The sequence below is a fragment of the Rhamphochromis longiceps genome, linkage group LG14 (assembly GCF_057381845.1).
Source record: "Rhamphochromis longiceps isolate RC_006_pf linkage group LG14, R_longiceps_female_GT1.1, whole genome shotgun sequence".
Taxonomy (NCBI): domain Eukaryota; kingdom Metazoa; phylum Chordata; class Actinopteri; order Cichliformes; family Cichlidae; genus Rhamphochromis; species Rhamphochromis longiceps.
In genome coordinates, this window is record NC_140570.1 from 29,412,229 (window position 1) to 29,556,407 (window position 144,179).

The following is a 144,179-nucleotide window of genomic DNA, read 5'->3' on the forward strand; positions in this document are numbered from 1 at the left end:
AACTTAATCAGATAAGATGATGCACAAAGTTTTTCAATAGATGTAATCAGTCCCCAACTCTTCAAATTTTCACTACATTAAGTCTGGTTGGGATACTGTGACACCACACACAGTTTACTTCGAAGCACTGGGTGTCTGTACGCCATGGGAAATATGACTTTTTCTTTAAAGTGTTCCTGGAATTATGAAACGCATAATTCATAATTCACCTTTTTCATGTGCACTCCTTGTTTTAAGCCTTTCATTTTTTGTTTAATTTAACTATTTAATTGAAAAATATTAAAGCACTATTAAAGGATAACACCTTGCAACGTGGGTTATTGCCTTTCCTTTGAGCTTCAGGCAATCCTGGATTCATATCAGTGCTAAATAGGGTCTATCATATTAACAATCCTCCCTTCACTGCATTATTAGATCACTTTTAATAGTTCATTTGTGGCATCTGGACCTGGCACTTTGCAATAAGCTCAACTAGCATATATACTGCCTCCATCACCATATTAGACATTTTCACACAGTCCAACAAACGTTCTACTTTAGAGCAAGCTTTCTTGTGAATTAGATCAAGTATCTTTCTGTAGGGATGTTTTATTTCCAAGTCCCTCTTCAAACAGCATAGCACCACGTTGGCATGTGCACAAGTTGTGGTTCTCACCACGCAACAAATTTATCCACCTTCCGCCAACTCACAGATTTTGTCATCTTCCATGGAATCATTCAGTGCATTTGATGTGTAACGCGGAAATAATTCCAGCCATCTGGCAGCTAACTGTGACAGGTTTTTTTGTTTTTTACTTGAGGTATAGACTTTGTATTGGTTGCAGCTGTATATTCAAATACTAAGACATGGATGACAAAAATTTGCTTTGCTGACAGCACATCATTTAGGAATTATTTCTTTGAATCATGTAAGAACTCACTTCCTTTTGGTAAAAAACTGTTATAATAATAGAAGCTGTCTAGAGATCTGCGTACAACGTGTATTCAAAACATTTTTAAACAGAAAAAAATGCAAGAAATCTTTACAAAAGACAATCAAATGTCCTTTAACATTCATTTTCCTTTCAGATAAGAACATATCCTTCTCATTAAATCCCCGATAAAACAATTGCAAGATGCAAAGAATCACTTATGAAGCTGCAACAAAAAAGCATTCAAATATATATCGTTGTTGAGCACTTTTAAACCATCCAAACCACTGGATGACAGTTTTGGTGGGACACTGCAACATGCAAATTCTGCACAAGAGGTCAAAGATAAGCAGCAAACATGCCTTGAGGCAGCTAAATATTGAGTCACACTGCCACTATCCCATTAAAAGCTACCTTTTATCTGAAAACACCCTGTCCCCATAATTATCTGCAGTTTGGAGCCCAGAGACAACAGTATTAGGTGTTAGCAAACAAAACTCAATGGGACAGAGTCTGTTAGCATATTTGACTACTTAAATGATAAGCTACTGATGTTCTGAGAAATATTCCCAGCATATTAGCAGAGAATCTGCAACTTTTAGCCTATTTAAATGTTAAAAGTGGGTAATTTTTTGTACAAAACGATGATGATGATGATGATTATTATTATTATTATTATTAATTAGGCGAGCCGTGAACATGAACACAGTAACCTAACCAAAATGCTATATGCAGAGTTTGCTTTGTATTGCACAAAAATCTACTCAATAATTTATTAGGTACAAAAATGCATAAACGTCCACTGTATTTCATCACCATATTACTACTAAAGAGGATGTTGTGTTTTATAAACCCTTCACTCTCTGTCCAAGTCAGCCTGATCATGAAGGAAAGCTGACTAAAGACAACCCACATAATTTGTCATTCTTGTCTTGTGACAACTCGAGATCAAAGAGTGCTCTTGGTTTCCAATATCCCCCATAATTCCACATGACTTGCTTAATTCAGCCAACAGCTGATTTCGAGCTTTGATATACCAAGGGGAAGAAAAAAAAACATTTCTTTTTCCGTCTCTCACCTACACAAAAGGTCAATAAACTGAAGATGTCCATCAGCTGAACTGTTTTCCTTGGAGCCGATGGAAAAGGCGAATGGGTAATGCGCCTGATACCAATTTCAGAATATTTTTGTTGTCACGTCACAATATAGTAAATGCATGAAAATATCACAGAAAATAAACAGTCCTCAAAAACAGTTTGACTGATGTTCAGTGCAATGAGCTGTTTTCCACAGTGATGAGTTACAGTGGATAAAAGCTCCTCTCTTTTGCTCCTATTTCCTTTTTTTTTTCTTTCAGACACATCTTCAAATCCAACTCAATTAAATTCAAAGGATACGAGCCGTTTCAGTCTATAGCCACACCAAAATCACAGTACAACTTTATTTTTCTAACTTCACTAAAATCCTTTAAGGACCCGAGCCTTAAACCTGAATGACCCTCAAAGAGCAACTCCTCTGATTGCAAAAGTCTGATTGTTTGGAAGTCAGTGGGGAAAAAAGCCCCACTAGATTTATCACCTCAGAAAAAAAAATTTTTTACAAGTCAGTTTAGGGCCTCAATTGCTAGTCTTAGATCTTCTTTAATACAGCATTGTGACTGACAACTCTTTACCACCTGGGCATGCATTACCCATTGGCTCCAAGTCAGATCCACCCATACTGCAACAGTTAAAATGCACAAATTGATGACTTCATAGCAGCTGTCCAACAACCAATATGTCACAGTGGCTACAACATCTTGTATATGTACTCTAGTGTAAGAGCCTGAAGTGGGATTTGCATTGTGCAGGAGAGTAGAGCGCCATCTTCCTCTGAGATCTGTAGCTTTCTTTTCCATCATCTACCAAGACGCAAGCAATGTGCATTGAGAAAAATCCAAACTGTTCTGCACATCAGCATGCAAAAAGCTCTTTCAGTGCTGTGAGAGTGCAGTGGTTGGAATCACCCATCTACAAATTCACCTTTACTGTCTAATAAAGCATTTCTGGTCTGGGTGTAGAGATTCCAAACAATATCAAGATGGTTAGTTTTATGAAACCATTTTTATTCACAGGGAACACAGTCTTTTCTGCATAGTTCTGGAATGATTTCAATTCAATTCAATTCAATTTCATTTATACAGCGCCAAATCACTGCCAAATGCTTTATATTGTAAGGTAGACCTTACAATAATACATACAGAGAAACATATCATCATATGACCCCCCTATGAGCAAGCACTTTGGCGACAGTGGGAAGGAAAAACCTTTTAACAGGAAGAAACCTCCGGCAGAACCAGGCTCAGGGAGGGAAGACAGGATAAAAGACATGCTTCTTTTTCTTCTTTTCTTTTTCTTTCTTTCACACTTCACACATTTGAAAACATCAGCGACAGCATTCCTCAGTTGATTGATGGTGGTCTGTCGGAGATTTTTAAAGTAACACTTTGACTTCAGATATCTCCTGATACCCTAAACTAGTCTACCAAGAGCTTGAGAAAAAGACAGTAAACTGGGAAGCATTGTCATCTGACTTTCTCGGTCCTGTTAACTCACTTGACAGTTTTTAGTTGTCAAAAATAAAATTTTGCTGTTATCTTCCTCCATGCTAGGGTAGCTTTTCCTGCTAGCAGCTGGTAGCAATATGTGAAGAAATAAACACAGAACTGAATATATTAAATTTGCTCCAAAGATCCAGCCACTGTCACAGATAACAAGCCCACCTTTATGAATTAAGACTGGATGTACAATCACAATAATAGAAAAATACATGCATTGGTACCCCCATCCATCCACACAAATATGGAACTATTTCAGCTTCCTAACTACAGGATATTCAAAGGTTTCCTGGTAGTTACCAGTGGCTTGCACAGTGTGCTGACTTTGCTTTAATTTTGCTCTTGAGGGCAGGATTTCCAACATATGTGCAGCAGAGTATCATTCAGTCTTTTATGATTGGGTCTTGCCATGGTTGAGTAGAGCATGCAAATGAATTTCTAGTCTTCTCAGCAGGTAAACCATTTTTCAGACCAATTTATATTTGAATATATTTCAATATGGATTTTCATAAGCAGACAATGGGCACATTTGCTCTCAGCATGCCACTGGGCAGGCAACACCTTGTTCACTGATCTCTCTCATGTCTCCATTTCATTTCAAACAGAACTGTTGTTAAACTAACTTATAGTGAACTAATATTTATCACTTAAATAAATGGCCTAAATGCTGATAGACTGCCCTACTTTTAGATACAACTGACTGCTGTGAGGAAAAATCCTTTGATGCAGTTGCTCTGCAATTGTTAGAAAGGCAATTCAATGTGCAAAAATAATGCTATAATGGACAAAAGATGAAGTCATGGACCACATAAAGCTGCATGTTACATATTATCTAATCAGCATGGGTATAACAGAAACATACGCTACAAGTGTGCACACACCAGACACCTTATTAGGTATTCCTTGCTACACTGCGTTGAATACTCTTTTGCCTTCACAACTGCTTTAATTCTTTATGGCACAGATTCAACAAGGTGCTGGAAACATTCCTCTGAGATTTTGGTCCATGATGCAACTCTCCTTTTCCACCACATCCCAAAGGTGCTTTTTTGGACTCAGATCTGGTGACTGTTGATGCCATTTGAGCACACTGAACTCACTGTCATGTTCAAGAAACCAGTGTGAGATCATTTAAGTTTTGTGACACGGCACATTATCCTGCTGGCAGCAGCCATACAAAGACAGGTACACTGTGGCCATGACAGGATAGACATGGTCAGCAGCTATTCTAAGGTAGGTTATGGCTTTTAAATGATGGTCAGTCGGTACAAAAAGGGTCCAAATTTTGCCAACAAAATATCCCCTACACCTGTTACAGCACCACCTGCCTGAACCATGGATCCAAGACAGGATGGATGGATCTGTGGTGTTTATGCCAAAAATCTGAGGTTATCCTCCGAACACCACAGGAGAACTCAAGACTCATCAGACAAGGCAATGCTTTTCTGATCTTCTATTGTCCAGTATTGTTTAGTTCATGCAAACTGTAACCTCAGTTTCCTGTTCTTAGCTGACAGGAGTTGCAGCATATGTGGTCGTCTAAAGTTGTACCCTATTTGCTTCAAGGTTCAATATGTTGCACGTTTTAACAAGTAGTTATTTGAGTTACTGTTACCTGCTCAAAGCAGTGTGATCTATCTGATATCAAAAGTTATTTTCACCCACAGAACTGCCTTTCACTGGATATTTTCTCTTTTTCAGACTATTCTCTGTAAACCCTAGATGTGAACGCTGGTTGCATGGAAAAATCCCAGTAATCCCACCAGTTACTGAGATACTCAGTCTATCTATCACCAACAACCAGACCACGTTTAAAGTTACTTAAATCACCTTTCTTCCACATTCTGATGCTCAATTTGTCACGGCTGGCGGAGGGAGCCGTGTGGTGTGGAGGAAAAGGAGGACCCAAGATGCAGCAAACTGATGATACGAGTGATGTTTTATTTACAAAGGTGGTGGTGACAAAAACAGGCAACGAGGTATGAGTACTTTACAAACGGAAACCTAAACTGGGAGAAACTAAGTGACAAACCCGAGACCATACAAAAGGGGTGCGGGGCAGAGAGACGCAGAGACAGGAACACCATAGAACGCAGAGGTAGACGGATGAATGCAGACGAGCCGACAACAGGCAGGAGAACACACAGGGCTTAAATACACACCAGTAATCAGGGGATGAGGGACAGGAGGGCAACACAGCTGGGAGAAATCAGAACTGACGGGACAGGGGAAATGTAAACTGAACACACTCACATCAGACAGAGACCTTCACAATAAAACAGGAAACTCAGACACGGGGAACCAAACAAGACACAGATCTAAACAGACAGCTTCACAAACAGATGGGGTGACACCATAGACAGACAGATACCGACGCAGACTCAGAGGCAGACCGAATATAACACAGAACTAAAACAATCATCATCATCATCTGGAAAATGATAACAAACTAAAAGCGCTGGGTCACCGACCCAGGACCATGACACAATTTGAATTTATCAAGCATCAGGTTATCTTGACCATGTCTACATGATCGAATGCACTGAACCGCTGTCATTTTATTGGCCGAGTGTAAATGCCAAGTGAGTGTAGAGGATGATTGTTCCCTCACTGACAAAAAAAAAATCAAAACCTTCTCTTTAGCTGAATGCTGTCAGGTCAACTCAAGTTACAAGTGGCAGCTGAGGAATTAGTTTAAATAATTTAAAATAGATCATAAAGTAATTACAGTCATTCAAATGTTCTTACTGAAGATGAGGCATGAGTTCCTCAAACTTGGAAACCACTTTTGGGAGACGAAGAGCAAAACCTCTTAATCTTGAATACCAGGAAACAGGGGGCTAAGTTATTAATGTGTAAAGCCAACTTCTTAAATCAGCAGACATACTGACCTATGTCTGACCCAAAAATTTCTACAGTACAGTGCACTTTTGGACTCCTAGACTTTTTAAATACAGGCTGTCAACTCCCAAGTCTGCCAACATCATCATTTTTTGGTAAGAAATGAAATGAAATAAAAACTAGACAGGCTCACATTTCTAATAGAGGATAAAATGCAGATTTCAACTTGTCACTTCATATTTACTGCTATCTTTTACGTGATCTTGCACAGTCTGGATGTGGTGTTTGTAAAAGCTGTAGGGTAAATTGCAGTTTCCTCCTGATACTCTGATATTAAAGTCAATGCCTTGAGATAGAGTTGATATTTTCTACATTCCTGATACAGCCTCAACTCAACAATAGCTTTCCTACAACATACAATCTCCAGCACATGGCAAACCTTCAGGCACATGGCCACATCTTGCCATACATAAGATGTAGAAATGCAGTGAAAATTTAAGAAACTGTTTTTATTTCGGCCCGCTGTATAAGCCTGCTGATCCAAAATCTATGTTTAAACAGGTGACGATAACAAGGCAAGCTGTGACAGCAATTCTATACTACAATAGTAATATCAACAAAAAATGCACAGTTTTCATTGTTGTGCACATAACTGTGCAAACATAATAAATGTTTTGTGCAAGGAAAATTTGTTCCCACTGGTTATGTCTGACCACAGAAGCATGTAGCCCGCGCGCCCCTCCCTCCGCACACAGAACAAGAAAAGGCAGCTGGACTGGACACATGGCGTGCCAGATGTGCTATCATGCCAAGCAACAATATGATCAGATCTGCCTTCCTTTGCTTGCACACCTACTCCACGTGAAGCACTGCACCACCCATCTCCATCAGTCTTGGCCATTCGTAATAACAGTTGCCTATTTTAATTTTTAGTCCAAGTAATCACAAAATGTTGCAATCCTGGGCGTCACAAATAAATCAGCCGCTTTCTAATTCTTGCAAAGTAGGCTGTAATCTAAAATGGAAAACTACTATTAAACAACAAAGGTAGACAGCCTTGGATGCACTTAAGGCAAATGTGAGGGGAGCCATTATTTTCCATCGTACAGCCAGGAAAAAAGGAGCCACTTAAGGAACAACCTCATTTCGGAGTGGGTAAATGTATAGTCAGCAATTTTTTTTCTCTGAGAGAAACTTTAGTAGAAATGATGAACAGACCTCTATGAACATTTACCTTAAACATGAACTCTAGAGAAAGCGTTTTTGTAAAGTCTAATTGTTCCATCAGTTGGTGGACTAAAAACTCTTGTGAGCAGAGATCATAGGAGCAACAATCTACCTACAGAGAGAAAACACTCTTTGACCTTTGTTATGTATTTAAGTTTTATTTGATCAGGTATTAAAAATGTCCCCCTCATTGCCTTAATCGAAATCAAAATATCCGTACTCCTTAAATCACAAACAGTTAACAACCATGGGTCCATATGGCTATCTGGAATAGCTTAAGCAACATGAGCACATGGTTAAATAATGTAGCATATCCCTGCAAATACATCTTACTGAGGCTATTTCTTAACCTACATTTACACAGAGCTGGTTACACCAATTCAGAAATGTGGTGTTTCTATCGCAACATGGGAAGGAGAACCTGCAACATGATACAGTGAATTTCTGTGTCATGGATTTGATCTTGGTGTTATCAGTAAGTAACTGACCCATATTACTAATAATATTGACCCTGGGATAAAGTAATGGCAACCATTTAAACAATGACATCTGCATGAAAATTAACAAATTCAGTTGACCACCTGTCAAAAACAAAGAAAGACAAATAAATTATTTTTAATCAATTAATCAAGCATAACATTTAACCAGTAAAACTAATTTTCCAATCGGGAATTCAAGCAAATGATATTTAGATGATATATTTAGATGAAATAGGAATTTATTTGGCATCTTAATCAAAAAATAATATTGTGCTTAACTGTTTTTTTCAGCTTTTTTTTTGTAAGAAATTACATTTGAAAATTCACAGAAAACAACAATAATTATATTTTAGCATAGCAATCAGATTTTGATTAAAAGGCGTGTGCATAGACTGGTAGATTAACTTTAACAGAAACATAAAAAACTAATTTAGCAATTACCAATATTGTTTATTTAGTGTTAATTTACAGTAGCTGTGGGATAAGACTTACATTGGTTGGTAAAATTGTTAAGCACTGCGTATATAGCAGCCTTTGATTTGTATCTAATGTAATGTACTCACATGCTTTTTCCCATTTTACTGACCACTTAAAGATGGGAGATGATGAATTTATTTTCATTTTCATATTCCTTTTCCAGATGTTAACTTGTCATACTTTAGTAATACATGAACAACAGATATAGTTACATGTTTTGAGATAATATATAACATCCGTTTGTTTTAAGTGTTTTTCTTCTGCGTTGTCTGGAATATAACATGTTATGTTGATAATGCACAATGAAAGGTGCCGCACAGTTAAGTGGCAAGATTCATTATTGAAAAATCTCATAAACAGTTTAAAGCGGTTTTCTTATCAGTTTTTGACATTTTCCATTAAGCGGTTTTCAAAATTAACTTAACATTTGTATGTTTCTTAGTTTTAGACTAGTTGGTTAGTCTAGTTTTTTCTCCCTCTCATTTGGTCAACTAAGAAATGAATTGCCAGGAACATCCTTACTGTGCAGATGTTTTAGGCAGTGCTAGTAAGAAGGGTTAATGTTACCAACACCAGTTTCGGCTGAGGTTTGTTTTTCTTCTTGTCATTGAGAAACTGATACTGCGAACCTGAGCCACCCCTAGGCAGAGGTGGGAAGTAACAAAGTACAAATACTCCATTACAGTGCTTAAGTAGAAATTTCAGGTATTTAAGTATTAATTTTTCTGAAAACTTTTAACTTTTACTTACATTCTCAAAATGGGCTTGTTACTTTTGCTTTTAAGGCATTTGAGGGAAGTTATTATTTCGTCACTGTGGGCCATTTAACATCAAACCAATTAGACCGTAGACAGTAACACAGGAAAGGCAGTCCTGTTCGCCTATTAATCACCACGTGATGTCACATGAAAATATATGAAAGAGCCAAAACAGTGTGCCATAGTCAGAGGTTAAAGTGGGCCAGTGTTTTTATTTTATTTAATTTTTTTCCCCACAACATTGGAATGGCTGCAGGTCGTGGTTGCAATACTTCAGCATTTAGCTAGCCCTACACAAGATGAGCGAGCATATAGTGAGTAATATTTTTTAACTTATCGATTGTTTCTGCCTTTTTGCTACAAGCCACATTTTAACTACATTCCCACTGTGCTTTACTCTAAATACTTCACATCACTCCTCACATCCGTGGCCATTTCATCAGTTCAATTCAATTCATCTGTCTTCGACCTGTAGAAGGAAGCCAGAGGAGGCCCATTTAAGGACAGGGGAAACATGTAAACTCCACATGGAAAGGCCACAGCCAGTGTTTGAACTGTTGCTATGATGCCACAGCATTATCCACTTCACCATCATGCCACACTTTATACAGGATGATGTTTATTTGAAAACCAGAGGAACACTTACCAGTCGTATCTGCTTTTAGTTTGCATATCCTTGCGATGATATGTAAGAAATTTAGAAAAATCAATAGATCTGCCAGTTGGATTTAATCTCCCTGACCTCCCCTTCGCTTTTCTACATAAACGTCCCCTTACTTAGAAGAAAAAATATTGGAGACCATTTAAGAAAAAGTTCTAATAATCAAAAGCACTTGACAGTGTCGAGAAGAAGAATCCTCATGATCCTCTACTTGCCAATTTTAAGGGTTGGTAGAAAAGACTTGATATCTATTAATCTAACTGCTGTATTCACAGATGTTGCCTATAAATCCAGAGTAAGACACCAAAGGAGAGTGAACAATTTTTCATTTTTTCTAATCTGGCAAGGGGAAAAAACAGATTGAGTATGAAAACCTTCCAGCTGCTCAGCTATGAACAGGTTTACTGCTGTCTAAAAGCAGAAGATGCACTTGAGTCATAGGGGTCTTTTCCCATTTGCCTAATGGGAAGCTCGCAGGCAGAAAAAAATCACACCTTAATTTGGTAAACAACTCAATACTTCATAACTGTCAAGATCTTCCCACCTGGTAGTAACAGTGCTGTTTTGTGCTTGTAAATTCAAAATTTCTTTAAAAAGAAAAAAACTTATCAAACTTGGCATTCAATGCATGCAGGATTTGGCTCTCCATGCATTTTAAACACATATTTTTTATTATTTTTGGGGGATGTTTTTTGCTGTAAAATGAATTTTTTAAAAGTCAGCACAACTAAACTGAACCCAGCGGATCACCTTTGTGTATGAGATGTAAAGTGACAGCCAAATTTCCCTTTAAAATGTGTTAATGCTTGGGAAATTCTTAATTTGTTAAAGCATCTGATGTAAAAACCAAGACAAGTACTCTAAGCTCCTGAACAAAATGGGTCTATCATAAACCTACTAAAAGAGAGTATAGGGAAACAGCTTTTTTCTTCCCAATGAAAAGACCCAGTGCTTTGTTAAAAGGAGATCATAAAAGCTCAAAGGCACCATGGAGAATTTTAAAAAGCTTTAAGGACTATTTCCTTATCACTGCCAAGAATTTACAGAATTTAATACATTTGTTTTATTCTTACCTGAAATACAATATACCCTGCACTTGCCCACCCGTGGTTAGTATTATAATTTTACCTCATGGGGGAAAAAAAACTGAATGAATGAACTTTCTCTCTAAACAGAATTCAAAGAAGCCATTACAGCTGTGGTCACGCCTGCACTCAACCCCGGTGCTTTGAATTGAGTGTAGTAGAGAACACTAAAACCAAGTAGAGGCAGTAAAAACCTCTAAAGATTTGCTCTGTCAATAAACAAAGAGCGTATTTGGTCTTCTAAACACTGCACTGAAATCCACACTAGAACTTTTTTATCAGCTGAAAATATTGAGTGATGCCTGTCTAGAAAAATGTACGAAGAAACACACCCAGTTATTACAACTTCACTGTCCTAAATTATGTGTTTGACTCTTTACTACACAATTCCAAACCTCATTTAGCTTTTATTACTACATTGGCTTGTGTCAGCGAATTATCAGTTTTTTTGGTTAAAACATGCCTAACAGAGTCTGACAAGAAATGATCATAATGAATAAATTAACTGAATTCTGTCAACTCAGAAGCAACAAAAGAATGAAAATGTTGCTGTAATGCTTAAAGAAATGAAAACAAAACAAAAAACACCTGGCAGAACATCTCACAGCTAATCAGGTTAATTAGCAACATGATTGGATGTAAAAAGAGAAGAGACGGAGAGGGAAGTAAAGATAGGGAGCGGCTCATCGTTCTGTGAAAATGCAAATTGGGTTTTTCTTAATGAAAAATAGAATTTTAGAATTTCAACATCTACTGCACATCTTACCATTACTCATAATTATATAACAACTGACAAGTCCAGTGTGCTTTGAGTCTACCATCCAGTCTGCTTTTACAAACATTTGTGGAAGAAGGGGTCTTATTAACCGCCGTTATTACAAAATGGAAGCATTTAGGAACCACAGCAATCAGTGTGAGACAATGTACAGTTACAGTGCACAGTCACTTAGTGCTGAGGTGCATAGTTCATAAAGGTCGCTGACTCAGTAACTGCAGAGTTCCAAAACTCCTCTTACATTAACATCAGCACAGAAGCTGCGCACCAGGAGCTTCATGGCATGAGTTTCCTGCAGATCTTCTGTGTTCCTGGCCCAGTACTTATATTCTATTGTCCTTATATTTCACATCATGCTATGCCCACTGAAAAAAATTATAACTGAAAGTATTCTTAGCTACATGCAGTATTCATGTCATTGTATTTGTGGAAAAACATCTGTTTAATTGTCCTTTTCCTACATGAAGTTATGTTGCTGTTTTTGGTAGGAAGTAAAAATGAGATGTTAAAGTAAATGAAAACCCAGTCTCAGTATTATGATAGGACCATCAGGTATCCATCTACAAGATTTACTGAGCAAAGCAGTTCCTGTTCATCTGCAATGTTTTTCACTATAGTCAAACTGAAATTCATTGAGTTGGCAAATTCAGCTCTCGAATCTGTTTACTCATCACGTGGCATTTTGAACTGCGTTTTTTACAGGTCTGATTAAATGAGCTTGAGAATATATTAACTGGAACACAGAGGAACTCAGAGGTGTTAAAAAACCTCTGAGTTGCATGTGATACAAAAAAACATCAATCACCAAAATGAAAAACAACTCAAACTGTTATGTCAGCTGTTAGGATACAGTTTGGTCAAAACTGCAGTAAATAACTTTTTTGTTAACTTTCCAGCTCCCCTACAGTGGTTCAAACTCATTTCCTTACAAGTGTCACTCATTTTGACGAGGCCTCCACTGGAACTGAAGAAGCAGATAGGCAATAGAAGCATAATTTAAAAGAGCTGCTATATTTGAGATAGTCATGTCTGCTGTATGGCACCAGGGAAGCCATTAAAAGGGGTCTAATGACTTTATTATTCAGTATTTATTTATTTTTTGTAAAAATTGCTTTATGGAGAAAAGACATTTTTACATATTGGAATGAAAGTTGAGCTTTTCTGTGATAAGAGCTTAATTTTACACATTTTTGGCAGGCGTACACAGCTCAGTACATGCATAAGGCAGGTGTTTTATCAACTAAAACGGATCCCAAACAATAATCAGGCAAAGTGAACTCAAGCCGCTGTTCAGCAATCAATAACCACAACTATAATACTGAGCAACAAACTAGAACAAGTGGCTGCAGATGCTGCAGACAGCACAGTAGCACGCTGCACAGTTATTAGAGGAGAGCATCATAAGGCCAAGCTAACTTTCACTCCAGCTCAGCAATGCAATATACATTATCGGAAAAAAATTACTTACTTTTGTCTGAGAATCCTGCACGCATATTACCAAAAGGAGCCCAGGCTGATCTAAGTGGGCTCCTGTTCATCTGATTTCATATAACCCACCTTCTTTAGAGTATCATTATTTTAAATTGTCCATTATTGTCCATAATGCTTTTCAGCATCGTGAGCACTTGCTTGTGCTTGTAATTTCTTTTCCTGAGAACTATAACTATATAGGTTTGACTCCTAAAGCCTGAAAATTGAATCCATTGGATGAGCAAACATGCAGGGACAAAGCTCGTGTGCGACATCTACCTGCTCCAAAGTTGGTTCTAATGCTCTTATCCTGCTTATAGCTTATTGTAACATGTGTTAAGTTTTTTTTTCCTTCAATAAAAAAAAAGGTTTAAAAAAAATAACAAAATAAAATGTTGTTAATGCCTCTTTTTTTTTTTAGCTGCACTATTTATGCCTCTCCTGGCTTCTGCTTGAGATATTTCTGGCACTTAATGGCACAGAGCATTGAGCATCTGTTTTTCACAATGATAATTAGCAAGCTCCAATTCAAAATTTCAAAACCCCAGTAGGGGTTTGACAACAGTTAGGTTACCACTGCGTTGAACACATTTCCAGACATCTCAAACGGTCCCCTGTGGACTTTGTACAAAAACTCCCTGTGATGCATCTTATTTCTAACCAAAGAAAGATGGCAGCCGGAAGTGCCATATCAAGGCTCAGTGACCACATGTCTTGATCTGTCATTTATCAAAATCTGTCTCATTTTCGGGCCCATTTAGCAGTTAATGTGTCAAGTTCTTGTTTGATTAGCTTATGTCTAATTATTGGTCACAAGTCATATTTGCTACATGATTACAGTGAACAAATTCTAACTGTAAAGCCAGGCACAGTTCATCCTCTGCTCTTATAAATGCAACAGACAGAAGTGATGCATGTGGGTGAAATGGAAATATTTTTGAAGCCTTTTTTTTCTCCTTTATAATATGTGGCTGATATGTAGGCTAGATCTCTTGCGATAAATAAAACCATATTGCAGCTACAGGCAGAAGGTCAAATAGTACTCAATTAAGCAAGAAAGTAGATGAACTGAATGAATACATTAACAAAGAGTAATGATCCCTGAACTGTACATAGCTGCTTTTCTTATTCTAGTACTCTATGCAATGATATTAAGAGCAGAGCATGCCAGAACTCAAGTAAATTTGATTTAGTAATACTTTACCAATAGTATTGTAATACTTACAACAGATGTCTAACATACAGTGTATTTAGAGTTATGCTGGACATCAACCAAATGCAGGACAATTAAAGTCTCAATAGCCAATGAAGACGTACAACAGGTGACACACCCCACTGCATTTAAAGCAGTAAAAATGGAAATATAAAAGTTATGGAATAGACAAAGGAGCACAGGGAACAGGACAGAGAAACAAGAGCCAAACGGACAAACAAAGTCAAAAGGTGGGGGAAGGGGTTGCAACAAGTAAAACCAAAACTAGAGGAACCATGACAGAGACAGTGACAAATGACTTATTCTTACAATGCATAATTAACATAAACTTACTTAGAAATGTTATATAAAATGAAGAAAGGTTCTTTAATAACTTTAGCACAGTAGTGTGGTGTTTATTAGTTTGAATGATTAGCATAAAGGCCATATACTTTAGGTTTCTGTCCTCCACAAATGTATTTTCCTGTAAATTAATCTTGTCCGTTCACTGACAGTACATTAACAGGCTGGGTATCACTGGGTCCAAAAGGAGCCCGATGTGAGAAATGACTTTGAAAAAAATAAAATAACAACCAGCTACTGAGGTCTACACATTCCTTTTATCGCTTGAACTTTTTCTACTGGTCATTGCAGCCACTGTGCGACAGCATAATTAGTCACAGAGCAGGTGTTATGCAATGTAATGTATCATTTATGCAATTATAATTTTTTCTCTACGTTCTATCAATGATGCATGGGCCTTTTCACAGTGATTGTGAAGGCTTATTGTAATTAACCATCTTCTGAGAACAAACAATGCTTATCTATAATTATATTTGCCTTATCTTTGTGTCAATTACAGTTTGTACAAACACATTATGATACACATTACAACTATATTTTGATGCTAAATTAAATAATATGTTAATTTACAAGCTGTTGATTAAAACTTCGGAACATCCTTAGAACATGCCAGGGTGTTAGTTATGAGCTTCACAGGTTGGAGGCTGGGATGTAGACTGTCAGGTGTCACTTACCCTGCAATCTCATCAATCTGTGTAGTATCTCTCTGGGCTTAGTCGTGGAATGCCCTACACCCCTATTATTCCATCAACAATCTGACAGCGCAAAGGAGAATAAAAATGGCAAGAGACTGAGCAGTAAGAACACAAACAGCTCTAAATTAGAATATTGATGTTTTTCTGCAGCAAAGGCCTCACAAGAGTTCCAATACATGCATGAGAGAAGCAGGAGTGCATTTGGATTTTAAATAAGTAGGAAAGAAAATAATGTGCTGTCAAAGGTTTGCTTCCAGGGAAACAAACATCAAATGTACGCATGTCACTGTGTGACAATGTACCTCCTGAGGGGGAATTGCAAGACTTTTAAGAACTGACCCTACTGGGGTCAGCGGGGGAGCTGGCCCCAGGGAGGGGTTACCTGCCCCTCCCTTCCTTCCCTCCCCATCTCCAGCTGCCTCCCTCTTCCCGCTCCTCCACAACCACCCACACATGCAGGGCCTTGGAGTGGGGGTATGTCACCAGGGTGCAGAGGAGGCTACCCCCCCCCCCCCCCGTCCCCTTCTGGCTGCCTCTGCCTCAATTTTATCCCACAACTTAGACATTCACATTACTCACACTCTCATTACACATACATATAGGATCTTGGGGGTGGGCACAATCACGGAGTCCAAATTACCATCAGGGTGTATACCTCACCCCTGACGTCGTTGCCCACCTCTCAATTTTAAATACACTTAGTCATTGAGGGCTAGCAGGAGGGACTATGCGCTTACCTGCTGCTCCTTGGCAGGTAGCTCCATGCCCTCCTGGGTTTTAATTGCACCTTAGAACACATATGCATCAACACTACAATGAGCGGGTGGAGGGAGGTTTGGAGTCTTCTCCCACCCCCATTCTCTGCGGTCTGCTGGAGCGGGAGGGCTAGTAGGAGGAGTTGGCCGTCCGACTGCGGTCTGGGGTGTGGGGCCTCCCTGCTGCTGCGGAGTCGGGGTGGTCTGCCTCTCCCCACCGCAGGGAAAAGGGTAACACCACCTGGGTCTGGGTGCAATTCCCCCCTCCAGGGGCAAGGGTACCTAGACCCGGTTTGTAGAGTACGCTTGGGGAGTGTGATTGTGTGTACAGCGTCTCTTTATGTCTGTCTCCACGTTGGTTGAGTGTGGAGTGAGTGCATATGAGAGCATGAGGGTGGGAATGGATGTTTGTGTCTGTGTGTGCCTGTATGTCTGTGTCTATATGTCAGGTTGGGTATCAGAAGCCACCTCTCTGGGGACACCTCAGGCCCTCCAAGGTTTGGAGGCCTATCTCCACCCACCACCACTTCCCCTGCCGGTGGCGGACTCCCTCAGGTGTCGGTGTGTTGGTGGTTCTTTGTGTCTGGGGGTGGGCGTCCGGGTACACACCGGCTCACTCCTTGGCGGCCGCTTGTCGGGGCCTGGGGCCTGGGGCTCGCTCGGGCCCCTTTGGAGGTGGGGTGCCCCCGGCCTCTCGGCCTGGGGCTCGGTCACTCAGGCACAGCTGGGGGCCGGCGGAGCTCACGGGCGCGTCACTGCAACTCCCCCTGACTTCTGCTCCGCGGCTGCTGGGCGAGCCCTCATCTGGGACTCTCCTCAGCTCTTACTGGAACAGTGGCGCGGCTGCCCCTCTGTTGGTCTTCCATGGTCTCTTGTGTTCTGGGGGCCTCTGGATGTCTGGAGTTTTGATCTCCTCCATACCCGCTTCACACCCTGGAGGACGGGGCTGTGGCCCCCCCACACTCCCTAGCAGATCATTACATGGAGAAACCTTTGGAATGCAAGCATGCTGATCCACACAGGTATGCACACATGGGTATTCACAGACGCGGACTAAAGCTTTCTTGGCTGCTACCTCAAAGCACACTGTGCGCTGTCTATCTTACGTGCTGCACAATATCGTTTATTATTTAGTAAATATTGATATCTATGACTAGCTAGTTTATTGTGATGGTGCTTTGTTTTCTCTATTATTATGTTGCTCTTTGTTGTTTGCTGTCTCCTCTGTTTGTTTTTTTTGTTTGTTTGTTTTTTTTTTTTCTCCATACAGGTGACCCAGGAGTTCTTTTTTTTTTTTCTCTCTCTTCCCCCCCCCTTCTCACCGTCTCTTCTCCCCTTTGGTTTTCTTTCTTTCTCTCCCCCTCTTTCTCTCATTCATCCCCCCTGTCCTATTTATTAAAAAAAAAAAAAAAAGAAAAAAAAGAAAAAAAAATGACAAAGGATGAACTGAAGCTCTGCCATCACGTAATGTCGCATACTGCTGTTTCTGATGTCATTTAGAACTGACACTTTAACAACTCACAAATTACTTACTTGGTTTTGACAAGAATAGACAGGAATGTACTGATTCATGTTCAAGGTTGAGATTCAGCTGGATTCGTTTACTGACCAAAAATAACTCTCGCAACCGCGGTGTTTCTCAGTCACAGAAAGATATTCTTCCTCTCTGGGTGGATAAGGAGGATCATGTCTAGCTGTTTGCATCTTGCAAGAATTCCAAATCAGTTTGATACGCCCTCCCCTGAATTAATGGCGCAGATCACGCCGCATCTCATGGTAGTTGAGTTTTAAATCTATGGGTTTACATACTGCACGCTAAAACAAACACATCAAAAACAACCCCTGGAACCTAAGGTTGCTACAGGTTTTTAGCTGAATAAGCCAAGTCTGTGCCATATCAAGCTCTTTTTTGAGCTTTTGTTAGATTATGACAGGCAGATTATTTGGGAAAGTAATTGTCCCCAGGTGTTATGAACATCCCAAGCTTATTCTCCACCCTCGTGATTTTCAACTGTAGAGATTAGGCTCAGAGGAAAACGGGTCCAAACAGGCACAAACACACTAAGTATGTGTAGCCAATGAGCTTTCTGATTTGCTTGAGCATCCCATCCCTCTGGGCCTCATGATCCAGGGAAAGAAAAGTCCTCTTTTTACCCCAGGACCTGTAATACCTGCATGATGAGTGCCACCGTGCTGCCAGCTGAAAAAAAAAACTAACTCAATCCCTCTATCTCAATGCACCACACACAAATCACACGGTACTGAGGAGCCAGGGGGGAACACACTGAAGCTCTTTACAGCCACCTGCTGTGCTTGCAGTAATACAGCATTTTGAACTAACTGAAATTATCTTTGGTTTTTTTTTTTTTCTTTAATAGCAATTATAAAATAAAATGGCAACTCTTTATTTTGCAGGTCTGTAATTTCCTAATAATCTCTACATAGAATTATTGCATTTATTGGGTAAATAAAGAGCTTGCTTAGCTGTATTTAATGACAATTAAATGGTATCGCATTGACAACTTACATATTCAAACAATGCATGCTGAATTGTATGCTTGCTTGTAAACAAATTTTAAAAATTTAGCATCTTTAGCTGATCTGCTCTGCTGGAAACTCATTGTAAATGCTGACTGAAAGGGTGCCAGCATAAGTAATAATTAGCACGCTGTTAAAAATTGCTTTCCAGGAATGCATATATGAATTTGGTTACAGTTCTTTATAGCTACGCAAATCTATGGGAATATGTTGCACAGACACAAAAAACCCATCTTATTATTGGATTATTTCTGCCATGAATACCTGATTGCAGAGTCTTGCATACTGGTGGAAGATGCACAAACCTCGAGCTGTTCAGGGACTCAAATTGCTGGTGTAGCCCACACTTGTGTATGCATGACAGGTCAAATGTCTTCCATCACTCATTTTATTGTTGAGTTTTTATGGTGACTTAATTAAGTACACAAAGGTCAAAGGCTCTGACTTTGCATTTTGAATGCAGACTTTAATGATGCATTGGAACTGCTGCTTAAATAATAGCAGCCTCATTATTGGATGAGTGCTTGTCATGGATGATTTACATTCTGCATGTCAAATGAGCCATCTCAGGGAGAAAACAACATCACAGTGGCTCAGAGGACGAACTAGGTCCCATCTCCATGGTTTCCCATTAACACTGGGATGGTTGGCTTTTGTGACTACCATTACTTAGTGCACACAACAATTAGCAGTGGGGGTGTCTCTTCTGTGTATTCATTAATACAAAATGCTGTTCACACATAGGAGTGAATAACTCCCCTGCAGGGGTAAGAATTTGGAATTACTCTCAAAATAAGTCATAAATATGTCACTGACCACATAAGTCTGACCTGCGTGAAAAGCTTCAGTCTTTCTGCGTTGCTTTGGTAATTGGAAGTTTAAACACGTAAATATGTAAACACTTCATTTGCGAGATTTGCAGTGCTCATATGCAAACTCAGGACAGAATTATACATAAATGTGTTTATTTTAGTCAGGTAATATTAATAAAACAGATAGTACGGATTGTGTATGTTCAACTCAACACACATAAAGCAAGATTTTACAGTCTGATGAGAAGACGAGACATTTTTTGGTGATTTGTTTTTATGTTTAAACTTCAGTGTTTCTGAGCATTCAACACAGATGCATCACATAGCATTGTATTTTATTTATTACACTATAGCCTTTACGACCCTACTCTTCCCCAGCATGTAGATTTACACACTGTAAACTGTTCCCTTTTTGAGCACCTTAAGGGTTTTAGTTTAGGACTGATTTGTCTTTGCAGAGCTTTTAGAGCGTACTGATTTTTGTCTTGGTAACTGACTTCACGTCAGCCCAGAAAAAAGCTCAAATTCATTCCATCTCCCATCATTCTCCCTGTTAATTAAGATTCACCAGTGCTACTTCATTATGGTAATTTTGTCATTGAACTGCTGGAATGGAAGATTAGTGTGGAGACACCCTACCTCTTTCAAATACACCCAGCAGGAAGTATAGCAACAAGATCAATTTTCTCCCTTCACATCACAATTAGATGCATAGGGAAAAAATGTATAAAACAGATTCAACTTCCAGACTTATGGAAATGCACAAAAGTCAGAGTTTGGGCAAAATAAGGTACATAAACCGCAGGGCTTTATAATTACATTCTGATCACAATGCGGCTGACAGGTTCATGCGAGCCACATGTAATCCTGACTAAACTAATGAAGACTGCCAGCACTGACTGCAGCAATTTAACTGTACGGGAAACCAACAGCTTAGGATTGAAGCTGAAAGGTTTAGAATCTGAGTATAAGACTTGCACACTTAAAATAAACTTGGGGGGAAAAAAAAAAAAATATATATATATATATATATATATATATATATATCACACTGTGCTAAAGAAAGGTATAAAAGAAAATGGAGTGTTTTACTTCACTCCCTGGAAGAAGGACATTTTCAAATTAGTTTCACCGCGTCCAGTGTCTCCACTAGAAGCACCGGGAGTTACACCCACCAGCGAAAGCATACTTGTACATAACTGCAGCAAAGACAGGACTGATACCACAGGATGTTAGTTAGTCTTTAATTGCAGTTAAAAGTAAAAATTAAACTCAAAACTAATGTGAGCACATTATCAAATCCAGTGAGTGACAAGCCTTTGCATCTTTAATAGGACAACGTAGCATATGCACCTAACTGTCATCCCTTATGATCAGCCCTGGGCTATGTAGGCAATTATGATTAATACCACAGACGTGCTGTACTTCAGCACCTCACTTACAAGAAAGAAACCTTGTCAGTGCGTGTTTCACCTTCTCAGCACGTGACTGATGAACAACTTGATTATAATCATCTCCTTTCACTCTAGGACTCTCCCCCCCCCCATCGTTAGATAATTAAGCTGATTTAGTCACACTTGAAAACACAGATGATATGTGAGGATAGCCGTGAACAACACACATCTAAATAAGTCTGTTTAATTTGAGGATAAAGAACTGAATGTGCAAGAACAGTGAGATTACATATTGCCTCATCAGTGTTGTTTAGTACAATTTGTTAAGACCTGTACAGCAGGAATATAATAAATAAGTACAGTGTGGTGTAGGTTAATACAGCCAAACGGGGTGAAGAATAAGACTCACTTCTCAGTTCAGTTTAGTGAGACTTGCATTAAAAATGTATTTGGAAGTTTCTCTAAGTCAGTGTTTTGTTGTTTTTCATTCCCACCAGGTATCCATTCGCCGTACACGTACTCTTTGTTTATAGTGGTATTCTTTCAGGTGCTTTTTTAAAGCATTTGGAATGGGAAGCATATTAATGCCATCATAGGTGGTGCAGCTGCTAATGACCGCTCGACAGATGTGCTGCAAGCTGAAGGGCTGTGTGCGGTGGATGGGGTTGGACAGGAGGGGCTCGAAGAACATGCAGGAGTTGGGATCCTTGTAGTGCTCTAGCAGTCCTGTAACTGTGGGCGCGTGGAAGACACTGGGGTCATGAACATCGAAGCTAAAGTTGTGATTCCACTGTTCAATACGTGCATGTAGTGAGCGGCCATAGCGGCGGAAGCTAACTGAAAAGAGGTAGTCTTCCTGGGCAGAGTCCCGCAGTAGAAAGGTGCCTTCAGGCTTTCCCTCCAGCAATGTCTCTGCCTCGTAGCGGTCCATGACTCCCCAGTAACATGGGAGGTTTGTGATCTGCAGCAGGTCTGGAACTAAACAGTGAATGTAATCAATCTGAGTGTGAATGCGATAGCTATCGTGAGATTTGTGATGCTCAGTCTGAGGAAGAATTTCTCCAGAGGTCATGCTGGTCGCAGTTATGTCTGGGTCAACCAAAGCGTCGGAGACAGCGTCGCAGGTGTGGACGGAGGCTGATGCAGAGGCTGCAACTTCATCCAGAGTGTCCAAACAGCTCTGTAAGAGGAGTTGGTGTTGCTGCTGTCTTTGGAGAAGAAGCTGCTGTTGCTGATGGACGGAGGTTCTGTCAGTCTCAGCTAAGTCATTCATACCATGAGCCAGCTTTGGGCCGTGCTTGTAGAGAGGGTTAATTTGGGCTGTAACCTCAAATGTGTGGATCTCTGCATTGGGAGGTGGCTCAACCCCTTGTTCAATGCTGATGCGCCTGCGCTCTCGTAATCGGTCATCCACATCCTCCACTGCAACTGCCATGGTTGAAGTTGGGGCAGTGCACACTACTGTAGAATCTAGCAGGGGAGGCTGGGTAATGGGGGCCGTGTGTTGTTTAATGAGATACCATTTCTGAGCCAGCTCTGATCCTACAGGGAAAGGGCAGTCATCCAACATCAACTCACTGAGATGGATCTTGCGCCTCGAGGAGCCACAGGCACTTGATGATGAAAGAGCCTGCGGCAATGGAGCTGGTGCCGCTGCAGTGTGTGTCTTTATTGGGAAACACTGCCCCATTGCATCTTGGATTTTTTGCCTGAGAGTGCGACTGCTGCTTGACCCTCTCCCCTCACCTTCACTAGATGTGGGTAACTCTGCAGCAGAGCCAGTCGCTCCCAGAGTTGGTCTTGCTGTTACTCGTTCCTGTCCTAGTAATGAGGCAGCTACTTCAAAGCCCTGCCATCTCCAACTATCCCTCAGAGGGGAAGGGGAAGATTGGTCTCTGGTCTCCAGTTCACTCAACAGCTCACCATACTCAAAGCCATCACTGACAGGTCGCTCAGCCGCAGCGTCGTGGGAGGAAAGGCCTTTTTTCTTCCCCTTTCCACCTTTCCTTCCACCGCCTGCATCTCGTCTCTCCTCTGACCGGCTCTGTCTCACCTTGGGACGAGCCCCCCTCTCTCGATCTTTTCCTCGGTTCCCTGACTCCTTTGGTAATGACATGACGGAATATGTGGAGACAGTTTCACCAATCCAGGAAATTTCCAAGGAACAGCTAATTAGTTATCTTTCAGCAAATGATTTCCATCCACATCCTGACATGTCACTCTCACCATCCATGTATAGTGGCCATACAGACTTTACAATGCCTGAAAAACAAAAAAGAAAACTCTGTTCAAAGCTCAGCTTCAACCTTATGGAATATTTATAGATAACATAATGTCAAAATTCTGGTGGCGCACACTTTGTTGCCAGTTTATTTCAAATGCTCATATAAAACTGATGCAATCCAACACAATAGCACTTCTCAGAATTTCACTGTGTTGAAATCTAAGGTTTATTTTTGTTTAAATTGTTTTAGAAAGGTGTTGACCCTAGAGCCGAGACTGACATTTTCATTATTGATTAATCTACAGTTCTTTTTTTTTCCTTTTCTTTTTTTTTTTAACTCAGACTTGAATCTTAGGTAGAGAAAAGAGGAGGAAAAAAACTATACAGGCCAAATGTTGGTTTATGGTATTGTTAGACTGCACAAGAGAGTCTTTTTAACATTAAGAAATCTTGAGTTTCTATGACATCAGATGAGTACACAGAGTTGTCCGTACTGGGAGTAGAATACATATTACAAAACTTTATTACAAAAGAATATACAAATAACACATAACAACACATGATTTAGGAACTAAAGGAGAAGTACTAACAACAAATTTTGAAGAGCTAAACTGCTTTCTAAGTTTTGTGACCTCTGATTTTTCTGTAAAAATGTTATGTCCAGAGTGAATTTTAGCATATCACAGCTTTCAGCAGAACTGATATCAGAGATCATCTAAATAGAGCCAATGAATCGGTTGGCTGATAATGGACTGTTGTCGAACAAGTGCAGTCCCTTTGCAGAACATAGTGGAGAAAGAGATGCCTGAAGGTAAACTAGAAATTATGTTGTTATGCAGTTTGTACAGCAACACAAGGCAAAATCCATTGCATTGTTTCCAATAACAGAGTTGCGGCAATTCTTAAGACTTTGAGTGGTCAACAAGGTGAAAAATATCACACAAACCTAAAGTTATTTAATTATTTATTTGTTGCTCACAGCTTCGAGCAAAATTCAAAGTGGCTCCCTTTTTTGCTAGAAATCCAAAAGGTAATAATAATATACTTTTTTTTTTTTTTTTTTTAATTACAGGGCTTGCGATATTAAGATTGTTTTGACATCTGAAGTGGTGCAGAAAAAGTTCGTTTGTTGGCCACGGTTAGCAATGCTTTCCAGGGGCTTTGTGAATGTACTTCTGTGGCTGTCCCGCTATGTACAGCATAGACAAGATAAATTAAACAAAGAATGACAGATAAATCATTTTAATAATATTAGTGATTATTTCGGATTGTAATTCATGCTTTCATTTTTACACCCATGTTTAGATTTTCTTATGTTTAATTCAATTAGGCTCCAGCTGTTGCCCCCATGTCTTATGTCCTGTCTTGTTAGAGGAGCTGGCTTTTAGAAACATTTAGATATTAAACTTCACATGAAGGTTGACAAATGGTAAAAACACCCACTTTTTCTTCCCTGCGTTAGGCTTCCTTTTATTTGATTAGGTGTCTTGAAAAGCACTCTGTGACACAACTTCTGAAAATGTTTTATGAACAAAGCTTTATACCATTCTTAAACAGCAATAAACTTTTTTTTTAACGGTAGTGTCTCGGCAACTTATAGAAATGTTAAAACTGTTTCAGTTTTAACAAACCGACCAGGGGCAGCAGTATTATCTGGGATCGAGCTCTGTCCTCACAAATCACACCACCCGCTATTATCGAGACACCGGGGATGATCGACTTAAAAGTAAAGATTTACGAACTTGTAACTCTACAACTGAGCCGACCTCAATCGTCGTTAAATATGTAAATTTACCAGCCAAATTAAGTACTTAATCATTTATGCAGCGTGAAATACACTAAGCAAGAACTAACAAGCTAACATTGTTAGCCGACAGCTGTTCAGTGTTGATACATGCTAAGCACAGCTAGCCATCCGCTAACTCTACTTTTCTGCGGTAGGAAGGTCTTTGCCTTGCCTACAGACATTTACATCGGGCTTATACGGCCACAACACACATGTTGAACATACCTAAGAAGTTGTAATCAAGTTCCCAGACCAAACAGACGTTGTTTCTTCTTATTTAAACTAAAGCCGTTATTAACAGCGAGATGACTAGCTCGCATTAGCTTGATGAACTGCGAGAACCGCGCAACCCGGAAGTAAAAACGTACTCTGCGGTATCAATGCGGCGACTCTTTCAACACAAGAGCATCTTAAAAGCGACTCACGAGTTTCCCGAAGCCTCATATAAAAAAAAATAATAAAAAAAACCAGACACAAACACAGACCACAAGTTAATTTGCAAAAGAACTGAACCTCTTTATTTGGACTGTCAATGATCCGACGGATGTTGCATTTCAGACCATTCACATATGAGTGACAGTAAAAAAGTAGAGTGTAAGCATGTGATGCAAAAAGGTTCATAAAACATTAGAAAAAGTTGGGGGAGAGTTTTAGAATTAAATATAACTGGTACAAGATAGATATATGCAGCTGGTGGGCTACATTAATTCAATAATAAAGCCATGCTGGGACATGAACATGGTCTCAGGACCACTTGGTAGACGTCTCCATGCGACACAGGCTCTGTACCTCCGTAGTGGGTGCGTGGCATGTTAAAATACACCAGCCTGAAACTAATACATGCACTTCTCAACTAATATCACGCATCTTGGAATGTAAACATGGAGTAAACATATTCCTTGGCCAGTTATTAGTGTTCAGTTTACTCATAATCACATCATGATTATGTGGCTCAGAAAAGCATTGTCACCCCCCTGCTGCATCATCTTTATAAACACACACGCACACACACTCTTGTAGAAATCTGCCGCACTGTACCTCTGTGTCTATTTGAAGTAACAAGTAGGCTGTCCAAAGCAACAGAGGCCATGAGAAGGATAATCTGAGCCATCTGCAACAACATAGTTGGTATACAGGATAGTGAAGAGTTAAAAATAAAAGAAAGAAGTCTTAAAGCCACCATTGCTAACTCACTAAAGTCCTTTGCGGGCATGAGTGTGATGCTTTTAACAAGTCAGATAATCCCAAGAGCCTGCTCTGAAGAAATCTATGACTAGAATGCTTCTCATGACCATTATTAAAACAAAAGCTGAGGATGCTGGAGCGAGAATTTCAGGCACCACATAAACAGTTTATGAGAACATGACAGCTAAACAGTTTAATCACAAGGTTTGAGAAACAATTCTTTCTCACCACCACATGACCAAAAAACAAAAAAACAAACAAAAACAAAAAAAGAGCCGTTAAGTGCCTCATATAGTTATACCTTTGAAAACAAACAAACAAACAAACAAACAAACAAACAAACAAAAAACCCACTACTGCAACTCATATGGAGTCCATGGATTGGGGGGTAGAAGACTTGCTTTTGGGATCTACCCAGCCTGCTCAGGTGTGAGAAGGCTTCAGTTCTTTAATGTGTTAGATTGTGAGACAATGGATTATGCATGACATCACAGAACATGAATCTGGCATCATCCCAGAGAGATGTAAACAGTGACATTTAGGCGATATAAACATACAACATTAGTTGCAAGATTTCTGTTCTCTGGTGACACTGGGCACCATCAACCACCATGCCCTCTATCTACAACAGTGCGGTATTAGTGTGGCAAAACATGCGATTATAGAAAATAAGCATAAGTTATCAATATCAAGGGAGAGTAAAAAATACAATTGAAAAAAAGATATCTGTAAATAACCATCTTTACTAGACAGACCTCCTATTTTTGATGAAATAATAATTTGAATGGTTATCCCTGTCTTATGTTGCAACCAAAAGTGATCCAAAAGTTAAGACCATATTACACATACATGCACCTCCGGCTCTGCCACATTCACAGACAGAGGCTGTATAAGACAGTTTTTGATTCAACACTGATACCACATGATAATGTTAGGGTTCTGAGACTGAAACACATTGAGACACAAACAGAAAAAAGATGGACATCGTCAAGCACCTTGAAAAGTATGATTCATCAAATCATCACATTGGCCATTTGAGGAAGAGGGCACTGCGAGGGTGAGGCGCTGTGCTCCATAGCATTTATTATGAGATCAAGCTTCATTTTCCAAAGCCAATTATAAGGGGGCCAGAGGGTTGAGATGGGTTTCATTTAGTTTTCTCGCCTGGCATTAGACTGTAAATTGAAAACACTCTGCGCTCCTTGCTTTTATCAATTCAATATCAAATCAGCTCTCACACAGTACAAACCTCACAGCCCTTACTCACCCCTCTGGGGATTCCTCGGCACAAAATGAGATTCATCATCATTTATGTAGTAGGGCATAAAATAACAGAGACAAATTGCAGCTGGTATAAATTCTTTAAACCGCTGTTCTTTTTTAAAAAATAGTATACCATTTCACTATAAATGTCTTTCTCAAATTGACAGTCACACAACCCTTCTCTTTGGCTTGGTAGAAGTTTAGAGGAGGAGAGTCACTTCTATTTTGACTACATGTTCAGGGGAAAAACAACCAAGAGAAAGGATAAACCTGTGGTTGAATTACAAGCTGTTCTTCAAGCCTTTTGGTCATCTCTCTCCTTCCTTTGACACAAAAACATGCTCGTTAGAGACGACAAAAAGAACCAAGGAAAGCTGACCAAGTTTCAACCAACAAAAGCCCCAGCTATCACAGGTTAAAGAATGATTACGGTGGCTAGAAAGCATACTGGTGTCTGTATATCAGCACCTGACTACAAGGGGAACCTCAGTAAGTGTGTAATTGAGCCAAATACCATTTAGTGCCTAATATCAAAGTTCATTTATTAAAAGTGCCTTAACTCTGGCTGGAAATCTTCAGAATCTACACATTATATGGTGCAGAGGCTGTTGCTGTCAGTGTGTTTTGGATAGAAAGCCTTATTCCAAGGCAGAAGGAAAAGAAGAGTAACTCATAGGGCGGAACCCCTTTATGAAAGCACCAATCTACTGTTTTTCTCTCACAACGGCAAACTGAGCCTCTGCAGATCATGCCACAGTCCTGCAGGTGACACGGAGCAGTTTGCACAGTTAACCTTTTTTTTCTCTGTCCTGCAATATAATAATCATCTGTATTCCATTTTTAATAAACTTAGTTGTATATAATAACGTACAAAAATATTAGAGAACATATACACAGTTTTTTTGTCATTTTGTAGTGACTGCTTTGCCTGGTTTTCTGAAGCATACGTTTATCTTTGTGCTGGGTGATGAGGAACTGAATAGGCCTCAAATGAAGTGTATTTTTCCTTTCTTCTTTTCATATTGTTGAAGTCCGGTCTGTTCCATCTGAGGGGTAGAACAGAGACACGTTAAGGTACATTACATTTATAATCACAATGTGATAAGCATGGCATCGCTGAAGGGGCATGTCACTGTCCTGCTGCTAAACTTACTGTTAGATACATATATTAGTAACATTAAGAAAATTAAAAACACTAAATCCTATGAAATTTAAATAGGCTTCTGTCTTGCAGTATCACTGATTTAACACATACTATCCAGTATACAGACAATCTGCAGATTTCTATTAAGATTTATGCTGCTTCTGGCCCTCAGGCCCTTTATGCATCCTTGTTTTAAGATATACAAAGCCAAAACAGAACATAACTTTAGCCGCATCAGTTAAAGGAATGAAAATATAAAATTTTCCAAAAGTCATGCATCTCATAAATTATTTACAACCACAATACTGGACAATTATACAGAGCTACTGATGTTGAAACACAGGTGCAACCTCCAGAGCTTAAAAATTAAGCCAACATAGAAGTGGCAGTGCAGTTCCTCTAATTGCTACTCGAGTTTCTCTTCCAAATAGAGCACTGCACAGACCCCCCGTGTTAAAATGTCAAACAGAATTAATAACCATAAAACAATCTGGCTTTGATCCCACTCTAAATGGGGTGAATTCTTTTGTAACTCATCCACTTGAATAACTGAGTCAGGGGTGTAGCCACTCTGACAGACAGGTGTCCTGCCACAGGCAGCTGGAGCTGATCAAGTCTGCTAGGCCTCATCCACTACTGTTCATTGTGTCTATGCTGTTGGAGCCTTTTCAGTGGATTATCTGACTAATGTTATGGCTTCTTTTATTTCAGTTTTGGTGAGTGAAATTCTAGTTTTTATTAGTCTTACTTGGCACTAATTACCTCAAATGAGATGCACCCATACAGTTTATAGATGCAACATTCTAATCAAGCCTGCTAGCATTAGCGGATAAAGTAAAATTTGACCCTGTGAAGCATGTAAGGTAGCTTGTGGCTGAAAAAACAATAGTAAAAACTTCTCTGGGTATATCCATTTTTTACACTGTCTTTTGTTTAAAGGGCTCTTTTTCTCCCATTTGACTAGTTCTTGGGTCAGCAACCTTCAATATCAAAAGATCTATTTAAGCTCTTCCTACCAAACAATAAAAGAAAAAAAGCTGCAGATTAAGAAGGATTACAGGATTACATCTTTTTTGTTTTATTTTGTTTTTTAAAGCTTGCAGGAGTGACAGTTAAGGGGATCGTGGGCTGTCCACCCCTGCTCTTCTGCTCTAACTGAAAGCTGTGTACACGTTTGCCAACCAGTGTCCCATTTAAAGTTGCTGACACTTACCCCCTAAGGCATGCTCTGTCATACTGAGGCACAGTGATTCCAGCGTAGGGTTGATCTCCAGGTCAGCACCTGGAACTTGGCATTCTGAGGAAATGAATAAAACTATTAGTCCACAGGAATGTTAGGAAATGACATACTGTCACTACACTAAATTTAGAAAACAAACAAACAAAAAAAACATTTATATATAAAATCTGCATTAACGCAGATTAATCTTTCTGACTCACATTTAGATTACATTATTGAAACACAATGTGCAAAAACACAGTGTGCAAAAGAATCATCATCACAAGGTTGCTTATGCTCAGCTCACCTTGGTGCTGTAATCTAAAATTGAAGTGAGTAACACTAATAAAGGGAGTAGTTCTGTTTTCTAAACAAACAACATAAGGCATATCTACAGATAGTGTTTAATTCGGTTGAAACGACTATGAACATTACGAAAAATGGAGGTAACTGGCACAAGAATTTGTATAAATGGTGTAAAAGTCTAAGGTTTAACATCATTTTACTGTATTTTTAAAAGTGTTTAATGAAATGTAATTTATACTTACAAACAGTTGGGGGGGGGTTTAACTCAAGAGTGAGATATAGGTCTGCCTTTGCAATCCTCTTTTCTTTCTTACATCAGTTAGCATTTCACTTACTTAAAAAAGCAGACTGTGACTGCAAAGCTTTAGATGTATTCTGATGTAAGTTCTGATGTAAATTTCAATCGGTTTCAAGAGAATAAAGACATGATCGATAGTACAACACTGGTCTGAGAAGCAGAAGTAAAACGGAGCTTGAAAGTTGAACTTCCACAAAGGCATTTAGGTGTTTGGCTGACAGTGATGTCTAGACAGCTTTATAAGGAATCCTCTGGGATACTCAAAGAACATATTATGCTACAATAGTTTTGTTTTGTCTCTGTACTGAGGAACAAAACTTCCAAAATAATAAAAAGGTTTATATCTGAGAGTCCTACATCATGCTGTATAATTCTGGCTGCTGTCACACACCCTTTTTACTTGCATATATGTTTTAACACCTTATTTTGCTTTGACTGGTTATAAGATAAGATAAGATAACCTTTATTAGTCCCACACGTGGGAAATTTGTTGTTGAAATTTCTATGCTAAAGCTAGAAATGAAAAATAAGGTGTATGATGTATGGATGCAGGCATGTTGTTACACTAAATGAAGTGTAGGAAGAGCGTGCAACAAAAACAACATGCTATAAGAGGAAAGTCAGAGGCAGATCACTGTAGATGCCACTATATTGAAAATACAGATTTAAGCATTGAATCACAAACATAACAAGGTCAGCAGTTCAGGAACGCTTCTGTTCATAAGCAGTAAGCTGCCTGAAGTGCAGTAAATTAGGAAACATGGTCTGTTGTGCAGGACCAAGCTTTAGTTTGCAATTAAATATTTCCAACATTTATTCAATCGATCGTTTAAAAAATGCAACACAATCTTAAAGCAGATTCAGATTTGGACTCAGTCAATTAGAAATGCTGTATTTTTCAGGTTTTTGTTTCTTGTGTAGTGTAGACACTGAAACTATAACCATACTGAGTTCATGTCTGTGGAACTATACATTTCTGGCTTTCACACACTCCTTTATGGAAATATCCGAAGCTGACTCTGCTAAAACACGACAGATCCATTACAGGTAAATTTGCAATGCTCACGTCTGGCATCTGGCACACAAAACAAGGCAACCAAAGGTTATGTATACTATACAAGGCGACAGATTGTTTTCTGCAACATGCTGCTAAGCCGTCTTGTTAGTTTGTCCTTGGCACAGAGGGAGAGACACTCTCCATTCTGGCATCTGACCAATTCATAGCTTTTTTTTTTTTTGCTTTTTTTTTTTTCACAGAGGTTGTGTAGCTTGTTCTACTTGCAAAACTCAGACTGAGATCCAGAGCTTTCAAATATTCCAATAGCCATTTCCAGTTAGGCATTAAAAAAAAATACTTTCAGAACATGTAGGTAAAACTAGGTGTTATAAAGTGTAAACAGGAATCCCAAGATGTCAAGAAGGTTGTGTTTACATGTTGGCACAGAATGTGGTACATTAAACAAGCACTATGACAGTTTGTGGGTTAGTGCATATATATATATATATATATACCTTGCTGCTGGAACATGAGCATGGTTTGTGGGGAAGTGTGGACAGGGAGCGAGTGGGTCCGCTGTACAGAGCTGCGACTCTGACTTGGCATGCTGTTACTGCCTCCAGGGTTGGCAAACCACAGGCTCTATATATTGGAAAACACAAGTTCTCCTTACACAAACATCACTTATCCAGGAAAACTGGCAAAGTTTCTTAAACCTTCAGCTAGGTTCTCAAATAAAAACACTCAAATTATATAAAACTATGAAACCAGTTTTACTGTCAAATCTGTACTGATTAAACCTCTTTTTGGGGGCAGTTTTTTTGCTTTCAGAACAAAGATGTATTATGACTGTTTTAACGTGCTTCATACTGACCAATACCTTCTCACAAAACTATTCAAATTTACCCTACACAGAGTTCATATTAATTTAACTTTGTTCCACTATTTTTTTCTGGGTCATTTCTACACCACTTAGCTCACCATTTGTCACCAGCGGGGTTTACAGTTTGAGAACAACTGGTTTTAAGTCATTAAATCTTTTAATATTTGATTTTTTCGTAGGCTATCTAATCTGTATAGAAGTTAAAATTAGTAATGCATGTTACAACTTGATGTCATAATATAATTATAACATTTAAAATACTGACTTGTCTACCCTGTCCTGTCAGCGCAGGACTAGTGAGAGTGTGCCGTGGAGAAGCTCCCCCAATACCAGCTGGGAGACACATGCGTCCAGCTGGAAGTCCACGAGGGGTCATCTGGAACTGCCTTTGGCCGCGACGCCCTACACCTCCACTTACAGAACCTGCTGTGGGGAGGGAGTTGGACCCATAGGTCCAGCTGGAGTAGCAAAACAAACACCAGAGAAACATGCCTTAGAAATTATAAGGATTGTTGAACTATTACAGCCATTTCTTAAGAAATGACAGCAGCAATTTCAATTAGGAAAAGAGGAAACTAAAAAGAAGGGAAAGAAAATCAAGCTAACAGATAACAGAGACGAATCCAGAATCACAATAAACTGATGTGACAGCTCTTCTGCTAAAGAGGAAGATCAAAGGTAAAAGAAGGCCAGCACTCTCACCCTTTCTGACGGTACCCAGGCATGTCCAGCATAGCTTTCCGAGGGAACAGGCGGAGCAGTTTGAGGACCTGCTGCTTCCAGGAGACCAGCCTTTTCTTGTGAGTTTCTGTGAAAGCCTGTCAAAACAAGACAGCAAAAAGGAGTGAAATAATGAACAAAGTATTACCAGGATTTCTGGAAATGCATTTGGAATCTGTATTTATTTTTCAGTTCAAGAAAGAAACAGGCAAGCTTTTTTAAAAAGATCTTTTTAAAGGCATTATATTTGTGTTTTAAGGTTGTCACAAGTTCCATTTACAACTGCATCCACACATATGAGCAAACAGAGAAAAAGCTTCATCTTCAATTTCTTACCTCATGTATCAGACACTTCTCAATTAGCTGAAGGTAACAGCTGATATTTTCTTCATCTGGCCTTGACACCAGCAACTGGGTGCAAACTGAGGGGGGGAAAAAGCCACAGTACCCTTCAGTATGAGTGATACCTGCTGATCTCTGTTAATGGGGGTTGGTGAAAATGGATTATTCTAAGTATTTTTGTTTTATACAATATCCTGACCTGGGTATGAAATCTAAATTCATAGCTTTTATAAGAAAGTTGTAAGAGAGATTCCAATAAGGACTTGGCCACCAATCTAATTAGCAACCTTCATCTACTCCGTAAAACCTCTACTGTATTCTTACCTTTACCCATAACACGAGTGAACTGTCCAGCAATGTCACCATCTGAGATGGGTGCACCTGAGGAATCTCCATCACAGGGAGGTGGATTGTTGGATTGGAAGCCCTCTGGGGCCGGCTCTTTATCCGTTCCTGTTTTTGTAGAATCTGAAGGTGAGGTGATGGTGTCTGAAGCAGTCTGTGCTGCAGTGGGTGGACTGTAGGCCTTAATAGGTGTGATGATGATCTGCTGCAGCTCCTGGAGGGCATTGCGTAGGTTTCCCCCTTCCAAAATATCCTGACAAGAGATGATGACATCATTGTCATATGATAGCTTAAGTTTTACGGGTGCTGTTGTGAGCGGAAAGATTGATTTCCAAGTTGGAAATCCAGATTGAGACTGTAGCCAAGCAAACGTTTGCTCCACTGAAATGTCTTACAGGAAGACACTGAATTCCTACCAGCCCTCCTCCATGTTTCTATGCCAACAAGCAGACTGGGAATTTCCCAATGGAGCTAAATCACATGACTGTCACCAAGTACATACTCAAGTGCAATTTTGATCAGTGCAATTGAAAATTCATCAAGACAAAGCACCACTGCTATTTTTTTTTTTAGCTTGAGAAAAATATTATCCGATTTGAATTACCTTTTCTAAAGACTTGAGCACACTCTGCCTCTCTCGCAGTTTTTGGATACTCAAGGCAATCTTATGTCGTGCTCCTTTAGTGACGTTCTAAAAAGGAGAGAGAGAAAATAGCAAGATGGCATAAGAAGCAGGAAAGTCATTTCTTGAGGGAACACTGGGCAATTTATACAGTTACTAAATAACAGACCTAATCACCATCTGTTTCATTAAAGCCAAGGGGCAGAGGCAAAATCGCACCATTTGTATGTGCGACTGGGTCGATATAACTGTAGGGTGCGTTGTTTAATTTCATGCCTCATTGAGAGCTGATGTATCATCAGGTTTGAGGACAATAATGTTCACAATTGATAAGGAGTGTAGAATAATCAAAGCCTGGCGCCAGCGTATGCAAAAAGGAGGCTTAAAAACCTGTGACTCCAGGTGCTGCTCTGTGAGAATCATCATCTCCTCATAGGTCATCTGGGAGAAAAGTGATGCATATTTATGAAGGCGGAGACTCTTCAACCATGCAGGAACATCTAGAACAAAAAGGGGGGGAAAAAGTTACAAAAAAAAGTCACATTATATTTTGGCTTAAAATCACCCCAGCTGTTGGCTGTGCATGGCTTTTACCAGAGCTTGGAGTGCTCTTGGACTGGTTAGGTAAAGAACTCTGACCTTTCATGCCACTACCATCCTCCTGGAAGGTGTTGCGAACAGAGCCTTGTTCTTCTGTCTGCTCACTGCCTGAAGAAGCTACGCTGCTCTGGGGCGAAAGGGGTGCGTGATCTGTCGGAATAAAGTTCTGCCGGCCCACTGCGTCATCCTGGCTAACCCACTCAGACCCACAAGCCTGGGAACTGGAAGAAATAATGGACATGGACTTCTTCTGAGGGCTGGGCTGCATCTGCCCACAAAGGCCTGGAAAGGGAAACATTTCAGATATGAGCAACAACAAACAAAAAAACTGTTTGTAAAACAGTCGATATGCTTATGACTGATAACTCATGCTTTTACTAAACCACTTCTTATGTTTTCCCAAAAGATGAAAAATGAGAGTTGAATGACAAATATTACCTGTATTATTGCTGTTAATAGGTGAGGACATCCCGCCTGGGAATGACATGTGTCCATTCTGGCCTGCTGAAGGTGTGCTGGATGAAGGAGACTTGTCGTGCCAAACAAGGCCGGGGTCCAGAGACTCTGCAGAACTGGGCCACTCATCTGAGCCTTGGCGTGGGTGGTAGGGGCTGGATGGAGCACGTGGTGTATACCCACTAGAAAGGTGCTCCTCCAGGTGGTTCAGCCACATGGCGAGAGATGTGCGGTCATCCAGTGTGGTGGCAGGGTGGATGAGGGCATAAGATAGCAGCTGCCTGCTTTCTTCCACAAACAGGCTACTCTCAATAGTGTGACTCAAAACCTTCTGCAGCAGCTTCATGTACTCACATTTGGCCTCACTATTACGTGGTTGCAGCAGAGGCAGATGGGACAACAGCAAGGAGACCACTTTCTCTTTTGGTTCCTGGTGCCATTGGCTGACAATTGCTAACGACAAATAGATTTTTACATGTGATTAACATTTTATTATTTAATATATGCTGTCTTTCATTTTAGAAAAACAATTAATATGGCTGTAATGATAAAGTAATTAATAATAAATAACACTTAAGCTCTCAGCTACCTGCATTGTTGGCCTCAGCTTCAAGGATGTGGATGTCAGTGCAGTCTGCCAGCCAGTGTTCAAGGCAGATGTGTAGAAAGCGAGCCTGGGTGCGGGATGCCCTTTTCAGGAGGGACAGCAGCGCCACTGTCTGTTCACACTCATTCCAGCCTTTGAACCAATCTGTGAGGATACCTACCTGGTCTCGGAACATCATGGCGCGTCTCCTTGGTAAGGAGAAAAAGAATGTGCCAACAGGGAGCGGGCTACAGGAAAGGCTGCTCGCTCAGACACAGATGGGTTGAGTCCAGCCCCGCACAGCGGGGTTGTATTTTCAACAGTCTTGGGATTCCCCTCAGACTGGACCGAGGGACCCTCACATGGTTCAGATGCAGGAGAAACTTCAGCGAGGGATGTGGCGTGGATTTTTCACAGGATGTCTTTAGGCTGAAAGTGAGTGTCAACTGTAGTGGCTAATCACACAAACAGGAAAATATTTTTTTCATTCCGGCGTGTTCTGGATCATCTGCACCCTATTACAAAACAAACACAGAAAGCAAACCACATTGCATACTTAAACTAGACATTCGGTGAACTGTCACATTAATTCTAAAATCGCATACAAGGAAAAACTTCTTAAATGTAACATCACTGCAAGGGAGCAGCCAGAAGTAGCTTATGTTAGAATAAGGCAGTTGAGCAATCTATTGCCTCAACCTTGCAAACAAGGTAACAGTAATGACTCTGTTAGATCATGCCAATGGATCATCAACTTCAGGGAGAGGAAATAATAACTGACAATGAGGGTCTAATCTTATATCATGATCATTAATCAGAGATTATGGCACAAAGTGCAAATAAAACAGACTACTGCTATATTATAGGCATTATAAAGACCTCTCCCAGGTCTATGCTTCTTAAGTCACAGCATCATTATACAGGCGAGCCATTCACAAAAGGTGTGTCAACACAGTTATCAATAAGACACTGGGTCAGTAAAACGTAGAGCAAAAAAAGTCCGCTATTCAAAGAACATAAGTGAATAATACCTCTTTTTAACAGAAACTAATACTGCTTTCTCTTACAGAGAAAATGAATCGCAGACATGTAATCACTAACGAGCAAGGGTAACTTCGGTTACATGTCAAAACTGCTAACTCCCAGCACTGCAAACGCTATCACCTGTAACAGTATGAGCTATAATGTTGATTTTATGAACAAAGCTGGGTGCTCGGCTGAAAGCTCCGGTTCTCACCTTGCTGCGAGGGTTTCTTAGACTAAAACAGACGAATATTACACCCGGCAGCTAAGCATTAAATAGCGGTTAGCTGAGTTAGCTCGGTTGGCCTAGTCTGTGATGAGGGATCGAGATTTGTATTGTTTTTCGTTGACGCTGTTGCTGCCCCTTTTCTCCGCCTCGTACTTCAGTCTTAGCGGTAAAAACGAGAATGTTAAAACGCTATTCTGATCGGCCCGAGGTTTTAGCCAGATAGCAAGATTAAGTTACTCAAGTGACGATTTAAACTGAAGAGACTCAAAAGATTTGTTGTTTACCTTTGTCAGTTGTCACTGGTTAGCGGGCTAGGCTAGTAGTAATGCATTGCTAGCTCGACGGTAGCGTTAGCTTCTTAGCTAGCAAGTTTTGCTAAAAGATGCAGCAACGTTAGCTTAGCTGAGAAACGTAGCTTTCGGTCCCATGCGTAGTACTCCTTAAGGAGGTTCCTGTACAGTGGTGAGCCTCTGTGGCTTTAAGCATACTATGTTAAAGAATTTATGTACAAAAATGTTAGTTACAATACAGAAATAAGGAGTGTACGCCTGGAGAAATCTACTTCGATTTTAAGTTGACGTAAGACGTGGGCACAACGTCATACGTCTACACGACGCACGCAATATTAATGTCCGCCCACAATCTTATAAATATGAAGAAGACCCTGGCTGAGGTGGATTATCTATCTGATATATCTGATAGATATATACATTTTCTTACGTTTTCTCTGCGAGGGAAATGTTGCTTATCCCATAGCGTCCTGAACAGGTCTCTAGTTGATCACAGAGACAGACAACCTCACACCACACTCGCCCACACAGCCCACTCCCCACATTTGTACCAGTTATTAAAGACAGAAGAAAAAACTTGTGTTTTTATTAATTCAACGTAGTTTTATTCTATATTTAGCTTCTGGTCGTCCAAATCCCACTTGCTGTGGCTCTATGTCCCACCAGTGTGGCCACCACCAGAGTTTAAGAACCATTAAATTAACCTAACGTGCTTGTTCGATGAGCCTTTCTAAGCTCCTGTATTGCACTTATGTGTGTGGTTGCTGAAATCAGTTTTCTCATCAACATAAATGTCAATACCAAATGATTCCCAGCAGAACACTGCATTATTAACAAAATGACTAATGGTATTCTTTCACTTGCCACTGTTTCTAATGTCGTAGCTGAGTAGTGTATGCTATTCTGTCATCTTCTCTCACTGTACTTATACAGATGAAGCCAATGTGAATTTTATTGTTATATCACCTGTATGCAAAGAGACAAAATTGTGAAGCTCAGGTTCCACAGTGTGCACATATACATAGTGCAAAAAAGACCACACATTGTGCTTCGACATAGAGAACAGTCGAAATACAAAATACAAAAATGCCAAAAAGTAGGCAATATTCTGGCAAAATTAAACTAAACTATAAATGTAATATTCAAAGATAACATATGATCATGCTTGAATTGACCCACCATCCTGAGTGTATGGACAGTACTGTGTAAGATATAAATGGCAGGTGCTATACAGTTAAAAATGTGCAATAGACAAGAAACAGCAACTTAACCTGAATATAAAATACAGTAGATATAGACTCCATTATCACATCTGTCCAGTGTCATTTCACTGATGCCTCACAACAATGTAAAACTTTCTTTCATCTCTTTATCAGAATCATTTTCCATTCTATTTTTTTATGTGCTGTCATTGAACCGTTTTTAAAGAAAGCAAACTTTCATCCTTCTGTTCTTACATATTTATAAGTTGTTTTTTTTTATTTAAAGTTTTTTCCACAAGCTTTTAGCTTTTATTTTTCCTCCTCAGTTTAACCAGTGACTATCTTTTTAGCAGTCCACAGAGAAGACTTTGAGGTCTTTAAGACATGTCAGAGTTTCACGAGGTTCGACAGATCTTTAGATGATGATCCTTTAGATCATCTTAAAAAATGTTTTCAGTTCAATTAAGCTTTATTTATATAGTACCAAATTAGAATAATATAGGCCTTAGAACACCTTATATTACAAGGTAGAAAACCCCCTTCACTATTCTGGGAAAAACCCAACAATCATACAAACCCCTATGAGCAAGCATTTTGCATGGGAGGGAAAGAAACACTCCCTTTTAACTGGTAGAAACTAACCGAATCAGGCTCAGGGAGGAACAGCTATCTGCCACAAGTGGTTGGGAGGTGAGGGGAAAGAGAAAAGAAGAAAGAGAAGAGAAAAGCAAACCAGAGCATAAGGAGATAGGACAGAACATAGACTAAGGTAGAGAGAAGACAACATTTGAATGACATGCTGCAGTAATATATAAACACGTAATGAGGAAAAAGTGGTGGGTGAAGAAGAAGTGCTCAACACACCACAGTGTATCACAGGAAGTCCTGCAGCAGTAAACGGCATGGTTCAAGTTCAATTGTACCCGCCCCAACTAATTTATGAGCTTTATCACAAAGGAAAGTTCTGAGTTTAATCTTAAAACTAGAGAGGGTGTATGTCTCCTAAATCCAAGTTGGTAGCTGATCCTGCAATAGAGGGGCTTTCTAACTAAAGGCTCTGTGCCACATTCTACTTTTAAATACCCTAGGAACCACAAGAAAGCCTACAGTCTGAAAAAGGTGAAGTGCTCTGTTATAATTGCTCTGTTAGAATATAGTTGGTATTTAGGAGAAGATGATTATGGGACATCCGGTCTTTATGTTTTTAAGACATGCCTGTAGTTTAACTAATTGGGTCTTCGGCCTACATGAATAAATATAATGACCTATCATCTTCATATTAATGAAAGTGTATGCGATCTTTTCTTTTTTGGCAATTCTTTCAGTGTGTGCGTGTATATGGTGCATATGGTATCTCTTATTTTTTTGTGTAACCCTTTGATTCATGTACAGCATGTTTGTCAACTTTGTTGTTTTTAAATGTGCTTTATGAATAAATTTGGACTGCATTTGGAAGGAAAGGGTGTATAAAGTAAAACTAAGGGTCTTATCAAGGATTCTGCAGTTGATTGTTGCATTCTTATCTTTTAGAAAGAAGTTTGTTGGTCACCATAGACACAGTGGGCCAGAGACCTAGCTATTGCTGTGATATTGATGCTGAATATTAGAAGACGCTGCATTTTCTTCCACTTTATAGATCAGAATAAAAATTGTTATTGTTCAGTCCCCCAAACGGCATGAATAGCAATAAGAGTTCTCTTGGCTCTTTTTTTTTTTTTTTTTTACAAATATAAAGAGATACAGGAGTTCCAGTTTATTCAGGTTTGGGTTGTTCAGTTCTCCAGTCTTTCTTCCTTGAAATAAAAAAGCACCCCCAGAATAAAACCAGTATCCTCATACTCAGACGTGAAAGAAGTCCTCCACACGTGCATCCTAATACTGCAATTTATTCTCTTTGATATAAATGAAAAGTCACTCTTCCACCTTCAGATAGTTTAGAACATAGCAGAAAGCCTTTTCAATGGTTTTAGTAGACTTTATCACATCACCATAATCATGGCATCTCTCCATGGGCTTCCTGTATATTTTAGAATTGATTTCAAATGTTACTAACCACTGTTAAATTAATGCTGGCCCTAGTTAAATAGCGGAAACGTTGACCATATTGCTCAGTTCATACACTTACATCCTAGGATGTGACCTTTCTGCCCTTTCAAAGTAGTGACTACATCTAAAGGTGGCTTTTGCCACTTGCAGACTCTGTAGCATCTTTTTAAAAATTCACTTTTTAAAACACAAGACTAAAAGATTTTATCTACTAAATTAAACTGCATATGGTAGCTTTTACTGTCTGGGTATTGTCTATCAGTTGTCTTGCTTATTGTTAACGTTCCTTTGCTGTTACAATTTCATTGGCATTTATTATTCATTACTTCCTTTCCATTATTTTATTAATACCAATTTTGAATCATGAAGAACACAATTGGTACTTATCAGTACAGATAAAAAGGGTCACTGCACCTAATTATTTTTATTTAAAACAAAATGGTCTAGGAAACAGCAAAGTGTGTTTGGCCAGAGGTGCAACATACCTACAATTTCCACCAGTAGAGAGCAGCATGGCAATAAATTTCTTTCCTATCAGATACACAATTAATTTACACTTCTAATTTGACAATATTCCTGGGCACCGGGGTAGGTTGCTGTGTAAGTGTAATGTAATTTATTCATAAAGAAAGGAAACTGATTTCTTTCAGGCTGCAGATTCTTGAATGCACGGCAGTCGTGCAGAGTGTGAGATCTGACTTAAGCCTTTTAGTTTCAGGCGTGGTGGGAAAAGGCCCTATAAGGCAACACAGAGCATGTGTAAGTGACCAGTGCCTTACAAATTCCAATATTGACCAAAAAATCCAGTATCAACTCTAATATTACAATGTGCTGTCACTTGTGATTTATAGGTTGCCCTTCCATAATGTAACCGGAATGTAAAACAGTAAGAATTTTTTTTAAATAAATTATTCTTCCCACACTTTTGGCTGCTTAAACATAATAGCTTTCTTATTTTTTATTATTATGACTTAAATTGTATAAATAAAATACTTCAACTCCTAAACAACATTCTGTTTTGCTATTGTTTAAGGATATGAAGACGTCTTCTACATCTGCAAGTTTCACTTTGATATTCACGTTCACATTATAAAGGGAAGTGAAAGTCGCAGATACTAAGTGACAGTAAAAGACAACACAAAATGATTAACCTGATCATCTTCAGGTTTAAATGGCCTAAAATTATTCAATTTCAACTCCAGCTTCTTCTGCTACGGTAAAATGTGTGAGTTTAGTGTGTAAATGTTTTCCATAATTTATCCCCTATGCAATAAAAGACTGAGATACGTTGCTCCGCTTCACCACTGCTGTCATGTTTTCCTGCTGAAAGGAGGAAGCATGACTGAGAGGCGATCTAGCATTGTGTCTGCCCTCCCCTGCCATCTTTAACAGTTTGAAAGTAACTGTCAGTCTATCGCAAACAGTTTAAGCAAGGCGGTGTTACCCTCAGGACTTAAAAGCAGAGAAGGATCCTTTGAGAATGGTAGGTGAAACTGATGCAATTTCTTGAAAGACTTAGCTTTTCAATTGAAGTTCACTGCATTCGATGAACCGTAATACTACGTATTTGTCTGTGCGCATAAAGATATTTGTTCTACTTAACCATTGCGACCATCCCCCTTGCTCTATAAAACAGGAAACTACAATCTTGCATATTGCTGCAACACATTTCCTGCCCTCAAAATGTCAAAGAGTGTCATGGATGTTTAATATACCCATGAAAGGTGGATAGAGCCCTTTACAGATCTAGTAGATGTCCTTCACCCCGTTTTTTTGTTTCTATTTTTGGTCTGTAGACCAGCCCACTTAACTATTTATCACAGTATTATCTGGAGATATTGAGCATTTAATAGAGTGACACAATTTAACTAATGTTTTCATGGCCTGTTTTTACAGTCAAGCTCTTTAGTTGTGTGTGAAGTGGATGAAAGTCTGAAAGATAAACTGAAAAAGTTTCGATTTCGAAAAGAGACCAGCAATGCTGCCATACTAAGTAAGTAACGTTTATCCGTTCCTTACACACGTACTTCACATTTGTAAAACCATTATCAAACATTTTCATCGCATATGAATAGCTGCAGACCAACTAATATAAAATAAAATCAAAGCACAAAAGATTTCTCTTTGAAATTTCTTAGTGAAAATAGACATGGCGAAACAGCTCGTTATTCTTGAGGAGGAATATGACGTAAGTCAATTTTTTCTTTCTCTCTTTATTTACTCTGTTTGTTTTGATTTAAAAAGTCTCTCGCACTCTGTCTTGTCTTCTAGGACATCTCAATGGATGACTTAAGAAATGAACTTCCAGAGCGGCAGCCCAGATATCCTTACATCATATCATGAAAAGCAAAATTATTAATTAAAAAAAAATTTTGTCTTTTTGCAAAATCAAGTGATCTTCTGTTGGCTGCTCCCCTTCTGGGTCACCGGAGTTGATCATCTGCCTCCATCTCATTCTATCCTATTATCCTCTTCTGTCACACCAACCCTCTGCATGTCCTTTTTCACAACAGCCATGAATCTCCTCTGCGGTCCTCTTTTCCTCCTGCCTGATTGCTCCATATCCCTTCTGCACACGTCCAGTCTCAGGGTTGCCGCTATAATTTTGTCTCAACCTGAGCTGTCCCTCTGATGTCTTCATCTCTAATCCTGTCAATCAAATTAAAGAATATTAACATATTCAGCTTTGCCACCTGTCTTTTTGCCAGTGTCACGGTCTCCAAACCGTACATCATAAGAGGTCTCATTGCCATCTTGTAAACCCTTATAAATCATCCCCGATACTTTTTCGCACCCACTCTACCCTGGCTGCACTCTTCTTCACCTCTCTTGTGCACTGGATTGGTTGACCCCAGGTATTTAAACTCATCCACCTTTGCTGCCACTACTTTTCCAGCATCACCTTTACATGTCTCCTTCTTATTCACACATATGTATTCTGTCTTGCTTTTACTGACTTTCATTCCTCTTCTCTCCAATTCATACCTACACCTCTTCAGACTCCTTTCTGCTTGCTCCTGTGCAGATTCTACTGATATGGTTATATACACAGAAAAGTTCCTTGACAGAAACGTACATTCATTGTCTACAGCTACAAATATGTCCATGATGATGGCAGAGTGTCTTACCCGCTGTGTTTCATATTCTCCAGTCCTGTGGGTAAGCAGTTACAGTAATCTAGATTCTTAAAGCATTGTAGCAACAATGGCAAAGTAAACTAATCTAAAATACACTTTTAAATGTTTTTATGGTGATGAAGGTTGAATTAGAATTCTAAAGATATGTTTGGGCGAGTATTAAAATTACCCCCCAAAAAATGTCACTTTCATTTTAATAGGGTGCAAGCCAGAGCAGCAGATGATGTATGCAGGAAGCAAGAATCGACTGGTCCAAACTGCAGAGCTCACAAAGGTAATTATCACAAAATTATGAGTTTATAATATACAGTGGTATGTTGAGTAAATACACTAGTATTTAATGTAACAATGTATAATATTTCTACTTTTTATTCAGAGAAATTGAAAATCTGTAAATTTGTAGATTTTAATTGAAAGTCTCAGATTTACTTTTCTCTGAAATCTACTCAGTTGTTTTTAGTTATGTAGTTGACAGACATACTTTTATGTTTACTGCCAATTTATTTAGCAGGTTATTCATATTTTAATGTAATGTTTTCTTATAAACATGCCTTTTCTTACATGTTAATTCTCCTGTGTATGAGCTATTGCTCATTTTATAATTTCTTTGCTTTACTCTCTAAGGTGTTTGAAACAAGAAACCCCGATGACTTGACAGAAGAATGGCTGAAGAGCCACCTGTCATTTTTTCGCTGAATGTACATCTTCTGCATCTCCAAAGGTTCCTTTACGAGGCTGTCAGTTTAATGTCCATCTGGTGTGTATGGAATTGTTAATAAACATTTTAACCCAAACAGCTTTGTCAGTTCTGCATTTAAATCAGTCATTTTAGGGTTGTTGTTTTTTTTCAGATGAACAAATACAATACTATAAGATCAGCTGTACTAATTACAGCACAGGTTAAATTCATGAAAATACTCAAGAGGTTCCCAAATCAGAAAAAGACGCAGAAAAAGAACAAACTCTGGTCAGAGGTTTGTTTTACAAAATGTCATCTACAATTTATTACCTGCTTTGAGAGCCCACATGCTTTACACTATTCCCACTCCAAAGGCATTTCAAGAGTGGAAAACTTCTTTCATTTTTTCTTTTTTTTTTTAAACATGATCCTTTAATGACCATCTGGCAAACAACATAGAGGAATGGCGTACAAATAGCAACTAGAGTTAAATCTACAAATAAAAACTGGATTAAACAGAGTTGTATCCAGGTGAAAGGTTACCAGCATTTCATAAACAATTTGTAATCAGCAAGAAATTTCAGCCCCACATCAGGCCAATATTATACTCAATGACAGTGTAAGAGCGCCAATGTTTGGAGCTCAATATATAGATAAGACAGGTCACCGGCTCACTGGTCTTATTCACTGTCGCTGGCGTCACTGGAATCTGAGCCTCTGTCACTTCCACTCCCACTCTGAGCCCGAGTCTCTGAATGGTCGCTGCTGCGGTCGCTGCCTGCAGGAGAGGCGCTGCGACTCCGGCTGCCTCTTCTGTTCCCTCCTTCATCCTCACTGTCGCTGCCCTCCTCCCCGCTGCTCCTGGCTGAATTCTTTGGCTCATTGTCGTCGCTGTCGTCATCACTGCCAAAGATCTCTTCCTCATCTCGCATTTCTCTGGTCCTCTCCTCGCCGCTCTCGCTACCACTGCCGCTTGCCTTCCGCCTCCTCTTCCCTCTGTCTTCATCCTCGTCCTCATCTTCTCCCCTTTGTTCCTGTTCTTCATCGTCTCTCTCAGATTCACTGCCAGAGTTTTCTGCCTCGCTGCCACTGCCCTTCTTCTCATCACCTGGAGAAAATAGCAGTTCGTTGATTTAGCATAGTTACTGACAATCGCTCAAACTCATTTTACATTGAGGGCACATACGGACAAATGAGACTGCACTTTAAAGACATTTCACTACAGATTTAATCCCCAAAATATTAATTAGATTTAGATAATAAAGTGCAATAAGTGCTCAGGTTTAAAAAAGAAAAAAAAAAAAGCAAAAAAAAAAAAAGCACTATATAAGAATCGTTCCAGTTACCTAGATATAAGCTAAAGACGTGCAATTTCAACAGCACATGACAGTTTCCATACATCATAAATGTGTAAAATTACAGAAAATGCTCTGGTAGCTCACCGCCCAGACTGTCACGTATTTCTAAAACAAAGTTTGTTGCTTAATTCGACAAAAACAATCAAATCAAATCATCAGAGTCCTTCCCCAGACAATTCTGGGTAGAGGGTAGAAAAGTCAGTAAAAATTATATGTCAACAACTAACCAGAATCTTGAGTCTCTTTGTCCATATCTTCTTCCTCATCTTCTGGCTCATGGTTTTCCAACTGAGCTTTACGTGCCTCCTGAAAAATCACAGTGAAGGCAGTCAGTTATAAATACACAGTAACAGAGGAATGACAAAAATCAAAGTATACGGCCATTCCTAGAAAGAATTTGTAATCTAGTGTAGTCTGTCGAGTGACGTGGAAAACGCTGGAAGCAGGGGGCTAAATATATATAATAATGCAAACCATCATTGACCCCGTTAGTTTTTGGTTTTTTTGCTTAAAGCAATAAAAGACACCTCCCATACCGGCACTTCTTTTGTATAGCAACTACTTTGTTTATCAAATGTGTTGCAGCAGAACTACTTCTATTAGATCAATCATACAGTTCTAAACTTCTAAATAGTTTTCTTTGTCTTTAAAGACATTGTATCAATCCCAACCTTCTTCCAAGAAAAACAAAACAAACAAACAAAAAAAAATTTTCAGTAACAACAACATACGTTTCTAGCTTCATCAGCAAACTATAGGATGGAAAGCTAAACTCTTGATTGAAAGCTCTGAAAAACAATGAAATGCACTCACCTGAGCTTCAAGCTCCTTCTCATTCATGTCTCTGTGCTTACACACCAGCACAGCGTTTGTTGTAGACTGTGCTCCAGCCTTGGCTCTTCTCTTGCTCAAGCGCACCCTACAGGCCAGAATAACAGTTGTAAAAGGTCTTGGCCAGCCAGTTATTTGTCATGACGGTTTGTGCAACAACATCAATACCACCAATACCAAAACTTGTGCAACAAACCAACATGTACAATGTTGAAGTAGTTAAAAATATTTTCCATCCAAGTGTCAACATATACAAATCATTTCTAAGGTGTCACCTTGTCTCCAGCTCATTGTAGTAAACACCGTCTCCATCTCTGAAGATAAAGAAGTAGTTCTCTTCATAGCCTTTGCTGGCTTTGTTCTTAACGTTCCAGTTGTATTCCCTTGCTATCTTGTAATCATAGCTGAAACATACCATACAAAATTCCATTATACTTGTGTACAGTACACTTTCACCAAACACACTAAAAAAAATAAAATAAAGTAAAATAAATAACACCCAATTAATGTTTATTTAATGCAGTAAATTCCACAGATACATGTTTGTGATGCATTATTTTACTTACAGATCCTCAGGCATGTAATCAATCCCCTCTTCAAAGTCTCTCTTGCGCTTTCGGAGCGTTTCCTCATTGGGCAGGAAGTAGGCCACAAACTGATTTCCTTCTTCATCCATCATACCTCTATATTTCACAAACAACAAGTGACATTTAACAAAAACAAAAATAAAAGCGGTTGAAGAGGAGAACAGAGAAAACACATCTGATCATACCTGATCATGGCCTGAGACATCATTTCCACAGCTGCTGGTCCAGACATGTCTTTAGGTGCAGGATCGGAGTCAAATATGACTTGAGCACATGGATTGATCCACATCTGGGGCAAAGAGAAAATGTATTTATTATTTTTAACTACCAGCGCAACAAAAGTGGATTTCTTTTGTTGTTGTTGCATGCATGTTTCAATCATTAAGGTTCCATGGGTTAATACAAATAAATTCAGTTAAGGACTTAGCTCACCTTAAAGTCAGGGAACACAGGTAGTACCTCCACAGGAGTAACTCTGGGTTTGCTGTAATGCTGTGTAATCTGGAGATCAAGAACAACTCCATTTTAGCTAGTTTGTAGCTTACCAACACAAACACGTATCAAAATAAAAGAAATCAGTTGACAAACAGAACAATTTATTTATTTATTTTTAAATTGCCGGAACAAGAGTCGCACATCCAATACAAGGTTTAAATTGAACTCATTTCTTTTACATATTATATCATTTTGTTGGTGTAAGGAGAGAAGGATTTGAGCTAGGGCTGCTCAATTAATCGAATTTTAATCTAAATTACGATCTGGGCTTTCAATGATCATTAAAAATGACTGAGCCGATTATTAGCACCTCCCTCGTGCTTTACTCTCGCGTTGCTCTGTGTGGCAAATCAAGCGCACCTCTCTGGGTTTCGAACACCCGTCACAACAAGAGAACCCGAGGGACGCTCGGAAAGCTCGAAAAGGTAAGCAGAAGTTATTTGGAGAGGAGAGGATAATGGCTGCTGAAGAAAGAATGCTGTTGGTTGAAAAGAGAGGTAAAACGACTTCAGTGGTGTGGAAACATTATGGGTTCGCGTAGTGTGTCAGCTTTGCTACGGTGTCGTAGCTGCACCACAGAGCAACACTACAAATTTATTCAATCATTTGAAGACTGCTCACAAAGTGACATACGATCAAACAATGAAGGAGCACAGAGAAAAACTCTCGACAACACCTGCTTCATCCTCACAGACCTGCATTCACAATACCCTGTACAACGCGACTAAATATCCCACCAGCTCCCAGAGATATAAGGAGATAACAAACGTGGTAATGTTTTTCCTCGCCAAAGACCACTGCTCAGTGATAATCAACACTTTTCAGTTATTTTTTGTATTGCAAAATTTGCACTGTTATCAGTATTTGCACACTATTTTATATTATTTTTTGACAATCTTTAAAGCCAATATTCAGTACATTGTTAAATAAATATCGTCAAATAATTGAGATCTCAATTTCAGTAAAAATAATCGTGATTATTATTTTAGCCATAATCAAGCAGCATATTAATATGCTCACTCACAGATTTCTGTGCATCCTCAAACGTCTTCTCAATCGCAGAAATCTGACTGTCTCGGTCCTTGTAGATCTCTTCTTCTGTAAACTGCTGTTTGACAGACACTCCAATCCTAAACGCAAAAACAAAAACGTCTCGATTACATGAACACCTAGAACATGCATCTGTACATGTGTGGGTCTTGTTAATGTTGGTTTATAATGGAGCACTGTAACAAAAAAAATAATTTCCCCCAGGGATCAATAAAGTATTCTGATTCTGATGTGTGAAATGTAAAGGTGGAGTTCACCGATCCAACTTACTTGACTTCCACTTTCTCATTGGAAACACCGTATCGGTTAAACTCTGTGGAAATGTATTCCGTCTTCCTCATCCATGGGACAACTTTGGCATGCTGCTGCGACCTTATAGGGAAGGGGAAAATTGCTCAAAATAAAAAAATATTGCTGAATGCATAACACAAACCAGCCTATTTAGTAGTCATACCTCTTTGAACTGGATGGAGCCTGGATGTCCTCCTCCAACAGTTTTTCATCAGCGGGATCCAACAGAACTGAAAATGTGAAAGATTAACTTAGTCTGTGCAGACATTTAAATAATTCACAATGTAAATTAAGAACAGGATCAACCTTGATGGAGACTTACTGTTGGGGTCTATGCGGTATGTGTCTGGGTTGATAAGATCAATGGTGACCCCAAGGTCTGGTTCAGTCAGGAGTTCATGCTTGTGCTGCTTCTCAAGAGAAGTGGCTTTATACTGTACAAACCTGCCAATAAAGAAAACCACAGGTTATATATGGGTGTGTGTTTAAACATGTTTACTTGATGGGAAGTGAATACTTGTATTCACTCCATTCAGTGGAGTGAAAAATGAATACCTGTGCTGATCAAATGGATAAGTGATGAATTTAGGATCAAAGGGTATGTCAGGCAAGGTGTTGCAGTATTTCACTCTGCAGACAACTCCAGACCTGTCAAGAGCACCAAAGTAAAGAATACACCAATGGTAAGCCAGCAATCTTCACATACAGAAGCAGTTTCTGTACCTGACAGAAACTAAGTACATACAAATATGTTTTTAATCTACTGACCTCTCTGGGACGGTTCTGTGAGAGGATGGCCTGCTGGAAGAAAAAAAAACAAAAAACAAAACAGCCATTGGTTAGTAGTAAAGAGTGCACAATCCCTTTACTACACAATTTAATTTTATATTAATAATCCAAATGTCTTCAACTTGGAAAACAGAGAACCTCTCCTTTTGGGCAAAAATAGGGCATTCCTTATGTTGTCTATACATACTTTTCACTGTGGTCTGAAATGTACAGCTTAAACTAATTACAAGCTAACTCTCATTTTATTTGTTTTATTGTATTTTGCAAGATTACAAACGAACGACCAAAAATTCAAAACAAATATTGGCAATGGCAACACTGGAAGGGGTATTTGTGCGTTATCATGTTTAAAAGGAACAAAAGCTACCCTACACATATGACAAACTTAAAACCACTATTTTTTAGTACTTAATAACTAATCTTTCAGGCGCCTTTTTTCCGCCACATTGTTGTTAGCATTCTTGTAGCCAACATAAAGTCAGCTTTTGATTTGCCTGAACTTTACATTAGTGCTGCTAAAAATAATAATAATAATAATAAATTGTTGACCGGCACAAACTACTGACACTAAGCTTATGGAAATCCCTACGCTGATTTCTGTAAGCTTCTCGTAAATTAGCCGAACGTTAAGCTTGATTGTTTGTTTGCTAACACTTCCGACTAATGCTACACACATCACAAAAGCACCCTGGGACCCGCTGACCACTTGTTTCTGCATTACACTTAATTCCGTGTCGTAAACTGACACAAAACGTGCAGAAACCACTCAGGTACGCGAACTTGTAAAGGCACTGTTGAACGTACCTGTGGCCGTCTTCTCGTTGAGATTGTGTCTGAATCGTTGGAGCCATGTTTATGAAAAAACGCTTAAAATTAAAAACAAAACCGTTTGTTTGCACAAATACGTCCGAAGTCAACAAAAAACATTAACTCCTATCGAGTTCATGGCCTGAGTGCGTTTTCATCTTTTATTAGCAGGATGGGATGATGACCCGGTAGTGTATCCACATCTCCAGTTCTTAAGTGGACTTTCTTTATTGTGAGCGCCTCCTAGTGTTCTGGAATTTGAAGTACTTGAACAACCCGTTGTCCTTTTTTTTTTAATTTTATTTCACAGGAAAAGGGGACATTGGCGATTTTTGAAACAGAGTATTTGGTATGACAACCTTTATTCTTCAACACAACCTAAACTCTGTTAGGCAAGCTTTCCTATAAGTAGTTTTCAGAAATCTGCTTCAGGTTTCTAAGGACATTCAAAGCTCTTTGAATACTGACTGGCTTTTTTTCCTGTTCTTTGTTGAAATGATCCAGCACTGCTTGAATAGCATCAAGGTGTATGCTCTGGGGAAGCCAGTCCATGACTAATATTTATTTATTTTTTAAATCTATGTATGCTTTTACTGCAATGTGTTTGGGATCATTGACATGAAAAATTAAGCCTCTGCTGGATGGTATTGCATGGTGGATCAAAATCTGATACTGTAATGATGTCAGTAAGTCACACTACTGACTTAGACGCCATGTTTTACAGCTGATGTAGACATTGACTGTTGTGCCTTTTCTGACTTCCTCCATACATACAGTGATGATTTGGATAAATTACTATAGAAGACTTGTTGCCACTGATGTTTCATCCAGTTCTCCTGGAATTTGGCATACCTCAGCCTTTTCTCCCAGTTTACCTTGCTTAATAGATTCAAACAGGTGTAACAGAGACCCCTCCTATCACACCATTTCTGATGAGGTTGAAGTGAGCATCGACGGTAGATGGATCAACTGCAGCTCCTGTATCAGGTCTTTGCTGGATTCCAACTTCTTAAGCACATGGCTTTCACACACACACACACACACTGCTCATCTGCTGTAGGTCTCCTACTTCTTGTCCTCACCTTGACCCAATACAAGCTTTCATTTAATAGATCTTTGGGAATCAACTTGTTGGTGCAAAAACAGAACAAAAAACCCAACACTAGTTTCTTCCAAACTTATCTTTGGCATTTTTTCCATATATTTGACTAAAGAAATACATTTTCCAATAAAATTGAAATACCCTCAAAAAAGCTCTTCAGAAAGCTTGTAGAACTATTGTTTAAGACCAGTTTAAAAGTGACAACATTTGGCTCTCTGGGAGAAAAATTTATTGAAACGAAGAAAACCCAAATATGCTGTTTCAGGGGAAACCATTTAATCAACAGACACCTAAAGATAACACAAAAATGGCTGGCAGACAAATAATCTCACAGGCTAGCTGAGACTAATATGTTTGAAAAGTGGACTTTTCCTTTTATGTACTGGATATATCTATATATTTTAAAAAAAAAAAAAAAAAAAAAAAAAAAAAAGTTGCTTTATACACTTGCTACCATTCCCCGATACATTTCTTGATCCCCTTTTACAAATGAATACATTTCCCTTGCCATCTTCTGACCTGGTATAAGATTTATTTTATAAGAGTGGTAATACAGTTGATCAAAAATCAGATAAAGGCTGAAATTTGTAATACTCTACTATACCTCCTTCAAGCTCAAATAATGCTTTATGTACTATAGGTGAAACGCTTAGTGTTAAGTGTATAAAAATATTTGATCAAATTATTAATTACCTATTCTACACTCATCACATGTGTTCCATCAAATCCAACATTCAAAAGTAGCTCATTGTTAAAAGCTGTAGCATCAAACATACAAAACACCTGATAATTGACTGGAACAAATAATAAAAAGAAGAGAGAGAGATATATATAAATAATAATCTGGTAACAGATTTACAGTCATCAGCTTTCTGAAACCATGAATATAAGCTGTAAAAAGCAACAAATGTAGTTGCATAGAATCACATGATCAAAACACTCAACATTTAAAAAGAAAAAAAAAAAGTTTAAAATGAAATGGTAGACCCAAAAAAAAAAAAAAAAAAAGCATAGTCTCTTCTGAATCAACAGTTCCTTTACATTCATTCTGTTTCACCAAAATTTGAGAGTAAAAATCATAAATGTTGCACACACCCCTCTGCATCTCAGCTTGGCCCTTCACTCATGCTGTACCTCTCTACCATCTGTTATTGAAAGTGGACTGTGCACAAGGGTGCGCCAGGCAGGACAAAAAAAAAAAAAAAAAAAAAAAAAAAAAAAAAAGGCTCCTGCCTTTTTTTATATTCTTCAGTCACATTATTTCAACAGCTCTCCATTCAGAGTCTTTAGTGGACTTCTTGTTTTCTTTTCTTTTCTCCATCTCAGGTTTGAGTCTCTGTCTGGGCATCAGTGCTGTGGAAAGGGACAAGAGATCAGATTTGCATACAGGTATAAACAAACAGCTCATATTTTAAAAAACACCACACAAACAAACAAAAACCCACAACACACTGAATCAAGACATAATTCATACCGGCTTAACATGTAGATCATCTGTCCAGGATCATCTGCAAACATCCTGCAATGACAAGCGAATGGCTTTAAAATATTTTTCCCATCTACTAGTTCAAGGTCAAGGTCAAATTTATTTATATAGCAAATTTCAAACAGCCGATGCTGCACAAAGTGCTTAACAATATAAAAATGGTATTAAAAAGCAACAATGTAATACAATAATAACAATAAAAAAAAAAAACAATAATAGGACAGTAAAAGAATTAAAACAATAGCTAAACTAATTCAAATAAGACCAAAATGCTTGGGTCATAGTGTGTTAAAAGCCAGGGCATAGAAATGTGTCTTTAGTAAAGATTTAAATTGCTCAAGTGTTTGTGCTGATCTAATATTTAAGGGGAGACTATTCCAAAGTCTGGGACCTGCCACAGAGAAGGGTCTATCACCACGGGATTTGAGGTTAGTCCGTGGGATGGACAGCATTAGTTTTGAGCTAGACCTCGTGGTTTTTCCTGGAGCATAGGCAGAGAGGAGCTCAGACAGGTAAGGAGTTCAAAACAGGGCTTGAGGGTTAAGATCAAATTACAGCCATAGTTTAAAATTGTGACATCTTTACTTTCAATCCTTGTGAGTCTACAGTCTCTCTTTTTTCCACAAACTTTGTCCAAGTTAGTTCAAAGACATTTCAGTGAGCAAAACATGAGTCATGTGAAGTCAAACTTGTTTATAATTATGGGTGACAGTACAAATCAATCTGACTTAGTAACAACACACTGACACATACTTAACTGCCCTTGAAAAACTCAAATTTGAAAGAGCATTGAATTTGCTCAGCACAACTGTGCCATCTTGCACACATCTAACTGTTCCCAGATTGGTCTGTTATTGGTGTGTGTTGAATCAAAACATATGCAGCAGAAGAAACTGTATTTTATTTGCATAGAAAACTGAGGAATTTCTGAACAAGTGTTTGTTCCAAAGCAATGCATTCAACGTAGTCCTGATAGGTTAGTTGCTCTTGACACGAAGCTCTCATTGTCAGAGACAACTTTTTAAATAAATTAATAGCAGAAGTTGTCTATGGATCCTAGCTAATAAGGCGACAAGAGGATGGCGCAGCCTTAAACCAATTCAATGGGAAAAGCAGTAGAATAAATCAGGTACTTAGATGAAGAATGACTACATTTAATTCGGATATTGTGAGATATGTAGATACAACTTAATCACTCAAGAAATAAAAATATTAAAAAAAAAAAGAAAAAAAAAAGACACCATAGAACAATCTCTTACCCATCCCCCCAGTGGTAAAATGTACGGTCTTGGAAGAACATGGACAGGAACAACCACAGGCTTATCAACTCCAGCCAGAAGATAACAAACAGGAGCCATAGCGATGTGAGCAGGATTTCACACAACATCCTGGAGCTCTGTGAGGACGACACATGCGTCATAAATAAGTGATGTCTTCAGTTTTATGAAGGTAGTGGGCACCATGTTGTTGCCAAATAACAATCAAATTATGTCTGTAGCACATACAACATGCAGTCCAAAAGTCTTGAGCCTCTCCTCAAGGTATTAGATTTTGTACTCAGGCTTTTTGGTAACTTTTTAAAGTTGTCTTGAGCAGTAGTTCCTCAGCCTTTCTGAAGGTCTTTCCGTGTTTTCGTTTGGACAGTGGCTGCTTTTTCACGAGTTTTTAAATTCGGTCATTGTACCTGACCATTTTCATAGGAATGTTTCTCTGTTAACCACTTAAGGCTGACCAAGAAATAATTCAAGCACCCAAGTTACAGGATTAATTAGTGTTTTATCGACGCACAAGTGACACCTTGGCAAAGTAGTGATTTTAAACTGTATCTTTAGGCACTTTGTTATTAGTAGCAACTAAATACACAATTTACTTCCATTTCTGTAGTTGATTCTATGGAAAATGCCAAACAATACAATTTGAAGGTCTTTCAACTTTTTCCTCTGGAAACTGGTTGCTTTTCAACCAGTTTCTGTGAATGCATGGGGGGGGGGGGGGGGGGGGGGGGAACAAAACAAAAACACAGAGTCATGATTGGCCTTTCCAGAGCTTAGGCCTCAACATTACTGAAGCAGGGGCACCTCCACAATTTTTTCATAAGGGTGGCCAAATGTGGGCCACTAAAATATTTGGGGTGGCACACCAAAAACAGATAAAGTTGAGGAACATACAAAGTGAGACAATACAAATGACACACACAAAAGTAAAAAAATGTATATGCAGGAATAAAGGACAATTTATTTTTTTCAACTCATTCTAAGGAGTCTTCCTACTTCGTGCTCACCTTTATTTTATTTATTTCATTACCAGCACAGTCTTGCCAGGGGGAAGAGGGAGGCCACGGGGGTCCAGAAAATAATAATAATATTGACCTTCAGGTTCATTAATATTGTATAGCCTGTGTGTTTTGCCCTATACATTTAATTTCCGTGCATGTTTCACGTTTAATTAATTGGTTGTGGAAAAGATTTGAGTCAATGTTTGAGAGTCATTGACAACAAGAACAGAAACTCATTAACTGATGTTAAATACCTGGTGCCGCTAATCTTTCATCTTTTAGAAAAGATACGTTTAAAAAAAAATCATTAATTATGAACAATGAAATGAAAGCTAGTTTTGCCAAACTCATCGACATTGACCGCACAAAACCTGTGCAGAGTCATATTTTATTTAATGTCCACGATTATCGTTCAGCGTGACACAGACACAGTGAGAGTAGCTAGCTAGCGTGGCATCTAATGTCAAGCTATAAACAGTCCCGCTAGCCATCTACCTAGACACTTTCGAGCATTGAGAGTGCATGGGTGCTTGAGCTAACCATTGGATTTGACTTTTACCTTAACGATAACGTTAGAGTAATGAGCTGTTTACGCGAGTTTCGGTGCAGAAATCGAGTTATGTTAGCTACAAGAGATGAAAAAACTAGAGCCACTGGCTTTTAGCTAACGTTTCATTTGCCGCACACACCCATACTGTTAACAAGAAAGCGGTATCTAAATAGGGGAATTCGTGTTTTAGGCCTCTTACCTTACTCAAGGAAAAGACTCCTGAGACAGCATTCCTTCTTCTCTAGGCTAAGGAAACATTTACCATAGTTTTGTTTACAATGCTCGTCACATTACGCGTCAAGCGCAGTTCCGCTTTCAGAACCAATTACAACATCGGTTCATTTAAGCCGTGGTCCGCGGACGCTGATAGGTCCTGTCAGGCCTCCAAATTAAACTACGTATCTTTCTCACAATACATATTCTATTCTGGATAATGTAATTCAATTATAAAATTATCAATACCAGTAGCTTCTATATGTAGAAACAATGTTTTGTTAATTGGGGGGGGGGGGGGGGGAACGACATATTCTGCTGTACTGTAATTTTCGGTTTATATTTTTCATACATAAAACAGAATCATAAAATATTCCCGAAATTATTTTCTTCTACCAATTTAAAATGTACTTTAATTAAATTTAAAGGTTTTGCCAATTAATTTAACAATAGATTAAAAATAAAAACAAAAACAACAACTGACCAGCCACTTTATTAGTTACACCTGTTCAACTGCTCAAGGTAAATTTCTAATCAACCAATCACACAGTAACTACTCAGACGTGTTAACTTGGTCAAGCTTGCCTAAAGGTCAAACTGAGGATCAGAACAAGAAAGGAAGGTGATTTTGAACACTGTGAGGTGGCAGACAGGCTGGTCTGTTTCAGAAATTGATGGTCTCCTGCCACACAACCATGTCTAGGGTTCACAAAGAACGGTCTAGGAAAGAGTTCATATTCAGTGAGGGACAAAATTTGGTACAAACAACATGACATTGTGTATCCATCCTGCCTTGTATCATATGTTGGTGCAGGTTGTGTAATGATGTCAGAAACGTTTTCTTGTCACACTTTGGAACAATGAGTATTATTGGTGACCATGTCCATCTCTTTATAGCAAGTGAATCCATTTTCTAATAGCTTCTGCTAGCAAGATAATGTTCCATATCAAAAATCTAGATCAATGACCATGACAAAGGGATTACTGTACTCATATGACCTCCAGCCAAACACGATCAGGGCACCTTTGCAATGTGACGGAACAGGAGACTTGCAATACGGATGTGTGTAGTCGACAAATCAGAGGCAACATTGTGATGCTATCAAGACCAAAATCTCTGAGGAATGTTTCCAGCACCTTGTTGAATCTTTGGTTCAATTAAGACAGTCAATAGGGTTCCAACCTGGGTACTTTTAAACAGTTTCTGTTCATGGACTCAGCCTTATTCATTTCCACTTAATCATGCCTTTTTTTTTTAAAATAAATGTGTTTAATGTGATCATTGAAGCAAAATACATTAAAAAAAAAAAACACAACCACAAAGTAAGCCATACTAAAATTACTTTATTACAGCTGATTTCTGTTCAATATCCCTCTGCCCACACAATAGTAAATACAATACAAACAATATAGTAAATTTGATCCTATTTTTTTAAATTCTGCTCAATATTTGTACACAATTTAAATCCACTTTTTGTACTTTACCATATCTTATGTAGTATCTTCATAATCTCTCTGACATTCAATAACAAGTTCCACCATCTATACATTTTATTATAGGTTATAAGTTGTAGTGGTAATGTGGCAAACAATACTGACATCTTCAAAGAAATGCAATATCTTTTTCAGAATTTGCCTGTCACCCCATCATCTTTTCAAGCCTTTTTACTTTGGCCACTACACCAGAACCTTGTTGTTTTGTTTCATACATTACATGTGGTCAGCCCAATGATAGGTTACAACCATGGAGATGAAACAAATGCAGTGGTATCTGGGCTTGGCAACTAAGGTATGGCACAGTGTTGGACCATAAAAAGGATCGCTATTTTCTGTCGCTGATTCTCATTCAGTATCCTACATGCTTTCAGTCAGTAGGAGAAATATCTGAAAGTTAAAGTCAAACAAATAAAACAAAACAAAATCTAATCCAGGCTGGTGGAGAAGTCTTTCGACTGATAACAAAATCCAGGTTCCCTCACACAAAACTATGACACAAAAGTGAACAAAATGTGTCCGCATAAACAAAGTTGGCATCTATGTGAGGTCTGATCGACCTAACATTCAAACTCTTGGCCGTGGCCTATGAATATAGTAACAATCCAATAAAGATAAATACATTCTCATCTTCTTTACAACATGAATAACTCAAAAGAAAAAAAATGATGACTACAACCTGTTTTGTTACAGTAGCTGGAACTAATCAGTTGGCATAACAGAAAAAAAAAAGTTTCGGGTTCAAACCATATGTAACTTGATACAATGCATACTTTCTAGGCAGAATATATACATAATGAAAGTTAAAATCCCACCTAGAAAGAAAAATATCCCAGCATTTTTGTGTGTCCTCAAATATGATAGGAATAGAGCAACAAACAACATTCAGAAAGAGCCAGCCAGAAAGGGCGGCTCTGAATCAGAGTGGAATGGAGACAAATGGTCGAATGTGTGCAGCGACAGAGAACTAACTCCGCAGTGGTAATACTCAGAGATGGTGACTAAACGAGTGGTATTTAAAGATGATAGTAAAGGCAATTTGTCAGTGTACACAAACCAAGCGTAACATTGAGATATGTCCACACAACTTAACACCTAAACTCTGAGCGTGAAAGGTTTACACATGTCACTGTAGTCTGTCAGTTTTTAGAAATCATTTTCTTAAAATGTGGGTTTACATTTAAAATTCCTGTAATTTAAAAAAAAAAAAAAAAAAAAAAAAAAAAAAAAAAAACCCATACACACGCATACACACACATAAATTCCAGCTTTGTGAGGAGGAGCAGTCACTTTTGCCAACTCCAGAGAATTATCTTTAAAGTGTTTTATATTCTCAGTGTCAAAATGCCAAGTCTCACTTGAATGGAGAGGCTGTTAAAAGGTAAAATGGGAACATACTTCTCCAGCGATAGTTCATTAACTACAAACTGAAGAGAGAGAAAGAATGCAGACATGAATATAATTCAGAGGAGGAAAGGAAGTGTTTTTGCCACATGTATTTCGCACTTGGCTTGTGTTTTTTTTTTTTTTTTTTAAACTGTGCACTGACTAAGTTTTACATGCTACAACGTCAAAATGCAAGCATGTGCTCAATTCAGTCACCCAAGTTTTGGGGTTCAATGACTTGGTGTAACATTATTAACTTAGCACCTTTTAAATTATTAGTGTTGCTTACTTGGGCCCAGTGTTTTCATATTTAGTTGTGCCAAGCCTGCTGTTATGGTCATGACAATTAACTCTAACTTCCTGCCTGCCATAATAAACTCTCCAGTTTACTCGCTTCAGTTCATAGAAACTCTAGCCAAAACATACGCGCACACACACAAAAAAAAAAGCACCATCCTCACATATTCTCTTCACTCTGAATTTAACATAAACACAACTGAGAGCAACAACAGCCATAGCTTCACTGACTGGCAATCTCCTTAGTTACAATTGTATTGGGTGTAGTTGTACTCTGTACTTGGGAAATTGCTCTAAAGAAAAAAAGAAAATGGATCACAGCACATCTAAGTCTGCCTCCTAAACTTAACAATATGCGTACCAATGATCACTCACCAGGTGTTTTGCGAAAAGAAGTCAACTATTAAATCTCACACACATTTAGTTGTATAAAGTGCTTTGAACAAGGCAGCAGTTTTAAAAGGCACTAATAAAAATAAACAGATGTCTATTAGGATTCTTTATGAAGGCCAATAAGTCACAATTCCTTCTGAGAACATGTACAGTGACATTCTCTGTAACGCAAGGGTTTCCCCCTCAAGTACCATGTGAAGGCATGAGAACTGGTTGCAGATATGCACCAGCAATGTTCTGTTTCTCGACATACATAGGACTTAAACTGTACTGAATATGAGAATCTGAGGAAAATGTCTGAAAACCTGCTAAAATAGGCTAAACAAAAGAAGCTAACACTGATAAGAAATGGAAGAAGGAAATTTAAACTATAAAGATCTGAGACTAATTTCAGTTATCATAGGTTAAAAAGGCACTGTAGGATAGTTGTAGCATGTGTGAAACAGTTAAGACTAGATTATTTGGCTCTGAATCTGTAATGTTTCGTTTTGGTAGAGGAAAGAAAACTAACTAAGATAAGAGGAATCGAAGTCATCATGACGACCATTACAGCAGGCTGGCATCACAAGCATCTTCACTCACTCTGCTGCGTTCGTAACCACCATCAAACAATTGCCCAGTGTATTACTGAATACGAATGGGGAGAGTGAAGAAGGGAGGTCCTGAATAAAATCAGTTCTGTGATTGTTTGATACATTTAAAAAAAAGGACAAAATTAACACATGTCAAAGGCTTTTAACAGTGTTTCATGTGCAAAATGAGAGCAATGGCTGTGAGTAGCACAAACTTATGTTTTTTTTGTTTCTTTATTTTATTCTTTTAAATCCTCCTTAGGAGAGAACTGTAACTAAACACAAATGAAAGTAACATATTGACACTCAAACTGCTTATGCAACATAAATTTTAAGGATCTGTATGTGTGCCGATAAACTGCCGTGAGGGCGGGCTGTGCTTTTTCCAGCCCTTTTGACCTGAGCAACATTTATTTCATCACACATCCACATCTGTACATGGGAGAAATGGTAAATGGTGGGGTAGTGTCTGAGAAAGACGGAGCAATAGAGCTCTGCCTTGATGTGTTTTTAGATTCCCCGCACTTGGATTCTTGATTCCATGGCTGATGAGGGATCTATGTGTAGGAGAGGTGGGACCCGTTAGATATTTGAGAGGTCACACTGGTGCTCCTGCTCATTCCCTGCTCACTGTGCCCTCCCGAGGGTGTCCTTCCCATCCCCTGGGGGCTGTTCTGAATACCACTAGTGCGTGCGCCCAGAACTCCAGCTGATGGGTGGCCCCATGGCGTCGAATCCCCTCCTCCCTGTATGCCCTGTCCCCAGCCATGTTGCATAGATGCCCCTCCTGGACTGGAGTGATATCGATGGTAACTGCCTTGGTGACTGAACCCTGCACCTGAGCTGCTGCTGCCCCAGTGTGCACCTTGAGAGCTTCCAGATGGGTGCTGCTGCTGATGTTGACACCAACTTACTTGAGCCCCGGGAAAGTTATTGCCCATGGCCTCTGGAGAGATGTTTGATAGCACCATGTTGCTAAAGCCTAGGCGCATACTCTCAGAGTCAAAAGCCTCAACTTCTCTGGCTTGGCGTTCCAGCACGCTCTGGATTCGCGCTGAGCATTCATTCTGCAAGGACTGCATTTCTTCCTCAATCTATAGCAGAAAAGGAGGGAAAAAAATGAAATTCATATTAAACTGTTCGCAATATTGTTATGGCTTACAAACATGGCAACTAAAGTAATGTTCAGGACTCTTAAAATCCCAGGACGCTCTCTACTATGCCATAGTTTCCCCCCTTTTTTAACCTGCTTAAAGGTAAATAGTAAACATGTACACAGTGGACATTATTGCTTTCCCTTTCTCTCATTTTAATCATGTTGCAGCTCGTATGGCAGGACGAATTAACTCTTTATCATTATAACGATGAGAAGGCCACTGACCTCATGTAAATCCCATCAGCACTTCACCCACATTGCATGTAAAACAAACTGGATTAACTGAAGGTAGGAGCATTTTGCCCCTTTACATCCAAACTCTGAGACTCAATAGCTTAAGAAAATATAAATGTAAATCTTAACATGAACATAATTTATGGCGGAGAACCTTTGTTTCCAGCAGGGCCCTTCGGAGTGACACCCTCTGCTCCAGATCTTTCTTTTCACGCTCATGCTGGGCATCTGTCTGCATCTTGATCTTGCTCTGGTAGGCGTTGAGAAGCTCCAGCTCTTGCTGTAGCTGCATTCGTAGGGCTTGGTACTGAGCCTCCTGAGTCTCATCCAGACGAAGCTAAGACCAGCGAGAAGATCACATTCAGGGTCCAAGCAGTAAAACATATACTCAACTATTACTGATGTGGCCATATCCATTACAGGTAAGAGACTAACAGTCTTACAGTTTTACCAGACTCACCGCCTGAGTAGAAAGCATTTCATTGATAGAGTGGTCATACTGCTCGGCCAAAATGGCAAGTTTGCGGTGCTGCTCTTGCTTCAGCCGTTTAAGGACAGCTTTGTGCTCCGACTTTGGTGTCGTCTCCAGCAGATGGTTCCTCAGTGCTTTATACTGCCTAGTTTGGATCTTGCAAGTGTCCTGGAACTGCTTCTTGATCTGTAGCTCTTTGGACTAGATTGTAGAGAAAGGAGTAAATACTATATGCACTATACTTCCCAACTATTATCTACAGATAATAGCTAGCATGCTTAGAAGTGAGGAAGTACAACCAGAAAACAAAGCATTACATTAAAGTAATTCTGGGTTACGGTCTATTCAGTTTGTTGCTGTTTTTTTTCATTAAAACAGTAAAATATCAAGAGGTATAAAGCTGGGCACTCCTAATTCTGAGGCTGACATTTTATTCCTAAATCTGTGCATCTTTTTTTCCAGCTAGTCCTGACCCAAGCATGATGAAGTATAATTCAAATAGTGCCTAGACAAGCACTTTTACTAAAATCAGCGTCTGAATATTTAATATACACCCATGTTCAGAAACTTCTCCTGACCTTGAGACTTTTGGGTTGCTGGCGAACCTCCATAGCATGTTTGCGTCTAAGTTCTCTCTCCCTTCGCTTGTTGTACTCCTGCTGATTGGTAAGCTCCGTCTGGTGCTGTAGTCGGGTCAGCTCAGCCCTCGTCTTTTGGATGTTGTTTAGCTGGCGGAACTCCAACTCTTGCATGGACTCGTGGTGCCGGAGAAGCATAGCATGTTCCAAGTCCTTCTGGGTTTGACGCTTACTTAGCTCCTAATGATGTCCAAATGGAGATAAATAACATTTACAAGATAAGATTACTTCCAGAACAACAGACCATTTTTAGTTTGTGGATTACTTAATATTTGTAACATACTGTTCAACAGTATAGTGGTAGAGAAAGGTACAGACCTCTCGCAATAGATCCTTTTCGATTCTGTGGCGAGTAGTCAAAATCCTCCTTTTGAACCTGCGGCACTCTAGCTCCAGATACTGCCTCTGTCTGCGCTGTAAATTGGCCTCTTCTTCTGCTTGATAGTTTTGGAAGTTCTCCTTCTGTTTGGACAACCACTCCTGCTTTTCTTTCTTGGGAGTTGACTGGTTTTCATTCAATTCCTAAAGTAATAACAGACTGAAGGTCACTACCAGCACTTAATTTATACTGATTAATGTTTACTAACTGCTAGTTTAAAAAGAAAAAAGAAATCTGTATGTATTTCTGTGTCTGTAACACCAATCTGCCTGCCTCTTTAAGTTGCTCCTTGCGAAGTTTGTATTCCCGTTTCTGGTTTTCAAGAAAGCTGTTGAGCTCTTTTTTCTGTTGACTCTGGATGTGTTGCTGGAACTTCTTTTCATCATTGCTAAAGGTTTTTGCCTGATAAAGAAACAAATATAATCAGTTTTTTCTATGCACAATAACAGTGAGTGAATGATAACACTGACAACACACTTAATGAACACTTAGAAGCTGAAAGCATACATCTTTCTCCATTGACGCTTGGTGTTTCTTGATCAGTTTCTCCATCTCTTGGGCGAAGCTATTCCTCTGATTCTCCAGTTCCTTGTCCAGACGGAGTCTGTTCTCGTCCATTTCAGTCTTCAGCTTGTTTTCCAGAGCCATCAGCTGTTTTTGATGCTGTCGCCTCATGCGCTTGTAGCCTAATATCTGCTCTCTTAACTCAGAATCTTGCTCATGCTCCTTAATCTGGCGAGTGAGCTAGCAAACACAAGACAAAATACTTATCTTTAGACATGAAGTTTATAAGGCACACAAGTATTGTGAATAGATTTAATTGCAAGCTTGTTCAAAACACTTCTGATGATTACATGAAAAAATATATTGCTTGCCTTAAGGTAAACGCTTCTAATAATCACGAGGACACTGGGTGAAAATATTTTTGCCTTTTTACAATCACAGAAACACCCAGCAGGTATATGCATGGTTATCTGAGATATTAAACAGTTCGTTAGCAATGATGTACAAATGAAATGACAGCATCATTACCACTGAAGCTGTGCGTATTGTGGCAAAGTGTTCACGGTTTCTTCTTGGCCGTGGCGTGTGTGGAGGAGGGGACTGCTGCTCAGTTGGCTGGTTGTGAGTCTGTAAATCTTGGTTACACGTCTCTTCTCCCTAAAAGGTGCACAACAATACAGACATTGCAGGCTATTTAGAACCAATCTAAACAAGACTCCAGTGAGAATAATACTAATAACACTTTACTCAATGAAAAGTGAAAGAAAGATGTCTTACTTGTTTGACATGTATGACAGAGCTGTTGGACATTACTGTATGGTCCCCTTCGATGTCTGCCTCACTTTTGTCATCGCCTGCATCTGTTAAACTATTAACAGAGCTGCTCTGCGAACTGGCACTGATTGACATACTGGGGATGGATTGGTTGCTCCCTACACTGTTCACTGTACCGGTCCTACTCACACTTGGTTCTGGCTCCTAAAAGTAAAAGAAAGTAGAAAGTAACAAGATTACAACACATCTTGTGTCAGAGGACACAATACTATGAAAGGCAGAGAGGCAAGCAAGGAGGGGTTAACACAATTTCAAACAGACCTCCTCTTCATCTTGTGTTGTTGGGCCATTGTGGACTTCCTGAAACAAGATCTTCTTCATCTTGCGATACTGCAGATTGTCTAGCTCCCGTACTGCATCCTTTGTCCGGCTTATCAAGTCTATTAAAACCGATTCAGGTCGCTCACGCTGGACAAATGCATGCTGGACGAGCAACAGAAAAGCCATTTTGCGTTAAATTCATGAATTTGTCTATAAGGATTCATCACAATAACAAATCGGTCACAATCATTTTTGGTTGAATACCTTTAGAAGCTCCTCAGAGTTTGGCCTATCCTGGGGTAATTTCTGAAGGCAAGAATCTACAAAGTTTCGGAAATAATCCGTCCTACAGTTGGGAGATCATATATGAACAAAGTTTAGAATGTAGAAGAACAACATAAATAATAAATAGACATTATTCAATTTGAAAAACAAAATATGGATCCAATTCTAAACTCACCATTCACTCGACTGCAGTGTGGGGCTGTCATTCTGTGCTATATGGTATAAGGCACTCATTGCATTCATGTTAAAGAGTGGCGGCTTCCTCTCAGCTATGAACCAAGAAACAGGTTACATTAAGAAATGCATACAAGGAAAGTGAGGATGAAAGAAGAAAAAGCCACATCAGTAATTGAATGAACCTAATGGTGTGAGAAACACTGCTGCTGACTGTGAGCAGTTAACTGAAGTATAAAAGCAGATGTGTGAATTCTAACAATGCAACAGCAAAGGAGCTAGGACATACCTAATTCAATGCAGGTTATACCCATAGACCAAATATCCACCTTTCCATCATATTCACCTTCATCCATGGCTAAAATTACTTCTGGGGCCATCCTGAAAAAAATAACAAAAAACAAAGAAGGCATCACATTCACAATGCTAACTTCATATTCCAGTGGAAGGCAGGGATGTGAAGCTGCAAATGGGCACCTGACAGCTGTCGCTACGTGACGGATCTGAATCTCAACAAGTAAAAATTGAGTTGGCCTCAACTCTGTTCAGGCAATGCACTTTATCCATGACGCTGTGAAAATGTCGCTGGCCATGATTGGTCACTGGTAACTTGGCTGCTCGCAGTGTGAAAGTAGCAATAACATTAGTCTGGCAGCATTTCTTTCCATATTTAGTGAAAAGAATGGGGATTTAGAAGGTTTTTTCACATATAGATGTTAATTATGTTTAATATGTGACAATGTTCTTGTAAACAGATTGCCCATCTGTTAAGAAGGAGACAGGGTATATACAGACATATATAGATAAATTATTATAGTAAGATGTTTTGAATTTTACCAATATGGAGTCCCAACGAAGGAGTTCGCAGGACAGGCGATGGAAGCAGAGCCAAAATCTGCTAGTTTTACCTGCCCTGGCTCTGTCAGCAAGATGTTTCCTGCCTTGATATCTCTGTCAAACACATGAGAGGAAATGGTTATAGCAAGACGTAGAAGACACAGTGCATGAGGGCTAAAGCAATCTGTGCACAGCATGCTCCTAAAAAAAACTTGAAACACTCACCGGTGAATCATAGTTTGGGAGTGAAGATAAGCCAAACCTTGAAGAGCACCATGTGTAATTGCAGCTATTTCAACTTCCTGCAGAGGTTTCTTGTGAACTGAAGAAGATGTATAATAAGTGATGTAAATCAAGAAAAAAGGTGATGGGGATAAAAATGGCAAATACAGGAATGTAATTTCTTCCAAGGTTTTCCACTCACCTTCTAACAAATCGGAAGCAGAGCCAAGGCAATACTCCATTACCAGCTGTAAGGAAATCAGAAGTGCTTTGTGTGAATTTATATTTGGCCCTTAAATAATTAATAAATATTAGTCTTACATCAAGATCATCATCATTAACACAATGTTGTAGAACCTCACCCATGCAGTGTGCTCTCGTAGGTAGCATCCTTTGTACTCTATGGTGTTTGGGTGTTGTATTCGTTGCAGGAATTTCACTTCTTTGATTATGTCTTGCCATTTCTGGGACAACAGTAAAACAACAAAAGGACTGTTACAGCAAGAACAAGTTTATTCATGAATAAACAGTTTATTAACCTAATATAGAACATTTGAGGTCATCATACCTCACTGGATTGCTTCCCACTATATGACATCTTCTTGATGGCCACCACATCATTTGTCTGCACGTCCCGTGCCTGAATAAAAAACACATTACATAAAACTGATTGTCAAGATTTTTGTGATTTAAGCTACGGCGAGATAAATAAGGCAATAAAGGTCCTACTTCCATATAGCTTAATTAACTTTGCATTATGAAACTGTAAAGATTAAATTATATCTATGTGCTTTGAATCAACATTAAAAAGCCCCATTGTGATATCATGATACCTGAGCTAATCGGTATTAAGTCACATGCACAACAGCTACAAGCAGACATGTTGGGGCAACATTATGGTAATCAGTTCTCTCTAAGCTGACTAACATAAGCAAAGTTTAGGCGTAATATCTGTATTAAAACCTTCTAAATCCATTACACGCATCTAATTGATTTGTGGGTATGTCTGTATGCATGTGTTGTTAAATACTCACAAAATATACAGCACCAAAGCTGCCATGTCCAATTTCATGAAGATCCGTAAAGAGCTTTTCTGGGTCCTCCTTGAAGAAGAGTTCAGCAATTTCGGGGTCTTTGAGGTTCCCCGCCCGACTGTTATTGGGCATAATTAGGGGTTGGGGGCAATGCCGCTGCCGCCAGGAACTATCTGGGTCTGCGACAGCGACGTGAAAGCCCCCACTGATGACTCATCTGCAGGACAGTGGTTTCATATGTGTTCAGAACTGAAAGTACAAGAAAAAAAAACAAGAGTAAACACACTAGCAGAGATGTACACATGCATTGCTATTCTAAATTAGAAAGCTACAGCAACACTGTATGGACTGTGAAGCACAGCACACTACAAGAAAAGGAAAGCTGGATGTTATGAAGTAAGATTCACTTAAATGCTGAATTACTAATAATACTTCTTAACACTGATTATATCATATTAGAAGGCTATATAAGTGAGAAAGCTCTTAGTTGTTCGGATGAGCAACAGACATGCCTAATAATGTGGGCATGAGAAGGCTAAACAAAGCATGAACTTAACCATGATGTCAGAAATCCTGAGGTAGCAAGAGATAAGTCTCCTGTTTCCATAGTAACCACAGCAATGAAATCAGGCCAACAAAACTGGCCTCACACCTTCAGTGACTGGTGTGTACACAAAAAGATGTGAGGAGGATACAAAGACGTGCCTGAGAGCTGCCCATCTCCAGCCTGAACGTGGAAGAGAAATTGAGCACCTTCACAGTGTTAATGACTGAAGGAAAACTCAGTATTCCAGTGACGGGATGACTGGTTAAACCTGCAGGTACATGGAAAACATTCTCAAACGCAGCAAACAGCGTACATGCATCTTCCTAAAAGTGATCAAAGGGTTTGTTCAGCAAAAAAAAAAAGTTTATTCAAAGGTTATATTTATTAGTTTATTAAAAGTATTGTTTGAAACCACTTATTCAAAGTGGTGTCATACCACAGTAACGGCTTAGTTTTCCTTTGCCCTGACTTTGGAATATCCACAACAGAAACACTCATTAGAATTAAAATAAATTACTTGTTTGTGATTCACACCATGTGGGAAAATGACATCTGAAAAGCAGCGTGCCTTTTCATAAGTGGTGTCTTACTGGAAGCAGTCAAGTGTGCCGCCTTCTCGTGAATGTAAACAAATTAAACAAACAAAACAAACAAACAAACAAACAAACAAACAAACAAATAGATCAAAATAACCAAAAAATAATCACAGTAGCGTGTGTGGATTAACATAATATATCAAAAGCTCAATATAATTTCACTGGGGTTATGGGGGTTAACATGGTTAGCTCTTCATTGTCAGCAAAGCCAATACCAAAATTATGAAAAAAAACCCCAACAACAGTCATTTTGTTAGTTCGTTTTTTTCAGTACATCACAATAACTGCTCCATCGTGTAGTAACACATTCACCTTATACGCAATAGATACCCGGTTTGAGACTGAGTGGAGACACTAAACTTAGTTTAAGGAGTCACAAGCTAGTATAAGCCTAGTGCCAAGCAAAGATAAATGGAGAGGTTGTGTCAGGAAGGGAATGTAGTGTAAAATCTGTGCCAAAACAAACATACTGATCCATCTGCTGTGGCGACCCTTAGGAAATAATGGAGCAGCCAAAAGTCACTGGCAGAGTATGTATTGACTCTTCTGGAAGTGATGGGGGCAAAAACGCCTACAAGTGTTCCAGTCTATCTTTACATGATGAAGGAGGAGGAGGAGGATGCCCATGAGCCCAGGAAAAACTACACATGGAAGATGGCTACGACTATAGCGGCCACTATAGCGCAGGCTCTACTCATTGATATAAAAGGCAGTATGAGTAGCGTGTGGAACTACTTTGTGTTATTATCCTGAAATACACTAACCTTTTCTTTTTGGAGACACCTGGCACTGCCATTGTGAAATCACTCATGCACCTAAATGTTTGCAGTGGCTAACTATCAATAAAATGTTAACATTTTAAATGTTTTAAACCACCATGACAGTGATTTAAAATGACTTTTGTGCGATTAAAGGTATTTTATGTCCAAGTACATCAAATTGGGTATTGAGACTCGTGCAATTCTACTGATATTGATATCAACTACTAAATTTCAGGTTATCATGATGTCTCTGCCTTTTAAAAATACAGAAATTAATAAAAGATTATTACTAAGCCCGCAACACCACGCTCAATACGTTAATTTCCATTATTACTTTGAAACAGCTTCACTAATACTAATGTAGACTGTAAAAGATCACCGAGAAAAGTTTACTGAGTCCATTCGGCTCAGATGATCAGTTGCAAACAGATGCAAGGCTGACGCTAGAGTCACAAGACTTCTTTCCCAGCCTGGGAGAAACAGCCCCCAGTTCCAAGCAGACATCTTTTGTCTCACAACAACACTGAACAACTCACTATACTACACAGTTGTAGCCACAGCTCTGAAATAAAGCCCCATTACCATGTGGGACTGTGGCTCTTTATTGCCATTGTTCTTCACTACATTGTTTCTCATGAATGAGCTTTGTTGTCATATCTCATGATAGCATTTTCAACTTGTGAACATGTGAGCACAAAAGAGAATGATGATAACTGATACTTTCATTAAACAAAAGAAGAAAACAACAAACACAAACAACAAGATCAACAACAATATAAATACCCTGGTGTTCCAACTTGCACAAATGCATGCACAAGAATGCAGCAGGACAGGACAACAGAACTGGAGGGCTGGAATTCTCAATGTATGCCCTCACTGCGCTGCATTTCTCAGCATTTCCTGTTCGTGCAGCTATAGGGAGGTAGGAATGGGCCTTGCTGAGCATTTTCACTAGTGATTATCTGTCTATCTTGGTATTGCAGCAATGGCACGCCTTCTTAAGTGCGCCGCAATTTAATAAAGTAAAACATTTTTTCTTTCCATGTCCTAGAAGTAACTTAAAAAAATACAGGTAGTTTTCATTACTTTGAAGAATCCATTAAACAAATGTAAGCGTAATGGAGGTCATTTAAGACACCTCCGTTTGGCACGCCAACCTATGGCACAACATAGCACAGGGTTTACGTCTGTTTCACCCAAAAACAAACAGAAACGGCACTGTAACATTGTAGCCAGTGTATCTTTATGCCTTCAAGTATATTAAGTTAGTTGGTAACTAGGCACCAGTTACCCAAGAGGAATGGGGGCGATAGATCTGAAAACCTTTAAAATATCCAACGTTTGCCCAAACTAAGATTGGTGAGGCAAACAGCAGCGCAGCATTACCTGCTGCGTTTTTACCTGTCTCCTCCTCCTAGAGTTTCAAAACAACCGGAATTTCACAGATTATTTGGTTGGGATTCATTAAAAGTTAACACTTTCCCACAGCGGTTTTAAGCGTCGTGTTAAAAAAAAAAAAAAATCACATCAAAAAGACGGAAATATAAAAAGACAGCAGCTTGGGAGTGTGATGTCATCTACACACACCAAACTTAACGTTAGCCAAGTTACGTGTCATATGGCGAAACAGCCCAAGCATAATTGGCGTCGTGTTTACGACGTGAACAGCTGAACATAAACATGGATAATGTGGAATTAAGCGACCTGTAAGAACTCGCTTATCAGAAAAAGCTAAATTAGCTGGCTAACGTTTGTTATGTTTGCTAAGTTAGCTTAGCCAGTTAGCTGAAACTCACCCTCTTTTGACAGGCCAGGCTTCAGCGCTGTGGAGAATGTCGCTAATTCAAAACAGTTTGGGATTTGAAAAGTATCCCCTCAGTTTCATCGCCAGTGAGGCAACTTCGTGCGCCAAATCCTTGTGGTTCTTCACGCTGTCAGTCGATTATAACGCGCACATTTGTGAATTGTTACAGGTTAAAATCCCCACCCTTCAAGTAACTGGGGTGCCAGAGATCCCACTCCCAGACAGGTCCAAAGATGGCTGCCGAGCGATCCGCTGCCGCCTCCCTTCGTGGAAATGCGTCGGGGGGAATGTGAGGGAAGTTCAAACACCTCCAGAACCGCATTAAACAAGCCGCGATAATGTCCGCCTTATCGTTGGGGGAAAAAAACCTCGGGATTTAACCTCTCACACTGGCAGACTAACCGCAGCCGTTTAGACGTGTGTATGTGCCAGGCTGTCTGTGCTCCTCAGTGCAAACAGCAGTTCCGCCCTGCCTGTTGAATTTGCTGTAAACTCTCCCTGACCCATGTACATCCAGAGGCGGAGACACTGGAACATCATTAAAGAACACTGGACCTGCGATCACGTTCATATTTTTATCGAAGTTACTTTTAATAATTTCACTTTTGACATTTCTGGCATAAGATGTGAGTAGGGGGGGGGGACTTTATAAATGTAATATGTATTTTAAATGAAAGGACTTGGTTATCGATGATGAGGAAATACAAGAACATTATAGAACTGAGACAGACTGTTAGAGAGCCCAAAGGTGGATAGTAGCTGTATTTCACAGTTGTACTGTATATTCATGAGGCAGTAAAACATCTTTGGCTTATTACACATTTGCCTAACAAGGGAACGCTGTTTCGATTCCGTGAGGAGACACAACTCTCTTGGGAGTTGCGTCAGGAAGGGCATCCGGCGTTAAACTCCGGCAACTCAAATATGCAAAGCAGCTACCCGCTGTGGCGACCCCTTGTGAGTAAGGGAAGCATTGTATGCAGTTTACTGTATATTAAATTTATCTATTTGTTCATCCATTCAGAAGTGGAATACTTCTTTCCTAATAGGGGCACCATTGTTAACTGTCTGTAAGCAACAACTCATTGCTCCACATCACCTTTTGTTGCTTTTGTTTTGTTTTCTTAAATAATAAGAACATGAAAACTAACAGAAAAATACAATAAATGAATGGATACACAAAGCCACCCAGGGGGAATGTTAACACAGACATGTAAGATAGGTTGTAGCAGTTTATCTATCACAAACGCAAGTTAACAGAAAACAAGTGATCTCAAGGTAATTTCGGTAGATTGTACAATGCAACAGAGGGTATGTATCTAACAGCAATCACATAATCACACTGTGGCCATGAGCAGCCACATGACTACAGTGGGGAGGAAAAACTCCCTTTTAACAGGAAGAGACATTTGGCAGAACCAAGCTCAAGGAGGAGCAGCCACATGCTACAACTGGAGTTAATGACATGCATTTGACATGTAAATGTATTGGGTGTGACAAGAAGGAAATAGAGAAGGAATGCTCATTGTATCATAGGAAATCCCCTGCAAGCCTGAGGCTATAGCACAATAGCTAAGGGACATGATCCAGCCCAGCTTTCTTAAAAAGGAAAGATTCATATGCTCATTTCTAATCCTTGCCACTCCATCCTGCTCACTCTCGTTAAAAATCTTAATATCTTCAGCTCTGCCACTTCCAGCTTGGCCTCCTGTCTTTTTGTTAGTCCCACTCTCTCCAGACCATACATCATAGCAGATCTCAATACCATCTTGTAAACTTTCCCTCTTTTGCTGCCATCCTTCTGTCACAAATCACCCCTGACACTGCCTGCACTCACTTTTTCACCACTCTTTGTGGACCATCTGTTGCTTTTGGTGGTTGATCCCAGATAATTAAATTTATCCACCTTCATAACATCTATTTCTTGCACTTTCACTGTTACACCCGTCTCCCCCTCATTCCTCATTCCACATGTACTCTGTCTTGCTTCTACTTTTCACTCCACTTCTCTTCAGAGTAGAGCTGGGCGATATGAGATTTTTTCATATCACGATATGTTTTTTTCATTTCAGGCGATAACGATATCTATCACGATATAAGCCAAATAACTATATTTGTAAGATTTAAATGTGCCGTTGCTCACAAGTAAAATGTGAAATAATCAGCAGCTTGTTTTTATTTAAATATTTATTTCCCATAATAAGTTCAACAGGGTAGATGTACTTAAGGAACATGAGACTTTTTCAGATAAATAAAGGCAAATATTGCAAACTACACAAAAGGCAGCCGCTAAAGCGTTTAAGTTTCAAAATAGAACAAACGAAACAGACTACTAAATTGTCAATTCCACTTAGAAATAAAGTATTAATTCTAAAAATAAATCTTAGTTTGTTTTACAGAAGAACAGACAAAACTGACTAACTTTTGTCAATATCAAATAAACTGAGAACTAAAAGGAAATTCTCAATCTCTCCTTGTTGTATAGCTTAGCTTTTCAAACAGTTTTAACAGTTACTTTAGTCTGACAAAAGCCGAATGACGCATTAGCGCTTCCAGTCAGAGACTGAGGCTACGTCCACACGTACACGGGTATTTTTGAAAACGGAGATTTTCCGTTTTCGTTTTAAAAAATAATCCCGTCCACACATAAAGGCAGAAATGAAGGAAAACGCTGCTATGAACATGCCAAAGCAGCAGGTGGCGCTAGATTCCTAACCGTGCAGAAATGTTGGCCAATCAGAAGTCTAGAAGCCTCGGTGGGAAAAAGTAAACAAAGCTGGGGAATAGAAGCAGAACCGAGTCGTATGTGTGGACGGACAGTAACTGTGTGTATATGTAAGCATTTAAACACTGCAGAGAGTAGAATTAACAGTAACAGTATTGTAGAAATTAATTTCACCGAAACAATAACGTGGCGCACAGTGTGACGCATGCACCAGTTTATTGTATTTCCAGACTTGCTTTCGGCACGCTACTCTGTTTTTTGTCAGACTTGAAATAGCCGAAATACCTTCACACTACGGAACTTCTATGGCTCTTCCGTTCGACAATCTCTCCGGCATTGGAACCATCATCTGTTTTCTCTTCGGTCATGCTCGGTTGATTTTTCTAGTCGGCACACTCATTTCCTCCATTATGCGCTGGCTCCATTACCCGCCGGCTGCTTCCCAAACAAACACACGTGCGGCTTGGTACTTGTGCTGTACTAACGCGACGTGACGCTGCGGCTGTGATTGGTTCGGCTCTGCGCTACGATACTTGATTTGGATTGGCTGACCTTTTTTTTTTTTTTTTTTTTTTTTTTTTATATTAAGAGGACAAGAGCGGCGAGGTCTATCGCGATAGCTTGATTTCTCTATCGAGTAAAAGTTATATCGCGATACATATCGTTATCGTTCTATCGCCCAGCTCTACTTCAGAGCATACCTCCACCTCTTAGGCTTTCTTTCTCTTCCTCACTACTCTCACAAGAGATCACAACATCATCTGTAAACACTGCAGTCCACAGAAACTCCTGCCTGACCTCATATATCAACCTGTCCATCACCACTGCACACAAGAAGGTGCTCAGAGCCTCTGTGCCTCCACCGAGGCACAGAGCAGCTCCTTTTGACCTCATTTACACCTCTTCATCAAGACTATCAAAGCAAGTTCAAATAATGCTTATCCAAGCTTTTATTTTGAAGAAAAGCTTTCCGGAAGACACGTCCCTATCGTGACGTTGCTGCAAGTGCGGAAGTAAATTAGCTGACATACCCACATGGTGGAAATGGCTGCTGATGGGGAAAAACAACAGGGCCACAGACCCGGCATATACAAACAAAAAAATAAAGGACACAAACATGGCAAGCACCGGACGAAAGGAGAAATTGAAAGGGAAAACAAAGGCAAGTCGCGTCCAGCTGCACAGCGTTAAACCTGGGGCTTACATGTGTGTTGTTAGCATGTAGCGGTTGCTTCTGCAAGTACACGTGTTGGGCTTTAAGTGCTCAATCCTTTCAGTACAGTATCTTATATCGTAGCACTTTTCTTTTAAAGGTATTTAGTGAAAGTCTGTATTCGCTTGCGAGCCTCGTTTGGTGTTTAACTGGAGATTGCCAATGAGCTTCAGCTATTTAAACGTGGTCCGGGGGTCTTCCAGATATCCAGTTACTGGAAAATCAGAGGACTTAACACTCTGTATTACACCGAGAAAGTTTATCATTAAAAACATTTTTGTTCTATTTAAATTCAAGCTCACATTCCGACTTGTACACGTTTTACACCTGATTTGAATGATCGTCAGATAGTAACACTACATGTCAAGCAGTACAGCAATGATAGTTTATGCTATAATTTAATGTTCATTTCATTTCATTCAGCGTAAAGCAGTACACAAACACATTTGGACACCTTGTAGCTTAAACAAATATATTCAGGCAAAAGTCTTATATCTGTAAACAAACCTAAATTTTGTGGATTAGTGAATTTGTCGGCATTTTACATTTATTGGAATGTCTGAGATACAAAGTAACGTGGACACTTTAATAAAAAATTATTTGAGCACACGTGATTAACATACAGCCAGATGACGCAATCGTGCCCTAAAGAGTACACACAATAACCCCCACTGCTCAATAAAAGCCAGGAATGTTGATTTAAATGACTGAAGTGTCTGCACTGCAGTTAAACTGGATTCCAACAGAGGGCGCTCCACTAATGTGTGAGAATAAATGTATTATGTATTATGGCTGATGGATAATCATCCAGCCGGCTTGTGCTGTTATTCAACATCATATATGCTGTCAGACCTTAGCAGTGATGTGTCATTCATCAATATATCAGGTATAAATAAACCCCAGTCTCAAACTGGAAAAATATATTCACATATAAGGCAGTGTGGTAGTTAAAAACAACAAAGGAATGTTCGTCTCATTGTTGTTCATTGATGCTTGTATGTATTGCAGTGGTATCAAAGTTGGTTAGTAAAAATAGTTTAACATAAACAGAACAACATAATGAAAAATTATTTCAGTTAATTGATATTTATGATAATTATGAGTATGGATTTGTTCATAATTTGTCTTCAATATGAAATTCATTATTATTCATTCACTGATGCACATGTGTACTAATACTAAATGGTAAATGTCAGTCATTGTACAGTCTGTATTGTAATATGTTTTATCAGTTACATCTGCAGTAATGCATAATTGACAGTAGGCAATTGGCTTTAAAAGCTAAACAAGAATTTAAGTGGACTGTTTAATGTAAGTAATCTTTTTATTGGATTATCAGAGTATAGCACTACAGTCTTGTCTGCAGACTTTAGCCAGCGGGGACAACAGCAATTTTCTGGGGGCTCCTGGTGAAACCAGCATATCAGTTTCAACTACAAGTGGGATACAAATGAAAACCAGAAAACTCTTGGAACAAAAATGACTGTTTCTTGTCTATAGAGTCTGCTTTATCTCTTGTTATATAAGGTTTGACACATAGCTGTAAAAAATAAAATATTCTAACAAAGTATAGTGCCATTTCTACTGAATTCATTGACTATGAAACAAATCAGTACTGTGCATATAAAATTTAGTCCAGTTGTCTAATGTGTGGTCTTTTGCTTACTTTATTTATATCAGCATGACCCTCTGGGGGCGGGGAAGCTTTGTCTGCTGCAACAGCTGCGCTGTTGTGTTGACTTGAACTTCATTCTGCAGGTGTTTTTGATTGGTTGTCTTGCCAGCATATGTTTTAAAGCAGCAAAGATATTGTAAAAATCAAACGGCCGATGTTCACACACTGTTTTTGTATTTGCCGAGATTTACTGACATCTTAGACTTCAGCTGCTTTAACATTGTGCAGCAGAGTGGAGCATGATCCATATGTGTGTGTTAGAATAGAAGTTCTTTCTAAGCAGCAAGGTTGTGGGTTGTAGTAAGGCCTATATTAAAAGAATACTATACACATTGTATAAATTAATAAATAACTTGTGTTGCAATGTCTCACAGGCAGAGTGTCGGTGACAGTCCTTACCAAAAAACAGAGGAAGGAGCAAAAGAAGATGGACAGAAGGCACAAAGCCAACCAGCTGCGCAAGAATAAGAAAGACATGGTAATTTAAAATATCACATGATGGATCGCTGTTCTTAAATTCTTAATGTAACGAATCTGGAGTTGCTTGAGTTTCTTTCTCTCTTCCCAGGTCCTGACTGAAAAGCGACGTCTTGGCAGCAGGGATGGTCCTCCTCATTTGGTTGTTGTGGTGTCCCTACATGCTCAAGCCGATGCTGGAGCCATCACTAAGCTGCTTCGTGGAGAAGGCGCTGGGGGCATTGTACATCACGACCGGTGCATCAGTGGTGTCAGTGACAGTTTTGGGCTGATTCTGCCTCGTTTTAAACAGAGGTTCACCTTTCTAAGTCAGAGTACAGGTAAGCATTAGAAAAGAGATTTCCTTTGGGGAAAAAAAAGTGAGCCAGAAGCACAAGTAGTGTTGCTTCTGTGATATCTATTGATGTAATTTTAGTTTATCAAATGTAAAAGACATTACAATTTGAGAATTTTGTTCATAGAATAAGTAAACATCCCTGGTAATGCTGACACACTTGTGACATACTGTAGAATACCATAGAAGAATAAGAAGTTAAGTCAGATATGTTACTGTACTTTAGATACGATTTTTTTTATCTATTTATATTTTGTGTTGTAAAATTGATGTTGTGTTCAGTAAATGACATTCTAAAACAAATATTTTAAAAATGTACTCTGTTTTTTGTGTGTGTGTGTGTCTTTAACACTTCTGTAATCTCTTTTTATAGCTGACATGCACTCCCTACTGGATGTGACAAAGATTGCAGATAGCCTTGTATTTGTGTTGGATTCTACTGAAGGCTGGGACACCTATGGAGACTATTGTCTCTCTTGCGTCTTTGCTCAGGGTCTCCCCAGCTATGGTAATTATAAATCTTTCTTTCTTTTTTCTTTTTTAATTTAATTGACTTCGTTTCTGATGTGCCTCTACTAAGCCCTTGTCTCTCTCCCATATTCAACCTACATAGCACTGGTGTGTCAGGGTGTGTCTGAGCTCCCTGTGAAGAAGAGGGTTGAGTCCAGAAGAGCTTTGTCAAAGATCACAGAGGCCCGTTTTCCTGATGCTCGTCTCTTCCCGCTGGACTCCGAGCAAGATGCCACACTACTTCTCAGACACCTGGGGACTCAGAGACAGAGAAAGTTGGGTTTCCGCTCCAAACGGTCACATCTCATTGCTCAACATGTCACTTTTACACCCAACAACCCTGTTGATAGTACAAGTGGAGCCACTGGCCTGGGCACACTCTGTGTGTCCGGGTATGTCCGTGGCCGCCCTCTGCGGGTTGACAGACTGGTACACATCAGTGGTCATGGTGATTTTCAGCTCAGCCAGATTGATGCCCCAGTAGACCCTCTTCCTCTGAACTTAACAGTGTCCAGACCACTGAAGCCGAGCAAAGGAGGAGATGTTGACATGCAGGTAGTTGTTGCTGCTTTTTTTTAATACTTTAACTTTGCAAATGTACATGCAGACCTGATAGCGTACACTTTATTAAACAATAAATTATATAAATGACTTCATTTATTGCTCTACTGCATCACCAAAATTAAAATTTTTGGGGGAGTTTTACCTAGCTTTGGACTTTTTTGATAAGTTGTATTATGGATATTTGTTTCTCACTTGTGGACTCAGGCATGCATTTTCCACACTATACAAAGCATAGCTCCAAACTTGAAGCATGGAAACCTGTTTAAGTTAGGTAATCCATTACAACTGTCAGCATCTGTTTTTATCAATGTAATATTACTGTTGCATAACAATTGGAATGTACCCCTGCTAAAACTCTGTGCATTTTCCCCACGCTGTTTTTAACCATTAAAACTAATTCAAAGTGAATATAATGAATGGTGGTCAGTTGGTTTAAATGCGAAGTGAAACTTTAACACCTTTAACTGTTTTGGAGTGTTAGTTGATATGGGTCACATTTACCTGCTCATTTGCGTTTCCCACAGGAAAATGAGGCCCCTGTGAGGGTGCTCATGAAAGCGGACCCATCCAACAGGGAGAGTCTGCAGGCAGAGGCTGAGGTGGATCCCATGGACGGAGAGCAGACATGGCCAACAGAATCAGAACTGCTGGAAGCTGAAGGTGAAGAAACAGAATTTATAGATAATGCTCTCAGAAAATGATGATGACTAAGATACAAAATGACAGATCTTGTGTTAGAACAGTCACACTTGATTTGAAGTTACAACTATATCACTTTATACTTTCAAGTAGTGGGAAACTGTCTGACTGATGTAAATATATGTAACTTAATTGACAGTTTTAATAGACACAACAAACCAGTTAAACAAAGACTTTGCTATAATGTTATTGATGTACAGTAAAAATTTGGATGGTTACACATAGCTGAAGCAATTCAGTCATTTCTAGTAAATAGAAATGAGTAATGTGCTTTTCTTGATGCAAGAGTATACAGTTTATCGTGCCAGGAAAACACAGGATTCAAAGTTGTTTTTTGATGTTTCTCTCTTTAGAAGCCAGGAAGAAAAAACGTGTAATGAAGGTCCCTAAAGGAACATCAGACTATCAGGCCACGTGGATTGTTGATGAAGGTGAGGAGGAGAATGGCGACATGGATGAAGAAAGTAGTGACAACGATGATGATGATGACATGATGGATGAAGCCATGGATAAAGAGGATGGGGAGATTGACTCTCAGGTACACATTTAAAGTAATTTTGACATAAGTCTTTAATGACACAGTGAAGCAGAAGATAAATAAAATGCAAATATCAGTTTAAATTTTCCTTTTTTAAAACTTTTCACAAAAAAGACGGGTATAAAGTTTATAATGATATGACAGCCTAGCCTTGTAAAATGCGATACACTGAAAAGTGGGCATTAATTGAAATGGACATAAATAGTATATATATTTTTTTAAATAAAGCTCAGGTCAGGATATAATCTAAGCAGAGATGCTCAGACATCTCTTTGTTTAGCCAGCTCGTCTGTCTAGCTAGGTCTTGAGGTCTACTGGTTTGTTAACGAGGCGTTCCCAAGCCAGCCAAGATGTCTGTCCAGCTTGTCCTCAGTCTACCTTGGTCTCTTCCTGGGTTGGACATTCAACTCACCTAGGAAGCATGCAGGAGATATCCTAGGCTCATGCCCTCACCATGTCAGCTAGCTCTTTTCAATGGAGGGGAGAAGCAGCACGACTGTGAGTGACTCTGCTTTTCACCCTACCTTTAAGGCTGAGACCCCCTTTGGAGGAAACTAATTTCCCGTGCCTGTATCCCTGTTCTTACTGTTTCAGTAACTACAGCTTTGCCTTCCTGCTTAGCTCTCTTCGTAACAGCAGTCTGTTTCAGTGCAGATACTGCACTAATCCTCTTTCAACCTCTTGCTCAATTCTTCCCTGACTTGTGAGCAAGATTTAAAGATACTTGCTCTCAATGGGGCAGGTTCCTAACTTGGGGTGGACACGCCATGATTGAAGAAGTGCTCTGTTTCAAGCCATGAGGCCTGAGTAGGCTCAGACTAAAAAAACAACAACACACGAGTCTGCCTACCTGTGGGCGCACCACCAAAAATTAAAGCTGGATAATTTACCACTGTGGTAAGAATAATAAAGCGTGCTTACATGCTAAAATTGAATAATTCAGAGAAGCCCTTAGTCCGTAGTATCATATTTAATAAAACGTTTAACAGCATTTTACTGCAAAACAAGGTACAGTAAGTTACCAATTACTTAGATAACAACGCTTTCCATGGAAAATACCAGAGACTCACTACAGGATTCAGATGACTTGATTACGACAGGTTTTTCATTCTAGTATGGATGATGTAGAGGGTTTGTGTGTCAGTGATTGTACAAATGTTGTTATATTTGGAATTTTTCTTTCATTTCTCATTTAGTAGTTTGACCAGAAGTTCAGCCAGAACATACCTTTTATGGTTATTTTGTTGCGCGGGGTCGTGTTGTCATAGCAACAGTGTACCGGTAGCTAAGGTCAGGCGGTGCAGTCCTGTGGAGGATGATGAGGATGGTAATTTGTGAAGAAGCAATAAAGTGTTGGCGGTTCCGGGGCTGAAGCGGTGCATACGTGACCCACAGGCAGTGCACCTCACTGCTGAGAGGCACTGTTTATTTTCTCAGTGTCTGACTCTGGCGTGTAGTGCCAGGCTGCTCACCACAACAATAGTGTTTGGAGCAGGAATCCCAAGAGAAGCCTCCTGTCTTCCTGTCTTGTGAACAGAACTTCCTGTCTGGACGAAGGGAGGGGTTGGCCATTTATTTATTTCCCACTCCGCTTGAAAAGAAGTCAGGGAAACTTTCCTTATGCAACAGGTTCATTACGATCTGTGATTGTTATTAGCATGCATTTGATGTCAAGGTTAGCGCACAGTCATACGTATCTAGACGAAGGTAACAATAGTGGAAAGGGTACTTCAAATGATAATGATTATTATTACTATTGCAGCAAGGATGTTGGAAAGGTTGTGTATCAGCCGCATGCTGAGAGCTTTCCGCTCTTGCGTCTGGCTTCTCCTGTAATTTGCCAGCCAAGGGAGCACAGCAAAGCATGTCTTCTTTGATGATTCATTTCCTTATCCAAATATGTTGCCCTTGGATGCTCAATTTCTAGATATTGTTTTAAGAGTGGATGTCTTGCACTGGAGAGTGTCTTTACGTAACACACTGAATTCAAATGTATGCAAAGCAGGGATTCCCATAGTTTGAATTCGGGCAATTGCTTATCCCATTCACACATACAAGGCCCCTCAGTGCTGTTTGTTTATTGTGGCGGAGTTGTTGGTTATGTTACATAAATATTTTCTATAATTAGGATCGTTTTGATGTCATTTGTTTTCCTGCCATTTGTGTCTGGTTATTGTTAATACTGGCAGCAACTAACAAAGTAAGTGTTTTGTAATAGTAGGACAACAATATTGTACATTACATTACAGCAAGAGAACATTATCCAGGAGTAAGGCTGGGCGATTTTGTTTTTTGGCTATATCATGATATATGATATATACCACGATATGTTTAACTAGCCTCCAAAAACAAATGTTATATTCAACCATATATATCATTCATACAGTCACTGTCTGTAGTCAACACAGACCTTTTTTTTTGTCGTATGGGATCACTTTGGCAAACGAAGACGCCAGTGTCATCTGCGTCATGGCTGGTTTATTTAGAGTTTTCTGTGGTGTGTGGGGAGATGTTGACATGCGGACTTTAAAACATTCTTCATTTTGCAATGGATGACTTCTCAGGTGGTGGAATAAATTTGTGGTGCTGCGACCTTTTGTGGCAATGGTTTTATGCCATGTTTTGCAAATTATGGCATTTTGTTTGACATGCTCCTTTTGAAAACCAAACCACTGCCAGTAAATGTTTCTCTTTGGAACTAGCTTGTCCAACTCGTCTTCAGTTACAGTCTCATTCATTTCCTCGTCTGAAACTCCGGCTGTCACCATATTTTTTTCTTATAAGGTAGAATATAAACACGCATGCTCAGCGCAGTGTGCCGTGCAGAAAACCTTCTGCTTTGGAGGGAGGATTAGTCATGCAGTCGCTCCAAAAAAACCTCTGAAAAGCTTAATATTGCCAGGGCAGTTCATACTCAATGGTTCCGATAGACCCATTTTAACCATCGTACGTGGAAAAACTTTTGATACATGAAGTATATTCAATATATCGCCCATGCCTACCCAGGACACTTGTTTAACTCAGTATATTAGGATTAGAAGCTCAGGGTTTTAAAAAGAGGGAGCCAGACTCACAGCTGGTAAAAGGTTATTTAAACATGTTTTCAGTGGTCTTGTAATTTGAAAATATAGTTTGTTTGTTATCTGAGTTATATCTACTATATAATGCTGAAATTTGGCCTTGGCACAGAAAATTCCATATAAAATTTTGTTTGGGTGGCAAAAATGTCAGAGACAGATGTCTTAAAGTCAAGGCCAACCAAACTAAAACTACTGTGAGGCTAGCCGTATTCCCCTTGTGGCCCATGACCTTCCTTCCTTCCTTGAATTAACCAATAGTGTTATCTCTGTCACTGCATTTGCTGTTAGTAAATGCCAAAGCATCAAAGCTTCTTCACTGATCACTAAAAATGAGTACAATGATTGTTGTGTTTATGGTCAGAGAGCAGCTTGCATTCTTTGTTCAAACCTCTTGTACTAAATTTGTCCTGTGTCCTCTCTGCCCAGGACCCAGGTTCATGCTGTGATTCAGAAGAGGAGGAGGAGGAAGAGGTGTGCTCCACAGAGCGAGCGGGTGCAGATCAGCGCTATGATGAACATATGGATGAAGCTGCCGAAGAAGAAGGCCTAAAACGCTACCGTGACGCTCGAGCCAATGAAATGTTCCCCGATGAGGTGGACACGCCCCTCGACACTCCAGCTAGAATCAGGTCAGTAGCGTTTCTTTTATGCTTTTTGTTTCTTTTACATTTCCTTTTGGGATGGAATATTTATTGTTTCCTGTTTGTTTGGGTTGCCGTCCTGTTCTCGCAGGTTCCAGCGTTACAGGGGGTTAAAAAGTTTCCGCTCGTCACCTTGGGACCCCATGGAAAACTTGCCCCTCGACTATTCGCGTATATTCCAGTTCCAGAGCTTTGAACGCACTCGCCGCCGCATATTGGCTGAGGCTGCAGCTGAGGAGGATGGAGCCATGGTAAAGTAGACAACAGTAGTTGTCTTCAGCTGTAAATGCTCTCATGTTTAACCATGATTTTTGGCTTCACTCACTCTGCTGTCCTCCACGTTTCAGGATGGCTGGTATGTGACCCTGCACATCATTGATGTGCCTTTTTCTGTGATGGAGAGTGTCCAGTCAGGCAAACCTCTGGTTCTCGTGTCTCTCTTGCCCCATGAACAGAAGGTATTCACATCTGAAAATGTTTCCTTTTCGTAAGAAAAGCTGCACCAGCTACACAGAATAATTTTTGCTGACCTCATGTTTTTTTCTTCTGTGCATAGATGTCAGTCATGCATGTTTTGGTGCAGAGACACCCCAGTAACACAGAACCGATCAAATCTAAAGAGGAGCTTGTGTTCCATTGTGGATTTCGGAGATTCCGAGCCTCTCCCATCTTCTCTCAACACACATCAGGTAGAAAACCTGCTGAATTCATCCAGTACATTCATCAGAACAAACGGCAGTAGTGATCCTACATAAACAAACTTAAATCAAACGCATTGCCAGAGATGTATCAATTCAGGGCTAAGGGCTTGTAACGTCCAACTTCCTGCATTCTTGACTGACCGGTAACTGACTGATCAGTCTAACTAACATATCGTTTATTGTTTGGCTATAGCTATCAAGAAGAGATAAAGCTTGCCAAACTAAGTCACAAACCGCCATAATGTTTGTAACAACAAACCAAATCAAACAGTTAAATCGCCCTCACCGAGCTGAACATGGGCATTTTAAATAAGCTAACAAAGTAACGTGGTTAAAGCGAAAACTATCCAGAGTTTAGAGCTAGCCGCAAGCTAGCAGCCTCGGTATGAGCAAAAGATCCAACCAGTTATGACGAAAATTATGGAGATGAGAGAAAAGGATATCCTGTTATCTGGTGAGTTTATAAACACTTGAAAATTATACAAGAACCTGACATTTGCTTTGTTATATAAATATGTTGTACCTGCTTCTGTTTGCCAAGGTAAAATATGTCAGATAAAGGTGGATGTACAGCAGGTCGTTTTGCCTCTTTGCAAAAGCAGAGCACTTTATTTTCACTTGTTTCACTGAGAGAAGTTCCTGTAACTTACTGCAGTTGAGGGCAAAAATCGGTTAAAAAATACAACAACAAAAAAAATCAGATATCATAACCAGCCAACATGCAGACTAAATGCAGTGTTTTAACATCTGGTTCATATTACAAGTAAATCTTGTAATATTGAAACACACCTGGTGCTAATCTAGTATCTATTATTCCACGAATTTAGTTATGATGGGTCACCTGGAACTCGGTGGGTTCATTGTACCACTTGATTTTTTTTTATTTTTTATGATGTTGAGACGGCGTCCTTAAACAGAACCACCTCTATGCATTTGCATTACGGGAGTGCTATTACTGTAATATTTGTTGTTATAATGCTATGCTGTGTTCTTTTGAAAAAAAATGTATAAAAAGGTATCATCCAGTAAAAAACATAAACGTAACCTTTTTATTATTAAAATAACCTTTTCATTATTATTATCATTATTATTATTATTATTATTGACATTTTAATTAAGATGTGTCGATCTTAAGCTGAAAAAGTCAGAAACTGAAAAATGTCTTTCCACCATGTAAGGTCGACTTTCGGTTCTTTACAAAACAAGAACTGTTAATCAAGTTACTTTATTAGTATAATGATCTTAAAAGCTACTTCTGGAAACAAGATATCTGTTGGATATATTATTATTATTATTATTATTATTATTATTATTATTATTATTATTAATAATAAAATCTTTTTTTTTCCCCTCCACCTTTTTTTCTAGCTGACAAGCATAAGATGGAGCGCTTCCTCAGACCAGATGCCCCCATTGTAGTGTCACTGTATGCCCCCATCACCTTCCCCCCTTCAGGAGTCCTGCTTTTTAAGCAAAGGAATGATGGTGAGATGGAAAGTCCTGTTTACGTCAACACGAGTAAATTGAATTAGTGGCCTGGCTGCCCTCAAGTTAAACTTTAGACCATTCATCCTGTTGGTGGTTTTGATTAATTATCCACTTAAGCAAATTCTGTACTGGCCTTTGAGCACGTGTTCTTCTTACTGTGTCTTTCTAGGCATCCAGGACCTTGTGGCTACAGGCAGTCTGCTCAGTTGTGACCCTCAGCGTGTTGTGCTGAAGAGGATTGTTCTGAGTGGACACCCATTCAAAATTAACAGGCGCTCTGCTGTTGTTCGTTACATGTTCTTTAACAGGGGTGAGAGGACGTTCTCATACTGTTATTACTGTCACTGCAGACATAATTCCTAATTTTTTCATTAAAATTTTCTTGACTTTCTTTTACAGATGATATCATGTGGTTCAAGCCAGTGGAGCTGCGAACAAAATGGGGTCGGAGAGGTCACATCAAGGAGGCCTTAGGTGAGAAAATTTAAGAATAAAACCCTGTGTCTGTGTCTCTGTGCCTTATTTGCTGTGGATTCTCACTGCCATTTCTTATTTTTCAGGAACACACGGTCACATGAAATGCGTGTTTGACAATCAGCTACGCTCTCAAGACACTGTGCTGATGAATTTGTACAAGAGAGTGTATCCTCGGTGGACGTATGACCCCTATGTGCCCGCGCCTTTAACTTGGGTGAAGAGAGAAGGCACTGTGGAAATGGAAGACTTGGATATGGAATAGTGGAGGGACAGAATGACAAGCCATGTAATAACAGAAACATCCAAGTGGTTTCAGGACACTTTAAAAGAGTGGAATGCGTATTAAATAAATCTATTTTGATCCAAAGTTAAGCTTTCTTGTTCCATTTTGCATCCAAGCCTCAAACATGCTGCAGAGTTTGTTTTGACCACTAGATGGCAGGAATGGATAAGTATTAATAAAGCTTCCTACATGTTTGTAGAGCATCTCACTTTTTCTTTTTTCCTAAATGGGTAAAAAAGATTTGAGTCACTGCCTCTAAACAAATAGTTGAGTTGCACTGAGTGCTTTATGATTAAACAAATCTGAGAGCTGGTACCACGACGACTGGGTGAGTTCAGTAATTTAACATTAGGCATGTATCGAGCTCATTACATGGGCAACTCTTTGAAGTCATGCATGTGTGGCTTAATGCCTACGCACATTAAAATGTAGAAAGCTAGGACGAAATTATGTATTGATAATGACCGAGATACGTGAGGAACTTTAATCATGGAAAGAGAACTCCCAAGTCGCACTTTTAAGGAAACATTCTTTTCTGTAATCGCTTAATGAAATGCTGTTTAAGATTTGGAAAAATCACAGCTTTGAGCATTATTTATGTTATCTTTTATCATACACATGCCTCAGTATAGTTTACTTAAAAAATATAGGCTGAAGAACTAATAAATGACTTGAATTTTAGCACAGAGTGAAACAACAATGGTGCAAAATAGAAGACGAATTGCCACCATTACATGAGTGAGAAGCCAAAAGGTTGATTGATCTCCACAAAATTTACTCTTGCTACACTTTCCTGTACATGATAATTCCCTGATGTAATTTACGAATCGAGTGCATGACATTGTATGAGCACTCAAAAATAAAAGCACTGATAAGACTGTGCCTCCTACCAGCAATGTTTAGCCCCCCCCCCACACACACACACACTCTGGCAGTTTGGCTCTTCATGGTGGTCTTGCCCTGACCTGTAGCCTTCTTTTCAGTTCTAGTCAACACACATACACACAGATCATAACCCCTGTTAATTTGAAACTAAAGCTGAAATGCTCTACACTTTTGCGTCCTCCCCTGCGCCGTACTTTCTTTCTTCGGAGAACGCTGATTTATGAATTGCAATATTTATCGTAAAAACTGAGCCCCTGCATGCCTGCAGCAACATGATTCATCCGTGGACTCTGTTGGGATTGCACCATAAAGGCATGCCAGTGTGTCTGGGAAACCTGAAGGTGAAGTCTTTTGGATGAAGTGGAGAACATGATCCAAGAAAAGAAGATGGAGGGAGGCAAAAAAGTCCACCCTGAGCATTTTTGTTTGAGAACAGTGGAAAAAAAATTACATAAATTGAAAAAAAGACAATGCAAGAAAGACAAATGTCCCTACTATTTTTGGAGCCAGGGAAGGTGGGAGCACTGGACAGTTTTGAGGTAACACTTCATATATTTAGTACCTCACTATGGATTCCTACAGGGGCACGGCAACAGTGATGTGTTGAACACATCTTGTTCAGGCTGAGAGGCAGAGAGTATGCTCTGCCGCTAAAGGGGAGGGGGACTTCAATACCCCGATGATGGAGAACGCTCTTACACTAACACATACAAAAATGGAACTGTATTTAGATGCGTGCACTACATTTTTCCCTGACACTATCAATTTGAAACAGATAAACATTTAGCTGTTTGGGGACCAACTGCGACGTGGTAAGACTGAATCCAGCCCATAAGTGAAGTGTGTGTTTGGCAAAGGCCACCCTCTGAAGACTTGAATGCTGGTGACTTAGTGCTGTTTGGATCAGGAATGTCTTGTGGTTCCCAGTTCACTGCCACCACACTCAGTTGGCTCTCACAGAAGATATAATGGGTGAGAGATTTTTCCGTTGGATGTGGATAAAGAAACGGAAGGAGAGAAAAGGGGCAGCGAGGGAGTGAGAGATAAGGGAAGAACTAGTTGATGTTCTGCCTGAATAAAGCCAGAAGTGGTGGGAGGAAGCAGTCAAAGGAATGTTAAAAAAAAAAAGGGGGGATGCATAGAATTTGGAAATTAAAATAAAACATTAGTGGGTGAGAGAGCCAGTGAGAGAGAGAGTGAAATGGAGGAGTGTGAGAGTCTGAGGCGGTGTGGGCGAGGGAGTAAGGAGAGCGAGAGTGGCTTGCGTTTATGGATTGCAGATGTGGCGCTATGGGGTTTTGGCAGGGGCCATGCGCGCCTGAATCCTGCACCGGCTGGGTGGCACCGGGGTGAGAGCGAGGTCACCGCACCGCAGCACACAGCCCATAAAACACTGACTAGTGGGGGGAACGAGAGAAAGAGAAGGTAGGCCTCAAACGCACACTAAGCCGGGACTGCGTTGCGGAGTGGGTGAGCAGATTACATTTGGGGTGCAATCACACACAAGCAGACCCAAGCAAGAGTCAGGCTTGGGTCAAGTCATATGTTAATAAAGCTCGGAGCTGATGAGCTTATCTCAGATACAAAAGATGAGCTTTCTGTAAATAAACTCTATCTGCCCCACCCATCAACTATGACAAGTCACACCATCTCTTCTGTTGACAGAAAACTTTCCACTTCTGCACTTAATGCTAAATTTAGTTTATACAGTACAAAGGAGCAGCAAGCTAGCCAAGTGTAGACCAAAAGTGTTCAACTCGTGGTTTTTCTCATAGGCTCATCCTGTAAAGTTTGCCATTTCTCATGCCATCCTCAGGCCAACCTCACTGGATCTGGTCCAAGCAAAAATGCTTATTAAAAAAATGAGAAACTGTACTTGTTTTATTTTATTTCTTTGCCAAACTCATTGGAGTTACAGTTCTGAGAATGAACAATATGACTGCAATAATTTGCCTCAAGTAGGCCTATTTAAGTTTTAATGGAGCAGAGAGTGTTGCTGACACACTCTGCGCACAGATATATTTGATTAGTAACCTTAGGTTTATCATACGTGTACAGTAATTGGCAAGCATCTTTAGATGACCTGTGTATACATATGGCACTATGTACACTCTGAGCAGCACACAGTACATATGGTTTACTGCAAATTAAACTTTACTTACAGCAAAATTTTAAAAGTGGGATATGAGGCAGTCATTAGCTGCCTTTGCGTGTTTACAGGGGAAATATGTTCTGTAATCAAGTAGATATTGGCAAAAATTATTTTGGCACAAATTTCTAAGGCACTCTTTAGAAACAATGCTGCCTACGTGCTATGGAGCTTATTTGCTTGAGTAATAGTGAGATTTAGTATAAAGTTATTGTTATTATGTGTATTATCGCTCGCACATCTGAATATTTAAATTTGACTAATTATTTTATTTTTGCTTAAATATTTTCCATCCATCGATTTTCCTAACCCCTTGTCCAAATGCAGCTTGCAGAGAAGCTGAAGCATATCACAGGTGTTCTAATTTTTATAAAGTATTAAGCACAAAAAATAAATAAATTGAAGCTCACTTACCGTACATATGAAATATAAATGAGTTTTCACGCATGCTTTTGTTGATCAAAAACACAATGCAGATGCCTAAAAACGATTAAAAAAACATTCCAGTAAAATGTTAATATGTTTTCAAAAAACAAAAAAAGATTATCCGGCTTTTAAGTAATATTAATATTGTGCCAACTCAGAGCTGAGTATGTTTTTGATGCATTGTAAAACCAAATGACAGCACCAGTATTAAATTAAAAAACACACTTTATCAAATGTTTTGGAAAAATTATGCTTTTTGTAACATTTTCATAAACGTTTGATGAACATCTCACATGCTCCCCTGTTTTTGTAGGTGCTGCCTGACAATACTTGCATATTAGGTCAGCTCTGTTTTTCTCTTTCTTTTGTGTTATCCTTCCTTCCCTCTGTTGTTCCCCTTTTTCTCCCTCTTAGCCTGGTCCTGACTCCCTGGTTCCTGGGGCTTGGCCAAGGCTCGTGTCCTCGGAGGAGCCAGAGAGGAGATGGAGAGGGGGCAGCAAGGGGGTGCTGAGACTGACTCCAAAACCACAGCTGCAGCAGCAGCCCCTCCTCCTCTCCTCTCCTCTCCTCTCCTCTCCTCTCCTCTCCTCTCCTCTCCTCTCCTCTCCTCTCCTCTCCTTTCCTTTCCGTTCCGTTCCGTTCCTTTCCTTTCCTTTCCCACCCTCTCGCCTGGCACACTCCCCAGCTCTTCCATTAATCAGAAGGGAAAGGGTATTTTAGTGCATGTGTGTTTGTGTGTGAAAGACAAAGATGCTGACTGTGTGAGTGTCTAACTGAGTGTTTATGTGTATCTATGTGTGTGTGTTGATAGAGAGCTGGATGGGTCCGGAGTGATGGTATGGAGACCAGGATCTCACAACAAAGCCGGAGAGTTCACCCAGAGAACAAAAGGAGGAGGAAGGGGGTTGACAGACATAAAGCCTGGTGAGCAGATTGGGACTGCCAGCGACGAAAAGGAAGAGGTAGACAGATGATCTGCAGAAGTTTTAAGGATAACAGGATGAGTCCAAAGCATCTAAATATGGTCCAAACCTAGTTTGCAACAATCTGAAATCCCTCTGATCCAGATTGTTTGGGGCATTTTTTAACAAAAGCGCTGCAGCAACACCTGCACACCAATTTATAATAGGCTCACAAGGCCAACAATCCATGACCTCGGATGTTAACAAATGTCATCAATATTCCCTTTAAGGTGCACACTGCCTCTCTACTTGCCTTCCTTCACCCTCTGATTATCCAGGTGGGAGTGAAATCTTTAAGAAAAGAAAAGAATAAATTCCAACCTGCTCTGCTTTCACCCCCCAACGGGCCTCCAAGAGTGCTTTTCTGCTGATATCACTGCACAGAGACCTGGCAAGCCAATCTCTCCCCAGCTCTATCATTCCCTTCTCCCTGCTTCCTGCCCTGATGATGTCACACACCATATGGTTTTCGGCAGTATCAAGCCGGAAAAGAGATTTAGTCAGTGGAGGGGAGAAGGAGAAAAAAGGAGGAGGGCTGGAGCTGTGCACAGGTTGGACACAGAAAACAAAAGGTTTGCTCTTCCCCCTGTGTGCACTGTGAGTAGAAGGTAGAGAGAGAAAGCGAGAGAGGAGGGGTGGTGGAGTGGGAGGGAAGGGGAATGTTTGCATTGTGTGCGGCTAATGAGGAGAGACCAGGGAGCAGAGACCATGCATCGGACAGCCATGTGCTGCACAGGCGCCCGTTGGATTGGCCTACACACATGTGCGCACACACAGATACACAGATTTTAACATAGTTACTGATACCCACACTGCAGTTCAGGAGGAGGCCAGATATGTGTTGCACTACTTACTCAGTTTCAGTATCAGTCGAAAAAATATGTTCCCATTTCAATCTCCCTTTAACACCAGATCACATAACTGTCTGGCAGTCATACGTGGGCAGAAAAGTACAACCTAAAAGCAGTTAATCTGCTTTAAAGAGCATTTTAGCATCTTTCAGCTCATGATGTGGATTTTTCTTTTTTGCCACAACTTTACTGTCCTGAAGGCAAATGTTCATTAAAAAAAAAGAGAAAAAAACCAACTGCATGCCTGCTCAGCCTCAAACTGTAGAAAAAGTTGGCAACTATCTGGTGATAATAGAGCATTTAACTGCTAAAGTGCTAGATACATATGCATCTCTGAGGAGGCGGTGGAAACCCAACCGCAGCTAAACGGAGAGTGAGCACTGGATGGATGCCATATCAGTGTCAGTATTATGTTTGTTTCACATGATTTTTCTCGATTCTTCAAGTGTAAGAAAATGGAAATTTGAATTATAATTACATAAACAACAGGATAAACTCCCTCAGCTGAGGGAGAGTCACAGAGCTCAGGTTAAAGCTCAGAAGTAGACCTTAAATGAACATTTTGAAATTGTGCTTTTACCTCTATGGTAGCCCAAAGAATGTCTCCTTGCACCTTTAAAACACAATTTCACTGCAATATCTAATATGTACAATCAAAAAAGATTTCAACATGTAAGCTGCCTTGCTTCCATTATTAACGTTTAAGTGAAGTCTGTTTACCATACAGAATTAATACTATTTATTTAATGCTCTTATCTCAATGATTGCAAGAATAGGTGAAAAATCCAGTTTCCTAAAATGCTAAATAAATTTTGTTTATTATTATTATTATTATTTTAAGTGGCTCCAATATTTTTGTATATTTTAATTTAATTTATATTAATTGACTGGATACATTAACAAACTGTGAAGGTCAAATAGTCGAAAATGTTTAGAGAATAAAATATGCTATGGTGTGAGTGTTCTCAACCCAGAAACTATCTTGCATTTATTCATCCCCCCACACCACTCTTGCCTTTCAAGTATTTCTTATCTGGCACTAATCATGGCAAGATAATTGTGCATCACCATCAGATGGGCAACCCAGAATAGAGGCCAAACGCACACAACAACTCTGCTTATTCAGATGACATGCCTTGCACGCCTATGTACTAAAGCTGTCGTGCAACTGCTCATTACAATGAATTAAGAGAGGTCTGTGTGTAAATGTTGAGCCTACCATTCAATTTTTGGTGGTGAAGGGAATCTGAAGCTGGAGGGGTGTGCGTCTGGTATGGTGAGGCGGCCACAGCCAGCATCTGGAGATATGTGTGGCCATGTCCACTGGAAGGAAGGAAGGAAAGAAAGTAAGGACGGACGGAGAGATGATTGATGAGAATGAAAGACAGAAAAGAGAGCGCGCAAAAGACCTGATGTTAGTAGTTGAGAAAAGTGTGGAAGATTACACTCAGATAGTCTGTTTCAGTGTTAAAATTACTTTAAGACTGTCCTGTCTATTGTCCAGACCTGCTTTGTCTGTGCTGGCAGACAGAAATGGAGCAATAATAAGGTAATTGCAATATTCGTCACTCAAAGTCTTAATTGAAACAAGGTGGACTGGGCCTTAGAGACACGATGACCCTGCAACATATCTGATCGAAGATGTCTGAAGAAGTTGGCTGCAGTCGTTCAGACTATTCAACGCCTCACTGTGTTTCCATATCCACCAATCTTCGGTGAGATATGTCACATGTACAACTTGCAATGCTCACACTTGGAGAAACTGTGGGAAAGGTGTGTGATTTAGAGAGTGACAGCAAAATGTTAAGGGATTTAGCTGTTCAGCCTGCCTTATCTCCAGCTCTGGTTCCTGACCAAGTGTTGGTCTTTGGGAAAGTAGTCAGGCACAGGCTTTGGGATGTGCTCCCTGGGCTGTGTCTGGGCCTTTGCGCTTGCAACTTTAATTGAATCATTGCTTACAACCAGCAATTTGGAGGCCTTTTCAGTTCATTAAAAGTTCAGCCATTCAGGTTTGCTGTGCTCCAGATTACGGCATGTTAAATTGTGTTTTGACAGGCTGAAGTTTAATGTCCAGCACAAGCCTCAGGAGGCTGATTGATTAAAGAGATAACGCCTGTCTGGGAAGACAATAGTTGTACCTAGAGACACACAAAACAACTGAAATTAAGAAACTTTTATGTAGTTTTATATTTGGGAAAAATGGTTTATTTATGGCATATTTGCTTTTATTGGACAGTCAGCAACAAAGAGGCATAAAACATAGAGGGAAAGACAGAGGATGACAAGCAACACAAGTCCCTAGCTACAAATGAAATCGTGACCGCGCTGTCATGTGATGACTCTTTCCTCAGAGACTGAGCACATGCCACTGTTGTTCATATCAAAACCACTGTATTTGCCTTTAATCTCATCTGTCCAAGCTGTTCTGGGGTGCTCACTATTAGACAGCGTATCAATATGTTTGCAAGCAACAAACAAGATCATGCTCTCTTCCTTAAGTGTTGTTATAGCGCTCTCAGAAACATGTGATATTAAAAAAATGATATTAATTGGTTATGATGCATCCGTAAACTGGTCAGACCCTGGGCTTTGAAGACAGACTTCCAGTTTGGCTTGAATAAAGCCTGTCAAAAGTTGATTGAATGCATATTGTTGGAACTATTCAAGTTCTTGTATCATTTATTGGTTATGAAACTACTACATTTACATATTTACTGCATATTTATAGTTACTCTTCCCACCCTCCACCCTCCCCTGTCCTTAAAAGACTAGTTTTGAGTATTGCACGTAGTGAATGATAGGCTGCTTAATACTGCTAAGATTAAAAGGTTGTGTCTCTTTTTATATCAATTTTGCAAAACCGGAGACTTTTCCTTAACAGGCAGCATCACAGTTTGCTGATTGTTAAACGGCTGTTATTCACTCTTAGATTTTACCTATTCTAGCCTTGTGATTAGAGCATTTTAAAAAATAGTTTACATTTGAAGGCATCAATTAGATTGTTGTTCTTTATTCATTGTTCTTTACAGATGTGTCATAACTCCTTAATAAAAAAAATCATATAGCAACTGAAATTTTCTAGGCAAATGTAAAGCCTGCATATGTCTAATCTGTCATCTTAAATGCTTTCTGCCAACAAATAATTGGAATTAATAAAAATCAGAGACAGTTATCGTGTAAATATTGAGACTATTAGGATTTAAATGGGTAAAAATGCTGCCAGCCCTATACTCCTTTTTAAATCTACATATAGCCTACCTGACAAAATGACGTCACAACAACGTTTCCTTTGGTGGAAACTATTTTGGACTATGAATTGAAACTCTGTCATATCCTTGATAGAAGATATTTATCTCCACCTACAGAAAACTCTGTCTCTCTCTGTCTGTGAGGTTATCATCAGTTCATCAAGGGAACATGGAAGTCAGAGACAATACCTTCCCCAACTTCACCAGGCACTAAGTTTTGAAGCAGAGCATTTCAGTGAAAGACCAGCACCTTGAGGTTGGATAATTTAAAGAGGAAGAGGCCCTGTGTGCTTTATGACATTGTCAGATGCTGCTGCTGTGATCAAAACAAACATGAATCGGCCTCAGTTTGGTAAGTGTTTCACCGAATCACATCGGCTGTCTCTCTCAATATGATGGCAAAATAATTTGTTTCATCAATTTCAGTCTGCGGTCTTAAAAAAACAAGAAGCTTTTGGATGGTTATAGAAAGGCTTGAGGCCTGAATAACATAATCCGTCCAAATGCAGTTAAAGGTGATGATTCCTGCTTGTTATAGTTTGCAAGCAGAATCAAAATGTACTTTTTCAAAGGTACTGAAACTAATTAGGAGCCATAAAAACACAGCATTTTTGTGCACATGTTTTGTTTGATTTGTAATAACAGCTCAGAGTGCAACTGATACAAAGGGAGTCTAAGGCTTTTTATTAGTCTACTGCTAATGTTCACTAATGCTCAGCTCAACTACTCTGCGTGAAAAGATACTAAGGTACAGCGTTTACTTAAACGTTTACTGCTACTTTACGCTTCTCCTGAGAGACATACTGTACTTGTAGTCAGCTACATTTGGCAACTGCAGTCGCTTCTTAAATTAAGCATTAGTACACCACACATATAAATACTCTGTTATGCAGCATATAAAGCACTTAAAATCGACTCAAATGCGAGTCATTACATCATTAAAGACCTTTTAACGTGTTAATGACTCAACAAGATAATCATACAATGTAATATAGTTGTTAGAAGTAAAAGTACCTAAAGCTTTTTGTTGTAATTTTTAACTGGAAGCTGCTGGGGGGTGTTTGTACTTCTGAATGATTCTTACATAACAACGCATTTTATCGTGAAAATGAACAATGACTATGGCACTCTCCCTGTGCTTACCCTTAATATGCAGCCGTCTCTCGTTGACATTCTGGCGAACGACGTGGCTGATCTTATCTTATCAATATAACTGGTTTATAAGTTACTGTACGCTTGTCATATGGCGTTCACAAATTAGAGGCCAGCGCTTAACGACTTTTTCATCCCCCCAACATCACTGCAACCCGCGTCCCACTCTCGATAAGGCCTTTGGGACTCACTGCCATTGGGTGTCGCTGTGCGCGTAAAGTCTCAGCCGGCAGGTTTGGTCCGAACGGACCTCAACATAGTCTGAAGTGTCAGACAGTCTTGTTAACACGTGAGAAATTCAGTGTGTGGAAGAAGGTGAAAGAGGGGGAGACCGGGAGAGAGGGGGCTGCAAATTTACGCGGAAGAGAAGTTTTTGAGAGAGAGCTGGACACTGAGGGAACTGCGGAGATCTTATTGAGGGAATGCCGAAAAGGGGAGAAGACATACGGCCAGAGCACCAGACATGAGTCCGAGGTAAGATTGAGAAACGGGTAGAAAGGCGGGGATGGCACACAGGCAGACGTGTCAGAATGAGCAGTTTTATTGAATTACAGAGATGAGTTGATCCAATTACTGTATGCTTCCCCAGGTCTTTTCCTTTTGAGCAGATTGATGTAACCCGTACTGACAGAGACGGTAACATCTGGATTATAGCACCACCGCTCATTTGATATGCAATATTTCAGACTTAGGTTTTCTGTTGATATTTGGCAAACAACATGCAAGTTATTCAACTAAACTGGAAACGGGGTGAAAAAACGTTGTGCTGGCACAGAATATGAAACTGTAATAGATATTAGATAAAGTTTCACGTAATTAATTTAAATACTTTATAGAGAAGCTGCAAAGGACTTCTTCAGAAAAGGGAAATACAATTTCTGTTTATCTAAAAACCGTCATCATGGCACTACCTGCGAGGGCGCACAACTTTGACTTCATTACTTATCTTAAAAATATGACATCAGAGGAAGAGCTTGATTATTTTTAAGTAGCCAAGAAAAGGCCCTCGTGTCATCGAGTTGCTAGTTTCCCTTTGTATCCCAAACTCGTACTGGTGTTTGGTTCAGTCACCAATCCGGGTCATGATCGAGGGCTTTAACTGCGCAACAGGTGTTTTACCTGAGCGGGTGAGGGAGAGCGCACGCGCGCGCGAGAGAGAATTTTAAGGTGCCCAAAGTTTATCTAACCTGCTTTAACTTTCCCTGTAACGGAGGCTAATTGTTTTCTTTAAGGCTCGTATTGTGGCAGGTTTTTGTCAGGGGAAGTCTGGAGAAAAGGACACGGACACTTTTATTTTAACCGTTTTTTTGATTTATTCAATGAAACGGCTTCAATTATACAATATCAACACATTTATTCCCTCAGTGATTTGTGATTGAACTTGATTGAATTTTGAGCTGAGTTTTGAAGAAAAAAATAAAAATAAAATCAGCGTCGTTATGGAAGAAGTCTGACTGCTTTAAGCTCCTGACATGTTATTGATTCGCTGTCCAAGCTATTTCCGTCATTACGCTTCTGTCTAAAATTAAGGTGGGCTACCTAAGGATCATAGGTATAACACACACATATGTATACAATTGCTGCCTGTCTCTTTAAGACGATGTGTTGAGAAGTTCAAGTCGGGGTCACATGAAGTTCCTGCCCTCGATTTTACCTTTTAGTTTTATTATAGACTGACATCACACGGGGCGCTAAAACACTTAGGGCGCATAGAGGGTCCATTATCATCCCTGTGCGCGTTATTGCTCCAACTCAAAAATAGCTAAGGAAATTACTTGAAAAAAAGGGAGGAAAATGATGCTGTACTAAGCACGTATTTTTTTTTTTATAGGAGGGGACGAGAAAGAGGGGAGAGGAGGGACAGAGAGACAGAGGGAGAGGGAGGAAAGTGGGTGGGAGGACGGACCTAAGGAGTGAAAAGAAATTCATATCAATTAATAATCATAAAAAAAAGAGCTGGCAGACGAGCTCGGAAAACTGGCATGGTTTTTTGGAGGCTGGCAGTTCAAAGCTGAAACGTCAGATATGACTCCTAGAGACTGCTGAGATGATCATTAAGGGAGACTTAGATCGGATGGCAGAAGACATCGGGCATGCAGGTAAGAGCTGATATGTACAGAGGCAAGAAGAGGGGAAGGATGACATTTCTATTAATAATGACTGAACTCTGTGCGTGCTTTCAGAAGGAAACTTCCTGGAGTCGATGAGATATTAGTGGAACTTGTTTTACAACATATGGCGTCTTTCTCTGTTTTTTAAATCCTGTTTTAATTCGGACACGGAACATTGCACATGTTCTTTATAGCGCATTTAATTCGCATTGGTTGAAACATAGAATTGTTTAATACCTTGTTCCTTACGTTATAAAAAATTGTCACGTAAAGAGGAAGCTGGTAATTTGTATATTTCTTCAAGATCACGCCGATGTAACCGGCGGTTTTCAAATAAAAATAATCTGACATGCTTCGAGTACAAAACAAGAAAAAAAATCCCTCTGTAAAATGAGATTTTAACGTGTTTTATATTGACTGATAGTGTATTTGAAAATAACTTTAAAAACGTTAAAAACTCAGAATTAAAAATATAAATACATTTTTAAAAAGCTGTATTTAGTAAAATAAATGTCTTATAAATTTGTCAGGGATGCTGCAACAAAATCCTTAAGCAAAGTCCTCACTGGGGATCTGTCTTTATGTGTAACAACAGCAGTGCGGAGCTTAGGTGAGGACACAAGCGCAGGAGAGCGTTATATGAATTTTTTTTTTTTTTGTGGGGGGTGATTTGCAGTGTATAAATTTCTGGTTTCCTTTGTACAAGTGGAGACTTTACACAGCTGCCCGGAAAGAGATGCTCTCTCAATGCTGCTGACAGGTCTGAAAAGGGAAAAAAGAGTTGCTATAAGAAACAGCTGTGTGATACACCTCGTAGCGCAATGAGGTGAAATCGGCCTGTTTCTGGAGATGATTTCATTTCTTTTTCTTCTTCTTCTTCTTTGGCGGAGATAAGGAGAAGCAGAGGGTAGATGAGGCGCTGCAGCGCAGAGGAGATGCATTCACTCGTGACTCGGTTTACTGCTCAGTGTGTGAAGGGCAAATTAAAACGTTAGAAACCGAGAGGTCGGGTCCTCTCGGCGACTCACGAAGGCGGGACACGACTTTTTGTTTTGCGACATGTAGTATTCCGATGTGTATGTACATGTATGTTTTAACAGTGAAATCAAAGCCAACACCGAAGTTAAGAATTTACTCCTTAATAATCGCACAGGAAAACAATAATAATAACTGCATCCAAGCAAGCTGCAGAAATTATTATCATACATATTGTCTTTGATAATTGCTTAGGGGAAAAAAGGAAATTAAAAAAAGGAACGACTTGCTTTGAAAACTTTAGTATATCATTTAAAAAACAAGCAAACAGGTTACCTCCGTAATACTAGCATAGAAGTTTGGATTATTATAATGTCATGGTTAATATGACCATCTCGTTATCTCATTGTTAACTCAGTTACAATCTACATGAAGAAGATGTCACCCTCATGTCTTTATCAGTAGTCTATTTCTAAATTTGTGATGATTTTTAGGATTATAGAAATATAGAAATCAAACAGGAAAATGATTAACTGCCCATCCTGTTTACTGATGTGACGAAAAAAAACCCAAACTGTCAAATATAATCACTAATCATCACTGCAAACACCCAGTCTATTCATTTTTTTTTCCAAACTTCAAACTCTAAAACAGTTCGCCTCCATTGAGTCACAAAAATGACAAAATAAATTAGGTGGGCTGAAGTTGTAAAAAAGTACGGTAAAAGTCTTTGCGAAAAATTTACACTGACTTTGTATTTATTCTAAAATAAACAAGGCTATAGGAATATGGGTCCCAAATTGAAAAGAAAGAAAATAAAACATCAGCACAACGTTTTAAGCAGATGTGTGGCATGTTTATATGACTGAGGCTGTATGCAGAGGTAGGAAGTTTAGTCTTGCTTCACCCCAAACCACAAAAGTGACAAAACAGACAAAACTTAGAAACAATGACTATTAATCTAATGCAAAAAGGTGAATGTCATTGCCATAAACTACATAACAATCATAAGAGATTTTCTAGCCTGTTCAGGGGTCTTTTAGAAGAAAGCTATCAATCTACGAGGGAGCTGTAAGCTTCCCTCAGGAAACTGCACTGTATGTGCAGTCTTGAAGAATAACATTACAGCGCATGTTTAACATAACAAAACAAGCAGTTTTTGTGGCTTATTATAGGCTTAAAATGTGTTTTCAAGTTCACGGCATGTAGCAGGTTCTCTTTAAGATGTGTTCTCTGACTAAATATTGCAATCATCGATAGCTTCCTAACAGGATGCAGCCAGCTTACACATGGCCTCAAGATCAAGCGTTTTGTATTACATCTTTTACTGTAATGTTTCACTTTTTGTCAGGGGCTATAGTAAGTCGAGAGTTTATTTAAAGGGCAAGTTGTAGCCTGTCAAACAACTCAAAGAGCAAAAGCATAGAGGTCTTTGTTGTCTTGATAGTAAACTCACAAACACTGTGCCTGTTGTTATCACAAAACATTACTAAAAAAAATTGTTAGGCTGTATCCACAGGACATTGCAGGTGCACATAGATGTTGTAATATGTCAATTAAGAAAAAGATTTTTATGTACTGTGAAGAAGTATTTAATCAGAAGTCAGGATATAAAGAAGGCTTAGTTTTCTGCCAGGCTTTCTGATGAAATTCTAATGCTTAAATGTGCACTACAAACCACATACAGGAGAGAATGTACACAGTCTGTTAACATACGGTTCAGAGTAACAAGTAATCAGCTCAGTGCGATGAAGACTGCAACAGCTCAGCAAGTTATGGAAATTACTCGGTCAATTCTTCATATTTACTTAGATCTTAAACTCGTTTGATGTCATGAAAATTTCTAGTAAATTATGTCCGCTGAAAGCCGAAAAGAAGAGAAGCCGGCGGTGGATGCACTTCACATGTCAGCTGGAAACAGGATGGAGTGTGAGCCCACGTACTACCCTTACTAGAACTGTCTTTTTAAAAGATATACTTCCGATCATACAATAGTTCAGCTGTACGTGTGGAAATGACGACATGACCTTTTAAAAAAATTCAAAATGAATTATTTTTTTAAAATGGCATTTGTTGTTAAAAACAGAAATTTCCTTTGATATTTATCGCATGATGCTTATCAGATGATCACTTGCTGGACTTGACTGTGACTTGTCATTTTCCATTTTGTGAGTGATGACATTTCTGTCTGATTTCGCAGCTCTAATGCTGAACAATCAACATTTTAAAAATGCTCAGTCTTAGCTGTGGAAGATTTTTGGAGGAAAAAATTGACACATTTTGCTCGGGAATTGTCATAATTCCTCAGTAACTCATTTGTCAGGTTTTTTTTTTTAAACTCATACTTCTCCCTTCTTATGCTGAGTGTGTACACTTAATGAAATAAACAAGAAGTGAATGAGCTGGTGTCAGGAAGACAGCGATCAGATGGATGACACGATATTTATTTAGCTGCTTGTTTCCCATCAGTGAGACTGAGCCTTTAGGGACAGTTTGAGACGTTTAATCTTGTAAGTAAACTAGGCTCAGATGCCACTGATTGAACAATACGTGGGATTTCATTCGTGCAGCCAGTATAGTTTGTTTTAAGATTGGTGGAACAATTACTGTCGGGATTTGAGCGTGTACATGTGCATGTTTGTGCGCGTGTGTGTAGGCGCACACTGGATCTTTGAAACCTACCTCAACGTAGCGTATTGAAACACCTAATGTTGATTTACATCCCGTGTGCTCAGTGTTCCTTATATGACTGGGCAAGAAGGGGAGCTGAAATCTCGATCTTTTTTTGGATGTGTCCTTCCCCCACAGGTTTATACCTGCTCTTCGTCATATTAGCAAAACATTTGTCCCTAAGCTTTGTTTAAAACTGTGTGCAGCACTTCTGGAATACTTTATCAGGAAGCCAGCAATTACAAAATATATATTTGTGGCTCTCTCTCTTGAGCTCTTTCTCTTTTTTTGCTTGCTGCAGAGGAAGTGAATGCAAAGACTTGAATTTCTTATAATGAGAAAACCACTGCAACTGCTCACCTTTTGCAAAAGTTCACTTCTACCGAGTGGCCTTTCCGTGCACTTTCCACACATAAGTTTTGAACTTTACTGTCAAAGCTGGTCAATCTGCTTAAATAGCTGTTACGCAAATAATAAGCGAATCATAAAAGCGTAACTGTGAGCTTCCATTAAGACGTATTTAAGTATTGCTTATGTTTTAAAAGAAAATCTGACAGCGGTTAATTCATCTTAATAAGTGCATCCATATGCGAGGTCTTTTTTTTAATGGTTTACATTACTAGCCCGTTTGCTGTTAAAGCTTTTGGCACTCAAACTTCTGAAAATATACTCTTATTTAATGTAATGTGTTTATTGTAACTTTTGATAGATTGTGATTATGAAATGTATCAATAATACTTTTAGTGGTGCAGAAAATTGCACATTAATTGGCTTATTGTGACTTGAAATGATGACTGCTGCATGACGTTTTACAGATATCTGTTGTTGCAGGTGGTGGACTGAAAACAATGCTGGATGCCATGGAAGTTCCAAGTCATGCTAGGGATCTCCTCCTGCAACTCAACAGCCAACGCACCAAGGGCTTCCTGTGTGATGTTATCATCGTGGTGCAGAACGCCCTCTTCAGAGCTCACAAGAACATTCTGGCTGCCAGCAGCCTCTACTTGAAGTCTTTGGTGGTCCATGACAATCTCATCAACCTCGATCACGAGATGGTGAGTCCAGGGGTCTTCAGGGTAATTCTGGACTACATCTACACAGGCCGCCTTAGTGATGGAGACCCCACTTCTCCAAATGAACCAAATCTAGGGGCTGTCTTGGCAGCAGCCAGCTACCTTCAACTGCTTGACTTAGTGGCTTTGTGCAAAAAGAAGCTAAGAAGAAATGGCAAGTACCCTCCCCGCCCAAGTCCAGCATTTCTACCCTACTCAAAGATGGGGCCAAATAGCATGGGTTTAGGGAGTGGTGGCAGGTATAGGGTTTCTACTCCTGTCATTCAATCCTGTCCTCCAGGCGGAATTTTGAACAGCCACGGACCCCGGGCACTACCACCAGAGGAGCTTGTTCCACATCGACTAGCTGTTCATACAGGAGAGTTGTATGCTCCCACCTCCACCCAGGGCTCTCAGGTGTTCCCCTCTCTGCAGTCACCTCTGCCTTCTCAGCTTGGGCGTGCAGCCCTATCCGACAGGAACTGCTCACCCAGCTTCGGCCTTGATCTCTCTAAGAAAAGCCCCACCTCTCAGTCTCAGCTCACACCTTCTCAGACCCATCTGGGGAACACTCATAATGACGAGGAGCGAGATGGGACTCTGAGTGACCGCACAAGTCCTATCCATGGGACGAATGGCAGAGCTTTCCCCTCAGAAAAAATGGAATCAACTGACCAGGGAGGCTCCCTCACTCCGCCACCTTTTCCACCTCTCAACCAACCGATAGCCCCGCACCTTCCCCACCTGCATCGCTCAGGTTCCCAGGGGACAGACCGCTACCCATGCCCCCCAAGTCCGGACACCCCCACGGAAGGCGGAGAGGCAGGCAGAGAAATGGGCAACATCTACCGCTGGGTAAAACACGAACCGCTGTCATACACAGCTGAAGATGAAGATGAGGATGAAGATGAAGAGGAAGGGGGTGAAAATGGAGATCAGCATCATAACCATCACAAGACTGGGGAGGAGAGTGAAGGAGCAGATGACAAGAGCGGGTCAGGCACAGAAGAGACAGGCAGCAGTGAGGGTCGCCCATCCCCGACTGGACCAATGGGGAGGTTCCACATGCCGTACGAGCCGGAGAGCTTCGGGGACAATCTGTATGTGTGCATTCCCTGTGACAAAGGCTTCCCAAGCTCAGAGCAGCTCAATGCACATGTGGAGACACACACGGAAGAGGAGCTGTACGGCAACTCAGGCGGGGACATAGGAAACGGCAATAACAGCAGCAGCAAAAACATGAGCAGTAACACAAACGGTTATGGAAGCCTCAACAGCAGCAACACTCTGAACAGTTTGTCACACCTGGAGACCAAGTCGAGCCAGCTGAATCCAGCGAGCATCGGGGAGATGATTCGACCCTACCGCTGTTCCACCTGTGACAAGTCTTACAAAGATCCAGCCACTTTGCGCCAACATGAGAAGACCCACTGGCTGACACGGCCTTACCCCTGCAGTATTTGTGGCAAGAAATTTACACAGCGCGGTACCATGACCCGCCACATGCGTAGCCACCTGGGCCTCAAACCTTTTGCCTGTGACTCCTGTGGCATGCGCTTCACCCGGCAGTACCGCCTCACTGAGCACATGCGCATTCACTCTGGTGAGAAGCCCTATGAATGTCAGGTGTGTGGGGGAAAGTTCGCTCAGCAGCGCAATCTCATCAGCCACATGAAGATGCACAGCAGTGGAGGGACTGCAGGGAGCCTGACCACAGATGGGAAACTGAAGCTGGACTTTGCAGAGGGCATTTATCCTCTGAGTAAATACACAGCAGAGCATCTTGGACTCAAACAAGAGAAGGCTAGTGAGCTTCTCATCCAAGCGCAGCAGCAACTGGTGGCTGATGCAAAGGTCATGGAGAGCCTGTATCCACTCTCCAAACTGGCCTCTGAACACCTGGGCCTCACCCACGACAAGATGGACATCCTGGGCCAATCACTGCCCCCACAGGCCCTCTCTGACGCCCGAACCATCGACCGCTACTCACCAAGTTAAGACATGTGATATCACCGATAAGTCTGTGTGCACACACAATTTGCAGTATCCTTATTCCATTCACCTCAACTCAATATCTCTGCACCTCAGACTCAGGCCATAAACAATTGGTCTGCTAATGCACACCAAAATGTGTAGACTGTAAGTGCCTTTCTATGCATCTAATGTATCCTAAAGACCTCCTTCATAAAGGAGCTTTGTGCTATTACGTGACCAAGGGACACTCACTTTAAAAAAAAAGTACAGTATTTATGTACAGTGTATGCAAAGAAACTTTTTTTCCTATGATTACAGCCATTGAGCCAAAGTGAAAAATTGAAAACCAAAATGAAAATTGTTTTATTTATTTTTTATTATGGTGGAATCCAAAGAAAACAAAAACTATCCCTGACCCTAAACCTGTGTACTATTCAACTTTGTAAAAAAAAAAAGAAAGAAAGAAAGAAAAAGCACATAAGGACAAATTTCAGGGTTTGTCCAGAACTTTTATAATATGAATAAGGCCACTCACCTGGACTTTAAAGGAATGGGAGTACATTTCGTCTGTTTTTTTCTATTATTTCATTTTTTAATTTCCTGTTTTTGGGGTACTGGACAATTTATGTATCTCGCTCTCCAGCTTCTCACCATCTTGGGAAATGACTGAATGATAAGAGCATTTTGATAGTCACCAGGGCAATATATTCCCCAATCACCATTTATTTTAAAGTAACACCACTCACCACTCTGCATATTTGTGTGGATAAAGGGCTTGTACTATATGACAGCAGTTGAATCCACCTTATGCCCAGCTTTCAACCACTTATGAGCCGAAACTTCCTGTGCAGTTCGACAACCACCCCTTTGCGCTCAGTTGTTATTGAGATGCAGCAAGCACAGCCCTGTGATCTCATAACTGGGACATGATTGCACATACCCAACTGATGACACACTAATCCCCGTTCACGGCCAGTGGAGCTTCATCTTATGGTGTACATGAAGCATGGGTGTTGCCGCTGACATTGTGCAATTATTACAATTATGGATACAGTTGAGCATAGAGGCAGGGGTAAGGATGGGCTTAATGACACAGAAATCTGTCATTTACTGTCATCAGCAGTTAAACCATTCATTGCGGTCTGATGATTAATCGTGGAGCAGCAGTAGTCAGAGGCTTTGTTGGATGCTTCTCTGTTCCACCGTCCGGCCTCTCATTTGACCTCCCTCCCCTGTAGTCTGTTGTCTGGGAGCCCCGCTACTGTTGACAGGCCAAAGTGAGTGCTCTACTCAGCCCTTTGCCTTAGAAGCACTCCAAACACCGGATGCATATACGCTCCCCCTTCACACACAGCAAGCTGCTAATCTGTCAGTGATATGAACATAAGAAGGGGTTTGTGGGTCTTCCTTGGAAGCCAGCGGGTGAATAGCACTCCCAGCTGCTGTGCTTCAGTAATCCCTGTGAAATCTCACTTTCTCCTGGACAATTCACACTGCTCGCTGGCGTGATGTCCCATTTCATGCCTGCCATTGTACCCCTCTGATCCACTTATTAACATTAGATCCCAGCCTAGCAAATGTGTCCTGGCCTTGCCTCTCGGCCCTGCTGGTATTAAATGCGGAAACAATGAATGACTGATTTGTGTGTTGGCTGAGCAGCCTGAAAACAAAAGAGCACTTAAAGATTGTGGGTTGAAGGCACATTTTTGTTTGTAAATCTTTATTCCAAAAAAAAAAAGAAGTTGCATTTTTTTTCTTCTTTTTTTGGGTCTTTGTCCACTTTTACTAGTCCTCAATTCAGATTAGAAATGTTTGACCACTATAGTGCCGATGCCAACCTCAGAGGGTGAATGTGAAGATTAAAGCCATAAATACACTGTGATAGACGTAGTGAATCATAAAGGCTAAAAAAAAAAAAATCATACAGTGTGCCTTACTTACTTTTCCTTTTTCTTTTTAAATGTAACGATAATTTAAGGGCTTATTTTCTGTAGCATATGATCATATCAAACATGTTGTTTCTTGTCACTTTTCTTCATTTTAATTTGAACTGAAAGCAGCGCACGTGAAATTGGTGCTTACCTCAGGACTGAACCCAGCGTGGAGATGCTAATCTTTTGTAAACTATAGATCAACAGTATCAACACACATACATGCACACACTCACCCACACTCACCTTAGTATTTTTTTTTTTTATTAACAGGATCGTTGTCCTGTGTTAAACCTGTGGTTAATTCTTTGTTTATCCATTTGTTGTTACAGTTTTGTTGTGGAGAGATAAGGTGGTATTAACATTTTTGTTATAGTACGTGGTATACATTTTTTCTATTTTGTCTTCTTCAATGACATTTATGTCTGACCAGTTCCATTGTTGTAACATAAGGCAAAGCCATTTATGCTTGTACCTTAAGTGCTTGTCGATATCTGAACCACAGTTTAGTAAGTATGAAGGCAGCGAGATCAATATATTACAGTAAAGTTGAGCTGACAAGCTTTGTGTTGTGAAATATCTCCCTCTCTCTCTGTGTCTCTCTCCCTCTCTTGCTCTCTCTGTGAAAGACATGATGCATCATCTGTACTTCCTTAAACAGACACGCAGTGGCTTTGCTGGTTGACTATGAAAGCTAGCCTCGTATTGTTTGGCCCCCTTTTCCTCAGAGGTTAGTGAACTTTTGACAAGAGTCAGACGGAGGTCGCTCATGCACACAAGCACACAGGAAGCCAGCTTGTTTTGTTTGGTGCTCTGCAAAAAAAGAAAAAAAGGAAAAGAACATAGCAGAAAAAATAAAAATAAAACCAGTAGAGGCTTCATCTACAAACGTGTGTGTATGTGTTCAAAACCTAAAAAACAGGCAGAGGCAGTCATGAGAATTTCCACACTCCCCTTCACTAGTTAAAATAACATACCGCTTCCACTGTCACACCAAATCTGTATAAGAGGGAAGACCAAGATAATGCCCGAGCATTTCTGTAGGAAGCGCACTGTTTGAAATCTGCTTAATTTCATTTATGTGCGAATGTTACTGGAGGGGAGCGTTTCACGTCTTTAGAAAGGGGAAGCAGTTGCTTGTCTGTTTGTGTGTCCCTGTGCTATTTAAGCGCATGAAGGCCTGGTAATGCATGTCCTGGGAATAGGGTTGGTGTGAAGGAGAAGAGCTGAGGAGCAGGAAGTGAACTTTTGGCTGGTGTGTTGTGCTGAGCAGGATGTGCCGTGTGTTTCTACTCAGAAGCAGATAGAAAGACGGAGAACGGGGAGGGAGAGGAGCAGGGAGAGCACAGCAGGGTGGATGCGAGCCATTGTCCTAATATGAAAGCCTGTCCACACTTCTGAAACTCTCCATTCAGAAAACAAGTAGTCTGTATCTTCTCTTTTCCTTCCCCTTGTTGCTTTTTGGGAATAAATCTCTGCTCAGTATCACAGTGATGTTGCATTGAAGGCTTTCAAGGGCTGCATGGTGAGACATTTAGATGCTTTGTTAGAATTTGAGGATATTGTAGACTCAATACTTTTGGCATCCTCGTGGTTTTTTAAAATAAATTTCCCCTCTATTTGCTATATATCCATATTTTGAACATTTTATTTAAATTTGAGGCAAGACTAAATAATAGGAAGACCCCAGTGAGTGTATTGTAGAGCCTAATTGAAAAACTTGGCAGTGTTTCCTTTGCTCTGTGGTTGTTTCACTTAGTCTAATTAGAAGAGCCTTGTTTCAATTTACTGATGTAGCCACCCACCCCATGGGTTTTATGCCCTTTGCCTTTGTTAATGTTATTTATATGACAAGTAAGCCCAGCAAAACTCTTATTGCCACCACAGTGGTTTTGATGAAGATGTTTGGAGCGTAACATAATTAGGCATCTAAAGAGTTTATTAGTTAAATGAATTTTTAGAATCAAATGAGTGAATGCAAATATAAATGAATGCACTAACAAAAGCCACAAAAAATTAGGTGTGGGTTGTTTTTGTACTTTACTTGTCATGTCATTTCCCCTTTTTTAATTTCTTTCTTTTTTTATGGCAACCATCCCAGTCCTGTAACTTTTTGTAACACTAACATTATAGAAGTTAAAAGGGTTCTGGATGATCTGCAGTAGCATCTCGTGGACCAAAAAAGGATTTGGCTTTAACGTTAAAAAATGCAAAGCATGCCTTTAAGCTTTCTTCCAGTTGCAGGAGGCCAAGGTCACCTCTGTGCCGCCTGTCGGCATCACAGTCTGAAATCATACCACTGTTTGACATTTATTATATTTTGCAAGGTGTGCCACAAAAGACTGAAGCTTTCGATAGACATCGCAGATGCACAAAACTAAACTCAGCAACAAACGTTGAGGTTTGCATCGGTGAGCTTAGCTTGTAACCATCTTTACCTTGTTAGGAAAGTCATTATCAGTGTGGGTAATCGTGAGAACGTGAGCACAAGTTACTATTGTCCTGTGTACAGTACATATTTTTCTATTTATGAGCACTTATGTTTAAATATAAGCTAGAGTCAGATATTGATATTCAAGCCTAAGCTTGTCCTTTAAATGGGAAAACTGACTCTGAAGTCAGTCAGTTCAAACGTGCCTTCGGTATAAAAAGTATGAAGTTATCCTGCAATAAATTGTACGACTGTAGCATGGGGAGGTTTCTGATGTGGCTACTTAATGCACCTGCCCATCTACATGTCTGAATGCCTTTCCCACAGTGTAGCAGGGTGAAGTACAAGGGAGATACCTGACACTTTCGAGGCTCTTTATTACAAGCAGCTGCTTTTGATTTATTTCTCTGAACTGCACTTTTCTGGAAAAATCATTGTATTATGATTTTTTATTGCTCTTATGATCCCCTAGAAGTCCCACAATTGCCTTTCCTCTGGCACTTTGCTTCCTTTTCTTCCTCCCTCCAGTGCAGAGCTCGGCCACACTCGTTCACCGCCCTCGTACCCTCAAAGCACAGCTTCCCTCTTCACCTCTCTCTGTGCCTTCTCTCTTCTTACACTTAACACAAACCGCTGACCCACAGCACCCGCTGCCTCCCCTCCTCTCCCATGATCCACTTACTTCCAGCTGTTTTTCATGCTGAAGAAGACAGTTGTCTAAATGTTTATGTGAAGAGCTACTTTCTTTTTCTTTAAGCCCTGATCAATTTCCAAAATGAACTTTGTGGCATGTGTTAAAATACAACAAATGACGGACCCAAAAAAACCCTGTATTTGACAACATTATTGTATTGTGATCTTCAAGCCAAGGAATGGCTTACAAAGGAGAGATTAAAGACATCTTATTGTTGTAGAGGAAATGCAGAATAATGTGAGAGGAAATGTTCAGGGAAAATATGCTCAGAAAGATGCCAGTAAAGTAAACATGTATGAAATTGCACAATTGAGTCGGGCCTCAGCTGCACCAGCCAAGTCATGCGCTGAGATGGAGAGAACAAACAGAGAGAGGGTTGAGAGGAAAAGAAGCAGAAACAGAGAGAAAAATAGCTTGTGCTTGATAGTCTTAACCTTCAGTAAATAACAAAGGAAAGCTGGCAGCGTTGTGTGTGTCTGCTCACCACTCTTTTTCCACCCGCTTCCAATTTAATCTTATGAGGACATGTTTATTTTTCTTTTTTTCTTTTTTTATCACTGCAGGTCAATTTCAGGTTTTTAATTTTAACGTTCATGTCAGTGTGACATTGGAAATGACACCCTCTTTCCAGGCCTAGCAATTATCACCAAATCAGCACATGACCTACAGTAGGCTCTTTGTAGCGAAATAGTGAAGGGGCTTCTGTCTGTCCATATCCTCCTGCATCTGTTTTGTTTGGATCTCTTTTTCTCTCTCTACCTTGAACACATACAAAGTCCACTGAGTGGACCTTGGCTTTAATTGCTTAGTTTACAGTGCACAACTTCTGCTCCAGAAGTTTAAATCTGAAGACAAACAGAGAGCTAGGACAAAACAAGCAGGAATTTGGTGCAGTGAAAGTCAGCCGGGGGAGAATATTCGATTGTATATCTCTCTAACACACTCCTGCTCACGCACACATAAACACACAGCTGGATGGCAGACTGCTGCTCCAGATTAGGTCAGATTTAATTAGCTTGCTCTGCTCCGTTTGGAGTGTCGCTTCTTGTAGAAAAACCCATTTTTAAAGAAAGGCGATTCCACTGACGGCTTTCACCCGTCACACGCTGAAACCTGTGCCAAAATGTTACAGAGCCTCAGGGTCCTCACACACACTTACGTACACAAAGGCACAAGCATCTATTTTGGTTTTGGAAAATCGGTAAGGAGAAGTGTAGAAATGATGGATTATGATCTAATGAAGACCACTTTGACATTTTGAGGTGGTTGTGCCCGACTGTGGTTCAGGGACAAATATGTTATGCAGGAACACAGGCTGCCACGTAGACAATTGTAGCTGTGAATAAATGGAAAAATGCATGGCAGAATACATGCATCACAAATTTACAATGGAAATTAGATTTTTTTTTTTTTTTTTTTTTTTTTTTAGTAGACGACAGGATCATATTTCAGCAGGCATGAACCAGGCGTGCCAGAAGCATCAGCAGCGTCCGATGTTTTTGTTACATGGTTTTACCTTTTATACCAAAATGACAAGTAAAAGCAATACACTTAAACCAAAACAGTATTTTCTCTTTGTGCATTCTGCGTATTTCAGTGTCTATATTGATCTTACTTTGCTTTAGTGAAATGAATGTATTTATTGCATGTCAAAAGTTTTATAGGTAATTTCTTTTGTGTAAATTCTTATTGTGGGTTTTTATCATTTTATTTGATTATGGTGTCTCGATAAAATGTTGATAAGGCTTTTATTTTTTTAAAAGCCAATGTGAAAAATGTCTTTTCTTGTTTGTTTGTTACTATACTCGAAATCAACTTGGCAATAAAATGAATTGCATAACGGATTTACACGGACGTTTGTCAAGTTATTTAATTAATTTGCACATCCAAATCAAATAGTCCAGTAAATGATCACATTTATATTTTTATTAATTTAATTACCCTTGATTACTGCAGTGCAAAATCTCTCATAACAAAACTTGTTGTAGACCACTGCAATGATTTGTGTTTTTGGAAAATTTATTTTGCATGAAATGAGTTTTACATTAAAAGAAAGAATGGGACATAAGACCACAGCGGAGACCATTTCACAGCAATGATGACCGCAAAAATGAACGACTTCTGTTCATTTTCCTACAACACGCTGGCCTTCAGGTCTGTATTCTCCCACATGGAGACATGTGAGTGCCTCATTTAAGACAGAGAATTTCAAATGAATCTCATACATCACACACAGTCCACATGCAACAATGAACAGATCCATTACTCTGTCAGCAGGAGCAAAGCCAGCCAGACAGGCACGCACACACACACACACACACACACACACACACACACACACACACACACACACACACACACACACACACACACACACACACACACATCCTTTTCCACTGTGTGAAAATCACCTTATTATCACCAGCACATAAGAAATCATAGTGCCTTCCAGATGTTTTATATAATTCAAGCAACTTGCCACAAATTACTTCTTGACATTAAACAAATTAGCATTTCTTCTCTCAGGTGCATTAAATCAACATTCATGAGCTGGAGGTGCTTCCTGAGAGATCATATTCACCAGGTGTAATGACAGACATCATCCGCTCTATGCTGCTTGAACAGTGGGTGAAAACAAAAGGAACAGCATGACATTTATCACAAGTCTCGCACAATTCTGCTACACAAACGTGGAACAGGAACATTTTTCTCTCATGGTAATCCCCTCACATTACAATCCACGTACTGTTTAATCAGTTACGGTCATTGTATGCATGTTTAGCAAAAATATTAACAGAATGTCTAACTTAACAGCTTCCCCCTCCCCAGACATTTCCCAATTATTAGCTGTTAATATGCATTGAAACTCCTCAGTGAATTATTTAGATGTGTCATCAAATGGCCCTGTTACATGTAGGTCGTATGAGGCACAAACTTTCAGAACAGAAGACAGGTCATAAAGACTGCCGGCAGTTTAACCAGATTATCTAAACCGCTTTATTCAAGTGTAATTGTGTAAATAGAACAACCCTGCATACAAAAAAACAAAACAAAAAACTACACGGTGTGATGGCTTGTTGCCTTAGATACTAGTAAGACAGGAAATATTTTCCAGGAAGTTCAACCTGTGTGATAAATTAGGACTTTTCAAAAACCTATCTGTGGCCAAAAATGTATGCATAGCAGGTTATACCTTTATGCAGAATAATTCTAAAACTTATTTTAATGAATAGTATATATTTAGCAGTGTTTGCATGCACGTTGGCTAATGAAGCAGCTGTGATAATGAGGAACGGCAGAATTTGAGCTTGGTTCAGTCTGGCCCTGTGCTAGCGTGCTTGATAAATAAGTGTGATAGCCTCATTCAAAGAAATGATAGAGTTTGTGCTTTCAGCCTAAAATTGAAACATAGTTATGTTGGCAAAAATTCCTCTGTGTGGACACACATAGTCAGAAAGCTATATGTGTCCATGAGAAAGAAGATAGGTGCACTAGGTCTAAAGTTGAAGGGCAGTTGGTACCCACTGCTCACTCTGAGAAACCAGGATATTCATGGCAGGTGGCCTACAGCCACTCTGGTCTCTTGCCACTCTTCCATTCAGAGACACTGCATATTAAATGGCAAAGGTCTGTGGTGTTTGGTTTCCCTCAGTGGGTGACAGAAACTGGGTGCCAGGCTCTGGAAACTCCACCATCCCTTTGAGCTTTCAGTGCCCTCTGTCAGAGAAACTACCAGAAGCTCAGGGGCTGTAAACTCTACGCTAGTCTGTGTAGAGTTTACACCTTCTCCTTAAGTTTGCTTTGGTTTACTCCCACAAAACATAGTCAATGAAATTTTCGCAGACGTTAATAAAAAATGTGAGAGATTGTCAGTCCTTCTGTGTCATCTAAGTGATGGAAATGTTACGGATGTTTGCCCTCCTTGGGGGGGAAATGTACACTGGAAGAAGTGCTAGACCTTTTTCACCCTGATCTGGGATAATTGTGGAAAAACATAAATAGATAAGGTGGATGATCAGTAGGTTTCCAGTGGAAGTTTGCGTAACCTTCTCACAAACATTCTTCAGTAGGTGAGACATGAGAAGGGCAAAGGTATTGACTGCTGAGTCATTTAAACAGTCAGGGACTGTCTGCTGTGGGCACATTAAGGGACTTAATCATAACTGTAGTTGTGCTCCAGAGAGTAAGTATCTATACCATTACAGAGAAATGACTTATGTTTAAATTAGGTGCATACACTTCTGCAGCTTCTCTTAAATTCCAGGAATTTGCTTGGGGACTCCTAATACGGTTTCCAACATTATGACACGTTTTTGCATCTAAAGTTTGCTCTGGAGCTGTCAAAAGGTCAACATAAGTTTCAGTCCCGCTTTTATAGCAATATGCAATCACTCAGAAACCAAAAAACTGAAATGAGATAGGATTATTTCTTGCTTCACTGACATCTGCTTTTTTCCTCTTTCAAATTAAATTTTCATTCAATAGCTCCTGTCCTTTGAGTCCACAATCAGACAGGCATTCTCTTTTGTCAGTCACACCTCAGTGGAGCCAGCAATCAAACCAAAGCAAGATAGTTCAGTTGGTTGTTGTCCATATAATAAGTAATGAGTTTAAGATTGACATCTTTCTCTGATTTTTTTTTGTGTGTGTTCAAATAAAGAATGTACCAGCAATATAAAGTACCTATTAGCTGTAAAGTGATTCTGGCAAACTTGAAACAAACCAGAGAACTAGCAAATGGGTTTAAATATTTATTTATCGTGTATATACTATGCCCTTTCTATAAGTGTAGCACAGAATTTTTTTAAAGACCTATGATATTTGTTTTACTCAGAACAGGATGGCCAGATACTGATTATGAAAGTCCTGCCAGTAACTCCCCGTGACATCTATATGCAGAGGGCTTCAAATATGAATGGCAGAGAAAACAAGTGAGACATTTATGTGCTTGAGTAGGATGGTATGAAAACAGTGCTTAATGTTTATCAGGAGCGGAGCTTAAGCTTTTGTTTAGTATGTTCTTTACATGTTTAGTTACTAAAGTTTGCACAATAGTTATGTCTGACTCTTACTTGACCTCAGAAATGTGTCCACAGTTTTTGAATTCACTCTCAGGTTAAAAAGGCTATTTAACTGCTTCGCATTTTATAATTTTATTGTGGTTAGTTGATGCTTTTAGTTTATCACTGGGAATGCTGTGTTTGTGTTGGTAATTGTACTTTTGCAGTAGCTTATAACTTTTAAACCACTGCTGAAGTGGCATTTATTATCACCATATATACACGTCTGACTTAGGAAGCTTTAGTCTGCTGTAATAACTAAAACAAATGCTCCCCCGGTCTCTTTTTGCGCTGCTGCCTTTCTCATTATTACATGAAGTGGATGAAGGAATTGTAAGGCAGTACATTGTTTTCCCATATTACATAAAAAAGAAAACCGTTCGTTCAAGGGCTAGGAATTTCAAACTCAAGATCCGAACTCTGAAATATGCTCCAATTAGGTTTGTGAGAAAAATACGACAACATCGGGAAAAAGGAAAAAAAGGAGACAAACAGATCACTTAAATAGCCCCCATCATGACCTTGATATGAAGTGTCTCACGTCATATTTTATTGTCTCTCTCCTCCTCATCCTCTTTTTCACTTCTTTCTTTGTCCGTCTATCCCACCCTTGCTACATTTCACCTCTTAAGACTCCCACTGAATGGAAAACAGCTGGGTCGGGGACTGCCCAGAGCACATTATGCCCAATTCTTCAATGAATTCCCATCTACCTCTCCCCGCTCCCTCTCTGTCCAGTGCGCTCCCCTGCTCCCTGTCCTCATTTAAGGTGGGGCTGTGCAGCTGAAACAAAAGAAAAACAGCCTGCATGAGAACATGTTTCTCACCCACATATGGTACACTTTCTCCCTCTCCTCCTTTCTGTGAATTTGTTTCCCAACCCTACTCCCTGGTGATACTCTGCTGTTATGGCTGGTTCTGCTTTTGACAAGCTGAAAAGCACCAAGATATAATGCAGCTGAGCTGAATGGCCAAGTATGCATACAGAGTAATGTGTCAGAATTATTAGTTTGCCCCGATACCCATAGTTCACCTGCTGTGGTAGACGATGAATCGTGTGAAGACAAACACTCATAAAACTCTGCTATGATTTCCCAAGAACAATAATATGTTTTAGGTTACACCAAACCGCACTGTAGACTAGTGGGATGCTCGGATGAAATGCATGTTAGCGCGTGTTGTTTCAAAGTATCAAAGTTTGCTTTGAAAAAATTTAACTGTGGCCATTGGTCTTTTGAACCACCATCCCTAAAAACCAATTTAGCATCTCTGATGCTATCGGTGTTACTAGTAATACTTCCAGTACTCACACTATAACCAATAAACCTCAGGGACATATTGTTAATGATAGCCAGCTGATAACTGTGTCTGTCTGCTGTCGACAAAACATAATTCAGGATGGCAATTCAGTCTCAGGACAGGGTAACACAAAAAGTACACAGGAAGTTGTTAATGTGAGCTTGTTATGATAGTATGGATGGGTGACAAATTAAAGGAAAAACTTTGACCACTACTGTTGTGACAAGAAAAACAGTGCCAAGGACAACTCTTGACTGTGTTGGTCATCTGAGGGATTTGTTTAACTGCGGAGGGCATTTTGAACCCAGCTGAGAGAGAAGTGTCAAAGTGCAAAATTGTTCTAGTTGACCTCTTCATCCTATGATGAAATCCTGAAATCTTTCAACATGTGAACCATTGTGTTACAGCAATCTCCACCACCGTCATCAAAACACCAAATGAGGCAATGTGTTTTGGAAGAACAACGTTTGTTCCTGCAAAACGCTAAAGTGCACTGAAGGTGTTCTGGTGACAGGATGTGACCTGATGCCTTAGTGAGACACTTGATGTCCATTTTCTTTTAAAAATTTGTCACACAACTTGGTGTTATCTGCTTGCACATTTAGTTGAGTCCAATTTATTTATGTAGCACATTTAGAAACAACAGCTCTTGACCAAAGTGACGTATGTCTAAAATAATCACAAAAGATAAAAACATAGCAGAAAACAACAAAATGAGGAAAGCTGAGTAAAACAACACAAATAAAAGAACTCATTCTAAGCCAAAGAATAAAAAATGACTACTATAGTTCCTATTGCCTTTTTAGCCCTGATAGAAATATCTGGCTCTTCAGTTGCTAAATGCTCCATTAAGCTGACCAGCTAGTCAGTTACTATCCTTTTGATCTTTATTGCTGTGCTGTGACAGCAAAGAGAATGCTTTTAAACTTTCTTTATTAAAAGTAAATAAATATTTGCTGTGTTTAAAAGGCCAGATTTTTAAAGTTGAATCATGATAATAATCATAATCTTAGGAAATAAAGGGAAATTTGAAGTGTCGTCACTCTGTCCCTACTGTCACTTCTACGGTGGCAGTAGTTAAAAACTTGGTCTCTCTCTAAGGTGTTTACATCACAAGATGAAATCAATTTTCTAGAGAACTGAAGACAGTGTTCGAAGCAGTGCAAGGTCAAGAGAAGTACAAGAAGGAAGTATTGCTTCAGCTGCCGTGGAGGCCTGGGTGACAAATTGGGTGTATATTGTGGGCAACGTGTGTATTTGTGTGTCTATGCCAGTGCAATTTCCTGCCTGCAGATTGACTAACATGTGGGCACCTGCCTTGACAAATCCACCCATCCTGTTTCTTTCAGCTCACAATGCATTGCTCTTTGCTGCTGTACATACATGCAGCGAGCACAAACTACACACACACACACACACACACACACACACACACACACACACACACACACACACACACACACACACACACACACACACACACACACACACAAAAAGATGTTTAAACCATACATAAAATTTGTGCATCTGGACCTCATATCATCTATTAGCGGATCTTGAGAATGAGATCAGTGTTTCTGAAACTTTGTGTTTCATACCAGCCCACTGAAAATATAAACTGGTACAAGAGGCTCATGCATTAGTCATTCACAGATGCTGGAAGCTACAGCGAGAAGCACACACATTAAACTAAACAGGAACTTTACATCATAAATTTTGTACATCTAGCACTGAGCGGTCCATCGGGTAGACAAGCCAGGACAAAGTTGTCTGGCCTTGGGGGAGAGAGGCTGACGGCCAGCCTGGCTGGGTGATACACATATACATGCATATAAATAAAGGCAACCCAAACACTGAAGGCAATAATGAGATCCTTATCTATTAAGGAAAAGGCAGAAAGAGCCTTTATAATGTAGGCCTGAAGGGAAACAAATTTAACAAACTAATGAGCTGGCATGCAAACAACTGCAGTTCAAGGTGAACTAGAAAGCGTGAGTGTTGCTGTAAGAGGCACATATAGGTTCTACGTGTTTGCCTGTACAGGCTTTGACCTTTGATTTATTGAGAATTACTTCATGTGAAAGCGTTGGCAGTAAGATGTGCTCTGTGTATCACACAAAGTGTGAAGGTGAGAATACCGGATCTGTTGCTGGAACTATGACGCTATTGTGTATGGTGACACGCTCTGGGGCCCAGCATGTGTGTGTTTGTGTGTGTGAGTGTGTGTTTGTGTGTGTGAGTATTTCCTTGTGTCACAGAACAGAGAAATTCACTGACCTGTTAAGAACAGAGTGTCCATTACCTTCTCAGCATGGAGTTACACACTTAAAAGCAGTCCATTACTATTCCATTCAGTTTGACAAGGGTAATAAATTATCAAGTGCCTCATCACTTTCACTTTGTGTATGTGTGTGTGCGGTGTGTGTGCGCGCGCTTGAGTAAATGGGCGTAGATGGCAGAAAGGCGAGAAGATAGCAGAAGTGTTATTTCAGTTTGGCTCTGTGTGTATCTGCTCATTTATGTGTGAACATCTTATCTCCAAGTGTCACACTGATTTCCAGTTAACAAAAAGGTCTAAGGGGAATACTGCAGCTCTCGAAGGAGCTCAGTTGGGCTTGCTATTAATTGCAACTTTGCTGGTTTAATCTTTTGCTCTTCCTGCCCATATGTTGGTAATAGCCTCAAGGAAGACACAAACCCCAAATTGTTTTCTGTGTGGGTGAAAAATGTAAGTTACTCTGGAAAAAGCATCTGCCAAATGAATGGAATGTAAATAACTTATTTAAAAAAAGCAGACCAGAAAAACATATCACTTCTCCACGCTGGGGTCATTGCATCCAGTAAAATGTATAAAAAGTACATTAAGGTAAGAGTGAGAGTATGTGTAAATGCACATGTGGCACGGAGGGGTTACTCGTCTGTCTGAGAAATGCAGAGGATGACATGTGTGTGTCATCCAGCTGTAGATTAGAACCCCATTAGCCTCAGTGGCTGGTCTGCTGTTTAGACTGAGTATAAACACAGAGGGAGGGATGGCTCGACGTCTTGTTTCTCCATCCTCAATCTCCCGATAACACTTGCAAACACACAACAACATGTCTGGGCAACCAGACTTTCTTTATTCACATAGTGAGTGTGTGTGGACTAAGAGGTCTCCAGTGAGACTGCTCTGTGGACTGCTCTCATGCCCTCCACTGGCATCATCCTCCTCACTTCCTGTACCAGCTGCAGCTCGTCTCCCCGCCTCGTTCTCCCTGTTGCTCTCTTCAGGGCAATCTGAATTTTCTTTCATTCCCATGATCACATAAAAAAGTGTTTGTCAGCTGAGTCATGAGCACAATGCTCCTATCAGTTGTTGGTGGTTTAAAGTGGAAAAAAAAAGTCACCGAATAGAATTAAAAACAACTGCATTTCTTGTAAGACACCTAAATATAGGAGTTATAGTAAATACTCAAAACATGTTGTTGTTGTCCAGTGAGGCTCTATTGATTTAAATTAGTCATGCATTAAAAAAAACAAACATAAAGTGATAAAGCAAGGTTGGCCCGTGAGCCAAAAGAATATTTACAGACTCTACAAGCCTCTGGAGCTCTACAGATGGGAATAAACACATTTCTTCTAAACAATATTGCTTAATTTGGTGTGTTGTTGAGCTCCCATAGGATTTTAGCTGGTCTGAGTTCTGGTCATTGCAATTCACAAAGTTTTCATTCTTATCAAATTACTGAGGGAGGTCTTGTTCCATCTGTTAAATCATCTACATTTTTAAAAAACTTTTTTTCACTCTTTTTCTTTCTTTCTTTTTTTTTGAGAAAAATGCATATTTGCGCTCTTGCCGACAGTTAGATGAGGAAGTCATTTGTGGGTCTGTGCAGTATCTGAGGCTGTACAGCTGGCAGCTGGTTTGCTGAGCTTAGAATAAAAAGACTGGAAACTGGGGGAAACACCCACCTCAACACATTTAAAGGTTTAAAAAAAACCCTGTGCCCTCAATGATTAACAGGATATGTTTTGTTGGCTTAATCAATACTGAAAACAACATTTTACAAACTACAGGTTGCGGTTTCAAGCTGGATCAAGTGTGAGCCACTTCTTGACCTGATGATTCAATTTTTATATTTCAGCTTTGCACGCAAAACAAAACATGGTCAGTTGTAAACTTTCACATTCTAGTTTTATTCTAAGGTCAGCAAACCAGCTGCCAGCTTTGAGGAGCTGCTAGTTTTTTTTGTCTTATCTTTGCAAATCTGCTAAAGTAACCATGGCTAATCTAAAGTAATGAAAAAGTAATTGCATACAAGTAAATGAGTGCAAAGTCTCTTCAAGAAATGTTTACCTTTGCATCATCCATCAGTCCTTGAAAAGGCAGAAGTGAAGGTGCCAAATATAATTTGGTGCTAACCACATATCTATGTCTGTGTTGAGGTGTCTGGATGTATTCACTATGTCTCAGTGCTCATGGACACCACACCAAGTGAGTGCACATCTTCAGCCAGTTCTGCCCTAGTTTACTGGCAGCGGCCCCACTGTCTGTGCAAAAAGTCACGTCGCGAGGAGAGAGAGAGAAGCGGGGTAGGAAGGAGGAGGGGGTGTAAGGGGCACAAGGAGCAGGACACAGGAAGTGGGGAAAGATGAAGAGTCGGGAGACAATGTGATGCACAGGGGTGCTGAACTGGAGGGGAGGAGAAGGAGGAAAAGCAAGCAGAGGAGAAAGAGGAGGGAGAGCACAGGGTGTGTGCATCTGGCACAGGGAGGCAGGGGAAGATAGCGTGGGCCAGGCTGGCCGGACGTGTGTGTTTGTGTTTGATTGAAGAGGGATGTGAGACAGAGACCCCTCACTGGCTCAGTTTTACTGGAATGCTGCCATGGAGAGATGGACACTGACTCACATGCTTTAGACGCAAACACACACACACACACACACACACACACACACACACACACACACACACACAACCACGTGCGCACACATTTGTACAGTGAGAGCAGAACAAGGATACTGGAGTTACTGGAGAGTATGGGATGAGGGAAAGCAAGGCCAAAGAGTTCTGAGGAGCATCTTTCTTAAAAAACCCAAGCAGCTGGTTTCCGTGGGCACAGTCATTAGGAAACTTATGCAGTAAAAGCTTACAAAAGTTTATTTTATTAGCTTTATACTGGGAGATATACTTTCCATAGATATCAACTATTTCAGAATTTGAGAAGAGCAATGTAAAATGATGTCTGTAATGCAACATAGTTCATGTTGCATTGTGCACATTTTGCCTTTAATTAAATTAGATCTGATGCAGTAGAAATACACAAAGCTGGTACAAATAATAATAGAAGCATTCATAGCAGAAATGTCAGTGGGAGTTGGCATATGGTTGGCTTGGAAGTTATCCTATTAATATTCTGAACTACTGAGGACCAGTTGACCATGACCCCAGTACTTGTCATGTTACTGAGCAGTTAATGCAGTACTTTTGTTAACCTCTTTGAATTGAAGCTGAATGTCAGCATTTCTTGTTTCTCATCTTGACTGTTTGACTTGAAATCCACTGTAGTGATGTACAGAGCTAAAATGATGTAGATGACTGCTTGCCTTTTAAGACATTCTGTCATTGCAAATTCCTGCATATTCCTAGATTTTCTTAACATTTTGAACTCGTTTTTAGACATTATTCAAAACAAAATTATAATTATTGCTACTATCATTACTGCTCATTACTATTTTTCAGTATTATAACTTGAATTGCATACTGAGATAATTTTGTACAGTAGTGAAAATGCCCTGCAACAGACTGGCGACCTGTCCAGGGTGTACCCTGCCTCTTGCCCTATGACAGCTGGGATAGGCTCCAGCGCCCCCCGTGACCCTGAAAAGGATAAGCGGAAGCGAATGGATGGATGGATGGATAGTGAAAATCAAGGACAAGGTGAGCATGGCTACAGGACAAGGACAGAGATCTAAGATAACATTTGCACAGCCATACAATGGTAAGGAAAAACACTGCTTTTAAATTTGAGCTTTCCTTTTTTCTCTCTGCAACAAGTTTTTTGCCTAACTTGGTCACATTCATGTCAGACAAGAGATACGAGGTGTAGGTTTCCATGCTCCACATAGATAGCTGATGAAGTAGCAGGGAAAAAGTTCAAAGGAAGTCCTTTAGCTATGTTTAGTAACAGTAGCTAGCCCCTGATATGATAAACATTACAATGAGATATTAATTAAGTAATGTTATCTTTACTGAAATAAGACAATCCTGCCAGGGACTGCATTGTCTTCATGTGCCCTGGGTCAAACTCCGGGGCTGCTTGTAAGTCTCAGTCTGTCCAGGGAAACAGCTGGCCTGGCTCTGTCCAAGACAGTTCAACAACAATGGTAACATGCTCCATTTACGAAAACAGAAAAAAGGTTTCTTATTCATACTAAACTCTGAAAATGTCATCTTGTGTGGTCATTCCAATATTTCTTAGCTCGAAACAGACTTTTAGGCATTCAGGGAAATTTCTGGAAAGACGGCTAACCCAAAAACACCAAACTGTGTCTTTTCACTTTATTTTTTTTTAAATTAAGCAAACAATATCTATAAATTAATTAATAAACAATGTTTAAGCAAATGTTAGGAAGATTTGATTATTTAGACAGGTCATTTTTCTCTCTGGAGTTTATATTTTGTCCATTTTTTTATTATGTGGATTTCCTCTGGTGAAATTGGGGTTCAGCAGTCTATGGACGTGCACGCTAGGTTTGGTATTGGATTGGATATGGATAAAGTACATAATATATATAATGCATGGGCAAATGTGGCTTGTAGTCTAAAGTGCTTTGAGTGGTCAGTAAGAATAGAAAAACTGGAGGAGGAGAGCGGAGAAGAGAGGGAAAGAGAAAGGACCAAGAGGGAGGATAAACTAATGAGCTGCCAGCAAGGCTTCCTTACAAATAGTGGATGATAACAAATGTCTTTTTTTTTTTACCAAGATACTCCAGAAAAAAAACCTCTCAAGGTTGCACTCATTCTCCAAAACAGGATGAACCTTAGATCACGCCACCAACTCCTGTTTGTAGGCTGCTGTAGACTATGCCCTTACAGAGTGGCAGCAGGATAAGACACAGATAGGCACTCCAAGCTGAAACTCAATACCTTTTTCATTTTCAGAGCGGTGCTTACATAACCTGATGAGTTAATAGGTCAATCAGAGTTGGACGGGACTTATGTAAACGTGTCTGCTGACAGGCAGAGAAATCCAGTCCAAAAATTTCATACTCTTGGTTCCAGTGACATATTTTGTACTTCCGTTAGAGCTTACTGTCTGAGAATTTCTTCGCCCCTTAGAGTCACTTCCTGTCCGCCAAGGCATAGTGTCCCTATCGCCACGGAAACAACACTGCAAAGTGACTACAGGAGTTGCTAAACAGTGTACTCTTCCTTATGGGACTCCAGAGGCCAGATGGACTCCAAGTGGACACACACCTAAGTAGGGAGAGGCAGCATGTCCAATAATGGCACGCAGTGTTTGTGTGTGTGTGCATGTGTGTGTGTGTGTGTGTGTTTGGTGAGGGGGAGGATGGAGGAGGGACATTAGGGGGTCCATTGTTTCAAACTGGAAGGCAGAAGTGTTGGGAGGGGAGAGGGAAAGTCAAGGAGAGGCTAAATTTAGAGCACCTCCGCTCAAGTATTCCAAATATTCTTACGTATATTTGGTTGCTCACGTATACAGGTTGTTACTTCATCTGTTTCCAAGAATTACATCATTATGCCAGACCAGGATTAGTGATTTTAAAACTTCTGCTCGATTTATTCAGACTTTACCCCACTTTACACAGTACTTATCAGTTTTTAGATACAAAAAGAGACGTTTACTCAAAAACTGAAATCTCTGGTAATAATTATTGTTTGGATAAGAACCTCAGGTTAAGAAGACATTACAGTACATACAGGGTTAAGTCTTAATGTGCATGTTTTCAGTCATTTCCTGGCTAGCTGTAAAGCCTTGACCTCCTGGTGTGGACTGGGCCACACACACACAGACCCAGACAAGCACACACACATCCATGTCTAGGACTGACCTATACACTTCCTGTCAGGCAGGGACACCCCTTTTGAGAGAGAGCGTGATATGTCTCCACTACATCCCCCGCAGAATCCTCTTATGCAGTTTTGTCCACCTCATTGTTCTTTTCACACTTGAATATGGTCACAAGGGACCATGGCTGAAAAGATGGCAGCCGTCTACAGGTGTTAGCTATAACACAAGTGTCAGAAAGTTTAAAAATAATATATGTCATCTCATTAAGTTCCTGTGAGAATAACTTTTTCAGTGTAAAAAAATAACTCTGATGGATAATCATATAAATAACTAAAACTAATAGCAATAAGTAAGTTAATAAATGATTTTAAACACGAAAATAAACAAAACGCAACCAAAGATATATTGAAATGTACCCTATTTGCTCATACAGCAAATTCCAAATAAAATGTAATGTCTCCTTTCTTACAAAAATATTCAAGCAAAATGGTGGTTTTATGGACTTTTGAAACTGTGAACCTGAACATCCCATGTCTGAGTGTTTGTCTTATTGGGGCAAAGTTCAAGGGGGGGTTGACAGTGTTACATGAACTGTCTGTTTCCAACATATTTATCCATGTTCCTGTAGAAAGAGGTACCTTATGGTCTTTCAGAAATTATGGGGGAATCTGAAATAATAAAGCAAAATAGGAGTGATCATACATGGTACACATAAGGAACCAATGTAAAAGGGTGGCTTGACACCCCACATAGCAAGCAGGTCTGGGCCGGATCTGGTATCAAGCTGGCACTGCTAGTTGACTTCTGGCATGATAAGATGTATGGCATCCAGATGTGGGCCAGACCTGGCATAGATGGCACTGTCTATGGGATGGCATGCCACATCTGGCCCGATTGTGGTTTGGGTTATGTGGCCCAGGCTCATAGAAAACAGGTCTGGCCCGGATCTGGCATCAAGCTGTCACTTCTGAGTGACTGGTGTCATGGCAGGGTGTATGTCAACCAGATGTGGGCCAGGTCTGGCAATGATGCCACTGTTTATGTTCCTATTTTCCTATTTTAGTTAAAAGACCCAAATGCCATGTTGCAATACTATACTGCCAACGTAGCCAAAGTTCCAAATGCATATTTGACAGGTTTGTGAGTGTACACTTTATCCAAAACCTATAGGCAATTTACTCATCTTTGCCACTGGGTGCTTGTAGCTCAGGCGGTAGAGCAGGTCACCTACTGATGAATGAATGTAGTTACGAAGTACTCAGTCCAGAGAAAGTGTGTGATTGGGTGAATGTGGCATGTTGTATAGAGCACTTTGAGTAATCCAAGAGAGTAGAAATGCATTTAATTTAGTCACTGTGGCTGTTATGTTTTGATGTCTAGGATACTGTGTGAAAGTAGATGTTTTTCTCCATAAATAAGTGCTATAAAACCTAAAAAAATACACTGTCGTGGCTATCTGAAATATTAATTAAGCACTAATCATGCATTTACTGATATGAGACAGCCTCTGTGTAGCTTTTAAATAGATTTATAGTTCAAACTTTGGAATAAATAGTTAGATGAGAGACGAGGAGAGAAGGGTTAATTATTTACAACAGATTCTGTCCTTCCATCTTCTTCCTCTTTTCTCTGAAATGGTGATCTATTATGTTTTTGTGTGTGTCTCTGCTATGCATGCGTGTGTTTGTCTTTGTGTGCATCTGGTTTACCAATCTCAGCTCCATTGTCATATCCTTGACCTGGTGAGGGGCACATCGAGGCCGGTGAAGCTACGTGTTTAATGTGCTTCCTTCCATTGCTGAGCTCTGATATCACCCCGTAAGGGGATTCAGTCGAAGTGGAAACTAGTGGGCACTGTCTGTCATAACAAAGATGGGGAGAGCATGGAGAGGGACATATCTCATGTTGAGTTAGGAGACAGTGTATGTTTAAGAGGTAGGGGTGCTTGGGGAACACAGTTTTAACAAGGTTTTAATGATATGCTACAAATGGCCCGTGATCCAGAACAGAACAGACTACACTGGATCTCAGAGACCCCGTCTGGGTTTTCATACACTGGTCAGCTGTTAAAATCAGCATTTCATGCTGTAGATTAGTTCTGCACCACCCAGTCTCTCTCATTTCTACCTCTATTACATGCATCTCCTCATCGTATTGCACTCAAAGCCACCTCATGCTGTGGTCTGTGATTACAGCCAAGTGTTTACAATCCTCCCATATTAACACTTGTGTTAAACAGCATGGGGTACCATCCTGGACTAGCTTTTTTCAGATGCACAGAATTGGGCTTAGAGTTGACACCATCAGCTTGATGGTACCTGCCAAAATCACGTATCTGCTTATGTGAGGCAGGACGAGCATGTCTAAATAAACTACCTCAGCCTATATTTATTTATTGCTTTAAACAGATGAAGCAGTGTTTTAAAGAGAAATGAAAACTGAGAAAATGGAGAAGTAGGACATTTTCAAAGTGGAGATGTAGAACCAATGAAATCCAGACTTTAGTGGAGGAGAACACTGTTTATGCTTTTAGATCATGAATTGGTTCAAATGTGCATCATAAATATTGTGTGGAAAGTTTGCTGCATTCTTTCTTAATGGGATGCTATTTTCTTTTTGCCGTTCCACTTCTAGATTTTATTGTTGCACCATGTATCCAGCACTACAGCTGCCAATGTCCAATTTCACAATACACAGGTAAATTAGAAATGGCACTGTGAGAAATTGCACAAGTCCGCATCTGCATAGCTGCGAGTGTGCTTATGTGTGCATGTATGAATGTGTGTGTGTGTGTGTGTGTGTGTGTCCTGGGTGTACATGTACATGTGTGTAATAAGAACCAAATGGTGGGGTGTGCGAGTGCATGGTTTCTCTCCCCCATCTCTAATCAGGCAGTCCCCAGGAGTACGGTGTGAGAGCGGACTCGGGGCTTAGAGTGCTGAGCTGCTTCATAAATCAGCTCTACCCATAGAGAGACCTTGATACATGCGGACTCCACTAACTCAGTGATGGAGCTGCAAAGTGTTATTCCTTTCTGGTGACTTTTTGAGGGGGTTTCAATCATGTTTCAGTCCTCGTGGTGATTAAAGCTGTGAAAAGAGGTGTGAAGCAGCAGAAATAATGAATTTGCCATTATTTGATGACCATGGTGTGGTCTGGGTAGGTGGTCTCTAATGACAAGGCCAGTCACTGTCTGAAGAGAGAGAATTTATGCTTGCTCTCTCACATTAGATTCCCAGCTACGGTACTGCAACTTTTATACGCATACACACACACACACACACATATATATATATATACTATTTTTCTCTTCTTTTCTTCATCTCTTTCTTCTCCACTCTCTTTTTCAATCCTCATTCCCCGCAGGAGATGGCCTCTCCCTGTCCTCCATCTCTTCTTCTGCTCTCTTTCTTTCTCTTTCACATCTGGTCAGGCAGCTGTGGCTGGCCAGGTTTCAGTGGGGCTGGGAAGGGAAGGTGTGGAGGGAAGAAGAGGAGTAGGAGAAGGGGAAGGGGAGGTGGTTTCAAGGAGGCTATCAATTGCAAAGCCCAGGGCACAGTAAAAGAAAAAAAAAGATTTGACACAAAAAGTGCACTGTGAAAAAAAAGAATTTAGTTTGAACTGAATTTCTTCTGTTTCTCTCAGTCTATCTATCACACTGTCTCCCTGTGCACTATTAAACTCTATTAAAGAGAGCAGCAGTGCAGAGAGAAGGGGTACGGGAGGCTGGGGGTTTGGGGAGAAGCAGGGGAAGAAGGGGGAGGATGGTGAGGGCAAAGATTTCAATATCTGATTTCCACATCTTAAATACATTAATTTATCTTACCCTGAGGCTCTTTTAAAGTCAAGAGAAAGGAAGGGAAGGGATGGGAGGAAGGAGAGGAAAAGGAGCGAGGGTACTTATGACATTTTCATTGTGGAATCTTGTTTCTATTGTTTCTATGGTCAACATATTGCCCAAAGATTCCACATGCCATCATGGCCACACAAGCTCCAAGCTGCTAAACGGTCACAGATGGTATTACACACTTTGTGCGCATGCAGATGACTTGATTTCTGTCAGGCTTAGATGCTTTTTTTCTGTAAAATGCCAATGTCAGCATGTGATTTACCGCTTATGAGTGTGTCATTGTGTTGCCACATTCCAGGATGTCGACTGTGCTACCTTTATGCCAATTAGCCTCTCTTTGTGGATCTCCGCCCTCAGTGCCAGTTCCCCCTGCACTCCAGCTGAAGTTCATGACCCCTCATAGTTCATGTTGGGACAGGCCCTTACTCAGGGAGAATGAACTCTTCGCTGCGGTCTCACGTGACTCTAGCATATGGTAAGCCACCCCGAGAGTGGAAAAACTCCACTTTTGCTTGGACTTCTTTCCAACTCATTTTATGGCCAGTTTCAGAGCGTGAGGAGCCAAACAAACAGAGAGGAATAAATGGTCAGGGAGAGGGATCTGAAACACAAAGACAGAGATGGGCCTTCTATACCGCATTCAACAAGAGGGAGTACGATGTGACTGAGCCATTAGGATTGACAGAGAGTTTGCAGGTGTGGGTGCATGTACTTGCCTTTGTGCGTTGGTGTATATCAGATTTTCTGAAGGTGTGCCTGCATGTGTCTCTGTTTGTATATAAGTGTGTGGTGCTAGGGTACTGGGGAAGGTGAACTTATGCTACTCTCGGTACAGGAAGCCCCTGATTAGCACTAATGAGAATTGCAGACCATATTAATGCAGCCACACACCTCTCCCTCCCTCCCTCCTCCTTTTCTCTCTCACTCTTGCCATCTGCACTCTCTACATTCTCTGCCAGACATCATAAACCCACGGCAGAGCACTGAGACACACCAGACCACTGAGGGGGGCAGGCAGGGGGCTGCCATGCACTCAGGTCCCTCTTGTACATTCAGCCTCACAATATCACATTCTTCAAGCAAACACATATGGTGAAACATGCTGTAGATAGTGCACGCACACGCACGCACGCGCGCGCACACACACACACACACACACACACACACACACACACACACACACACAGGAAATCTTCTACCATATGACAGAGTTCATATCACAAACATTTATACACCTAAACAAACACAGAAAGCACAGTGAAAAGTGAAACATTATACAGGTGCAAACATTCACAACTTTACCAAAACACACTTTCTTTCAGTTTCCAGAAAAATTAGTTTGCATAGAAAAGAATTTGAGGTTGGAGATCAAAGATAACGAGAGTTTGAGACTGGAGAGATTAAGGAAGAGAGGGAGAGAGAGAGAAGGAGGGTGGAAAAAAGGTCTGCTGGTGTGCAAGTCTTATTAAATGTTCCTGCAGATGGACAGACAGGGTGTTTTCATATTGAGACATGGATACCCTCTCCTCTATTCTCTTGACTCCCACCCACACATTAACATGTGTTTCACATTCAATGCGGAGATGTGCAAACCAACGGCCAACCACTCTGTGTGACTGGCAGCCCACTCTCTCACTCGCTCTCTCTCTCTGTGTAGTCATAGAAATGAACCCACAAAACAGGATCATGCCTTTGTGTTTGCATTTTGTATTACAAGAAAAGAGACCAACCGGCACACTTCTGTAACAAAAAGAGTGGACCAGTCTCAACTGATGAATATCGTGAATGTCCAGACATTAAAAAAAAAAAAAAAAAAAATCCTGTTGGTAAATTATTCAGTCCTTTTAAATACAAACCTCCAATCTTCAGAAGTTTACAAGTAATCGGAAAAACTAACACAAATTTTAAATGGCAGTTTTGCTTTAAATACTTGGATGAAATTTCTTTGCAGTCAGTAACTGTCTGAACTGAAGTTTCCTTGAGATACTCTCCTTACCGCTTAATTCAGTTCACCTTCAGTTGCTACTTGTTTGTGGTTCTTTCTGCATTTAGTTCTGTCTTCAGTAACTGAAAAGCACACTGTGTTGGGCTGAGATCAGGTGACTGTGTTGGCCATTGAAGAACATTCAATTTCTTTGCCTTGAGAAACTCTTGGGTTGTTTTTGCAGTATGCTCTGGTCATTATCCATTTGTACAATGAAGTCCTGTCCGATCAGTTTTGGAGCATTTGGCTGAATCTGAGCAGAAAGTATCGCTTCGTATACTTCAGAATTCATCCTGCTACTTCTGTCAGCAGTCACATCATCAATAAACTTTAGCGACACAGTTCTGCTGGCGACCAAACATGGTGGAGGCAATGCCATAGCAATGCTTCCAGCACGTTTGACAGATGATGTGGTACATTTTAGATCATGAGGTGTTCCTTCTTCTTCATACTTTTCTCTTCACATCGTTTGGGTTCAAGTTGATGTTGATTGTATCTGTCCAAAGAATGTTTTTCTTTTATATCTGCCAAAGTCTAATCAGGTTTTCTTGTTCTCCAGTGTGACCAGTTGTGTGCAGACTTTGACAATGAAACGTCTACCTCCTTGAGAGTGTTCTCGTCTTGGCTAGATGTGAAAAAGTGTTTCTTAACCAATGAAATAATTTGTGATCATTCTATGTAGTTGTCTTCTCCAGTCTTTCAGGCTTTTTGGTCTTCTTGAGCTGACAGGTGCATTCCTTATGTGTAAGAATGTACCAGATTGTTGTTTTGGCCACTCCTAAAGTTTTTGCTTTTGTTATCTTTTTGATAGCTTTATTTTGGGGTTTCAGCCTAATGACACTTCCTCCTACACTTGTACTGATATCTCTTTAGACCTCACATTGAGAATTGCGGTGAAAGACTATAAAACATGTCGAACACTTGGAATTGACTCCAGATTTTCTGTCTGCTTTACGTTTCATGGAATAATGAGGGAACAGACCTCACCAGGACATGAAACTACTTGTGAGTAAATTTTGCAATAAGCTCTAAGTCTCTGAAAACAGGTCGTTATGCATAAAAATGGGTGTAATTCCTAAATAGTTGAATTAGAATTTTAGTTGAACGTTTACACTTAAATCGCCTATTTAAAATAGGCAAAATTTACGAAAACAGTGTTGTTGTCCAAATGCTTATGGACCTGACAGTAACACTGTGACATAACCACTTTCTTGAGTGTAGTCTTAAATTGTGTCTGTGGCTGATTTCAATTGCTTTGTTTAATTCAGAACATTCAGTTCGGCAAACATCATGTTCTTTTTGGTTATTGTTGCCATGTACCTTGTAACCTGTAGAAAATATAATGCACGTCATCACTCTGTTACAACAAAACAATATTAAGCATTAGTCCAGACAGGCTGTGGCATTTGAGCTGCTTTAGTCAATTGCTCTGCCTCTGCAAGCTGCTTTGCAGCCCAGCTCGACTGTAGTTCCTCCTTTTTATGCTCTGTCTGATTTAATCAGTGTCAGATCTGTAGGGGTCTTACGTTGGCTTTTCCCCTCTTCTGGGTTTCAACATATGCACAGTCATTCTAAGTGAACTATCTAAAACTAGTCACACTTGCTGGTTATACAGTTTACTCACTTTAGTAAACTAGCTAATGTTTTATGTTATCTTAAAATATTTGTGTCTGTAAATTAGTTCACGAATTGTGTTGCCTTTTTTAAAAAGGTGACTGCAAAGTTACTGAAGTGAATTAATTTACACATGAAGTTGTATACTTGTTTAATGGCTAGAGACTGGCTATCTAGACTTGAAAATATTGGCTGTGCAAAAATCATTAACTACTTAAACTATATTTTTATTTTTTACACTGTCATTAAAGAAAAGGGCAATGGTTTCATGTGTGCCTACATGAATGTCAGCAGGGAGTTAGTGCTGTTTGAAGACATTCAATGGGGATGCAAGGTCAGAGTGAGCGGATGCAGAGCAGACACACACGTAAACATAAATACAGACACAAACTTAAAAGAGAGAGTGAGATAAAGGCGAGACAGCATGAGGAAACACATGGCATTATAGACAGGTGTAGGTCAGAAAGGAAAATAATGTGAACACAAACGTAATCACAGACACAAGAGGATTTGAAAAGGTGGCTGGCTGAAGACAAGAGAGATGAAGCTGGGGGATGAGTGGGTGGAACTTGTGGGAGGGGGTCTCTCTCTGTCAAATTTACTCAGCTGGAAGACCAAAAGATCCAAGACAGAGCCCTGATGTCACCTACTGTACCATACCCTCCCAATTCCCCTACTTCCTGTCCGTGCTGGAGTGATGTCACAGGCCAGCTGGAGATGTCACGTCCACACCCCCAGCTCCCCTCTGTCTGTCCCCTCTCTCCCCTTTCTCAATGCGGCTTCAATCACTGGTGTCCCACTGTGACCCAGGACAGTCAATGGAGCACGTACCAAACACAGACAAAAAGGCAACTATGCGGACACACCACATACTCATACGTATTCTTAATAAAACCCATAGCACTGTATAAACTGTTTATTGTTTTATGTAATTCATTTTTTCTCCACACACTTTACATTAAAGGGAAAAAAAAAAGGGGGGGGGGGGGGGAGTGTTTATAAGGAGCACAAGAAGAAAACTCTTCTTGGATCCAGTGACCTCACCACTTCTTAAAACTCTGTACCTCACTGCACAGAATATCCCAACCATCCACAACTGCTGATCTGATAATAATACGCTCTCACAATAACAAGAGTGGAGTAACTGAAAACCTAAGAGAGTTAACCTGTGCTTGCTTATATCAGTCATCACTGCTTACAACTCCATTTGGATCATAAGCTACTCATTTATAAGCCTTTTTAGGAAAAAATAGCCAGATTTCTGGTCAAGAGTTAGTCTATTAACAGTATTCAATACAGTCTTAAAAACAGTGTGACTACTGGGAGGAAGTAAATGACAGATTTACGGCCCAGTGTGACCATAAAGAGGTCTCGAACACGTTCAACCTCTTTGGGCCACCTCAAACTAATAAAATTGCTGTGAATTGCTGATACAGAGGAACAGAGAGGCGAGCATCAGTTTCTTTCTTTTTTCAACATATAAAACTGTCATGTTTTTTGTAACCTAACTTGGATATCATGTGTCATTCCTGTAATACATTTGACTCAGAGTGGAGAGTTATTAAAACTGACAAGCTTTTTAAACTCATTAGTGAGGTGTGGTGGTGAGTGGCTGACACTTCTTCCTCAGGGTTGGTGTTTGACCTGGAGATGTTTACTTTTTCTGTCACACTCGCTAAAAAGGAAAGGTCTGCAATAATGTTAAAGATCGATGAGTGGAAGTCAAGTATGTGAATGACAACATTTGCATAGCTATTTAACATCGTGATTAAAATTTGTGCTGCGAACTGATGCAACACCTCACTATGACGAATAATTACAAGGTCAAGTTCAAGTTCAATACAAGGTCAATTTTAAACCATTCTGTCACAATAACACTAAAATGACAATGACAGTCTTGTCCTTTACTGCCACTTCCAAAGGCATTCAAAGTACCATTAGAGGGACATTTTCATTCTGCTCATTTTTTGTGAAACGCAGAACTCTGCTTCAATTAGCTGTTGTTTATGTGGGTGTGTACTTCTACGGTATAAGAGTAAACACTGCAAGGACATAAATCTTTCTAAACAGTCACGTTATGGGGACCCATTCGTGTTTTGGGAACAAAAAATTTTCTCAATCACTCAATAAATTTTAGCATGAAGTCTTGATCTGGGTCTGGAGCAGGGAAATTATTAGAAGGCAAGCGTCCAGGAAATGAATGCAAGTCAATGCAATGTCCTCCGAAGTGATGGAAGCAAAACATGACTCTGTGTGTGTGCCTATGAGAGTCAGAGATAGTCCATGACCCCCACCCACTAACACACACACACACACACACACACGTATGCACACACAATGTGTTACGTGCAGGCCAACAAGACCCCCCCAGTAGAAACTGAACACCATAATCTTCCTCTCTCCTGCTCTGAACCCACCCTGTCCCCTGCTGGCCACTGTCCTTAACCAAACACACAACACAAACATGCACACAAGGATGCACTCATTCACTCACACACACACACACACACACACTACACAAACACTCTCTGAAGTTTAATATCGGATTAAATGATGCACATGTGTGTGACATACAAACACACGCACACGCCCCGCGTGCTGGTTCTTCTGAAAACACATACATCCTTTCACTTTCTTTGATAGATGAGGAAATGCTCACACAAACAAATATACAAAACCTCCATCCCAAACCCCATTACATTTGTGTGCTTTTCCTAGAGCTTCAGTTGAGGCTTTCACGACCTGACGTATCCAGGAGGTCCGCCTCCTCTTCTATTCTCTCTTTCTCTCTCCCAGATCGGGCCCTACCTGATTGTCTGCTTGTTTTCCCTGGTGGCTCCCAGCTTCCGTTCCCAGGCAGGGAGGTGGAGGTGGGAGCACAGCCTACGACATATTTTCCACCCCTGAAGGCCGAGGGCCAGCAGTGGTTCCTTCTGTCCATTGGCTGTACAGGAAGAACTTCGACCTGCTTTTGCCTAACCGCTCCAAACTACTTCTATGGCTTAGGCCTGGGGAAAAGGGGGGATGAGTTGGGATAAGTGAGGAAAGAAAGTAAATAGACATATGTGTATTCAGTGGCTTTTCATCTTTGAACAGGGAAAACAGAGGTTTTGGAAAACAATGTATGTAAGACTGCAAAGGATCTTTCTGTTGTCATGACTTTCACTTATTTTCACTTATGAGCACTTATTTCAAATGTTAGCAAAAACAGTCAAACAGTAAAGGTGGACAGACACACCAGAGACATTGCATGGTGGAATGATTGTACAGCATACATCTTTAATAATTTGGCACTATTCGTTATCTATTGCTATGTGGTAGGCAGAGTGGGGACCTAAATGCAGGACTTGGAAACAGAGCTCAACTTAAAGGCAACGTTATGGCTGGAATGCCTCAGGAAAACCAAATAAAAAAGAAGGGCTGAGTGAGAACTGCAAAAGAACTAGTGGCAAAAAGACAGAACGGGGGCACACACAGCTAGAGGTAGATCACAACCAAGAATGGAGAGACCCAGACAATATATACACACTCCAAGTAATGAGGGAAGAGGAAAAAGGTGGGAGCACAGCTAACACCAAGCGCAGAATAATGAAACAGGGGAAGTAGAACTGAACCCAAGCACACAAGACACACGACTGACAGGACAAACACAGACTGAGACCGAGACTAAGACAAATGAACTTGACACAGGGACCAGAGATAAATAGACACGGAGACAAGACAAACTTCCACAGACGATGCACAGAGACAAGGGGCCGCCAAAATAGGACAGGAAGTAACAGAACAGGTGACAGGCTAGCATACATGAACTAGACATGGACACAGAAACATGGATTTGACATGGAGATAGAAAGGTAAAAAAACACGCAGACCAGACGACAAGACAGCTATGGGAACAAAGGGAGTCCAGAATTGAAGGGGACTGATTGAAGGATAAATGAATACCAGGGCCTGAATAGACAAGAACCAAAACCCAGAATACAATGAAAGCCCATCAAAAAATACTGAGAGGATTTAAAACTCAAATTACTCTAGACCCAGGCAACATGTCAAAATCACCAAAAACATGAAAGAATACAAAACCAGAAAGTCCATAACTGAAGATGCTGGGTTACAAGCGCAGGACCATAAATGTTTTCTTACCTCTTCTTTATTCCAACCAGCTCTGAAGCATAATGCTACCACAACCATGCTTCACAGTTGGTGCAATGTTCTTCAGTTTGAAAACCCCACCTTTACTCCTCCAAACATTCCTCTTGTCACTGTGGTCAAACGGATAAACTGTTGTGTCACCTGAAAACTTTTCTCCAGAGAGCATTTGTCTTGTCTACGTGGGCAGCTGCAAATTTCAGTCGAGCTTGAAGGTATAAATTCTGTAACAGAGGCTTCTGTCTTCACCTGCGCCCTCTTAGCCCATGACAACATAAAACGTGGGTAGCATTTTCTATTAAAGCTTGTTAATAAAGTGATAATAGTATCGTAACAAGGCAGAAACAAGTAATAATGTGGTAATTTCAAAGTTATTACTACTTAATTATAAAAGTAATAACCACTTAAAGTCCAAGTATTATCGTGGTGCCAACAGTGGTAACAGTTGAGCAATATTACACTAAAATTTAAGTAATTGGCTACTAAAAGCCTCAAAACTAGGGTTAATAATATGGAAGTACAGATCAGTAATAAAGTAGTAATAAGGTAACAATTACTACTTGTTACCTTATTACTACTAATTTCTAAGTTATTACCACTCAGTTACCTTTTGTAGTTTCTGTGTAATAAACAGGAAACAGAGCTGCGAAATGCAAAGCAGCCTGTTTTTATTTAAAAACATATTAATAACCTATTAAAGCAAAGTTTAAAAGGCCATGATTATTACTAAGAAACACCTGTGGCAGTTTCTGTGTAATAAGAAAGAATTTAATACCACGATAGCTAATTAAAGCATCAAGAAGTCTTGAATGAACTGGAACCACTTATGCAAAATGGCAATAATTAAGTTTAAAAGAATAATAAATATGAATACATGAAATCTGCATAGGAGTGTAAAGGACCCTCTTTCACAGCATAATTTATACCTAGATGACAGTACATAATAGGGTAAAAATATTCCAGGTAGGAAAGACAGAGGAGCAGAGTTTTTTAAATGTCCAGTGCACAAAAATAAGATGCCATCCATGTTCTCCTGCTTGTACAATTCAGGGTTGTACAAGTCCTGTTCATCTCTTTCCTTTTCTGCCCAAAATAACATTGGAACACATTGGAATATTTAATGTCTATCACTAGAAATATACCACTAAAATATTCACCGTGGGTGGATAGCTATATTCTGAGTACACCACACCTCCAACTGCCTCACCTAAACTGGAAACTGGAATGCTTAATTTTTGGTGAATACTCCAAATATCATTAGAAACATTTCTTATCTGATAGTATAACTAACCACAGCTAGTTCTATATCTATATATTAAACGATAACGGTCAGCTTATTATAAGACAATCCCTACTTTTATGCAACCTTGGTTTTTATAACTACTGTTAGTATTATTAGCTAAGCTAATGTTAGCTGCTAGCCTAATGTCAGCTACTCTCTCAGTGGTGTAAGTTGAAAGTATGTGGTATCAGTTAATAATGACAAGAGACTCGGTCCTAAATATAACTTGGGTGATTGTCAAGTTAAAAGCCATTGTAGACCTTGAGCACCACTTATATTTATATTGATATGTTTATAATATTATTGTATTTATGATTGTCTGTACAATATGATTGCCTGTGAGGGCTCTCAGTCTTCCAGGTGATCGTAGTCTAAGGAGCTTTAAAAAACTTCTTTAAGTCACCCCCTCACATCCTGGGCCATTTGACCTCAGTAGATCACATGATAGGGTGGGGCTAGGTTTCACAATGGGTTCACCCGAAACCTTGGGTGATTGTGACCCACACCCATTTTCACACCTTGGCTCGTGTGATTAGGTAGAGGATCAATAGGGGGTCCATGACCCTCTTGGGGACACTCTCATAGGGCTTAAAATCAATTACTCTTAGAACTGAAGAAAGTTCTCAAATGAGAGGTGAAACGTCTTCAAGGAAAGTTAAAGAAGTAAGTTAAAGAAGTCCAGATGCTTTTCTTTCCAAGCTCCTTACATTTAGTATGATTGTATAGAAGTTTAAGCAAAAACAGATCTTAGGTTAATTAGTCTATGATTTCAGAAAACACTTCCTTGATGTCTTCATGCATGCTCAGTAATCCAGGTAAGAAAATCCCAAAAAGTTGATTCTGCTACTCATGGCCATTGATCAGTGGTTGTTGATCAATGGTCATGGCAATTTGCATATTAATGATCAAGAAACTGACCTAATAGCCTCATAGTGACCTCATAGTTTGTCAGTGGTGCTAGTTTCAGGCATTGTGCAAATGTTCTGTTTGTAAAGTTGGGAAAAGTGATGAAACACTGAAAATGCTATCTCCAAGTGAACACAATAAACTTTTTGGGACTTCCTTGATGATTTGATGATTTCATTTGTTAATTTTAAGTCGTACTAAACTCAAGATGATGTTTGTTTTATATAAATTGTGTTCCCCATTAGACTCAAATGAGAAGACGAAGCACTGCTCACTTTAGGATGGGCCTATTTTGACACTGATATTGACAAGTTGCTACCCTATACATTGCTCTTCTTACTTGCCCTGACACAATGCTCATGGTGTGGTAAGATAAACAGTTGTTTCGTCTTGTCTGTTAATGGTGCACCTGCAGTTTTTCATTCCCCACTTTTCCCATTGGGGCTTCCTGCATCTATAGAAACACTTCTTAGAGTCAACATGACCTCTGTGATTATTACAAATGACTCTCATTATGTAGTAATACTGTAATTACATGACCCAAAGTGCTGCCCTGCTGTGGTGCGCTGTAACTTTTATCACTGTAAGTGACAGCACTTGCACACCACATCAGTGAGTAAAACTTGTTACTCATTTATAAAGGGATTCATTTTCCCCAGTTGTTTGCCTCTGGGCTTTTTCGTGATTGAGCTTGTTTTTTTTCGGCGCTTGGGGCTGAGCCATTCTGTCACTGTTGAGCGTTTGATGTAGTCAGACATGGAGGTGAACCCAAAGAATGACTGTGAGAGTCTCATGTTAGATTAGTTCTGTTTTATATGAAATGAGTGCTACGGTAATCCACCCAGATCACATAATGGTAATTTGGTACCCATTTCCTTGTTCAACAAGCTTTTATGTAGGCCCAGTAATCATCTGCAGAGAGCTTGAACTGCCCGTTATACCACTAAAGCTCAAAACCAGCTGTACAGGCCAATAAAAAGACAAGTAAGGATGTGTTATTAGACATTAAGATTTCTCTGCAATGCACTGGGTGAGCGCAACACTGAAAAAGCAGATTTCTTCCAAATTTGACTGTTGGTTCACCCCAGCACTTGGATCTGTTTTAGTGGAGACTTCAGAGGAACATTTACCTTTCCTTGCAGACATGGCTTGAAAGCAAAAATGGTTTTGGTAAAACATGCACCAGTAATAACCCACTTTAGTGGTGAATAATTTCAGCTGGCATGAAAATAACAATTCTGAGTAGCGAATAAAGAATATACTGACAAACTGCAGCTTCATTATTTTTGCCATTTGGTAATTATTGGCAGATAAATAAAACATGAATTTCATGATGAGAGGGAAAAGTTGATTGTCAGAAGGTTAGTGTTGTGAGTTCTGATAAACAGCTATTACGGTTAGCCAAATAAGATATCATCGTCACATGACATAGAACTGCTGATAGAAGCATGACTGAGGTGAAGCTTCCGCTCTACACGACTTCCTCACTGATACAATATGTGCCCACAGAGTTAACATGATCAGTGCGGTGGGTTAGATGACTCTGTTCTGTTTCTAATAAGGTAGCACTGCTTTTATACATCATTTAAGGTTTAAGCATTTTTGGATCATTTAAACGCCATTCTAACAAAGGATACTTTGGTGCAAAATAAACATTTGGACCACACATATATGCTCTAAAAAGACTTTGTAAAGAAAAACAGAAATACAGCAAAACAAAATGGGATGGGAGAAATACTGTAATGCAACTGAAGTAAAGTAAACAGACCTTTGGAAAGTTAAACAAAAACAACTTAAAGCTGAAGTAAAACCAACATGTGAAACCCGCAGTCTTACTGGCTTGAACTAAGTGTGGGAAATACCACAAAATTTGGTTTCAAATCAGTGCCAAGTTATACCAAGACCAGAACTCCACATCACATACTTTTCCAGATACCATTACCTTTTTTCAAAGACTTGATTGTATGCTGATTGAATAACTAAACATTTCATCTTATAATCTCAGTTGAGAACTCAAGTACTTGCAGTATTTAAATGGGAAATACTTTTACATGACTCACTAAGGTAACTGTTCCAGAGGAACCACAACACCTGATTATGTGGGTATGCAAGGCCCTTACTCTATAATCAAGCACCTTGTTTTCTAAGTAAACTAAGTGTTAAGTAGGTGTTGTACATGAAATTGGGGAGACAACATTTCTCTCTAATTGTGTATAGGTAAGTACTTTATACGTAAAAAATACAGTACAGTTAAAACACAGGTAGACAGAGACACATACACAACAGCATTAAAATGGCTAAAATACAACTTAATTTTTTGCTGTTGGTTACTGTAACATGTAGAAATACACTAAAAAAAAAACCCTGAGGATCCACATTAGATTAATTTTGTATTCTACTGCTCAATTTCAGCTGACACTTTATCTTTCTATTGCAATGACCTGGATTACTAAAAGTCCAAAAATCTGCTGAACAAACTGGGGCTTTTGAAGCATTTTCCTTGAACTGGAGAGTGGGTTGTATTCACTCTTCAACTCAAGGGGTTTTCCAAAGTCCTGCTGCCCTTCTTGTCTGGTGTAGCTCTGTCCTCCTTAAATTCCCATATACAGTCCTCCAAACATTATTGATATAACACTGGATTTTGCCTTTTAAATGCCACCAGGCCACGATTTAAAACTCATACTCTGAACTGAACAGTACAGAAAAAAGACTGAAAGTCTGGTCATCTTTCTGTCCAGTTGAGACTCTGTTGCTTTGTTTCACTTCAGCTGTTTAAATATGCTATACCCAGTTTAGCAACAAACACAAAACAGAAAACTGTCAAGTCGCTGCCCACATCCTGATACATCTCTCCAGATGCCACTTCTAACCCTGACTACAGCAAGCCTCAAACCTCAGTTCATGCCCTGCAAATGCTCAAACACACAAACAAAATGAACAGATATTAGATATTACTGTTGCAACACTCATCCTCACAGTGGGCCTGTGCCCCTGATAACTACTTATATAGACATAGAGTGAAGCTGAAGATATGTCTGGCATGTAATCATTGCTAGTTAGTGAGCAGGATGCAGTTCTTGTCAGAGATGGATGCCAAAATAAGTATGTTTAAACAAATATAAGGCAATTACTGGTGAATGTGACAAGCTAACAGTTTTAACATTCAATTCACACTTCATGTCATGCATAGTATAAAACTTCAAGAAGATCAGACTTAACTGGAAATTTCTATTTGCAACTTTACACAAATTTGGTTTTGGATCCTCTTTCATAAACTGGTTAAAAATATTATATAATTCCCCAACAGCTTGTGTTAGAACAAATGACCAGACATCCTCCAGCTTCTGTCTCTTGAGGGGCACCAGGCAGGGATGCCCACTCTCCCCTTCACTATTTGCAATTTTTATTGAACCACTAGCAGCAGCAATTAGACAGAATTCAGTAATTAAGGGCATAAAATGCAAGAACGTGGAACATAAAATCAGCCTTTATGCGGATGATGTGTTACTCTTTCTCCAAAATTCACAAACCAATATCTCTGGGGTGATTGAATTGATAAACTCTTTTGCAAGAATATCAGATTACTCAATTAACTGGTCAAAATCTACAGTCCTACCGATTAATTGCTCCTTCCATAATTCCTCTTCTACACCACTGCAATCGGGAAATATAAAATATTTAGGTATTAATGTTTCTCCCAAGCTTGCAGATCTAACTAAATTAAACCATATCCCACTTTTAAAGAAGGTAGAAGATGATCTGGCTAGATGGAAATGTCTACCCATATCACTCATGGGAAGGGTTGCCGCTATAAAAATGATGGTCTTACCAAAAATAAATTATTTATTCTCAATGATCCCAACTAAACCGCCACAAGATTGGTTCAGATCTCTAGATTCATGTATGTCCAAATTCCTTTGGAAAAATAAACCCCCACGTATAAGCTTAAAAACACTACAAAAGACCAAGGATAAAGGAGGACTAGAACTGCCTAACTTTCAGCACTACTTCTTAGCCAACAGGCTTCAGTTTATCTCAGGATGGCTAAAACACACCCTCTTAGATGAACCTTGGCTAGATGTAGAACAAGCACTCTGCAATAATCTAGAGATCTCAGACCTACCATTTATCAGCTCAAACATCCAACGACATGAATGCTTTAAAAGCATCAACATCAGCTCTTCTCTGACAGCATGGTGGGAGTTTCTAAAATTGACGGCGTCTTCATTAATCCCATGCAAACGTACACCTATCTGGAACAACCCTGACATATTACAAAACAATAATATGATAAACTTTTCAGATTGGAGTGATAAAGGAATCAAATATTTAGAACATATAGAAGGAACAGAATTTATTTCATTTGACGGACTAGTTACACAATATGGGATCAACAAGAAAAGATTTTTAGAATATCAACAAATTAAATCCATAGTAAAAAAGAAATTTAAACCGGGTCAAGTTGAACTACAAACACCACCAAGTGTGGTTCAATTTCTTACTCTTAAACCCCCCAAATTACTATCCAAAATATACAGAATGCTTTCTAAAACAGATGAATCAATATCACTTCCTATTGCAAAATGGGAAGCGGATTTATCAGTTAACTTAGACCAAAACTTCTGGTCTCAGATTTGCTTAAAAACCTTTCATCTAATTAGAAATCCCAGTCTTCAATTAATTCAATACAAAATATTACATAGAGTACACTATACAGGTCATCGGATGTTCAAGATGGGCTTTACGTCTACCAACAACTGCTCACACTGCCAAACCAATTCACCGGACAATTATATCCACGCTCTTTGGTTCTGTCCACCAGTTCAGAAGTTTTGGCGCGAGATATGTGAAGACTTATCGAAGTGTCTGAAATGTAACATTCCAACTTCCCCCTTAGTGTGTTTGTTGGGCAGCTTAGATAATGTCGCTTCAGAAAAGAATATCGCCCATATGGTTTTCACTGCCCTATGCATAGCCAAGAAAACAGTCCTCATGAACTGGAAAAATAAAAATAATCTTAATTCTAACCAATATAGAAATTATCTATTAGATTACATTAGTCTTGATACAGCCTCTGCCACCACATCAGATCAATTGCTCTGGGCTCCTTTGATCAGCTCCATCACCTAGTGGGGGTGGGGGGTCATAGTTTGGTCCCGCCTTCACTGTTGTGATTGGTGTGGGGGTAGGGACAGGCTTAGGGCGTCGGGGGGTTCCCCGGAGGCATCTTCCTTGGGGGGCTCAACCCGGGGTAGCGGTCATGTCCGGTTAGGGGCTCTGTTGGCTCTCCGGTGACTGTTTCCTCGCGGCTGCGTGCAGCGGGGCTAGGGGAGGGTCTGTGCTGACGGACGTGGGTTACTGACCTGGTAGCCTGGCTGGCCCTGGGTGGGTCCGGGATGGGCGTGAGGTTCTGGGGGCGCTCCGTCTCTGGGCTGGGACCCGGACTGGGCCTCGGGGGCTTGGGTCCTGGTTGGTGTGTTGCCGGGGTTGTGGGCGGGTGGGTGCATGGGGGCCCAGCCCTGGAGCAGGGTGCCGCCGGTGCGTCGAGCCACCTGGGGGGCTCTTAAACTGGTGGGGGAGATTGTCACATCTTGCAGGAGCTTTCCTCTCCTCAGGAGCTCCCTCTGCAGGAGGGGGAGATACAGGAGAGGTGGAGGAAGATCTCAGCCTGGGTGTTTATTGTCTTATGTAGTCTGGAAGATGAGTGGATGGTGGGGTGGGTGCAGTTTTCTCTGTGGTGGGGTTGGGTGGACTGTCCCGGGCTCTGTGGGGCCGGGCGGC

The 144,179-nt window shown here is 39.9% G+C and overlaps 7 protein-coding genes and 1 long non-coding RNA gene across 11 annotated transcripts; 3 read left to right on the forward strand and 5 right to left on the reverse strand.

Moving 5' to 3' along the window:
* Window positions 1-21,258: 21,258 nt before the first annotated feature.
* Window positions 21,259-25,393, reverse strand: socs9 (suppressor of cytokine signaling 9). Its single transcript, XM_085379360.1, has 2 exons — window positions 25,265-25,393; window positions 21,259-23,291 (listed from the first exon to the last, which is right to left on the reverse strand). The coding sequence occupies exon 2, from the start codon at window positions 23,143-23,145 to the stop codon at window positions 21,514-21,516; it is 1,632 nt and encodes a 543-aa protein (XP_085235486.1). The 5' UTR covers window positions 23,146-23,291; window positions 25,265-25,393; the 3' UTR covers window positions 21,259-21,513.
* A 289-nt stretch (window positions 25,394-25,682) lies between these two features.
* On the reverse strand, window positions 25,683-37,855 carry samd4b (sterile alpha motif domain containing 4B). Its single transcript, XM_085379793.1, has 13 exons — window positions 37,542-37,855; window positions 36,009-36,520; window positions 35,402-35,872; window positions 35,003-35,245; window positions 34,754-34,863; window positions 34,346-34,432; window positions 33,721-33,994; window positions 33,391-33,476; window positions 33,037-33,152; window positions 32,600-32,792; window positions 31,967-32,093; window positions 29,845-29,928; window positions 25,683-28,533 (listed from the first exon to the last, which is right to left on the reverse strand). The coding sequence occupies exons 2-13, from the start codon at window positions 36,202-36,204 to the stop codon at window positions 28,505-28,507; spliced, it is 2,016 nt and encodes a 671-aa protein (XP_085235919.1). The 5' UTR covers window positions 36,205-36,520; window positions 37,542-37,855; the 3' UTR covers window positions 25,683-28,504.
* Window positions 37,856-42,131: 4,276 nt separating this feature from the next.
* Window positions 42,132-45,103, forward strand: gmfg (glia maturation factor, gamma). The gene is made up of 7 exons (XM_085380145.1): window positions 42,132-42,278; window positions 42,692-42,788; window positions 42,934-42,983; window positions 43,067-43,116; window positions 43,872-43,954; window positions 44,133-44,206; window positions 44,557-45,103. The coding sequence occupies exons 1-7, from the start codon at window positions 42,276-42,278 to the stop codon at window positions 44,626-44,628; spliced, it is 429 nt and encodes a 142-aa protein (XP_085236271.1). The 5' UTR covers window positions 42,132-42,275; the 3' UTR covers window positions 44,629-45,103.
* Window positions 45,016-51,026, reverse strand: paf1 (PAF1 homolog, Paf1/RNA polymerase II complex component). 2 transcript variants are annotated; one of them, XM_085380144.1, is made up of 14 exons: window positions 50,817-51,026; window positions 49,992-50,021; window positions 49,779-49,871; window positions 49,546-49,667; window positions 49,387-49,453; window positions 49,203-49,304; window positions 48,907-49,012; window positions 47,820-47,888; window positions 47,573-47,676; window positions 47,367-47,483; window positions 47,076-47,204; window positions 46,783-46,888; window positions 46,197-46,275; window positions 45,016-45,719 (listed from the first exon to the last, which is right to left on the reverse strand). In XM_085380144.1, exons 1-14 carry the CDS (start codon window positions 50,861-50,863, stop codon window positions 45,292-45,294), a joined length of 1,599 nt encoding a protein of 532 aa, XP_085236270.1. In that variant the 5' UTR covers window positions 50,864-51,026; the 3' UTR covers window positions 45,016-45,291. The 2 variants fall into 2 exon arrangements, with proteins under 2 accessions (XP_085236270.1, XP_085236269.1); XM_085380143.1 differs by having other exon boundaries at window positions 49,992-50,024; window positions 50,817-51,025.
* A 1,290-nt stretch (window positions 51,027-52,316) lies between these two features.
* Window positions 52,317-56,536, reverse strand: LOC146654345 (uncharacterized). The gene is made up of 4 exons (XR_014907208.1): window positions 56,432-56,536; window positions 54,667-54,803; window positions 53,396-53,440; window positions 52,317-53,274 (listed from the first exon to the last, which is right to left on the reverse strand). It is a non-coding gene; the product is annotated as an uncharacterized LOC146654345 (long non-coding RNA).
* A 2,511-nt stretch (window positions 56,537-59,047) lies between these two features.
* On the reverse strand, window positions 59,048-71,813 carry taok1a (TAO kinase 1a). 2 transcript variants are annotated; one of them, XM_085379522.1, is made up of 21 exons: window positions 71,318-71,813; window positions 68,323-68,432; window positions 67,618-67,866; window positions 67,152-67,223; window positions 66,946-67,047; window positions 66,786-66,831; window positions 66,587-66,683; window positions 66,362-66,475; window positions 65,814-65,905; window positions 65,526-65,619; window positions 65,330-65,411; window positions 65,066-65,227; window positions 64,748-64,948; window positions 64,499-64,627; window positions 63,974-64,210; window positions 63,740-63,868; window positions 63,406-63,609; window positions 63,028-63,267; window positions 62,438-62,650; window positions 62,132-62,314; window positions 59,048-61,681 (listed from the first exon to the last, which is right to left on the reverse strand). In XM_085379522.1, exons 3-21 carry the CDS (start codon window positions 67,747-67,749, stop codon window positions 61,145-61,147), a joined length of 3,066 nt encoding a protein of 1,021 aa, XP_085235648.1. In that variant the 5' UTR covers window positions 67,750-67,866; window positions 68,323-68,432; window positions 71,318-71,813; the 3' UTR covers window positions 59,048-61,144. The 2 variants fall into 2 exon arrangements, with proteins under 2 accessions (XP_085235648.1, XP_085235647.1); XM_085379521.1 differs by lacking the exon at window positions 68,323-68,432 and having other exon boundaries at window positions 71,318-71,812.
* A 3,238-nt stretch (window positions 71,814-75,051) lies between these two features.
* On the forward strand, window positions 75,052-86,814 carry tsr1 (TSR1 ribosome maturation factor). The gene is made up of 15 exons (XM_085380210.1): window positions 75,052-75,216; window positions 77,317-77,416; window positions 77,507-77,735; window positions 78,123-78,257; window positions 78,363-78,814; window positions 79,348-79,483; window positions 79,876-80,060; window positions 83,567-83,769; window positions 83,873-84,032; window positions 84,129-84,239; window positions 84,338-84,470; window positions 85,851-85,967; window positions 86,140-86,280; window positions 86,370-86,444; window positions 86,531-86,814. The coding sequence occupies exons 1-15, from the start codon at window positions 75,086-75,088 to the stop codon at window positions 86,707-86,709; spliced, it is 2,487 nt and encodes an 828-aa protein (XP_085236336.1). The 5' UTR covers window positions 75,052-75,085; the 3' UTR covers window positions 86,710-86,814.
* A 9,972-nt stretch (window positions 86,815-96,786) lies between these two features.
* On the forward strand, window positions 96,787-105,658 carry hic1 (hypermethylated in cancer 1). Of its 2 annotated transcripts, none has more exons than XM_085379359.1 (2): window positions 96,787-96,877; window positions 102,991-105,658. In XM_085379359.1, the coding sequence occupies exon 2, from the start codon at window positions 103,008-103,010 to the stop codon at window positions 105,207-105,209; it is 2,202 nt and encodes a 733-aa protein (XP_085235485.1). In that variant the 5' UTR covers window positions 96,787-96,877; window positions 102,991-103,007; the 3' UTR covers window positions 105,210-105,658. The 2 variants fall into 2 exon arrangements, with proteins under 2 accessions (XP_085235485.1, XP_085235484.1); XM_085379358.1 differs by lacking the exon at window positions 96,787-96,877 and adding an exon at window positions 98,300-98,502.
* The last annotated feature ends 38,521 nt before the right edge of the window (window positions 105,659-144,179 follow it).

Bases quoted from the DNA above. Each gene is read 5' to 3' on its own strand.
- tsr1 (XM_085380210.1), top strand. From the start codon at position 75,086: ATGGTGGAAATGGCTGCTGATGGGGAAAAACAACAGGGCCACAGACCC. The intron at 79,484-79,875 runs GTGAAGAAACAG...TTCTCTCTTTAG, and splicing joins AGAACTGCTGGAAGCTGAAG to AAGCCAGGAAGAAAAAACGT. The intron at 83,770-83,872 runs GTCAGTAGCGTT...CTGTTCTCGCAG, and splicing joins GACACTCCAGCTAGAATCAG to GTTCCAGCGTTACAGGGGGT.
- samd4b (XM_085379793.1), bottom strand. From the start codon at position 36,204: ATGATGTTCCGAGACCAGGTAGGTATCCTCACAGATTGGTTCAAAGGC. The intron at 35,246-35,401 runs GTAATATTTGTC...TTCCCTTTCCAG, and splicing joins TATTAACAGCAATAATACAG to GCCTTTGTGGGCAGATGCAG. The intron at 33,153-33,390 runs GTAAGAAATTGA...TTGTTTTGACAG, and splicing joins AGAAGTGTCTGATACATGAG to GCTTTCACAGAAACTCACAA.
- socs9 (XM_085379360.1), bottom strand. From the start codon at position 23,145: ATGTCATTACCAAAGGAGTCAGGGAACCGAGGAAAAGATCGAGAGAGG.
- taok1a (XM_085379522.1), bottom strand. From the start codon at position 67,749: ATGCCCAATAACAGTCGGGCGGGGAACCTCAAAGACCCCGAAATTGCT. The intron at 65,906-66,361 runs GTAAAATTCAAA...TATTTTTTTCAG, and splicing joins TTCGTTGGGACTCCATATTG to GATGGCCCCAGAAGTAATTT. The intron at 65,412-65,525 runs GTGAGTTTAGAA...TCCCAACTGTAG, and splicing joins ACACTGCAGTCGAGTGAATG to GACGGATTATTTCCGAAACT.
- paf1 (XM_085380143.1), bottom strand. From the start codon at position 50,863: ATGGCTCCAACGATTCAGACACAATCTCAACGAGAAGACGGCCACAG. The intron at 47,889-48,906 runs GTGAGTGAGCAT...CTTGATCTCCAG, and splicing joins TTGAGGATGCACAGAAATCT to ATTACACAGCATTACAGCAA. The intron at 45,720-46,196 runs GTTAGTTGTTGA...TATTTTCTCCAG, and splicing joins CAAAGAGACTCAAGATTCTG to GTGATGAGAAGAAGGGCAGT.
- gmfg (XM_085380145.1), top strand. The intron at 43,955-44,132 runs GTAAGCAGTTAC...TCATTTTAATAG, and splicing joins CATATTCTCCAGTCCTGTGG to GGTGCAAGCCAGAGCAGCAG. The intron at 44,207-44,556 runs GTAATTATCACA...TTACTCTCTAAG, and splicing joins AAACTGCAGAGCTCACAAAG to GTGTTTGAAACAAGAAACCC.
- hic1 (XM_085379358.1), top strand. From the start codon at position 98,451: ATGATCATTAAGGGAGACTTAGATCGGATGGCAGAAGACATCGGGCAT. The intron at 98,503-102,990 runs GTAAGAGCTGAT...CTGTTGTTGCAG, and splicing joins AGAAGACATCGGGCATGCAG to GTGGTGGACTGAAAACAATG.